Below are 120572 nucleotides of genomic sequence, written 5' to 3'. Positions count from 1 at the left end.
AGTACAAGGAACTATATTCAAAATGCTAAGTCACTTCAGTCTGACTGAGTGTCCGGCTCTTTTGCAACTCCATGGACTCCAGGTTTCTCTGTCCATGGGATTCTCCAGGCAAGAATAGTGAAGTGGGTTGCCATGCCCTCTTCCAGGGGATCTTTCCGACTCAGGGATTGAACCCGTGTCTCCTGCATTAGCAGGTAGGGTCTTTACTTCTAGAGCCACCTGGGAAGCCCCCACTATATTCAATACCCTGTGATCATCCATAATGGAAAAGACTATGAAAAAGAATATATATGTGTGTGTGTGTATAACTGAGTCATTTTGCTGTAGAGCAGAAATTAACACAAAATTGTAAATCAATTATACTTCAATTAAAACTTCTTAAATGTTTGTTCAGAGAATGATTTGACATTGCATTGAACTCTGTAACCCAGTTGGAATGTAGTATGATCTAAAATGACCCTCCAGATCTTTTTCTCAATTAATTTAGCATTTATTGAGCACCTACAGTATTCTAGGCACTGTGCAAGTCCTTGAGGGGAGCATAGTCCTTGCCATCCTGGGCCTCAAACCTGAGAGGAGGAGATAGACTTTCAAGTTATGGTTTATGCTAAAGGAGTGAGAGGGGTGGGAGCTGGAGTCTATGGGAACAGAAAGGAGGGGCACATCATTGACCTAGCGTGTCTGGGTAGGCAGCCTGCAAAGATGACACTTAAGGAAAGGTGCTCCAGATAGTAGAAATTGCACATGCAAAGGGTGATATGGTGAAATTTGACTAAGTTGTGATGTTGGTGGGAGGAGAGCTGGAGGGACAGGCAGAAGGGTATGTCTGAAGCAGCTCAGACTTAATCTGCTAAAATGGGACGCATTGGAGGTAGATTACTTTATTTCAGAGATTCATCCATTTGTCCCAGTGCCACTCTGTTTTAACTACAGTATCTTTAGAATATATTTTAACATCTAATACTCCACTTGTTGCAAAATTCCTGGGCTATTTCCATTGTCTTTTTCCTTCTTCCAGATAAGCCATAGAATACTGTTGTTTCCCCCATAAAAACTATACTGGAATAGATAGATAGATATTACAAAACGGAAACATACTGACAGACTTCAAAAACAAATTTATGATTACCAAATGGGAAAGGTTATGGGGGAGGGGTAAGGGGGGAGGGATAAATTAGGATCTTAGGGTTAACATACACATACTACTATATATAAAATGGGGCTTCCCAGGTGACGCTAGTGGTAAAGAATCCACCTGCCAATGCAGGAGACGCAAGGGACTCGGGTTCAATCCCTGGGACAGGAAGAGCCTCTGGAGTAGGATATGGCAACTTGCTCTAATATTCTTGCCTGGAAAAGTTCCACGGACAGAGGGGCCTGGTGGGCTACAGTAATAGATAAACAAGGACCTACTATATAGCACAGGGAACTCTACTCAGTACTCTGTAATGACCTGTATAGGTAAAGAATCTGAAAAAAAAAATAGATACATGTATAACTGAATCATTCTGCTGTACACCTGAAACTAACACAATATTATAAATCACCTGTAGTGCGCTCTCTCTGGAAGTCGCTCAGTGGTGTCTGACTCTTTGTAACCCGCCAGGCTCCTTTGTCCATGGAGTTCTCCTGGCAAGAATACTGGAGTGGGTAACCATTCCCTTCTCCAGGGGATCTTCCTGACCCAGGGACTGAACCTGAGTCTCCTGCATTGCAGACAAAGTCTCTACCATCTGAGCCACCAGGGAGGCCCTAAATCAACTATCCTCCAATATAAAAAGTAAACAGTAAATAAAATGCATGCACACACAGAGTCAGACCCAAGAAAGCACACAAAATAGATGCATGACTTTAGACACTCCTGAGCGACAGTTCTCAACTAGGAGTGATTATGCCCCCTGGGGAACATTCAGCAATAACTGGAGCCCTTGCTGACTGTCAGGATGGAGTGGGGGAGGGCTGTTCTTGACCTCTACTGGGTGGAGCTCAGGGATGCTGCTAAACATCTCGTTATGCACATGACATTCCCGCACAACTAAATGTTATCTGACCTGAATGTTGATAGTGCTGAATCTGGGAAACTCAGCTGGAAGACAGACATCATTCTAACCCCCACCCAGGTCCTCAAAGAGCATATCACCAGCAACCCCAGACACCCTTCCGACAGGCTGCGTCTCAATCACGGTGCTTCCTCACTCTGAAAAGCAACCACTGTTGTGACTTGTGTAATAATCACCGCCTAGTATTTCTGAGTAGTTTATCATGCAAGTTTGAATCTCTAGATACTGTGGTTTAGTCTTGCCCATGCAAAAAAAAAAAAAAAAAAAAGAAAATGATATGTCTTTTAAGTCTCTTTTAATTCATGGGTTCCCACTCCATCCCTTTTCTCCTTTACAAATGAATCAGTTGCACAATTCAGGCTAATTCCCATGGTCTGGGTGGTGCTGATCCCGTCCTCATGGGACACGCCGGAATGGTCCTCTGCCCTTCATCTTTCATGCAAATTGGCAGTTGTTTCCAGAACCAGGATTAGACTAGGGTTTAATGCCTTTGACCCGATGGTGAGTGTTGTTGGTTCCTTCAGATCAGGCTCACACTCCTTGTCTCTCCTTGCATGAGGTTAGCAGCCATTGATGATGAACTTGTTGGAGGTTGCAAAGTAGTGATGTGTCCCTCTTCGCACTTTGTCCTCCTTTATTAGCTAAACTTCTTCCCCTGCAGATGCGTCCTCTTAAATTCCATTTGGTTACACTTTTTATGTAAAAGTGCTTGATTCTTTCCCTTTAGAGACTACTTTTATAAATAGTGAATTAATTCCCCATAAACCTCTGAAAGTGACAGTCTTTTTTTTTTTTTAATTGAAGTTGATTTAAAAATGGCCACCCAATCTAGTATTCTTGCCTGCAAAACCCCATGGACAGAGGAGCCTTGCAGGCCACAGTCCTTGGAGTTGCAAAGAGTTGGACATGACTGAGTGACTGAGCATGGATGCATTAGTTTAAGATGTACAGAAAAGTGATTCTTTTCCATTACAGGTTATTACAAGACATTGAATATAGTTCCGTGTATTATATAGTAAGTCCTTCTTATTTATCTATTTTGTATGTAGTGTGTGTGTGTGTGTGTGTGTGTGTGTGTGTGTGTGTGTGTGTGTGGTGTACGTCTTTTAAGCTCAAACTCCTAATTCATTCACCCTTATTTCCCTTTGGTAACCATAAATTTGTTCCCCCCCCCCTTTTTTTTTTTTTTTTGCTGCACCATATGGCTTGTGGAATCTCATTTCCCCAACCCGGGACTGAATCTGGGGCATAGCAGTAAAAGCACTGAGTCTTAGGCACTGGACCTCCAGAAAACTCCCTCCGTAAGTTTGTTTCTATGTCTATGAGTCTGTTTCTTATATTTTCCTAACTGGCTGCTTTTAACATGTTAGAGTGCTATTGGGATTGTGTATTTGTGTTCCTTTGTTGTGTCCTGCCTTTCCCTAGACAGAAAGGAGAACAAACCAGTCAATCCTAAAGGAAATCAACCCTGAATATTCATTGGAAGGACTGATGCTGAAACTGAAGCTCCAGTACTTTGGCCACCTGATGCAAGGAGCGGACTCACTGGAAAAGACCCTGATGCTGGGAAAGGCTGAAGGCAGGAGGAGAAGAGGGTGACAGAGGATGAGATGGTTGGAGGGCATCACCGACTCGATGGACATGAGGTTGAGCAAACTCTGGGAGATGGTGATGGACAGGGAAGCCTGGTGTGCTGCAGTTCATGGAGTCACAAAGAGTCAGACACAACTGAGCAACTGAACAACAACAACCTTTCTTAGAAACACCAAATGAGACAAAGATGGGGAGATGAAAAAGAGATAGAGCTGGAGGTGGAAGGGGAGGCAAATGGAGGTGAGACTCGTGTGGTGATAAAGACAGGGCTTCAGGCTGGGTGGAACTATAACCAGGTTGAAAGATGAAAGAGGGACCAGTTTAGGAGCTAAGTCATTATCCTTCCTCTCATGGCTCCCATCTCACTTAATATAAGAACTAAAATCAACTTCCCTGGTGGTCCAGTTGTTAAGAATCTGCCTGCCAACGCAGGGGACTGGGCAATCCCTGGTCCAGGAAAACTCCACATGGCACGGAGCAACTTGTGCCACAACTACTGAGCACTGGGGCTGCAACTATTGAAGCCCGCACGCCTAGAACCTGTGCTCTGGAACAAGAGAAGCCAGCACACGGCAGCTAGAGAGCAGCCTCCACTCACTACAACTAGAGAAAGCAGTGAAGACCCAGAGCATCCCCAAATAAGTAAACTAAACTCCTTAGAATAGCCCACAATGCCCTTCATGATCTGCTCCTGTCACCTCTTTTTAAATTTTTATTTTTATTTATTATTATTCTTCATCTTTTGGCCACACTGCATGGCATGTGGGATTCCAGTTCCCTGACCAAGGATCGAACCCGGGCCCCCTACGTTGGGAGCATGGAGTCCAAAGGATGAACAGCCAGGGAAGTCCCTCCTGCCACCTGCTGACTTCTTCTCCCCTCTCTCTCACTCTGTCTTGCTCCTTCTGCTCCATTAGGCACAGTTCTGCCTCGGGGCATTTGCACCTGCTGCTCCATCTATGGGAATGCTCTCCCCATAGATGTCCACACAGCTTCTGCCTCACATCTTCTGATCTTTGCTCAAATGTCCCTGTGAGGCTCCCTTGGCTGCCTTCCCTGAATTCTCCACTCCACATGCCTCCTTAGCCTGCATTAATTTTTTTTCCCCTAGCACTTATAACATTCTTATACCGTGTCTGTTCCTCACTGGAATGTCAACCCCACGTGAGCAGGAAATTTTTTGTCTGTCTTCCACATTGCCTGGTCCCCAGAGCCTCAAACAATGCTTGGCACACAGAGGTGCTCTATAAATACTTCTTCTCTGAATGAAAGGAACAGAAGGTGAGCTTGAACGCCATGTGGACCAAGGATTTCCGAGAGGGGCTGGATAAGCATCCTAGCCTTGCCAGCCAGCATGGAGATATGTAACAGCAAGAAAGCACTTTGATTGGGTGGGTGAGGGAGAAAGATGCAATTAGTTTTTTGTTTTTTGGCTGCACAGCAGGTTTGTAGGATCTTAGCTTCCCCACCAGGAATCGAACCTGGGCCCCCCCGGCAGTGAAACCACCGAGTCCTAACTACTGGACTGCCAGGGAATTTCCCTTAGATTTCTCAAATAACTCCCCCACCCATCAGATTCCTAACACCATTCAAGGTAGAACATGTGACCTTCCTCTGTCCCAGGCTGAAGCTGGAACCAGAGAAGAGGAGAGTCAGGCTCCTGGCCACTCCAGGACACACATGAGCCTCTTGGAAGCCACCGTCAGCCCCTTTGCCAGTTCAAGGGCCTCGGAAATGCCAGAGCAGTCCCTGCCCAGGTCTGGAATGCCCGGCTGCCCCAGAGAGGCTCAGTCTGTCCCTCAACACGCACATCCCCAGCCCTGAGGGCTCATCAGCCCCAGGTGAGGGTCTCGGAGGACAGTATCTCCTTCTCTCTCGTCCCCTGCCTTGCCCTCCATCCTCCTCCCTGGGTTCAAAATCTAAGCAGTCCGCATCCTGTAAGTTTCACCACCTGAGTAGTTCTGGAATTCATCCCCATTTCCCCATCTAGTGAACCAAAGACCCTACCATCCCAGGCCTGTCTTTTGCCCTCCTGCCCTCACCTCCCAACGCATATTTGAAACCTTGAATAATTTGTATTTATCTCCAGGCAGGAATGTTTTGGGGTTTCACATGTCCTGATGCAGGGCTTCCCAGGTGGTCCAGTGGTAAAAAAAACTGCCTGCAATGCAAGAGACACAGGAGATGCGGGTTCAATCTTTGGGTTGGGAAGCTCCCCTGGAGGAGGGCATGGCAACCCACTCCAGTATTCTTGTCTGGGAAATCCCATGGACAGAGGAGCCTGGTGGGCTATGGTCCATAGGGTCACAAAAAATCGGACATGACTGAAGCTACTGAGCAGGCACTCATATCCTGATGAATCCGTTTCTGATCCTGGTTGAAAGTTGCATGGATGTGCATTTCAACCCCTTTGGGGCTTTTTGTTTGTTTTTCTTTTTTGTATTTATTTCTTTGGCTGCATCAGGCCTTAGTTACAGAATGTGGGATCTAGTTCCCTGACCAAGGATCGAACCCGGGCCCTCTCCATCAGGAGTGCAGAGTCTTAATCACTGGACTACCAGGGAAGTCTCTGTATTTCCTTTTCTTTTTGAGCCACTCAGCATGAAGGATCTTAGTTCCCTGACGATCAGGAATCAAACCTGCACCCCTGTCTTGGAAGCACAGAGTCTTAATCACTGGACTTCCAGGGAAGTCCCATTTCATTACTGCTCTTTCCATTTCACACATAGGTTAAAAGCAGCCTTTTGAGTGTATTCAGGGTTTATGTAGAACAATTATTAAAAGCAACAAATAACGACAATTGATTCAGGAAAGAATCATCAATGGATGCTGAAACTGGTGAGTTGAAGTTTCATGAGAAACAAGGTATTTGTGTAGCTTCTCTGTATCTGCCCATAAAATACATATTTATGACAAAGGAAAAAACTGTCATTTCACAGAGGAGAAACAGACAATGTCTTAATCAAGGGATCATAGTTTAAATGACCAGTAATGGAGCAAATGGAGTTCAGTTCAGTCGCTCAGTCGTGTCCAACTCTTTGCGACCCCATGAATCGCAGCACGCCAGGCCTCCCTGTCCATCACCAACTCCCGGAGTCCACCCAAACTCATGTCCATCGAGTCGGTGATGCCATCCAACCATCTCATTGTCTGTCGTCCCCTTCTCCTCCTGCCCCCAATCCCTCCCAGCATCAGGGTTTTTTCCAGTGAGTCAACTCTTCACATGAGGTGGCCAAAGTATGGGAGTTTCAGCTTCAGCATCAGTCCTTCCAATGAACACGTGGGGCCAGGAGAAGCAACCCCATGTCCAAGGAGCGGTGGCTGCACGGGCGCAGGAGGGCCTAGAGGAGCTATCCCACTTTGAAGGTCAGGAAGGGTGGCAGTGAGGAGATACCCTTCATCCAAGGTAAGGAGCAGCGGCTGCGCTTTGCTGGAGCAGCCGTGAAGAGATACCCCACGCCCAAGGTAAGAGAAACACAAGTTAAGATGGTAGGTGTTGCAAGAGGGCATCAGAGGGCAGACACACTGAAACCATACTCACAGAAAACTAGTCAATCTAATCACACTAGGACCACAGCCTTGTCTAACTCAGTGAAACTAAGCCATACCCGTGGGGCAACCCAAGACGGATGGGTCATGGTGGAGAGGTCTGACAGTGGAGAAGGGAATGGCAAACCACTTCAGTATTCTTGCCTTGAGAACCCCATGAACAGTATGAAAAGGCAAAATGAAAGGATACTGAAAGAGGAACTCCCCAGGTCAGTAGCCCAATATGCTACTGGAGATCAGTGGAGAAATAACTCCAGAAAGAATGAAGGGATGGACCCAAAGCAAAAACAATACCCAGCTGTGGATGTGACTGGTGATAGAAGCAAGGTCTGATGCTGTAAAGAGCAATATTGCATAGGAACCTGGAATGTCAGGTCCATGAATCAAGGCAAATTGGAAGTGGTCAAACGAGATGGCAAGAGTGAACGTCAACATTCTAGGAATCAGCAAACTAAGATGGACTGGAATGGGTGAATCTAACTCAGATGACCATTATATCTACTACTGTGGGCAGGAATCCCTCAGAAGAAATGGAATAGCCATCATGGTCAACAGAAGAGTCCAAAATGCAGTGCTTGGATGCAATCTCAAAAACAACAAAATGATCTCTGTTCATTTCCAAGGCAAACCATTCAATATCACAGTAATCCAAGTCTATGCCCCAACCAGTAACGCTGAAGAAACTGAAGTTGAATGGTTCTATGAAGACCTACAAGACCTTTTAGAACTAACACCCAAAAAAGATGTTCTTTTCATTATAGGGGACTGGAATGCAAAAGTAGGAAGTCAAGAAACACCTGCGGTAACAGGCAAATTTGGCGTTGGAATGCAGAATGAAGCAGGGAAAAGAGTTTTGCCAAGAAAATGCACTGGTCATAGCAAACACACACTTCCAACAACACAAGAGAAGACTCTACACATGGACATCATCAGATGGTCAACACTGAAATCAGATTGATTATATTCTTTGCAGCCAAAGATGGAGAAACCCTATACAGTCAGCAAAAATAAGACCAGGAGCTGACTGTGGCTCAGATCATGAACTCCTTATTACCAAATTCAGACTTAAATTGAAGAAAGTAGGGAAAACCACTAGACCATTCAGGTATGACCTAAATCAAATCCCTTATGATTACACAGTGGAAGTGAGAAATAGATTTAAGGGCCTAGATCTGATAGATAGAGTGCCTGATGAACTATGGACGGAGGTTTGTGACATTGTACAGGAGACAGGGATCAAGACCATCCCCGTGGAAAAGAAATGCATAAAAGCAAAATGGCTGTCTGGGGAGGTCTTAGAAATAGCTGTGAAAAGAAGAGAAGCAAAAAGCAAAGGAGAAAAGGAAAGATATAAGCATCTGAATGCAGAGTTCCAGAGAATAGCAAGAAGAGATAAGAAAGCCTTCTTCAGCGATCAATGCAAAGAAATAGAGGAAAAGAACAGAATGGGAAAGACTAGAGATCCCTTCAAGAAAATTAGAGATACCAAGGGAACATTTCATGCAAAGATGGGCTCGATAAAGGACAGAAATGGTATGGACCTAACAGAAGCAGAAGATATTAAGAAGAGGTGGCAAGAATACACAGAAGAACTGTACAAAAACGATCTTCACGACCCAGATAATCACGATGGTGTGATCACTCACCTAGAACCAGACATCCTGGAATGTGAAGTCAAGTGGGCCTTAGAAAGCATCACTATGAACAAAGCTAGTGGAGGTGATGGAATTCCAGTGGAGCTACTTCAAATCCTGAAAGATGATGCTGTGAAAGTGCTGTGCTCAATATGCCAGCAAATTTGGAAAACTCAGCAGTGGCCACAGGACTGGAAAAGGTCAGTTTTCATTCCAATCCCAAAGAAAGGCAATGCCAAAGAATGCTCAAACTACCACACAATTGCACTCATCTCACATGCTAGTAAAGTAATGCTCAAATTTCTCCAAGCCAGGCTTCAGCAAGACGTGAACCGTGAATTTCCTGATGTTCAAGCTGGTTTTAGAAAAGGCAGAGGAACCAGAGATCAAATTGCCAACATCCACTGGATCATGGAAAAAGCAAGAGAGGTCCAGAAAAACATCTATTTCTGCTTTATTGACTAGACCAAAGCCTTTGACTGTGTGGATCACAATAAACTGGAAAATTCTGAGAGAGATGGGAATACCAGACTATCTGACCTGCCTCTTGAGAAATCTGTATGCAGGTCAGGAAGCAGCAGTTAGAACTGGACATGGAACAACAGACTGGTTCCAAATAGGAAAAGGAGTACGTCAAGGCTGTATATTGTCAGCCTGCTTATTTAACTTCTATGCAGAGTCCATCATGAGAAACGCTGGACTGGAAGAAACACAAGCTGGAATCAAGATTGCCGGGAGAAATATCAATAACCTCAGATATGCAGATGACACCACCCTTATGGCAGAAAGTGAAGAGGAACTAAAAAGCCTCTTGATGAAAGTGAAAGAGGAGAGTGAAAAAGTTGGCTTAAAGCTCAACATTCAGAAAATGAAGATCATGGCATCTGGTCCCATCACTTCATGGGAAATAGATGGGGAAACAGTGGAAACAGTGTCTGACTTTATTTTTTGGGGCTCCAAAATCACTGCAGATGGTGACTGCAGCCATGAGATTAAAAGACGCTTACTCCTTGGAAGAAAAGTTATGACTAACCTAGATAGCATATTCAAAAGCAGAGACATAACTTTGCCGACTAAGGTCCGTCTAGTCAAGGCTATGGTTTTTCCTGCGGTCATGTATGGATGTGAGAGTTGGACTGTGAAGAAGGCTGAGTGCCGAAGAATTGATGCTTTTGAACTGTGGTGTTGGAGAAGACTCTTTACAGTCCCTTGGACTGCAAGGAGATCCAACCAATCCATTCTGAAGATCAACCCTGGGATTTCTTTGGAAGGAATGATGCTAAAGCTGAAACTCCAATACTTTGGCCACGTCATGCGAAGAGTTGACTCATTGGAAAAGACTCTGATGCTGGGAGGGATTGGGGGCAGGAGGAGAAGGGGATGACCGAGGATGAGATGGCTGGATGGCATCACTGACTCGATGGACGTGAGTCTGAGTGAACTCCGGGAGTTGGTGATGGACAGGAAGGCCTGGCATGCTGCAATTCATGGGGTCGCAAAGAGTCGGACACGACTGAGTGACTGAACTGGTTGGATCTCCTTGCAGTCCAAGGGACTCTCAAGAGTCTTCTCCAACACCACAGTTCAAAAGCATCAATTCTTTGGCACTCAGCTTTCTTCATGGTCCAACTCTCACATCCATACGTGACCACTGGAAAAACCATAGCCTTGACTAGACGGACCTTTGTTGGCAAAGTAGTATCTCTGCTTTTGAATATGCTATCTAGGTTGGTCATAACTTTCCTTCCAAGGAGTAAGCGTCTTTTAATTTCATGACTGCAATCACCATCTGCAGGGATTTTGGAAAAATAAAGGCTGACGCTGTTTCCACTGTTTCCCCATCTATTTCCCATGAAGTGATGGGACCAGATGCCATGATCTTAGTTTTCTGAATGGAATACTAATCAGCCATAAAACATAATGAAATAATGCCATTTACAACAACATGGATGGACCTAGAGTTTATCATGCCAAACAAAGCAAATCAGAAAAAGGACAACAAATACCATATGATATCACTTATATGTGGAATCTAAAATACAACACAGGGAATTCCCTGGTGGTCCAGTGATTAGGACTCTGTGCTTTCACTGCCAAGGGCCTGGATTCAATCCCTGATCAGGGAACTAAGATCCTGCAAGCCATGGAGTGGGGGAAACAAACAAACACAGCACAACATAAGGGAACATATCTATGAAACAGAAACAAACTCACAGACACAGAGAACAGACTCGTGGTTGCCAAGGGGGAGGTCGGCGGGGGAGGGATGGATTAGGGGTTTGGGGTTAGCAGATGCAAGCTCTTATATACAGGCTGGATAAACAACATGCTACTGTATTGCACGAAGGAATGTATTCAGTATCCTATGATAAACCACAATGGAAAAGAATATGAAAAATAATATTTAAGAAGAATGTATATATTCTTCAGTTATAAATAAGTACTTCAGTTACACTTTCATAATCACTTCGCTGTGCTGCAGAAATTAACACAACATTGTAAATCAACCATACTTCAATAAATGTTTTAAAAAATGTGTGTCATTTTCTTTCTTCAATAATTTTTTTTTAAAAATGTCATTGTCATGAAAGACAAGGAAAAGAGAAAGGACATTCTAGGCATGACATCTGTCTGCAGGGCATGACCCCGGATTGGACCAGAGGCCAGAAAGTTAAAATGACCAAGGAAGACATTATTGGATCACTGACAATGTTGAATGTCTGCAGCTCAGGTAGCAATATTTTGATCAATATTAAATTCCCTGCTTGTGACCATTGCATTGTAGTTATAGAAGCAATGGTTCTCAGCTAGGGGAGAGGGCGGGGGTGGGGCATTCTTCTGTCGTCCAGGGGACATTAGCTAACTTGTGAAGGCGTTTTTGGCTATCTCAACCAGGGATGTAGGGGCATGTGCGCTACTGACACCTAGTGGGCGGAGGCCGGGGATGTTAGAAATCTTACAGTGCGCAGGACAGCCCTGCACAGCAAAGAATTATCTGCCATCCGAGTCAACAAGGTAGAGAAACCCTCTGTAAGAGAAGGTCATTTTTTCTCAGGAAATATAAATTGAAGTATTTAGGAATAAGGAGGAGTCACGTCTATGACTGGTTTGCAAAAGGTTCAGAAAACATGTGTATATCTATACCTGTCTATATGAAACAAAGCAGGAGGACTCTATGGTCCTTGCCCCGCCCAGCCCCACCACCCCATGTCCTCTGCCTGCCTTTAGTCTGTGGAAGACTTTAGTCAAAGAATAAGTTTAATCAGTGAAATGCAGAAATAAAAGAAAACAGTCAAAGGAGATAAAATAATAATAATGATGATGTTAAGCAGAGTCAAGGACCTTCAGTTCTTTCACAAAGGCTGTAAATGGTTTTCTGAGCCACATCCACTGAGCTGTCTTACAGATACTAAAACCCCAGGTGGAGAAGTTAGCTACATAATGACCAGACTGTACCCACGACATAAGCTGCCACAATCTTGAGAACCGGCCTCAAAGAAATGGGAACAAACAGACCCTGAAACTGAAGATTAACGGTACCCAAAACAACCAAGATGATACCGGTCAGACCACCGATGATCAATTTGAAGGTGACTGTCAGGAATGACTGTTCTGTTTCTGCATGTGGCCTCCTCCTTCTGTTTATAAAAGCCCTTGCCCCACTGGTTGCTGGTGTTGGGGGAGTGGGCCTTTGGACAGACATCTGCGTGTCCCCCACCCCCCGTTGCTAGCATCTGAAATAAAGCAAACTTTCCTTTCCACCAACCTGGCCTGGTGATTGGCTTCTGGGCAGCAGCAGTCAGACCCCCCCACACACTCTTTTGGTAACATATATACTCACCTGGGAACCTGGTGGGCTTCCGTCTATGGGGTCGCACAGCGTCGGACACGACTGAAGAGACTTAGCAGCTGCAGCAGCATACTCACCTGCGTGTATGTGTTCCTTAATCAGATTCCTCAAATAGTAACCATGTTGCCATGTTTGGGTATTATCCTTTTCTCCATCTGTCTCTCTCCCCTCCCCGCCACCCCTGTTTCGCCCTGCACGAACTTCTTAGTGTTCCTCAAACACATCAGAAACCTCAGGCCCTTAGCACTGGCTATTCCTTCTTCCTAGAATATCCTTCCCCCAGATATCTGCCTGACTTACTTCTTCACCCTCTTTGCCTCACTACTCACACAGCCTCTTCTCCATGATTCGGGTCCAGACTTGTTGTTGTGGTTCAGTCACATCAATTTTTTGGCGCTCAGCCTTCTTTATGGTCCAAATCTCACATCCATACAAGACTACTGGGAAAACTATAGCTTTGACTATATGCACTTTTGTCAGAAAAGCAATGTTTCTGCTTTTTAATATACTGTCTAGGTTTGTCATAGCTTTTCTTCCAAGGAGCAAGCGTCTTTTAATCTCATGGCTGCAGTCAGGTCCAGACTGCTGCTGCTGCTGCTGCTAAGTTGCTTCAGTCGTGTCCGACTCTGTGTGACCCCACAGACGGCAGCCCACCAGGCTCCCCTGTCCCTGGGATTCTCCAGGCAAGAACACTGGAGTGGGTTGCCTTTTCCTCCTCCAATGCATCAAAGTGAAAAGTGAAAGTGAAGTCGCTCAGTCGTACCCGACTCTTAGCGACCCTATGGATTGCAGCCCACCAGGCTCCTCCATCCATGGGATTTTCCAGACAAGAGTACTGGAGTGGGGTGCCTACTCTATTTCAAATAGCCAGGGGACTTCTTTGGCTGTTCAGTAGTTTGAGCACCGCAGAATTGACGCTTATGAACTGTGGTGCTGGAGAAGACCCTTGAGAGTCTCTTCGACTGCAATAAGATCAAACAAGTCAATCCTAAAGGAAATCAACCCTGAATATTCATTAGAAGGACTGACGCTGAAGCTGAAGCTCCAATATTTTGGCCACCTGATGCGAAGAGCCGACTGACTGGAAAAGACTCTAATGCTGGGAAAGATTGAAGGAAGGAGAAGGGGACGACAGAGGATGAGATGGTTGGATGGCATCACCAACTCAATGGACTTGAGTTTGAGCAATCTCCGGGAGATAGTGAAGGACAGGGATGCCTGTCCTATGCGCGCTGTAGTCCATGGGGTTACAAAAAAATCGGACACGACTGAGTCACTGAACAACAACAGCAATCCTGTTTGATCCCTGGTTGGGGAACTAGGATCCCACCTGCCACGTGGCATGGCAAAGCTTTTTAAAAAAAAATCAATAAAATTTCCATCATCCCCTCATTCCATATCTCCTTTCTTCAATATATTTTTCTTCTTAATACTTATTACCATGTAACATGCTATACATTTTCTTTGTTTACTGTGTCTCTCTCACAGACACTGTGCCAGCTCCATTAGGGGAAAAGACATTTGTCCCCAGTGCCTGGAACGGAGCCAGGCACACAGTAGGTGCTCAATTCATTGACGAATAGATGAATTGCTGTTCAGTAAATGAGATGGTCTAAAGGGAAGAGGAAGTGGGGGGCGGGGAGGAAGAGGAAAGTTGCTGCTCATCACGTCCACATCTCCCTTTGACTCCTCCTTTGAATCGCTTACCTTCTAGGACAAAACATTGAGGACACCCCCAGGGGACCTCTCAGCCTTCAAGAGTCTCGCACAGGACAGGGGGACTCAGCAGCCGGGAACACTGTCCTTTCCTCCCGGGAGCTGCTCTCTGATTCGCCACCAGAGGCGCTTCTCCCTAGCCAAATGCCAGGGTGCAAGGCTGGTCCAGGTATTACTTGGGAAGCAATTTTTCTTCAGAAAGAAAGAAACAAAAAGTCGTATCTAGCTTTTTCTTACTGTTACAAAAAATTTTAATTAGCATGTTTATCATAGAAAATTAAGAAGCTAAAGAGAGAAATAAAACTTGGTGCACCAGTCCATCAATATTGAAGCCACCAACATATTTTTACTTGAATCTTTTACGTCTTCAAAAATTTTATTTTCACCTTTTAACTTGGAGCATTGTGAACCAAGAAGTAGGGAGATGCTACTCAACTGTACACCTAAAAGTGGTAAAGATGGTAAATTTTGCATGATGTATCTTTTCCTGCTGGTCTTCCCAGTGGTCACGAATGGTTGTGAGAACTGGACCATAAAGAAGGCAGAACAACAAAGAATTGATGTCTTCGAACTGTGGTGCTGGAGAAGACTCCTGAAAGTCCCCTGGACATCAAGGAGATCAAACGAGTCAATCTTTAGGGAAATCAACCCTGAATATTCACTGGAAGGACTGATGCCAAAGCTGAAGCTCCAGTGTTTTGGTCATCTGACTCGAACAGACAACTCATTGGAAAAGCCCCTGATACTGGGAAAGATCAAGGGCAGAAGAAGAGGGAGTCAGAGGATGAGATGGCTGGATGGCATCACTGATGCAACAGACATGAACTTGGGCAAACTCCGGGAGATGGTGAAGGACAGGGAGATCTGGCATGCTGCAGTCCACGGGGTCCCAAAGAGTCGGACACGACTGGGCAACTGAAGAACAACATATTTTCCCAAATGAAAAAAAGAGATAGTATAATCTGAACACCAGTTATCAAGTCTATTTTGTTTCATCTCCCACCTGGGTTCCCACTTCCTCCCAGTTAGATTATTTTGAAGCAAATCTGGGCCATTTCGTTATCAGTAGATATTTGAGTATGCATTCTAGGAGACACAACTCACTTTTTTAGGACATTTCTTAAAAAAAAAAAACCCTTATGTTGGGACTTCCCTGGTGGTCCAATGGCTAAGATTCTGTGCTCCCAATACTAGGTTTAATCCCTGGTCAGGGAGCTAGATCAGACATGCCACAACCTAGACTCAGTGCATACAAATAAATTTTTTTAATTAAATAAAATTTAAAGATAAAAATACCCATATAACATTATCATATTTTAAATTTCAACATCATCCAATGTCCAGTAATTTTATGTCCATAAATTTTATAATTTGTTGTTATCCTTTATTATTTTAGAGATAGTTTGAATCAAGTTTCTCAAATATCCATATGTTATGTTTGGTTGAAATGTTTTTAACTCTCTTTTGGGGACTATCCTGGTAGTTCAGTGGTTAAGACTGTGCTCCTAGTGCGGGGGGTGAGGGTTTGATCTCTATTTAGGGAACTAGATCCCACATGCCACAGCAAAAGTCCTATATGCCTCAACTAAGACTTGGTGCAGCCAGATAAATAAGCATTTGTAAAAATTGCCATTAAATCGCTTTTAAACTAAAAATTCCTTGACGCACCCCTTTCCCAGTTTGGAGGCAGTCCATTGTTCCATGTCCACTTCTTCTTCTTTTTTTTTACTTTACAATATTGTAGTGGTTTTGCCATATGTTGACATGAATCTGCCACGGGTGTAAATGTGTTCCCCATCCTGAACCCCCCTCCCACCTCCCTCCCCATCCCATCCCTCTGGGTCATTCCAGTGCACCAGCCCCAAGAATCCTGTATCATGTATCGAACCTGGACTGGCAATCTGTTTCACATACGATAATATACATGTTTCAGTGCCATTCTCCCAGATCAACCCACCCTCTCCTTCTCCCAGAGTCCAAAAGAGTGTTCTGTGTCTCTTTTGCTGTCTCACATACAGGGTTATCGTTACCATCTTTCTAAATTCCATATATATGCGTTAGTATACTGTATTGGTGTTTTTCTTTCTGGCTTACTTCACTCTGTATAATAGGCTCCAGTTTCATCCACCTCATTAGAACTGATTCAAATGTATTCTTTTTAATGGCTGAGTAATACTCCATTGTGTATATGTACCACAGCTTTCTTATCCATTCGCCTGCTGATGGACATCTAGGTTGTTTCCATGTCCTGGCTGTTATAAACAGTCCATGTCAACTTCTAACTGTTGCTTTTTGACCTAAATACAGATTTCTCAGGAGGCAGGTAAGGTGGTCTGGTATTCTCAGGGTCTGGTATTCCCATCTCTTTAAAAATGTTCCAGTTTGTTGTAATTCACATAGTCAATGGCTTTAGCATAGTCAATAAAGCAGAAGTAGATGTTTTTCTGGAACTCTCTTGCTTTTCCTATGATCCAATGGATGTTGGCAATTTGATCTCTGGTTCACCTACTTTTTCTAAATGCAGCTTGAACATCTAGAAGTTCTTGGTTCACAGACTGTTGAAGTGTACCTTGACTGAAACTAAAAATTCTCTCACCATCTTTTTGTTGTTGTTGTTTTTAGTTTTTTGCTTAAAAAAAAAGAGAAAGATTTGTCCGCTAGTATCTCTCACAGTTTGGATTGGGCTGACCCCACCCTGTGGTGTCCTTTAAGATGCTCCCCTGTCTTCTGCATTTTGTAAAAATTGGCAGCTGGATCTAGGTCTAGATCTAGACCAATGCTGTGTAATAAAACTATAACGTGAGCCACGAATACTAATCACAAGTTTAAATTTTTCTATTAGCCACTCTAAAAAGTAAATTAAAGAAGACAAAATTTGCTTTAATCGTTTGTAACTATTTATTTATTTATTTTGGCTGTCCTGGGTCTTCCTTAATTTTGCCTGAGCTTCTTCTAGTTTCCCTCTCCATCACAGAGCTCAGGCTTCTCATTGCAGCGGCTAGTTTCGGAGCACAGGCTCTAGGCACTCCAACTTTAGCAGCCATAGCACATGGGCGCAGTAGTTGTGGCCAGCAGGCTTAGTGGCTCAGCGCCATGTGGGATCTTCCAGGACCAGGGATCGGACCCGTGACCCCTGCACTGCAGGCAGATTCCCATCTGCTGCACCACCAGAGAGGTCCCAGTTTTAATCATTTTTAATAATTAATTGTATGGAAGTATAATTGATTCATAATGTGTTAATTCCTGCTCTACAGCAAAGTGATTCAGTTATGCATACATATGTATTCTTTTTCATATTCTTTTCCATTGTGGTTTATCATAGGATACTGAATACAGTTCTTTGTGCTATACAGTAACATGTTGTTTACCCAACCTGTATATAAGAGTTTGTATCTGCTAATCCCAAACTCCCAATCCATCCCTCACCCACCCCTCCCCTTTGGTGACCACAAGTCTGTCTCTGTGTCTGTGAATCTATTTCTGTTTCATAGACATGCTTGTGTCGTATTTTAGTGTCCACGTATAAATGATATCATATGGTGTTTGTCTTTCTCTTTATTTTCTCTCTTTAGTTTAATCATTAATTTCAATCTAACACACCCCAAATTTGATGATTTCAACATGCAATACATATTAAAAACTTAGATATTTTACTTTTTTTTTAAACCAAGTCTTCCTAATGTGGTGTGTTGTTTATACTTAGAACACATCACAAGACAACTTGGAATGGCCACCTTTCAAGTGCTTGACAACTTGGAATGGCCACCTTTCAAGTGACTCATTGCTACTATTTTGGATTTTGGATATTCTAGAGATTTTTTTTTTAGATTCAAGTTTGATTTTTCAGCAAGGTTACTTCATCAGTGGTGATGGACACTGTCAGGCAGAGATGCAGAACTGCCTCCTTTTGTAATCCAAACACGAACAAATATCTTCATGAATAAATGAACAGGCCCACAGACATCCTGCCTGAGGTTGTTAATCCATTTCTGTGTTTCTCACCAGCCTCTTTTCTCATAAACATGTTTAAAAGGAAACACTGGAACTGAATCACTTTGCTGTACACTTTAAAGTAACATAACATTGTAAATTAGTTGTACTTTAACTTTTAAAAAAAGAAAGAAACATTGGGATGTTACTGGACACACAGTTTGAATTTCTCAGAGGTCACTAAGTACTTCCTTGAAATAATTTGCAATTTGAAAGTGTGTTTGGTGCGTTACACTGGATAGCCATACTCTCGTGCTGGAACACTTAGGTTGTTTCCAGACTGTGAGCCAGTCACTTACAATAAATCACTGGTTAGGGAAGTGATGTAACTGATTCATTAAGATATTGTTACTCAGTCGCTAAGTCATGTCCGATTCTTTGTGACCCCATGGACTGCAGTATGCCAGGCTCCTCTGTTCTTCACCATATCCTGGAGCTTGCTCAAACTCATGTCCATTGAGTTGATGATGCCATCCAACCATCTCATCCTCTGTAGCCCCCTTCTCCTGCCTTCAATCTTTCCCAGCATCAGGGTCTTTTCCAGTGAGTCAGCTCTTTGCTTCAGGTGGCCAAAGTACTGGAGCTTCAGCATCAGTCCTTCCAATGAATACTCAGGACTGATTCCCTTTAGTATTGACTGGTTTGATCTCCTTGCTGTCCAAGGGACTCTCAAGAGTCTTCTCCAGCAACACAATTTGAAAGCATCAATTCTTCGGCACTCAGCTTTCTTTACAGTCCAACTCTCACATCCATACATGACCACTGGAAAAACCATAGCTTAGGCTATATGGACCTCTGTTGGCAAAGTGGTGTTTCTGCTTTTGAATACGCTGTTAAGGTTTGTCATAGCTTTCCTTTCAAGGAGCAAGCATGTTTTAATTTCAGGGCTGTAAGATGTTGTAATTTCCATCAAATAACTAAGCATGAAAATAAAACCATAAATGTTCTGCAAGGGAGTAGAAAAGGAAAATCTTACCTTGCAATAAAGATTTTCTGTGACTTAAAACCTAGAAGAACTTTTTTTGGTCTTTATTATTTAAATTTAATTATAGTTGATTTACAATGTAGTGTTAGTTTCAGGTTACAGAAAGGTGACTCAGTGATGTATATATATATGTATATATATACATATATGTATACATACCTACGTACATACTATTGACAATGATTGTGAATATGTACAAGGGGAACTGGATGGATAAGGGACAGGAGTTCTAGGGAAATTGAAATTAAAATTTTTAATTAAATTTTTTTTCTCCAAGAGTAATGAAAGCACTATTCCATCAAAAACTTGTACCTGACATTGGATGCACATACTAAGTGAAGCAAATCAGAAATTGAGGCAAATACCATATGATGTCATTTATATGTGGAATCTAAAATTAGATCCAAATGAACTTATCTACAAAACTGAAACAGACTCACAGACATCGGGAACAGACTTGAGGTTGCCAAGGCGGCAGAAAGGATTGGGAGTTCGGGATTAGCAGATGCAAACTATGATACATAGGATGGATAAAGAACAAGGTCTTATTGCACAGCACAGGAACTATATTCAGTGTTCTATGATAAACCATAATGGAAGGAATATAAAGAAGAATATATATATATGTATATATATATATATTCCTGAATCACTTTGCTATTCAGCAGAAATTAATACATTGTAAATAAAATATATTTCAATTAAAAAAAACTTCTTGAAAGTTGTATGTGAATTGTCCATAGGAGCTGTATTTTTAAAAAGATTTGTGTTGTTGTGGGCAATTTTTAAAGTCTCTACTGGATTTGTTACAATATTTTACAATATAAGTTGTTAAATTTCTATTTTATGTTTTGGTTTTTGGCCATGAAGCATGTGGGATCTTAGCTCCCCAAGCAGGGATTGAACTCACACCGTCTGCATTGGAAGGTGAAGCCACTGAACCACTGAACCACCAGGGAAGTCCCAGAAGCTTTTATTTTTAATAAGTGAAGACCAGAAACAACTCAAATGTTCTTCAACAGATTAATGGATTTCATTTGTTGGTTTATCCATATCAACATTAAAAATAACTATACTATTGATACACCTTGCAACATGGATGACTTTCAAAATAATCATGCTGAGTGAAAAAGAAAAAGTGGACCAAAAAAAAGAGTTCATTTTATGTGATTCCGCTTATATAAAATTCTAGGAAATGCAAACTTACCTGTAGTGACAGAAAGCAAGATGTGGTTATCTGGGGAAGATGGGAGGAGCCAGTGGGAGCTTCCTAAGAGGGACAAGGAAGCTTTGGGGTGTGATAGAGATTTCTATTACCTTCATTATGCTGATAAAGTCACAGGGGTTTACATAGGTCAAAGTTGATTAGATTGTACACCTGAAGTATGTACAGATTGCTGTGCTATGCTAAGTCATATCTGACTCTTTGTGACTCCATGGACTGCCTGCCAGGTTCCTCTGCCCTTGGAATTCTCCAGGCAAGACTATTGGAGTAGGTAGCCATGCCCTTCTCCAGGGGATCTTCCCCATTCAGGAATCGAACCCGTGTCTGCCGGTGTCTCCTGCACTGCAGGCAGATTCTTTTACCCACTGAGCCTCCTGGGAAGCCCCGTCATGACATAATCACTCCCAAAGGCCCCACCTCCAATTACCATTAGATTGGGGTTTTAGGGCTTCAATATATGAATTAATTTTTTTTAATATTTATAGTTTATTGAAGTATAGTTGACTTACAATGTTTCACAGCAAGGTGATTCAGTTATACATATACACATATTATTTTTTAAATCATCTTTCATTATAGTTTGTTACAAGATAACTATTGACTATAGTTCCCTGTGCTATACAATAAATCTTTGTCGCTCATTGCATTCAACATATGAATTTTAAGAGAATCCAAACATTCAGTCCATAACAATTTTGAAGTTTTGAAAAGGAGTATGTTTAGACCCACAAAGAATTTAAAAAATGATTATGAATAAACACTCTTGAACAAAGTTTCAGGTGAACACATGATTAGGGAAAGGGAGACTTTTCCAGCTATGGGTTTTGATTTTTTATTTTTAAAAATAATCGTTTGGAGGCACTGGGTTTCAGCTGCGGCCCGTGACACTCAGGATCTTTTTATTATGGTTGTGGCAGGTGGGGTCTTTTAGCTGAGGCATGATGCGGGCTCTTAGCTGCTGCAAGCGGGATCTAGTTCTCTGACCGGGGCTGGAACCCCAGCCCCCTGCATTAGGAGCACCGAGTCTTAGCCACTGGGCCACCAAAGAAGTCCTTCTGGCTATGGTTTTTGGACTTTTGGGGCTTGGCACAATACTAATGCCTCACCCATTCAAAACTGTAACTTACAGAGTGACAGTGACAGTCATGTCCAACTCTTTTGGACCCTATGGACTATACAGTCCATGGAATTCTCCAGACCAGAATACTGGAGTGAGTAGCCTTTCCCTTCTCCAGGGGATCATCCCAACCCAGGGATCGAACCCAGGTCTCCTGCACTGCAGGGAGATTCTTGACCAGTTGAGCCACCAGGGAAGCCCAAGAATACTGGAGGCGGTAGCCTATCCCTTCTCCAACGGATCTTCCCGACCCAGGAATCAAACTGGGGCCTCCAGCATAGGAGGCGGGTTCTTTACCAATTGAGCTACCAGGGAAACCCATAACTTACAAAAACAGGCAAGATTAAAAAAAAAAAAAAAAAGATTCATTAGTTAGGAACTTGAGAGAACAAGTTTCAAATCTTGGCCTTTCCAAGCTGACTGTCTTCAGTCAAGTATGTGAACATTTCAGAACCTCACAACTTTCCGGTCAGTCCAAAAGGGGAAGGAACACTTTCCTTTTCAGGGCTGATTTGAGAGTGACAAAAGACTGGACTACGCACGTGCCTAATGGGATCAAGATGAATGCTAAGTCAATGTGCCCTGTTACACTTATTATTCTTTCCTAAGGGAGTTCAGGGCTGTTTGCCCTGGGGTCCGAAGGTCGTAGGTTTACACGCACGCAAGCACCCTGGCTAGCAGGACTGGGTGGGAGGCGAGAGGAGGTGGGAAGAATGACTTGGGCAGAGTCCACACCATTTCTTTGTGGAGGCTCAGCCTAGAATCTGAGTCATCCTTTCTGGTCTGAGCCTCCTGCCCTAAAGATGACTTTCTGTGGTGACCTGGATGTGACTACAGTCTGACCGGAAAGGTGGTGAGGGGGCCATTCCTGGACAGAGACTCTGCAACTTCTTTTAGGATGTCTACACACAGAGCCCCACTGTCCCTCTGGCCTGGTCCGGGAAAAAACAGACACATATCCCAGGCTACAGTGTGTTATTCACTGTCTTCCCCAATCTGGGTCACTCACTCCAGACACATTTCGTCTGGATAATGTTATGACTCCTCAGTCTCAGCTGCCCCCTGCCCCCCACCAAAAGCCTTTCCTGCTGGGGGTGGCCCCTTCTCTGCCATCTTCTGTGCTTCCCATTACAGCACCAATCACCCAGTACTAAAGTCAAGTGGTTAGGGGTTGCCTAGCAGGTCAGTGATTAAGACTCTGAGCTTCCATTCAGGTAGCCTGGGTTCGATCCCTGGTCAGGAAACTAAGATCCCACATGCTGCGTGACAAAAGAAAAAAGTTAAGTGGTTAAAGTGAGCAAAGAGAACAGACTTGTGGTTGTCAAGGAGGAGTGATGTGGAGAGGGCTGGACTGGGCAGATGCAAACTGTTATATATAGGATGGATAAACAGCAAGATCCTACTTTGGGCTTCCTTGGTGGCTCAGATGGTAAAGAATCCACCCGCAGTGCAAGAGACCTGGGTTCAATCCCTGGGCTGCAAAGATCCTGTGGAGAAGGAAATGGCTACCGACTCCAGTATTCTTGGGGCTTCCCTGGTGGCTCAGATGGTAAAGACGTCATCTGCAATGCAGGAGACTCGGGTTCAATCTCTGGAGATCCCTTGGAGAAGGGAATGGCTACCCACTCCAGTATTCTTGCCTGGAGAATCCCATGGACAGAGGAGCCTATCGGGCTACAGTCCATGGGGTCGCAAAGAGTCAAACACGACAGTATTTCCAAATACTTAAGGAAACACAACAAGGAAATTCACCATGTGATCCTGGATGGAACTCCAGAGAGAAAACATTGCTGTAAAGGACATGATGGGCACAGTTGATGAAACTGGAATCTGGACCATGGATTAGATAACAGCATTATGTCAGGGTCAAAATTCCTCAAGTTGCTATCTGTGCTGCAGTTACATAATGAATGTCCTTGTTCTTAGTAAAAGCACTAATCGAGTCTGCAACAGAATCAAATCTGCAACATATCCTGAAGTGGTTCAGAAAAAAAAAATTGCATGATTATCTTTTTTTTCCCTCTGTGTGTATTTTATACACTGTGTGGATCACAACAAACTGAAAAATTCTTAAAGAGATGGGAATACCAGACCACCTTACCTGCCTCCTGAGAAAATTATATGCAGGTCAAGAAGCAACTGTTAGAACTGGACATGGAACAACAGACTGATTCGAAATTGGGAAAGGAGTACATTGAGGCTGTATATTGTCACCCTGCTTATTTAACTTATATGCAGAGAACATCACGCAAAATGCTGGGAGGTATGAAGCACAAGCTGGAATCAAGATTGCCGGGAGAAATATCAATAAGCTCAGATGTGCAGATGACACCACCTTTACAGCAGAAAGCGAAGAGGAACTAAAGAGCCTCTTGATAAAAGTGAAAGAGGAGAGTGAAAAAGCTAGTTTAAAACTCAACATTCAAAAAACAATGAACATGGCATCTGGTCCCATCACTTCATGGCAAATAGATGGGGAAACAATGGAAACAGTGACAGACTTTATTTTCTTGGGCTCCAAAATCACTGCAGATGGTGACTACAGGAATGAAATTAAAAGACGCTTGCTCCTTGGAAGAAAAACTATGAGGCAACCTAGATAGTATATTAAAAAGCAGAGATATTACTTTGCTGACAAAGGTTTGTTTAGTCAAAGCTATGGTTTTCCAGTAGTCATGTATGGATGTGAGTTGGACCATAAAGAAAGCTGAGCACTGAAGAATTGGTGCTTTTGAACTGTGGTGTCGAAGAAGGCTCTTGAGAGTCTCTTGGACTGCAAGGAGATCAAACCAGTTAATCTAAAAGGAAATCAGTCCTGAATATTCACTGGAAGGACTGATGCTGAAGCTGAAGCTCCAATACTTTGGCCACCTGATGCGAAGAACTGACTCATTTGAAAAGACCCTGATTCTGGGAAAGATTAAAGGCAGGAGGAGAAGCGGACGACAGAGGGTGAGATGGTTGGATAGCATCACTGACTCGATGGGATGAGTTTGAGCAAGCTCTGGGAGATGGTGAAGGACAGGAAGCCTGGCGTGCTGCAGTCCATGGGGTCGCAGAGTCAGACACAACTGAGAGACTGAACAGAACTGATTTGCTGCTGCTGCTCAGTGGCTTCAGTTTATTTATTTCGTTATTTTTGGCTGCGCTGGTTCTTTGTTGCTCCATGTGGGCTTTTCCTAGCTGTGGCAAGCAAGAGCTTCTCATTCTCTCCAGGGTGCACAGGCTTAGCAGTTGTGGCACAAGGGTCAGTTGCCCCATGGTATGTGGAATCTTCCCAGACCAGGGTTCAGACCACTGTCTCTTGCATTGCAAGGCGGAATCTTAACCACTGGGCCACCAAGGAAGCCTCGAAATTACCTTTTTAAAAAGATCCTCATGGTGCATGCTCAGTGGTGTCCGACTCTTTGTGATCCCATGGACTATAGCCCGCCAGGCTCCTCTGTCTGTGGGATTCTCCAGGCAAGAATACTGGAGTGGATAGCCATTCCCTTCTCCAGGGGATCTTCCTGACCCAGGGATAGAACCTGGTCTCTTGCACTGCAGGTAGATTCTTTACCATTTGAATGAGGGAAGCCCCAGCCAGAACAAAACAGGTGCCAAAGAAACAATTCATCATGGTGATAAATTATTGCTGGAACAAAGGCATATTCCACAGAGCAGTTTTTAGGATATAGTCCAGGGTCAGTTCCAGGCCCCTGGAGAAACTCTTTTGTAGCTTGTTCACTACAGGCGTCTCTAAGAGCCTTGGGTGTATTCTGTGCCCTCCGAAACACAGCACAGAGATAGAAGCCCCTGAGAAACGGATCAGGAAACGGCCATCAGGTTGAGAAAGTAATTGATCATTTTTCTCAGTTCAAGAAGCCAGGGAGGTGGGCTTCCCTTGCAGCTCAGTGGTACGGAATCCACCTGCTAACGCAGGGGACCCGTGTTCCATCCCTGGTCCGGGAAGATCCCACATGCCGAGGAGCAACTAAGCCCGTGTGCCACAACTACTGCAACCCGTGCTCCCCAACACAAGAAACCACTGCAATGAGAAGCCTGCGCACTGCAACTGAAAAAGGCCCACGAAGACCCAGCACAGTCAAAAGTTAAACAAATAAATATATTCTGACAAAAGAAGAAGCCAGAGAGAAGAGGCCATTCTGGGAGACCAGTGACCCTCACTCAGAAAGAGGCTGAGGCCTGGCAGCTGAACCAGCTGGCTGCCTGGGCAGATGGTGGCTGTCTAGATCTACTCCTTGCCAAGGTTTTGTTCCCCGCCCTTCCCATCTGCCTGTCACAGCTGCCAAGATCTGCCATCCTGGTCTGGCTCAGCCAAGTGTATGAGTGGTGACCTGCACGTCAGCCCTGGGGCGGGGAGTTTCGGATTCCAGAGCCCCGCTGAGTCAACTCTGTTCTTGCCTGTGCTCTGTCTGAGCCAATGTGCCCTGGGTTTTTCCTGGCAGGCAGGTTTTCTATGCCAGCCTCAATTTTTGTACAAGGTATAGGGAAGTTGGTGGGGCTGGAGGGGGAGGACTTCAATAAAAGTTTGCTAAATAAGTGCTAAGCCTGGAGAAGGAAATGGTAACCCACTCCAGTATTTTTGCCGAGAAATCCCATGGACAGAGGAGCCTGGCAGGCTGCGGTCCATGGTGTCCCAGTGAATGCAGAGAGGGAGACTGACCATGGAACAACATTCTTCCATGCAGCCCCTCTTCCCTTCTGAGTTTCCTGCTTCAGTGCAGGGAAATACTCAAGACTGTGAAGACCCTGAGGGTGAGTGGGCAGTGGGGAGACAGGCCCCAGCTGGAGACTGAACAAGACAGACCTAGGCCCTGCCAGCAGGGCACTAAGTTGCAAGGAGTGGGATGAGGGATGTTTAAGAATCAGGCAAAGGGACTTTCTTGGTGATCCAGTGGCTGCGACTCCCAGCTCGCAAGGCAGAGGACCCAGGTTTGATCCCTAGTCAGGGAACTAAAGACCCTGCATGCCTCAACTAAGACCCAGCACACCTAAATTTAAAAAAGAAAAAGAAAATCCCACCAACACATCTGCGATGATGAAGCCTTGAGCAGGAAGGAGAGCGGGAGCCTGGGTGATGCTCTCCCGGAGGAGGGGATGTTTGCGTGCTTCCGGGCTTCCTGCCTGGTCCTGCTGGACTCAACATACCAGAACCTTCTTCTCTAGCTCTTGACTTGGAGAGTGGGGGTCAGGAATGCTGCCGGGCATGCCGTTCCTGCCGGCGCCGTTTCCCCACTGAACGTGGCTGGGGTGGGGGCTCGGAATTCCGGTGCCTGGAAGGGGACCGCGGGGAGAGGAAGTCACGTCTGCCATGGTCAGTAGAGAAGGCACGACGGAAAACGCACATCAGGGCCTGGTGAGAGAAGCCAGACTTTTGCACCTCCCACGGCGCCCCAGACCCGGCATAACTACCCTGCTTCCAGCGTACTGAACCCCAATCCCTGCCCCCACTCCCCGCCCCCGGAACTTCACGCGCCCCGCCTTCCAGGCTCCTCCTTCTTCGCGCGCGCAGCGCTTATAACAGAGGGCGTCGCACGGAGACACCAAGCCGAGGGCCGGGGGCTGTCATTCGTCTTTCCTCCGGCTTCGGCACCGAAGCGAGTCCTCCGCCAGGGCCCTCGGGTTTCCAGCCCTCGCACCTCGACCCCAGAGTCTCTCTGGCGCCCCCTCACTACTGCCTCCCCGAATCTCCGTGTTCCGAAGCCTGAACCACCAGGAAGGATGCGCAGTGCGCCGACAGCCGGAGCAGCCCTGATGCTGTGCGCCGCTACCGCCGGGCTGCTGAGCGCTCAGGGCCGCCCGGAGCCTCCCGAGACGCCGCGCTTTGCCTCCTGGGACGAGGTGAACGTGCTGGCGCACGGCCTCTTGCAGCTCGGCCACGGGCTGCGCGAACACGTGGAGCGCACCCGTGGGCAGCTGGGCGAGCTGGAACGGCGTCTAGGCGCGTGTGGGGCCGCCTGCAAGGATCCTGAGGGGTCCGCCGCGCCTCCGCGCGCCCAGGCCAATCTGGTCACTCCCGGCGGCGGCGACGCCTCCCCGGAAACCCTCCGCAGCTTGAAGGTACATATACGCTACTGCTCTGGAAGGGAGTGAACAAGAAGGGGCGCATCCCGAATACCCTGGTCTCTCCCTTTTGCCTGCATGCTCAGTCGCTCCGTGATATCCGGCTCTTTTGCGACTCCATGGACTGTAACGAGCTTCCCTGGTGGCTCAGACGGTAAAGAACCCGCCTCAATGCAGGAGACCCTGGGTTCGATCCCTGGGTTGGGAAGATACCTTGGAGCAAGGCATGAGAACCCTCTCTGTTATTCTTGCCTGGAGAATCCCCATGATTAGAGAAGCCTGGCAGGCTACAGTCCATGGGGTCGCAAAGAGTCGGACACAAGTGAGCGACTATGCATAGCAAAGGACTGGAGCCCTCCAGGCTCCTCTGTCCATGGGATTCTCCAGGCAAGAACACTGGAGTGGGTTGCCATTTCCTCCTCCAGGGGATCTCCGGGGATCGAACCCGCTTCTGCATCTCCTGCATGGACAGGCGAATTCTTTACCACTGAGCCACCAGGGAAGCCTGGGCTCTTCTGCCCCTGCCTCAAAGGATGGAGAGTTGGAAGCAGGACCAGCGGATGAATGGAGAAGGTGGTGACAGAAGCCCGGATCCTCACCAGACTTTTACACTCTCCCCAGACTCAGCTGGAGGCTCAGAACAGCAGGATCCAGCAGCTCTTCCAGAAGGTGGCCCAGCAGCAGCGGCACTTGGAGAAGCAGCACCTGCGAATCCAGAATCTACAGAGCCAGGTGCCAGTGCTTGCTCCAGATGGGGAGGGAGGTTCAAGGTGGACCCTGCGGGTCTGGCTGTGGAGCCAGGCAGGTTGAGCAGCCTGAACCAGCCAGACCTGACATCCTCCTCCCGGTCCTGTCCCAGATGGATCACCTGGCCCCCAGGCACCTGGGCCACGAGATGGCCAAGCCTGCCAGGAGGAAGAGGCTGCCCAAGATGGCCCAGCTTGCTGGCCCAGCTCACAATATCAGCCGCCTGCACAGTGAGTGTCCAACCTTTTGCTGGTCTCTAGCAAAGTCCCCCCCACCCCCACCCTCACTGCCCGACTTACCATTCTTTCCCCTCTCCTTGTCGGGTCCACCTTACTGAGAAAGAGAGAGGCTCTGGCTGTGCATCCTCGTTGGGTGACAGGTCTCTGGTGAAGGGGTGACCAGGACATCCCCCTCTTCAGCCCTTACCCTTCCTCTCTGGGCTCCCCTCAAACCCTTCTTCCCAGAAAGTCAGTGGGATTTTCCCAAAGCCTTGAGAGCCACTAACTGGAGCAGGGGGTTGGGAAAGTGGGTCCAAGAGGGGGTTGAGCTGCAAGGGTGTGGGGAAAGGGCTGGTATGGCTCAGGGACACCTTCCTGAGGGTTGGACCCTTGCAGGAGGGTGGGATGGTGTACAAAAGAGTGCTAGTTTGGGAGACTGGAGCCCTCCTTGGGTTAAAAGAGAATGGCTGCTGGTGAGGGGAATGTTCTGACGTTTGGGGACACCAAGTTTTTTTTTTTTTTTCTGCATCACTTGGCATGTGGGATCCTAGTTCCCTGACCAGGGATTGAACTCATGCCCCATGCACTGGAAGCACAGAGTCTTAACCACAGGCCGGCCAGGGAAGTCTGGCCCCTCATTTTAGAGTGTGGATCTGGGAAGGGAGACTAAGGCAGGGAACCCCCATCTCCCCGGCCATTCACACCCCTCACTCGTGCGTCTCTTAACAAGTCTGGGGCCCTTGATCCACGCACCTTGCCTGGCTCTCATCCCTCTAGTGACCTGGACGTCGCTGATCGCCCCTTCTCACCCTGCCCCGACTCCTACAAGTTCTAGATCCTTTATTGTGTGTGCCCCAGAGCACCCCAGATCTCCAAACCAGCATCTCTGTAGGTGTCTGACCCTGGCTCCCAGCTCCCCAGTGTCTCTGTCCCACCCTAAGTTCACAGCTCCAGACCTGGCTGGCTTTCCCGTGGTCCTCCTACCCCACCCCCCACCCCCCACCCCCACTGGCATCTGCAGCAGTCTACAGCCAACTGGGTGAAAGTTTGAATCCCCCTCTTCACACCCGCCCTCGGGCTGGTTGCTGGCTTACAGCCCTCTGGTCTTGAGGGCTCTCCCACCTCTGGTCCCACCACCTCCCCCACCGGAAAGGGGAAGGGTCCGCTACACCCTCCCAAATGGTAGCCCTGCTTCTGGGAGGGGCCGGCAGGCAAAGGTCCCACCTCAGGAATGTGCTGGGGGAGGGGCGTCATGTGTAGGTTGGGGGACTCCAGGCTCAGCCCCGCCAAGCTGGAGAAAGGTCAGAGCTGAGGAGAAAACAGCTGGTGCTAATGGAAGCCACATTGGTGGTTTGGCCGGCTGCCTGTTGCGATTGGAGAGAGGAAAGTAGGCGAAAGGGGAGCTGCCTGAGGGGCCGGGAAATGTCACCAGTCACTCTGCGCCTGCCCCCACCCCCACAGCGCGTGTTCACCCCACAACCTGAGCCTTCCCTTCCCCCTTCAACCTTTCCCCTACTTTTCCTGCTGGGGTGGGGGCCAGGGACTTCCCCAGTCTGCAGACATGCCCCAGCCGCCCCTCAGTCCCTCCCTCCTTCACTCTTCAATCCTTCCTTCTCCCTCTCAGATGCCCGTGACCCCGGGTGGGGCCCCTGTGGTGGCCCCCAAACCTTATCCAGGCCTGATGCTCACCCGTGGCTGGAGGAAGCAGAGCCCCTTCCTGTTTCTCTCTGTTCTGGCCCCACCCCCACTCTGGTCCAGCTCCTTCAATCATTCTTTCACGGCATCTTTATTAAGCATCTGCTGTGGGCTGGCATCAGCCAGTGCCAGATGGTGGGCAGAGAGCCATTCCTCATCCCTGACTTCAGGGACCTCATACAGTATGGGGAGTTGTGGAGAGATCACAGATGGCCCCAGTGCTGGGGAGTAGGAAGTCCTCAGTGGCCCTCAGCCTGGTCTCGGGCTACTGATGGCCAAAACCTTGGCCTTCTCTGCCCACTGAAGCCGAAGAAGAAAGATACGGAGACAGAGTTTGGAGGAAATAGAAAGGTGGCTTTAATTCTCAGCCAGCAAAAAGGGAAGCAGAGTAGGCTCATGCCTCAAGAACTGTGCCCCCCCTCAACCCCCATGATGAGTCTCGGGCCTTATATAAGGCAAAGGCTCACAGCCAGGGGTCGGTGATGAGGAACAAAGGTGATCGGATCTTGATTTCTTCCTCTTGCATCGTTTCTAAGACAGTCATAGACTGGTGTTGGTAACTCAGTAATTGAGTCTGGCTGTTCGGTGGCTCTGTGGTCTTCTTCCCAATGTGTAACGACAAGGGGAAGGGTGTTGTAAGGGTAAACCCCAGAAAGGCTGAAGAGCAAGCTTCGTTACAGACATGCAGAGTTAGGAGCAGTTAAACTAAGAAAAAGGGAACAACTAGGAATGGTCAGGCCTGATCACTGTTCTCTTTATCTTCTTTGCTCTCAGGAAAGGGAAAGAAAAAACCTCATTCCTCTTTTTTCCCTATTTATTGCAACAGGATGTGGGGGGAGAGGGGAAGGATGGGTGTCAGAGACATCATCCTTTCCAGAAGCCAGGACTTTTAATATGAGGCAGAGAACTGCATGAGGGAAGAGGTCCTAGGCAGAATACTAGCATGTTCAAAGGTCCTGTGCCCAGAGCGTGTGTGCTACCAGGAAGGCTGTGTGGCCAGAGGATGGGCCTTCAGGGTGGGAGGGGGGGTGGGTCTGGCTGGTCCTGGGGAGTCATGGACAACTTTAGGCAAGTGGAAGGGGGCATGGTGAGCTGAGGAGTGCCCCCTCCTGCCCCTGTCACCAGCTGCCTAGCCCCTAGACATGCCTGTTTCCTGAGACTCCCCTAGGATGGCTCTCTGTTTCAATGCCCCCCATCTTTTGTCTGCCCTTCAGGACTGCCCAGGGACTGCCAGGAGCTGTTTGAAGATGGAGAGAGGGAAAGTGGATTGTTCCAGATCCAGCCCCAGGGATCCCCGCCTTTCCTGGTTAACTGCAAGATGACCTCAGGTAGGGCCCCCAGGTACCCCGAATATCACGGGCCTGGTTGTCTTTCTGTCAAGCGCAGCCACTTCTTATTCCCCACTTTCTCCTTCTCTGCTGGGTCCTGGGACAAAGATCTAGGCAGAACCCCCAGCTTACTGGCCAGCTCACCTTCTTTCTTTGCCAGTCTTCCTCCCATCCTGCTGGGGTGGGTGAGAGGAACTGCTCTCCCTGGGTTTAGAGGTGCTTTGGGATTTAGGGAGCCAAACAGGGGAAGCAGGATCCCTCGTAAGATCCTGATGAACTCGCACTTTTCTGGGCAGACGGAGGCTGGACTGTAATTCAGAGGCGTCAGGATGGCTCCGTGGACTTTAACCAGCCCTGGGAAGCCTACAAAGATGGCTTCGGAGACCCCCAAGGTAGGTGTTTCCTGCAGGCCAGAGGCACAGCGGGGAGGAGGGGGCTACAGGTCTGCGGGTCCTCTTCATGGATTGGCCTCTCCCATGGCAGGTGAGTTCTGGCTGGGCTTGGAGAAGGTGCATCGCATCCTCGGGGACCGTGGCAGCCGCCTGGCTGTGCAGCTGCAGGACTGGGAGGGCAATGCTGAGTCCTTGCAGTTCCCCATCCACCTGGGGGGTGAAGACACCGCCTACAGCCTGCAGCTCACGCCACTGGTGGCCAGCAAACTGGGCGCCACCACCTTCTCGCCCAGTGGCCTCTCCCTCCCCTTCTCCACTTGGGACCAGGACCACGACCTCCGTGGAGACAAGAACTGCGCCAGGAGCCTCTCTGGTGAGCAAGCCCTGTCCCTCCCCATCTTGCCCTTCTCCACACAGCTTTTCTGCATCCCTGCCCCGCCTTCAACCCCATCTGTTTCCATGCCACTGTTCTTTTTTGTGGCTGCGCCAGGTCTTAGTTGAGGCATGTGGGATCTAGTTCCCTGACCAGAAATCAAACCCGTGCCCCCTGCATTGGGAGCACAGAGTCTTAACCACTGGACCACCAGGGAAGTCCTTATTTCTGTTCCCCCCTTCTCCTTACTTGCTGTGGACCCTTAGGCAACTGACAACGCACCCCCCCCTTCATTTTCCCCATCTTTAAAATGGGTATAGAAACTTCCCTGGTGGTCCAGTGGTTGGGGATCTGAGCTTCCACTGTAGGGGACATGGGTTCAATCCTAGGTCAGGGAACTAGGATCCTGCATGTTAAGGCCAGAAAAAAAGAAGAGGTATAACCACCCTGCCCACACCACATGATTGCTATGAAAATATTAATACAATGAGATGACTTTGCCACAGGCTAGCCACCAAGACAAATTGAAGGCAGAGCCCATGACCTATGAAATGAAACAGATGAAACTGCCTTGTGGTGGGTCGCAGAAGGATGGTTGTTTGTTGTTTAGTCTCTGAGTCATGTCCAACTCTTTGTGACTCCGAGGACTATAGCCCGCCAGCCTCCTCTGTCCATGGGATTTCCCAGGCAGGAACACTGGAGTGGGTTGCCATTTCCTTCTTGGGAAGAAGGCTGGAATAGTGATTAATTTCACGTGGTTCAATGTGATACAAACTAGTGAAACACAGGACAGTCATAGAAAGACTTTAATAAGTGTTCACCATGTGGCAAGTATGGAGAAGTAACTCGCCAGGGCCACAGATGTAAAAGCTGCAGTTACCAGGATGGGGTGGGGAGGTGCCCTGAGCCCCGGAGGTGCCTTTGTCACAAGCTGGGGTTCCTCAGAACAGTCTGACAACCACTGCCAAAGTTCTCTCATCTAAAGCAGGTGATAGCCAACACCCAGCCCCCTCCCCACCTCAGCCTCACTGGAGGCCCAAGGACCCACGGGCTTGACCGTGTCCCCTTTTCTCTGACCTCGGCAGGTGGCTGGTGGTTCGGCACCTGCAGTCACTCCAACCTGAACGGCCAGTATTTCCACTCCATTCCGCGGCAGCGGCAGCAGCGTAAGAAGGGCATCTTCTGGAAGACCTGGAGGGGCCGCTACTACCCACTGCAGGCCACCTCCATCCTGGTACAGCCCACAGCGGCCCAAGCGGCCTCCTAGCCTCCTCTCTGGGGCCTGGTCTCAGGCCCCCAGAGGACAGTGACTCTTGTCCACACGTGGCCACTCCCTGCCTGGGCAGGGGCTCCAGGCAAGGGCTGTCTGGAGCCTCGAGGACAGAGAAGATGCCCATGACTGGAGAGGGCCCCTTGATGAGTAGGGGAGGCTGCAGGAAATGCCCTCTGAGGAGAACAGCCCTGTAGGGCTGCAGGGCACAGACCCCGAAAACGTGGGACAGAGGGGCATTGAAGCCCGCTCCTCACCCGCCCAAGGAGCAGGGGATGCAGAGGGGACCACGTGGGGGTGGGGCAGCCAGGCCGGCCCTTGATGGCCAGTGGATTCAGTCACATTGACTGGCTGGAGGACCAGGGCTTCCCCTAGGCCTAGGCACCCTCACCGTATTGTGGTGCCTGGGTGCTGTGAGTCAGCTGGCGCCAACGGCGTCTGGGTGGAGCCCACAGAATTCTTGGAATAAAAGCAACTTCAAAACATTTCGTTCTTTTATGTCCTTTGGTTTGTTTTTCAAAGTGGACAGTTTTCAGAGTCCGCATAAACAGGCTCACAGGGTGGAGGGTGAACACTCAGGGCTCTTGAGGACAATGCTAGTTATCCCCACCATCTCCAACATCTGCTTTCAACTTCCTTCACTTATGGTTTCATCACGGAGATCTCATGTTCATTTTCAGAGGTACAAAGCAAAACCCTCATTTGGTCCTTCTGGAAGCAGGCAATAGAAAAAGTTAGATGCTCTTCCTGATCATACTTATGCACATGAATCTTGATAACCTTTTAGTGTCTGGCCACATGAGAGAAATAGGGATGTGAGCTGCATATTTAATGTTATTTTCTTTTTAGTGGTCAAATTTTTTAAAAAAGCAAAATAAAAAGGAAATAAAAACAGCTAAAGTTTAAAAAGAAACAAAGTAGGGGGCTCCCCTGGGGGTCCAGTGGTTAAGACTCTGAGCTTCCACTGCAGGGGGTACAGGTTTGATCCATGGTCTGGAAATAAGATCCTACATGCCTTGTGGCATGGGCAAAAAAAAAAAAAAAAAATATATATATATATATATATATATATAAAAGAAAGAAAGTATAAAAGTTTATTTAGGAGTGTACTTGATTGAACCTGATATATCCAAAATATTGCAGTTTAAACATGTGGTCAATATAAAAGTTACTGAGATACTTGATATGGCTTCTTGTACTGAGTCTTCTGAATCTGGTATAGATTTCACATTTACGGCACATTTCCATTTGGATCGACCATATTTAAGGGCTCAGCAGCCACAGTGGCCAATGGCCACCATCTTGCACAGCCCAGCTCTACTGTGTTACTTTTCTTTTTTTGCCTTGCCTTGCAACTTTTAGGATCTTAGTTCTCCCACCAGGGATTGAACCCATGACCAGTGAGAGCTCAGGGTTCTAACCACTGAACTGCCAGGGAATTCCCTCTACTCTGTTACATTAACGCAGAGTTTTGTGTAAACTCTTCCCACTTTTGGCTATGTCTGCAAAAGTTTTCCTTTAAATTATATACATATAGGGGGGTGAGGAGGGGTGAATAAAAAGAAACAATATATATGTGTGTGTGTGTGTGTGTGTATGTAGTATATGTATATATGTATATATATGGGCTTCACAGGTGGCACTAGGGGTAAAGAACACCCCTGCCAGTGCAGGAGACATGAGGCACAGGTTCTTCGATCCCTGGGTCGGGAAGGTCCCCTGGAGGAGAGCATGGCAACCCACTCCAGTATTCTTGCCTGGAGAAACCCCATGGACAGAGGAGCCTGGCGGGCTACAGTCCATGCAGTCACAAAAGAGGCAGACATGACTGAAGTGACTTAGCACACGGGCGTGCACGCACACGCACACACACACACACACACACACACACAAATTCAACTAATATTTCTTAAGCACCTACTAAAGGCCAAGCCCTGTCCCAAGTGTTTGGGACACTCTAGTCAACAGAAAGATCCCTGCCTGGGGACTTCCCTGGCAGTCCAGTGGCTAAGACTCCACGCTCCCAATGCAGGGGACACAGGTTCCACCCCAGTCAGGGAGCTAGATCTCACATGTCGCAACAAAAGACCCCATGTGCCACAGCAAAGATCAGAGATCCTCATTGCCACGACTATGACCTGGCTCGGCCAAATGAATTAAAATAAATAAATTTTTTAAATAAATAAATTTGTAAAAGATTTGTCTCAGCACCATGCGTGTATTCCCATTACAGATAAGGGTCCAGAGACACTGTTATAATTGATGGTCCAAACGGAGACACTGTCGAGAGTGAAAGGGGGGTGTGTGTTGTTAATAATTAAGCCAGATGACACACTCCCAGGCATACAGGGACTTGTTGACCCAGTTTTTAAATTAGTAGAGGCATATCTCTACAGCATGTGGAAAACCCATATCACTTGCTACAAACAGGTTAGGAAAACTAAGCTCGGTGAAAAAACAATGCCGATGCTTTCAAATTCCAGTTAGAGGGACTTCCCTGACTGTCCAGCGGTTAGAAGTCTGTGCTTTCACTGCCAAGGGTGCAGATTAAATTTCTGGTTTCGGGGAACTAAGATCCCGCAACCTTCATGGATCGGCCAAAATTAAATAGACTCTGAGCTCTCAGTGTTCTGGGCTCGGGTTCAATCTCTGCTCCGGGAACTAGATCCCACATGCCGCTACTAAAGATGCCGCAATGAAGACTGAAGATCACTCCTGGCGCAACTAAGACCTGGCACCAAATAAATAAAAATAAATATTTTTAAATTTCTGAAAAATACGTTTCTCTATATAATTGAATATATATTATGTATATGTGAATCACTCTACTATACACCTGAAATTAACACATTGTAAATCAACTATACTTCAATAAAGAATTAACTTAAAGAACTGAAAAAAAAAAAAGGTACGACTTTCTCAGTATGTGTGTGCATGTGCTAAGCTGCTTCGGTTCGTGTTTGACTCTCTGAGACCCCATGGACTGTAGCCCACTAGGCTCTTCTGTCCATGGGATCCATTCACCAGGCAAGAGACTGGCATTTCGACCTCCAGGATATCTTCCCGACCTACGAACCAAACCCGGGGATCAAGCCTATGTCTCTTGCATCTCCTGCATGGGCAGGCAGGTTCCTTACCACTAGTGCCACCTGGGAAGCCCCATATACACACTGCTGCTGTCGCCACTGCTGCTAAGTCGCTTCAGTCGTGTCCGACTCTGTGCAACCCCATAGACGGCAGCCCACCAGACTCCTCTGTCCCTGGGATTCTCCAGGCAAGAACACTGGAGTGGGTTGCCATTTCCTGCTCCAATATACACAGGAGTATGTCAAGGCTGTATATTGTCACCCTGCTTATTTAACTTATGTGCAGAGTACATCATGAGAAACGCTGGGCTGGAAGAAGCACAAACTGGACTCAAGATTGCCGGGAGAAATATCAATAACCTCAGATATGCAGATGACATCACCCTTATGGCAGAAAGTGAAGAGGAACTAAAAAGCCTCTTGAGGAAAGTGAAAGAGGAGAGTGAAAAAGTTGGCTTAAAGCTCAACATTCAGAAAACGAAGATCATGGCATCTGGTCCCATTACTTCATGGGAAATAGATGGGGAAACAGTGGAAACAGTGTCAGACTTTATTTTGGGGGGCTCCAAAATCACTGCAGATGGTGATTGCAGCCATGAAATGAAAAGACGCTTACTCCTTGGAAGGAAAGTTATGACCAACCTAGATAGCATATTCAGAAGCAGAGACATTGCTTTGCCAACAAAGGTCCGTCTAGTCAACACTATGGTTTTTCCAGTGGTCATGTATGGATGTGAGAGTTGGACTGTGAAGAAAGCTGAGTGCCGCAGAACTGATGCTTTTGAACTGTGGTGTTGGAGAAGACTCTTGAGAGTCCCTTGGACTGCAAGGAGATCCAACCAATCCATTCTGAAGGAGATCAGCCCTGGGTGTTCTTTGGAAGGAATGATGCTGAAGCTGAAACTCCAACACTTTGGCCACCTCATGCGAAGAGTTGACTCATTGGAAAAGACTGATGCTGGGAAGGATTGGGGGCAGGAGGAGGAGGGGACGACAGAGGATGAGATGGCTGGATGGCATCACCAACTCGATGGACGTGAGTTTGAGTGAACGCCGGGAGTTGGTGATGGACAAGGAGGCCTGGAGTGCTGCAATTCATGGGGTTGCAAAGAGTCGGACATGACTGAGCGACTGAACTGAACTGAACTGAACTGAAACATAAAATAGGTAACCAACAAGGGCCTATTGTACACTGCTGCTGCTGCTGCTGCTGCTGCGTCGCTTCAGTCGTGTCCGACTCTGTGCGACTCCATAGACGGTAGCCCACCAGGCTCCCCCATCCCTGGGATTCTCCAGGCAAGAACACTGGAGTAGGTTGCCATTTCCTTCTCCAATGCGTGAAAGTGAAAAGTGAAAGGGAAGTCGCTCAGTAGTGTCCGACTCTTCGCGACCCCATGGACTGCAGCCTACCAGGCTCCTCCATCCATGGGATTTTCCAGGCAAGAGCACTGGAGTTGGGTGCCATTGCCTTCTCTGTACTGTACACTACAGGAACTATATTCAATATTTTGCAATAGCCTATAGTGGAAAATAATCTGAGATATATATTTATATGAATATATATTCATATATATTTACATGAATCACTTTGCTATATACCTGAAAGTAACAGAACATTGTAAATCAAGTGAAAGTGAAAGTGTTAGTCAGTTCAATCATGTCTGACTCTGCAACACCATGAACTGTAGCCCATCAGTCTCCTCTGTCCATGGGGATTTCCCAGGCAAGAATACTGGAGTGGATTGCCATTTCCTTCTCCAGGGGATCTTCTCGACCCAGGGATCAAACCCAGGTCTCCGGCACTGCAGGTGGATTCTTTACCATCTGTAGCACCAGGGAATCCCATTGTAAATCAACTATACTTCAATTTGAAAAGGAAGGAAGAAAGACTCTGACTCCTATGCAAAGAACAGACTGTGTGAGGTGAGCACAGAGCAGGGAATTTTGGGAGTAGGAAATTACACAGGTCCGGGGAGTGGTGACAGGGCTGGGACAGGGGCAGCAGCAGAGGAGAGGGTGCCAAGTGGTCAGAAATTTAGGAGGGAGGAGGGGCAGAGTAAGGCAATTGAGGGAGGTGATGGGAGAGAGGGCTAGGGGAATAAAGGATGAGAAAAAGAGAGGAGTCCACAACATCTGGCTTTGATGATGGGAGTGAGGGGGATGGAGTCACAGGAGGAGGAGAGAATATGGGAAAAGAGGTCAAATTTGTGTTTGGGATGCCTGGTGAACATCCCAAGGATGAGGTCCAGGAGGCAATTATAATAATTACTATAATTAGCACATGAGTTCTATGCTTGCACTGGCGCCTGCATGCTCAGTTGTGTCTGACTTGTTGCAACCCCATAGCCTGCCCACCAGGCTCCTCTGTCTATAGAATTTTCCAGGCAACAATACTGGATCAGGTTGCCATTTCCTCCTCCAGGGATCTTCCTGGCCCAGGGATCAAACCCAAGTCTCCTGCATCTCCTGCAACGTAGACAAATTCTTCACCACTGTGCCACCTGGGAAGCCCCTATATGTACACTATCATTAATCAGCCATTTATTGTGCACTAGCTGTGACAAAGCAGTGATGGCCACAGACACAGTCCCTGCCCTTACAGGACTGATGCTCTGTTGGTGGGGGACAGAAACTAAATATGTTATTAGATTTGTGAAAATTAGAAACAGGAAACCTCAACTAAAATTGGCATCAGAGGGACTTCCCTGGTGATCCAGTAGCTAAGACCCCACACTCCCAATGCAGGGGGCCCAGGTTCGATCCCTGGTCAGGAAAACTAGATTCCACATGCTGCAACTAAGAGCCTCCATGACTCAACTAAAAGATCTTGCATGTGGCAACTAAGACCCAGCACAGGCAAATTAAAAAAAAAAAAAAGGAGTTAAAAAGGCTTGCAAAGGGAGCTCTCATGGCCTGCCACTCTTCAATTACCCCAAACAGGAAGACATCAGTTATAGACCCCAACCAGAAGAGAGGCACCTTACGCTCCCAAACAGAAACTGCTACTACTTTACGAAAGTGGGAGAAAAGAAGACTTTCTTCCTGCCCAGCCAATGGAAGCACCACAACTCAGCCAATCAAAATCTGGCCTCACCTGAAGGCTTTCATTTTTCTGTTGTGCATGACTTCTTTGTTCCACCTTATTTTCTATAAAAGTCTTCCATTTTGTACAATCCTAAAGGAAAACAACCCTCAATATTCATTGGAAGGACTGATGCTGAAGCTGAAGCTCCAATACTTTGGCCACCTGATTTGAAGAGTCAGCTCATTGAAAAAGACACTGATGCGGGGAAAGATTGAAGGCAGGAGGAGAAGGGGGCAACAGAGGATGCGATAGTTGGATGGCATCACTGACTCAATGGACATGATTTTGAGCAAACTCTGGGAGATGGTGACGGACAGGGAAGCCTGGGGTGCTGCAGCCCATGGGATCGCAAAGAGTTGGACACAACTGAGTTACTGAACACCACCACCATCTGGGAATTATCTCTGTTTGATAGATGAGATGCTGCTTGATTCATGAATCTTTTAATAAGGGCAATAAGATCTTCACATTTACTCAGTTGAATTTTGTTTATTAACAGGATTGAGAGGGAAATACATACTTTAATGTCAAGGGAAGATAAATAAATCCTCCTTACGGGCGGGGGAGGAGATGTGGAATAAAGCAGGATAAAGAGACAGAGAAGGGGAGAGTGTCTGACATCCCACATGTTGTTGTTTAGTCACTCAGTCGTGTCCGACTCTTTGCGACCCTATGGACTCCTCTGTTCATGGGATTCTTCAGGCAAGAATACTAGAGTGGGTTGCCATTTCCTTCTCCAGAGTCAAACCTGCGTCTCCCGCTTGGCAGTGGGATTCTGACATCCAGTAAGGATTTATACATATTTGTTAAACAAAGACCCAATGACTGACGGTGGGTGGTAGATTAAGTATCTGTTTAGGTAAATGATCTAGTTATACTTCAAGATTCCCTAAGGTTTCTTCCCTGTTATACAGAGTGAGGAAACTGAGTCCACTGCAGGGATGGAAACTGCAACCCAGAAAGAAGGGGACCTCTAAAAAGAAAAGGTCCACACGCAGATGCCAGAAGCTGTCATTTACTGGGGCAGCGAAGGTGGGAGTGGGCGTACCGCAGAGCAGCGCGCATTGACCTATGACGTCATCGGGACGTTAAATAGCGTAACACTACCTGGACGTAGCCCCATTTCCCTTCCCGGACAGGTCCTCTGATGGCCCGGTACTATCAGAATCAAACCTCTCATTGGCTACTCGCCCCGTCAATCCGTTCCATTCTTCCAGTCTTCCGCCCCGCCTTCCAGAACTCGCTTCTGATAGGCTGGTGAAGCTGTCACTTCGGAAAGGTCCGCATTCCTTCCGCCTTTCTCCAGGAGACCGAGGGCGAAGAAGGTGGGTCTCCGGAGGCGCCCACCCCGGAGGCTCTGCTTCCGTCTCTTATTGGCTGCCCTGGGTGCCGGTCGCTACACCACCCACCGTTGATTGGCCATTCTGCCGCCGCTCTGCGCGGCGCCGGCTCCGCCCCCGTCGGGTGTTTGTGGTGGGGCTGCGGAGTCGCCGATCCCGCCGGAAGCGCCAGGACAATGGGGACCCGGGACGACGAGTACGACTACCTATTCAAAGGTGCGGTCGGTGGGGCACAGACGGGCAAGCGGGCGGTAGTAGGCAGGAGCTGAGGCTGCGCTTCAGGCCTCTGGGCCTAGGCCGGAGCCCGAAGCTTGGGGCCCGGCAGGCCGGGCAGCCGGGAAAGCCAGTGAAGGCCGGTCTTGGTTAAGTTCGGGCCAGGGTGCGCGGCCATGCGAGGCCGGCTGCCCAGAGAGGCTTGGGGGCCCGGGATGCGCCGAGGCGGGGCTAGGGCCCAGAGGGGGTGGGGCCCCGGGCAGTGGGAGAGGCCGTTAGGGGCGGTGCCTTCAGAGGGGCGGGGCCGCCCCAGCATTTGGCGGGCCGGGCTGAGAGGAAAGCTCCCTTCGTGATGGGGGCGGGGCCGTTAGAGGCGGTGCTAGGATGTGGTGGGCGTGTCCAAGAAATGGGCTGGGTGAATGGGGGCGGTGCTCTCACCGAGTGGGAGGGGCCTGTTTTGATTAGTGGCAGTGCATCTGTAGGTTGCCCGGGAATGTAGGGGCGAACAAAGGGGGTCAAGGTGTGTGTGTGGGGGCAGTGGACCCTCGATTGGGAAGTGGAGTCGGAAATGCGTTGAGGGGCACCTGAGTTGGGGGAGGTGCCGGGAGTTAGGGACTGTGTGCTAAACCCAGACCTGATGGTTAACTCTTAGAACTCTTAAGAGCACTCTCCAAGTACCTGCACTTTTCTAAGCACTTTACACACGTGAATTCATTGAAGCCCTCGCCACCACCCTGTGACGGTATTGTATTATCCAGTCTTACGAACCTGGAAACAGGCACAGTTTACGTGCTGGAGCAGGATTTGAACCCAGACCACTTAAGCAGTGTATCTGGGGTTGTCAGATCTGAGTGGGGTTGTCACACCTCCTCCTCCAGCCTACTGAAGGATCTTTCTTGGCCAGGGAACAGAGGGCTCTAGGAGCTTCAAGTAAGAGGTGGGCAGGTCAGGCATCCATTGCTGGGCTGGCTTCGGGGTCACTGACTTTCCAGAGCCTTCTGTGCCAACCTAAGCTTTGGCCAGGTCCTGTGCCACTGAGCTGTGCTCCCTGGCCGACACCCTTGAGAGCTAACTTCAGACCCACTCAGGACACCCTTGCCATGCTGTCTCCCATGCCAGCCTTTGGCATCTTTGCCTCATTGGGGGAGCTTGGTCATGGCTGTGAATGTAGTGTGTTCGTCACCATGTGTCTGTGGTATCATCCCCGGTTGAGTCTGGGGTTCTGGGGACCTTGGGGATGTAGAAAGTGGGCTCTCCAGTGGTGAACGGTTTCTGGGCAGAGGGAGTCCCTGTGCCACTCTGTCACACAGCATTGTGGGCTCCAGGAGCTGCTTGCAAGCTCATAGGTTGCCAGCAGGTGAGGCTCTGTGGTCGGCAGGCATCGGGCTCAGGTGCTGACTTGGCCTGGGGGGTCTCACTTTAGAGGCGAGAATGGACACTCTGTCAGGGCTTTGAGGGTGGGTGACAGGTGACCTGGATGCCAGTCCTGCAGCAGATGGTGCCTGTGTCTACCCAGCCTACTCCAGGGGACTGCTCCCCAGGTGCTGACTGGCCCCCACCTGCATGTGTAGCTGTTGGGGCAGGCCTGGGCAGGGGCTGTTCCTCCCAGGGTCTCTTTTCTTTTTTAAATATTATTTATTTGGCTGCATCAGGACTTAGTTGCGGCATGTGGGATCTAGTACCCTGACCAAAGATCGAACCCTGGCCCCCTTGCATTGGGAGCATGGCGTCTTAGCCACTGGACCACCAGGGAAATTCCCCCTCCCAGTGTTTCTGTGGTCCTTCCTCACTTGTTATTTGCAGGGCTGGTTTAGGGGTCACTGACTTTCCAGAGCATTCTGTGCCAACCTAGGCTTTGATCAGGTCCTGTGCTGCTGAGCTGGGCTCCCAGCTGACATTGGCCACCCTTGAGAGCTAATTCCAGGCCCACCCGGAACACAACCATTTGCTGTTGTAAATAATCCAGCTCAAAGTGTTTGCACGAGTCATCTTTTGTCCTGTGGTTTATTTCCTTGAAGTCTGTTCCCAGAAGTACAGTTACTGGGTCAGGGGCACTGGAACTGGGCTGTGCGCTTCCCAGGACCCATCTCCTGAGTCCTCTTTCTGGAAATACTTCAGGGACAACTGGCCCCAGGGGGCAATGCCTGCCTGCCCCACTGCCCTCTCCCCCTGTGCTCCAGCAGGTGCCCTGCTGACCTTGAACTGGGTCAGAAGTGACAGTCTAACCCACAAGGTCAGCGGTTCCCAGTCTGGTCATCTGAGACCTCATCTTCACACTTAATGCCTTGTCAGAGGACCTCTCTATTATTTTTTGACGCTCTATTATTTATTTTTGGCTGTGCTAGGTCTTTGTTGCTGTGCAGACTTTTCTCTTGTTGTGGCAAGCGGGGGCTACTTTCTGTGGGCTTCTCATTGCTATGGCTTCTCTTGTTGCAGAGCATCGACACTAGGGCATGCGTACTTCAGTAGTTTCGGCTCCCAGGCTCAATAATTGTGGCACACAGGCTTAGCTGCCCAGTGGCATGAGGGATCATCCTGGACCAGGGCTCGAACCTGTGTCTCCTACACTGGCAGGCAGTTCTTTACCACTGAGCCACCAGGGAAGGACCCCCGCCCCCCGCCAATTATCTTTTAATATTTGTCTGTGAATCCACTCAGTTAAATAGGAAAAGGAAATTCTGACTCTGGGAAATAAAGAAGGAAGACACCAGGCAGGTGAGCTGCCACCATCGCATCACTGGCCATAAATATGGCGAGTAGACAGAAACGCAAATACGCTTCCCCCCTCCAGGCCATCCTGCGACCCCGTGGCCTGCAGAGGGTCAGGCCTGGGCAGTAGAGAGGTGTCCAGACACAGCTGTGCGGGAAGGGTTGACAAGGATCCACTTTCTCACCACACAGCTCCCCCGCCCTGCCCCCTGGTGGTGGGAGCCCTTCTGAAGTGGAGGGGTTTGTGATCCTCCCATCCCCCATCCTGTGCCCAGACTCCCCCAGGCTTCAGACACCTTTCTCTGGCCCTGCCCTGGGCATGGAGGGGCCACACTGCTCACTCAGGACACTGGCTGCCCTCTGCCCAGCCCTCCCAGCACCAGTGTGCTTTTCTGGCAGGCACATCACAGGTTGGCTCCCCTGTCCTCCCGGTCAAGGCCAACAGATCCCCCTGGGGGTTTTCCCACATGCTTCTCCTTTTCCTCAGGGCTCATCCCTCCCACCCCCAGAAGTGAGTTTATTTATTTGTATCTAATTATAGATCCTCACTTTTATCCTGCTAACATTTTATCCTTTTCAGCCAGAGGCCATTTCCCCAGCCTGCCCGTCAATTCCCCAGGGGTTCCCCTGACCTCTCCTCTGATGGACCAGGCGGTGAGGTCCACAGTGGGAGCATCTGTGGCCCCAGGAGGAGCATCTGTGACCCCTGATCGACCTGGAGTGGGGGGGCCAGCGCCCCTGGTGGCCACTCAGTGGCCTGAGTGTCAGACTCTGGATGTGCTGCACTGTCCTGGGGCAGGGCAGGGGACCAAGGGTTTCCAAGAGGTGCCAGCTCTTGGTTTTTGCCAGCGGGGCTTGCCTGCTTGGCCAGCCAAGTGGTATGCCCTGGGGGACTGTGTCCCGGCCAGTGATGCCACCAACTTCTGGGGAAATGCTGGGGGCCATGTCCTCAAGGGCTCTTTCTTTCCCTGAGACAACAGATGACTTGTACTTTGGACAATGCCATCCTCATTCCACAGCCTACACACAGGACTGGCCTGGCCACTGCCTCACCAGCCAGTTCTGCACTGACCACCGCGTGCCAGGGACCTAGGGGGCAGCCCTGGCTTCCGGGCCATTTGTCTCGGCTGTGGCTGGTGGCCGTTGTGTGGCTCTGGCCTCCACTGTTCTCACGGCGTGACCTTGGGCCAGGGGACTTGGTCATTCTGGGTTAAGCATCCCCAACTATACATGATCATGTGAGCGTCTGTCCCTGGGGTGGCCCGGTGAACTCCATAACAAAGCCCTTAGGGCTGGGCCTGGCCTGTGGGGCTCAAGAGATTGTTGGCTGGGCCAGAGCAGACCCCGTGTGGCAAATGGGACCCCCAGGCTGGACAGATGGACAGGGCTGGGAAGACAGAGGGTAGGGGGAATACAGGGCTGGGCCCAAAGAGACCCTCTTCCTCCTCATTTCCTGTTCTGTTCCTGAGGACATGAGCACTGTGTGCAAACCTTCTTGGCTTTGTCCAGATTCATGCCACCACCATGGGAAGGAGGTCAGGGGTTTGGGGCATGAACAGTGGGCCCACAGTCAGTCCAGTTGTGGCCCCACTGGCCTGGCTGGGAGTCCTTGGCCCTCAGGCTCATGTTCACGGACTTCTTTCCACCATTCTCTGAAATCAACTTGGCATTCTTGTGTCCAGTGCCCGTGGTGTCAGGAGAGGACATTGGCATTGTCATCAATGGCTTGGCCACATGGTAGTTTGAGAGGAGAGGAGTGCCTGAACCCAAGGGGTTTGAAGGATGAATAGGAGTTTGCCAGCTACTGTAGGGGGTCAGGATACCCCAGATAGTGGGAGAGGAGGAGGCTAAACCCAGACCCCAGAGCTCAACCCTGTACTTAGGAATCCTGGGTTCACATCCTGCTGAACCGCTCTTCAACTGGATGGACCCACACAAGTGGCTGCCCCTGTCTGCACCTCAGTTTCTCATCTGTAAAATGGGTCATGTGATGTATGTGTGAGGTGAGGGCACATCAAGAGCTTTCTCAGCACAGAACATTCTTCTTGTTCTTTTTGTTATTGGCTCTAATGCGGCCAGTCCAGAGAGCGTACTGAGTCCTGGGAGCTGCCTGGCCTACCCCTCCTTACTTAGAGCCCGAGGATGGTGACCTGGGCATCTCCCAGTGGGGGAGAGGTGGGCTTGGGAAGCTCCGCCAGCCCCTTTGGTATTTGTTCATCCAATAGGTATTAATCAGCAGTGTCCTGTGCGCTGGCACCGCACCAGGTCCTGGGGATACAACAGGAAGCCAGACTGTCCAAGATGGCTGCCCTCGAGGCAGAGTGACAAAAAAAAATCATTAAATGAAAACTGGCGAGTGTGGTGGGTTGGAAGCTATGGAGGAAAGGCAGGAAAGGGGACTGGGGAGTGACGTTTTAGGAGAATGGCAGGGTTTGGATTCCTTGATCAAGTGCCACCTGAGGGGCCACACAGAGGAGAGCAGCAACCCGGTGGGTACTTGGGGAAGAACCTTCCAGGTAAAGGGTAGTGTCGCGAGGAGGCCCACGTGTCTGGAACAGAGTGAGTGAGGGGGAAAAAGAGGGGAGGTGAGGGCAGGGAGGGCACGGGGCAGGTCATGCAGGGCCCATTGGGCTCCGGACTTTGGAGGTGGGAGCCCTAGGAGGGGGTGGGGGGTGGGGGGAACCCACTCCAGGTGCTCACAGGCGCCCTCTGGCGGCTTAGAGAAAAACAGCCTGTTCGTCGAAGCTGAGAATATACATGGAAGTTCTTGTCTGGGGTCCGGGAGCAGCAAAGCGGTAAGAAGCAGCAGGAATCTGGGCGCACACACATAAAATTTCTCATCAAGGAAAAACTTCGCTGGGGCCTTGAGCAACCGACCATGTCCGCAGCCCCTGGGGTGCCAGAGCCTAAGACCAACGCTTGGGCGTCCCTGTGGTTTCCAACTGGAGCATCTAGAAAGAGACGCTGTTTCTTCTGCACTGCGCACACACCGTGCACACACTGACAGGAGTCCCCGGGACTGTGTTCTGAGTCTGAGCGCAGCCCCTCCTGGCCTTTCCAGCCCAGAGCCTGGAGCGGCTGGGCCCCCAGAGGCAGGGCTTCCACAGGTGGGGACAGGTAGCCCGATACAGGGAAGAGTGGAGAGAGACTCACCCATTTCCTGCCCTGCTCTGCGTTCACGGCTCAGGCAGGCTCTTGTTCCGGAGTGCCTGCAGGATGATCTGACCCCCGCCGCACCCCGCAAACCTGTCCTAGTGTACGAGATGTTGGCTGAGTTCTGATCCCAGGCATTCCCATGACCCCCTCCCTGAGGTGCTCCTGTCACTGTCTTCCTGTGGAAAAGGCAGCCCAGAAAGGTTAAGTGACCTGCGGAAGGTCACCCAGTCCTGAGGCTTTCTCAGGCATGCCCTGACCTCCCAGGTCACCAGGGAAGTTTGCGACTGTTGAGGTTTGCGACTCCCCAGGCTGCCTTCTGCCCAGTGCCTGGGTCCCATCAGGGGCAGCCCTGCTCTGAACGACCCTATTCGTGTTGGGCTAGGGGCCCACGACAGCACTGACTCCGCTCCGTCTGACTGTCATGCGTCTGCAGCACCCTGGAGGCCGCTGTGAAGGCCCTGTGGGTGGATGTTGGAGGCATGTGGGGTCTCGGCTCTGGGGCACTGCCCGCTTCTGGCCCAGGGAGCCTCACTCGTGCCCCTCCCCGCCCCTCCCCACCCCTCCCCACAGTGGTGCTCATCGGGGACTCGGGCGTGGGGAAGAGCAACCTGCTGTCCCGCTTCACCCGCAACGAGTTCAACCTGGAGAGCAAGAGCACCATTGGTGTGGAATTTGCCACCCGCAGCATCCAGGTGGACGGCAAGACCATCAAGGCGCAAATCTGGGACACTGCTGGCCAGGAGCGCTACCGCGCCATCACCTCGGCGTGAGCAGCGGGGCCAGGGGAGAGGGGGATCGTGAACACAACCCCGAGAGCAGGAGGCCCAGGGTGGAGGGACAAGATCCTTGGGAGCTGTGGACCCACTAGAAGGCTGGTGCCCAGTCTTGGCCATGCTGTGACCCCCAGGTGGGCACGCCCCACAGCCCCTCTGACCCCTGGGTCCTGTTGAGGTATTGCTGTGTTGCTGGGCACTGGCTGCATGGTGAGGGCTGTCATCGTCGGTCTTGGCCTGGGCCACTCCCCTCTGCCTGCGCCTCAGCCTGTCTCTCAGCCCGCCCAGCCCCCCACCAGTGCCCCCTACCAGTGCTCACCATGTCCCACTCCATCCTAGCCTCCCGGTGGCCATCATGATCCCCTCAGGCTGCCTCTTCCCTGACCCTTCCAACTTGCATCAGCCACTTGCTGCCTCCTGGATTCCCTTCACTGAGGCCAGGTCCCCTCCTCCGCTCCTTGATCTCTGGGACTGAATGCCTGTCTATCTGTCTGCTTGGTGCCCCGGAGAGGACAGGCCACAGCAGGCATTAGAGCTGCTTCCCCTTCCCTGTGTGGCGGTCTTCTCCTTTTAGTGGTTGACCCAAGGAGTGTCTTCTGACTCTAGACTCCCAACTCCCTCCTCAGCCTCCCCATTCCTGAACTGAATCTAGGGGGTGGAGCTGGGGCCTCAGGACACATGCCTGTCTCTCGAGGCCACGTTGGTCACCCCTCAGGCCAAGGAGCTGCTGCCCATGGAGCCCTGGAGGCCTCCTCAGGCACTGGCTCAGCTCACGCCTGGCCCCGCCCCTCCATCCTCAAAGGTACTACCGTGGCGCAGTGGGCGCCCTGCTGGTATATGACATTGCCAAGCACCTGACGTATGAGAACGTGGAGCGCTGGCTGAAGGAGCTTCGGGACCATGCTGACAGCAACATCGTCATCATGCTGGTGGGCAACAAGAGCGACCTGCGCCACCTGCGAGCTGTGCCCACGGACGAGGCCCGCGCCTTCGCAGGTGAGTGCCTGCCAGACCTGAAGGGGTGGCCAGAGGGCAGCTAGTGGGTCACTCTGGGTCATCTGCTCTGGCCAGGGCCTCGAGGGGCCATGCTTCTGAGAGTGGGACTCTGACTGAGATGTCAGAGAAGCATCTGGAAGGCAGGCAAGACAGCTGGCCCACACTGGGTGCATCTTCTGTGCCTGTGGCCACAGAGCCAGCCTCCCCTCCCTGAGAGTAAGTATCCAGTCCTACCCCTTTGACCCCCGACCTTCATCTCCTGGACCAGGTGAGTGGGTAGGCAGGCAGGGTCCCCAGGAGAGGGTAGGGGTGCCCCCCACCCTACCCCCAGCAGCTGACTCACCTGGGCCATATCCTCTCTTCCAGAAAAGAACAACTTGTCCTTCATTGAGACCTCAGCCCTGGATTCCACCAACGTGGAGGAAGCGTTTAAGAACATCCTCACAGGTGGTCACAGGGCCCAGCTGGGGTCTCAGAGGGTGGCATGAGCAGGGCCCAGCCACCTGGGTCACATGCTGCAGAGCACAGCCCCAAACCTTCCTTCATGAAAACCACTGTGCAGTCTGGACATGGGGACAGACAGGGCCTGCTCCACAGCATGAGGCCAGGTCCCACCCGTACTGTCACTCAGAACACGGGGACCCTCCTGCAGGTGGGCCCTGGGTAGCTTCACTAGAGAACAGCCTGCAGGGTCTGTTGGGGAGGCATGTGGCCTCAGGGACTCGGAGCCCCCGGGCTTCTGGAAATTTCTCCTTCGGAAAAGAAGGCCTCTGATCTTACAGAACCGAGTGGCCCTGGCTGGGAGGTACATGTGCAGACAGGTGTGGGTCCTTCTGTTCCCGGGTACACAGCTAGCCTTGGGGATTGGGGGGGAACCTCCGGGAGCCCATTACGGGCGCCCAGGGCACAGTGGGAGCCTTTGGGAGGGATTCCAACTCAGCATCCGGAGGGTTGCCTGGAGGAGGTGACATCCAGAAGAGTACTGCGGCCTCACCCGGTGCTTCCCTCCCCCGACCCCATAGAGATCTATCGCATCGTGTCACAGAAGCAGATTGCGGACCGCGCAGCACACGACGAGTCCCCCGGAAACAACGTTGTGGACATCAGCGTGCCGCCCACCACCGACGGACAGAAACCCAACAAGCTGCAGTGCTGCCAGAACCTGTGACCGCCCCGCGCCTGTTCTGAGCGTGCGTGCACGTCCCGGCCCTCCGCCCCCCTCATTGCCCCGCCCCCACCCTCCCGCCCCTCTATGACTGGCTCCCGCCCTCCCCTCGAGCTCCGCACGAAGAACCAGACCAAGGAAAGCTAGGAGCCCCTGGCTGCTGCACCTGCTCTCCTTGGGTTCCAGTGGGCCTCTCATCTCTGCGGGGCGGGGAGGGTGGTAGGAGGAAGGCGCGGGCCAGAGGCCAGGGGGATGAGCAGCAGGCTCCTCCAGTTTTCCACGGCAGCCTCGGGGGAGCGATCGCCGCCCTCTCTCTCTGGGGGGTTGCCACCCTGAACCCCACTCCTGGCTGATTCCGCCGGACGAGCAAGGCGCCGGGGGCTGGGCAGGCGGACACTTGGCTCTCAACCTCCTGCTCGCCCACGCACAGCCGGCACCGCGCACGCCTTCAACCTCTCCCGCGCGTGCGCGACTCAAGCTCCTGCCTGTAGATTTATGCTGGGAGAAGACCCTCTCCCCACCTTCCCCTCCTTTTTGCACGCAGCGCGCTCTCCAGCCTTCACCCCATCCCGTGCCCCCCTTTCTGTTTTGTCTCCCCGTCTGGTCAGGAACCTGTTTGCAAGTGAAGCAATATCTCCGTGTTTTGTATATACAACCGCTCTTGTAGCCTTTGGTTTTTTGTTATTGTAGAGAAACACAGATTCTTTATACACTTTGTAAGATTTACGCCAAACCCTAGCTCTCGATCTCTTATTCTCCCTGTGGCCCCTGCATTGTTGCCCGGATGCCTCGTTTCTCTCGCCCGGTTACTAAAATGTATAATTCGAACTTCCTGTACAGAAACCTGCCGCTGCGCCTTTGTCTTCTTTTTCTCTGCCAGGCGGTGCTCCTGAGCTGGGGTCTCACTGCAGGCGCCCGTCGCCATGGCTCGGCCCCCGCCCAGGACAGAGCAGAGCCCACCGTGGTCCTGGGGTGGGTGAGGGTGTGGTTGGGTGGACACTCTTCCTGCCGCCCCGAGGCAGGGAGGAAAGGCTGGGGGGTAGGCAGTTAGACTCCCCGGCACTAGGACTGCCAGCCCTAAGACCTAAGGGTGTGAAGGGGTGGGCAGTGTCTACTGCTCCCCGTTCTCAGACCCCAGGTTGGGGTTCACTGCTGACATTCTACCGCCCACCTGGCCTCCTCCTCAGCTGTCACCTTGCTCGATGTCAGCTCCACCCCAGCTCACTCCATCCTAGACCAACCTTTGAGGAGTGCCCACTGAGGGGACACCCGTGACAGAGGAGGGGCGGTGGGTGCTGACGGTTCCTCTGGGTCTCCATAGGACCTAGCTTCTCCCCTTGGCCCGTGTGGGCAAGGCTGGCCTGAGGGTCACTTCTCACTGTAGAGGGGGCAGAGCAATGCCCCAACCCCACCTTGATCATGTGACCGTGTGTGTGTGTGTGTGTCTCCCCTACCCCATCACCTGAGTGCCTGCAGCTGTTCTAGAAGTTCCAGCCTCTGGCAGAAGCCAGTTGTGCCCTTGAGCCCTAGGAGAGCCACCAGAGGGGTTGAGGGGCAGGGGGGCTGCGCGGGTGGCACGCCCTCCAGGCTCTGGCTGCCCTGCCAGGAGGGATGGACAGACCCTGACACATTTTTCCTGGAAGAGCTCAGAGACCAGAGCCACAGGGGTGTTCTGACAGGGGAGGTGGAGTCAGGATGTGTGGTCCAGGGGGCCAAAGCCAGTGAGAGCACTGGGGGTCCTGTGGGACTGCACACTCCAGGGCTGAACACACAGCCCCTGGCGGGTGCTGACTCCCCTGGGTTTGGACAGGGCAGGGCATGGAGAGAATGGATGGTATAAAGAGGTCTTAGGAGGGCCAGGTAAAGTGATGAGGCACCAGAAGGGTGTCAGGCGATCAGAAGATGAAATCTGGGAATTCCCTGGCAGTACAGTGATTAGGATTCCTTGCTTCCACTGCAGGGGGCCACAGGTTCAATCCCTAGTCAGGGAACTAAGATCCTGCATTGTGAGCAGCGTCCCCACCCCCCAAAATCAAGTCTTTATGGAGCCTCTGTGATGACACAGGCCTGGGGCACACACCTGAGAACAAGAATATGTGTCCCTGTGCCCTTGGGGGGGGTCACAGTCCTGCAATGCTGTTTCGATTACAGTAATTTAATAAGCACTGTGTTTTCTCTCTGTGCCAGGCACTGTTCTTAAGTCTTCTTTTTTTTTACGGTAAAGTATACATAATTACCATAAGATACACATATCATGAAGCATGCCATCTTAAAAAAAAATAACCATCTTAACCATTTAAGTATATGGCTCAGCGACATTAAGTATCATATTGTCCAACCATCACCACCATCCATCTCCAAAACTCTTCACCCTACAAAACTCAAACTCTGTCTCCACTAAACATGAACTCCTCATTTTCCCTCCTCCAGCCCGTGTCAGCCACCATTCAACTTTCTGTCTCTGTGAAATTGACTCCTCTAGGAACCTCCTATAAGTGGAATCCTCATTTGTGACAGGCTCTTTTCACCGAGCTTCACATCCTCAAGGCTCATCCACGTTGTAGCAGGTGACAGACACTCCTTCCTGTTTAAGGCTGAATAATGTTCCATTGTATGGACATTCTGTTTCTTGTGCATCCATTCATCTGTGGATGGGCACTTGGGTTGCTTCCATCTTTTGGCACTTGTGGATCATGCTGCTATGAACACAGTGGTACAAATATCTGAGTTCCAGCTTTCATTTCTTTTGAATACGTAACCCAGAGAAGTTCCCTGGTGGCTCAGATGATAAGGAATCTGCAGTGTGGGAGACCTGGGTTGGATCTCTGGGTTGTAAAGATCCCCTGAAGAAGGAAATGGCTACCCACTCTAGTATTCTTGCCTGGAAAATCTCATGGACAGAGGAGCCTGGCAGGTACAGTCCATGGGGTTGCAAAGAGTCAAACATGACTGAGTGACTGATATATATACACACACACACACATACCCAGAAGTGGAATTGCTGAATCACATGGTAATTCTGTTTAATTTTTTGTGGAATTGTGTTAACCTAAATAAACTGATATGTAAAATAACATGATACCACACCCCAAAAATAAGTCTTTTACATGTCATTTATATACTATTTACAGCAGCCCTAGGAGGTAGGCATAACTTAATACCCCCGATTTAGAGATGGGGAACAGAAGTGAGTGACACCCCAAGGGTCCCATGATTAGTAAGAAGTGAGCAGATTCAACTTTGGAGCTGGGTTTGTAGCCACTAAGCTGTGGGGCTTTACCCAGTGTTTAGTGAGTGTCTACCATAAGCCAGAAAGCCCTAATAAATGGAGAAGATGCCCAGATAAAAGGCTGGGAAGAAGCGTACCATTTTTTTTTAATTTATGGAAAAATTTAACACATAAAAGTAGACAGACTAGTTGATGAATCCCCATCAGCCCATCACCCAACTTCAGCCCATCTAATTTCACCCTAATCTCCTGTTTGCAAATCCCCAACATGCTCTAGCTATCAATATTTCTGCATGTTTATCTAAAATACAGGCTTTTAAAAACATCACCTTGATACTATCATCCCACCTAAAGAAATGAGCAGTAATTCCCTAATATCATCAAAGAGCTAGTGTTTACTTTTCCTGATTGTCTTATAATTTGTTAATGATTTATTTGACTCACAGTCCACTGGCTCCAATTGGTTGACACTTCTCTTTGATCGCTTTTAATGTACACATTCTCCCCCTCTGATCCCTCTGTTTTCTTGCCTTTTTTTTGTCTTAAAAAAATTTTTTTTTTAATTTTATGTATTTGGGTCTTTGTTGCTGTGCACAGATTTTTCTCTAGTTGTGATCAGGGGTTTCTCTTGTTGTGGAGCCCAGGCTCTAAGTGTGTGGGCTTCAGTAGTTGCAGCAGGCAGGCTCAGTAGCTGTGGCTTCTTGCTCCATGCTTAGTTTAGAGATGCTCCAACTTGCCCCATGGCACCTGGGATCTTCCCCGACCAGGGATCAAATCTGTATCCTCTGCACTGGACCACCAGGAAAGTCCCTATTTTTAAAATTTTTATTGAAGTACAGTTGATTTACAATATTGTGTTAATTTTTGCTGTACAGTAAAGTGAGCCAGTTACAACATACACATACAACATATATCCACCCTGTTTTACATTCTTTTCCCATAAAGGTCATTACAGAGTATTGAGTTTCCTCTGCTATACAGTAGGTTCTTATTATCTATTTCATGTATAGTACTGTGTGTATGTCAATCCCAATCTCCCAATATCCCCCCTTTTTTTTCTGTTAAATAAATGGGTCATTTGTATTGAAGTTTCTTGTTTATGGCATCCCTAGAGTGTCTTTTTGCTTTTTAAAAATTCTAGACAAAATTCTCATAACATAAAATTCACCACCGAACTGTTTCCAAAAGTACATTTGGTGGTTTTTAGGATATTCACAATGTTGGGCAACCTTCACCAGTATTTAATCCAGAAGTTTTCTACCACTCCAAAAAGAAACCCAGAACCCATTAAGCAGTTACTTCCTCCTATCTCCATCCCTCAGCCCCTGGCAATCATTAATCTGCTTTCTGTCTCTTTGGACACAGGGTGGCATTTGATGTGTCCCATTGTCCCCCAAATTTCCTGTAGATGAATGTTCACTGGCAAGTGGTGTCCAACTCTTTGTGACTCCATGGACTGCAACTTGCCAGGTTTCTCTGTCCTCCACCATCTCCTGGAGTTTGCTCACACTCATGTCCATTGGGTCAATGATGCTATCTAACCAGCTCATCCTCTGTCACCCCCTTCTCCTCCTGCCTTCAGTCTTTTCCAGTGTCAGGGTCTTTTCCAATGAGTTGACTCTCCCCATCAGGTAGCCAAAGTATTGGAGCTTCAGCTTCAGCATCAGTCCTTCCAACAATGTAAATGAATAGTTAGATCTAGAGGTTGATCGGATTTAGGAGTGGACACTTCGTAGGTAATATTGTGTACATAACCCGAGGTGGCAGGTAATATCAGTGCGTTTCTCATTCATGGTGGTAGCAGCTGGTGAGAAGCGTCACCTAGATTAATAATCTGTTAAGAGTTACGAAATTATAACTATTGTTTATTTTCAAATCCTATCCTTCTTCATGAGCTTTTGCTTTTTTTTTCTTTTCTGAAATTATTTCCTTTTTCATTTTTATTTTATTTATTTTTCTTATTGGAGAAAAATTATTCTTATTCCTTTACAATGCTGTTTGTAAAGTTTCTTCTGTTCAACAATGTGAATAAGCTATAAGTATACATATATCCCCTTCCTCTTCTTCATTTACTTTTGAAATACATGTGTAAAGAGAAATTTCCCTTCATCTATGTGGTTACCTGGAGGTACAGATGGTATGTGTGTGTTCATGCTAAGTTGCTTCAGTCGTGTCTGGCTCTTCGTGACCTTATGGACAGTAGCCCACCAGGCTCCTCTGTCCATGGAATTCTTCAGCAAGGATACTGGAGTGGGTTACCATTTCCTCCTCCAGGGCATCTTCCCGACCCAGGCATCAAAGGCAGGCAGGTTCTTACCAGTAGCACCACTTGGGAAGCCCCACAGATGGTATAAGCCACTGTAAATAATTAATTCTCTATTTGCTTGTCAATTTTTAAGTTTCATAATTTTGAAGATTTTGAGTTGGTTCCCAAGTAGCCTTCAGAAATGACTGGTGGGTTGAAGGGAGGGATAAATTGGGAGGTTGCAATTAACATATACACACTACTAGGCTTCCCTGGTGGCTCAGCTGGTAAAGAATCTGCCTGCAATGCAGGAGGCCTGGGTTCAATCCCTGGATTGGGAAGATCCCCTGGGGAAGGGAACAGCTACCCACTCCAGTATTCTGGCCTGGAGAATTCCATGAACTGTGTAGTTCATGGGATTGAAAATGGTCAGACACGACTGAGTGACTTACACTTCACTCACTCCATATATAAAATAGATAAAGGAGAATTTACTGCATAGCACAGGGAGCCCTACTCAATATTTTGTAATGACCTATAAGGGAAAAGAACATGAAAAAGAATTTATACATGTTTCTGTGCGTATGCAAGATTCTCTGCCTCCTGATACATGCACCGGGAACACAGTATCATTTTGGTGGTTTCTGTCCCTAATGAGGAAATATTAGAGAAACGCAAATTGAGAGGCTTTCTACAAAATAACTAGCCAGTAATCTTCAAAAATATCAAGGTCATTGGATTCTGGACAGATATCACATCCGAGATGTGTACTTGTCCCCTCGGTTTGTTCAGCGCTGCAAGCCATGAGCTTTAAGGAAAAAGAACACGGTTCATGGAAGGAACAGACTGCCTCTTTAAAAAAAAAGGCCAAAATCTTCCCCCTACCTTTTTTTTTTATTCCACTGGGCTGGGGTATGTCCGTTTCTGTTTTCTCTTTTTTATTCCTGCTACCACAGAAAGCAGTTCAAACCATTTTGAATATCAAGTAGCATTGATGTTATTATCTTAAGGAAAAAATACCCATTAAAAAGTTTGGGAGAAACTCTGTGGCATGTAGCTCTGCAGTTAAGAGTATGTCTCAGTGCTTTATACACCTTTAGATTAAAATCTTTATGTCATATGTACCACATATATCATTAAATAATTTTAAATTATGATCTGAGACATTCCAGTAATTTAATCTCTCTGTCCTTTTAAGTGTAACTGAAATTCTTTTAATTTATATCACTTTATCCTATCAATGAGTTCAACACCTTGGGGAAAAATTGACAGTATGCTGTAAAAATCTGCTTGTATTAAAATAGAGCATGACTCAGCAGATACTGGAATGATATGACTACAGTCTTTTGCATCAGCTGTGAATCTTTCCTAAGTCTCAGAGCTGCTTATAAGTCTAAAGCATACAAATTGGTGTGGAAGAATTTGTAAAAATGGGATTGCCTTAAACAGTTTGAAGTGACAGCAAGTTTTTTGTTTTTTGGCACATCAGTGAACAGCTTTCTTTCTCGTATTAGTTTAAACTAAAGAGGCAAGGTGATCTTCTCTCTTTCCTGGTAGTTCCAAAGTAATTCAGAACAGAGACGTTCCCACAGTATTCGCAGCTGGCATCTTAAGGATGCCTCCGTGGTGGTTGGAGTCACCCCATACACTGTGTCTTTAGATCTAATCGCTCCTACCTTATTAACTCTCAGGGTTATTGAATGGCTTCCTTTCAGGTTTGGTTAATTTCTCCCCTCAAATGCATGTCAATGTATTCTCAATAAGCTGTATTCCCAGCAATCAATAAATGGACACATGTAAAAAAAAAAAAAAAAAAAATATATATATATATCAAGGTCATGAAAGACAAGGAAAGGATGAGGAATTGTTCCAGACTGCAGGAGACTGAATTACACAGTAAAATATAACAAGTGATCCTAGAAAGGAGTCTGGAGCTTCAAAGAATTTTACTGAAACTTTGAATGCGATTTGGGAACTACCTGGTGATACTGGATCAACATTAATTTTCTGATTTTGGAGATAATACTATAATTATGTAGAAGAATGTACTTTACTTAAGAAATAAGCCCTGGGACTTCCCTGGTGGTCCAGTGGTTAAGAGTCCACCTGCCAATGCAGGGGACATGAGTTCCATCCCTGGTCTGGGAAGATCCCACTCTCGAAGGGACAACTAAGCCTGTGTGCTGCAACTGATGTGCCTGTGTCCTGCAACTACTGAAGCCCGTGAGTCTCGAGCCTGTGCTCCACAACAAAAGAAGCCGCTGCCGTGAGAAGCTGGTGCACAACTAGAGAACAGCTCCTGCTTGCCACAGCCAGAGAAAGCTTGAGTACAGCAACGAAGACAGAGCATGGCCCAAAATAATTAATTTTAAAAAAGAAATAAACACTGAAGCATCAAGGGTTAATGAGACACCATATATCTATTTTGTACTCAAAGGATTCAGGAACGTTAACAATTGAGGAATCTGGGCAAAAGGTTTATGAGAGTTCTGTGCATTATTTCTGCAACTGTTTCATCACTTTGACATTATTTTCAAACAAAAAAAAAACCCAAGTGCATGAAGTTGAACATTTGCTTCGTTTTGATCTGCAATCATGATCTTTATTGAGGGTGAAATTGTCTAATTTGTGGCCAATGGAAGCTTCTAATTGGTTCCCATTGACATGTTAGTAGGGAATGTCTTTGATACTCCCTTTCTGGTATTTGAAGGTGTGCCATGTTCATCTGTACATTTCCTGCCCCTGACTCAGTCTGTTTTTTTCTTCAATATTCCAAGCCTCTTTCAAATGGAAATGGTATTTAGGGACCACTGTCTGGGCTTATGGAGGCTTCCCAAGTGGTTCAGTGGTAAAAAGGAAAACAAAATCCACCTGCCAATGCAGGAGACATGGGTTTGATCCCTGGGTCAGGAAGATCCCTTGGAGAAGGAAATGGCAACCCACTCCAGCATTCTTACCCGGAAAATTCCATGGACAGAGGAGCCTGGTGGGCTACAGTCCATGGAGTTGCAAGAGTCGGACACAACTGAGCACAACTGGGACTGTGGGATGCTTGTTGCAGGCTTTTCAGTGGACAGAGGCAGCAAATGTTTGCTTTTTATAAAGATGAAATGTATCGTGATACTCCCAATTCAAATTCAAGACCGCAGGGTTTTGTTTTGTTTTTTGTTTTCCTTTAATGTGATCAATCTTACATCTGTGCCTCCTTCACTCCCTATGAAAAACCCAGTTATTGACACTGACACTTGACACTGACACTCCTTTGCTTTATCCCAGACTAAGTGTGCAACAAGCTCAGAATAACAATTTTATCACCACCAGTACGACCACCACCACCACCGCTATACTGAGTATGGACAGTCAAATTCTGATGTTTTAAAGTCACTAGGAGTTCATCTCTGGTTTATTTTGTCACCAACTGGATATACAGGTTAATTCATTTTATTTCAGTTTTGTTTTTTAGATATCTTACACTTAAAATTTTGTTTTAAAGTTATATAAAATATCTACATGGTTGTAAAGCTGAATGTATAAAACAAGGTACAGTTTTAAAAGCCTAGCTTCTGGGACCTCCCTGGTGCTCCAAGTGGTTAAGGCTCCACACTTCTAATGCAGGTCACAGGTTCAGATTCCTGGTGAGGAATCAGTTCAGCCAAAAAGCGAAAAAAAAAAAAAAAGAAAGAAAGAAATTAAAAAGTGTAGCTTCTATTTTGTCCTTTCTATTTTTCTTCCCTCTATAGGTAACCTATGATTTATAATTCCATTTTTGAAAAATATAAGCCAGTACAACACGAAAGAAGTGGACTAAGGTAACTAAGCTGGATCTACATACTCAATAAAGGCAGGGGAAGAAAGGAGTATTAATGAAATTCCCCACCCCACCTCAGACACTTTGTGTGTGACATTGTCAGTTCAATTGCTTCTTTAGGGAATTACTTTTGAACTTTCCAAATATTCCGTGATATGCCTCCCTCGCTCGCTACAATTTATCACCTTTGCAATTAATAATTACATTACTGGCTCTTTACGTCTACTTCCCCGGAGAAGGAAATGGCAATCCACTCCAGTACTATTGCTTGGAAAATCCCATGGACAGAGGAGCCTGGTAGGCTACAGTCCATGGGGTCGCAAAGAGTCGGACACGACTGAGCAACTTCACTTCACTTCACTCCTTACACTGAGATCCGTGAGGGCAGCACTATTTGCCATAATAAACATTGTGTCCACAGGGCCTAGCACAGTGCCTGGCTCATAATAGACCCTCTTGCTGATGTTTATTACATCTAATCAATTAATTTGTTGTATATATGAATGAAAATGAATGATGAATAAATGATGGCTTTAGGCTCTTCCACGGCCCCCTAACCTCTCTAGGTTTCTGTTTCCTCTCTGTGAAATGTGATCAGATGTTTCATCCCGCCGCCAGAATTGATGAGACGCTTAAGGGAGGTGAGGAACACAAATCCCTCTGCTGGTGTCACGTTGAATTCTGTAACGGTTTAATTTATTAACTGGTCGTCTGCAGGTGGCGCCACCGGCCCCGCTCGTGCCCCTAGTCGAGATGGGGCGGGGTCGGGGATGGGGGGCGGGACCGAGGTTAGGGCGGAGCCAGGACGCGGTAGGGGCGGAGTCAGCAGCTGCGGCGCCGCCGGGCCTGTGCGGCCCAAAACGTCCCCGTCGCCTCTGGCCCCGCCTTCCAGGGTGGGACATTCACGAGGATTGGCCAGTGTAGGCGAGAGGTGGTCGCCATTGGCCCGTGACACCGTCGGCTCGGCGGGCGGTGTCCGGACGCAGGTACCGGCCAGAGCGGAGCTAGCAGCGCTGACGGGACCGGCCGGGCCGGGACCAGGGCCGGGGCGAGCGGAGGGGCCTGCGCGGCCGCCCGGCCCGGCCGCGGATCAGGTGGGCACGGGCGGGAGGATGGGGTGGAGGGGTGCCGTTCTGCGGCATGGCCCAGAGTTCGAGGCCCGAGCCCGGCCCCCTGAAGGACGGCCAGGCTCGGACCGTCGGCCTCAGCCTTCCCAGTGACTAGGTGGTCTCAGTTTCCGTCTTCGTAGAAGGCAGGAGGTCTCCGGGGGGCTGGCGCGCAGTAGGTGCCTCTCTGAGCCTCAGTTTCCCCATCTGTGAAACTAGGTCATCCCAGGACCAACCTAACGGGGCTGTTGTGAAGATTTAGGAGGTGCAAATGAAGAGAGCGCCCTGCGTATAGTAGGCTGTCAATAAGTGACCAGTCACCTTCCCCAACCTCCTCCTCAGAGGGGCTCTGCCAGGAAAATAGTCAAGATGATGACCCAGGCATTTGCTTAGCAGAGAGCCTGGCTGTTAGTGGGTGCTCAAAACAGGACAGCCAGAATTTATAGGTTTAGTCCGTTTAATCCTTTAGTGACAATATCAAGTGGAAGTACTAGAAATGTTCCCTGCTGTGTTGCTGTTGTTTAGTGGCCAAGTCGTGTCTGACTCTTTTGCGACCCCATGGAGTGTAGCCCACCAGGTTCCTCTGTCCATGGGATTTCCCAGGCAAGAATACTGGAGTGGGTTGCCATTTCCTTTTCCAGGGGATCTGCCTGACCTAGGAATCGACCCCACATCTCCTGCATTGGCAGGTGGATTCTTTACCAGTGAGCCACCAGGGAAGCCCCTTCTCTGCTATACAGCTGAGGAAGTCAAGGCTCAGAGAGGGCCAGCCTTTCAACCAGGGCTACATAGTGAGTAAAGATCAGAGCTGGGATTAGAGTCTGGCCTCCAGTGCAGGGCTATGCAAGTGCTGAAAGGGCACACAGGAGCTTGTTTTTGCTAAGTGAAGAGAAATGAATGCATTTCACAGGCTGCACATTTATCCTAAAAAAATAATAACTGTGTGCATTTGTTGAGTGCTTACTGTGTGCCAGGCACTGACTGTGCCTTGTATCATCAGACCCTCCCAACAGCTGTCTGTAAGCTGAGGACAATAATTATCATAACAGCTAAAATTTATCAACTTATTCATGCTTATGCATATATGAGCTGGGTCTCATTGCAACCCACCATTAAACAAAAGAGAAAACTGAGGCCCAGGGAGTGAAGCAACTGAACTAGATGACACTGTGGGGGAATTAGGGCCATCTGACTCTTCTTCCTTCAGCTTCCTGCCCTCAGAAAAAAGAAGCTGTTCAAAAGGTTGTGGTGCCCCCGTGCCACCCCAGACAAGCCTAGCCAAGGACGAGCTTCGCTGGAGGAATTGAGCCTAGGGGCTTCTTCTTACGAAGCCCTTTAGCAGACACAGTCCACTAGCTTCATCAACTTATTTAACAAAAGAGGAGAATGAGGCCCAGAGAAGCCAAGTGACTTGTCCCGGGATACACAGCATCAGCACCAGGGTCAGGACTTAAAAGAACCCAGATCTCTTGGGTCCCAGACCCACTCACTGGACTAAGTTCAAATCCTACACTGTCCCAACTTAGCTGTGTGATCTTGGGCAAGTAACTGCCCCTCTCTGAGCCTCCTCACCTGTCAAATGGGGGTAGTTATTGGACTTCCATCATAGGTTTGTTGTGAAAATTGAGTGAAATCCATCTCCCGGGCACTGGGCCAAGTTTGCTGGAGGCGTTGGCTTAGTCACGCCTCCCAGCAGCCCCAGTGCTGAGTCCAGCTTGCAGCCACCCTACCCTTGCATCCAGGCTCGAAACTGGCCTCTCCTGAGCCCAAGCCTCTGTGCTTTGCACAGATCTCCAGCCTCTGAAGATTTCTGGTTCCCATCTTGGGTGCTGGCAGACCAGGTCTGGGGATCAAGGGACTTGCCTCTCCCACCTTGCTCTTACTCAGAAGAGGGGCTGAGGAATTAATGCAGCAACTGTGTACCAGACATTGGATCAGGCGCTGGAGATGACCAATGGTGGAAGACACATGTCGTTTAACCAGCAGATGAAGAAATAAGAACATTAATGGGACCTCCCTGGTGGTGCAGTGGTTGGGACTCTGCGTTCTCATTGCTGAGGGCCTAGGTTCAATCCCTGGTCAAGGCACTAAGATCCTACAAGGCTCACCATGTGGCCAAAATAAGAAAAATAAATAAGAACATTTCAGAGAGGGACACGTCTGTGAGGGCAATAATGTGAACATGAGTAGCACTTCGACCAGAATGATCAGGGAAGGCCTCGCAGGGGAGGTGACCTTTGAAGAAACATTTATAACAACTACTGGAGTTCAATAAACTCAGCACAGTGCCTGGCTTGCAGGAGGTACCTTTTCTTTTTAAAAATTTTTATTGTTTCTTAACACCATTTTATACTGGGGTATAGCCAATTAACAACATTGTGATAGTTTCAGGTAAACAGCAAAGGGACTCAGCCATACATACACATGTATCCATTCTCCCCTCAAACCCCCTTCCCATCCAGGTTGGCACATAACACTGAGCAGAGTTCTATGTGCTATATAATAGGCCTTTGTTGGTTATCCATTTTAAATATAGCACTAAGGTTAGGTATGTTTTAAATATATATATATATATATATTTATATTTATATATTAGGTTTGCTCGGTGGCTCAGATGGTAGAGAATCTGCCTGCAATGCAGGAGACCTGGATTTAATCTCTGGGTAGGGAGGATCCTCTGGAAAGGGAATGGTGACCCACTCTAGTTTTCTTGCCTGGAGAATTCTATGGACAGAGGAACCTGGGAGGCTACAGTCCATACTGTCGCTGAGCTGGGTCTTAGTTGCAGCATGTAGGATCTCTAGTCAAAGCTTGTGGGATCTAGTTCCCTGACCAGGGATCCAACCTGGTCCCCCAGCATTGGGAGCACAGAGTCTTAGCCACTAGACCACCAGGGAAGTCCCAGAAGTTACTTAATTTACAGTAGCCACTGATTTTTTTTTTTTTCTAAACTTTTTATTTTGTACTAGGATATAGCCCATTAACAATGTTGTGGTAGTTTCAGGTGAACAGGGAAGGGACTCAGCCATACATATACATGTATCCATTCCAACACCCCCCCCCCCATCCCAGAACCAGCCAATAAGGCTTGTGTGTTTCCATCTGAGAATTACATGAAAGTAACAGAGTTTCTCTCATTGGAGCAGGCACATAACATTGATCAGAGTTCCCTGTGCTCTGCAAAATGTCCTTGTCAGTTAACCATTTTAAATATAGCAGTGTGTACATGACCTTCCCAATATCCCTAACTATCCCTTCCCCTGGCAACCATGAGTTTCTTTTGCAGTAGCTGCTAGCATCATGTGGTTGATTTGCAAGCCTTGCATGAGCAGATTTTACCAGTGTTGATTTGGTCCTGTCATTGCTTTTCCCCTGACAATAAAAGAAATGGTAGAACTTAACGCATAGGAGCTGTGATGTGTCTTGGGACGCCCAATTACTTGCAGAAATGTGAAGGCCAATCCTTGGAGGGGCAAGAGGCATGGAGACCCCTCTGCAGCCTTTCCCTTGGGTAGCGCAGCAGCTTCCCTGCTGGCCTCCCTTGGGAGGCACGGCAGTGTGCACGACTTAGCAGCCTGGCCACTGTCCTGTGGGTGTTATCTCGGTCATGCAGCCTTCCTCCCAGGCTCCTCCTGCCTCTGGACTGACACTTGCTTATCTGGCTGACTGTGTGGCCCCACTTAGGAGGCTCAGAAGGGCCTATTGGGCCCAGAGCACTTCTGGCTGAGCTGTTCAGAGATTGTTGATCAGGCAGGAGACTGTCCTGGTGCAAAAAGCTGGCCAGTGACTTGCACTGCTTCCCTCCGCCCCTCTTTGGATCTCAGAGTTTGACTAGCAAGGGTGGGTAAAAACCACTTGTGTGTGTGTGTGTGTGTGTGTGTGTGTGGCGGGGGTACCTCGGTGAGTGTTCTGGGGTCTCTGGACCACAGTTCCTGGGGGCAGACGGTGGAGGGTGAGATAAGTTTGGGACGGAGATCCTAAGCTCTAGGGCACCTGTATTGGCTTCCAGAGGCCTCAGTCCCTTTCATGAAATTCTCACAGGGAAACACACAAGTCTTGCTGGTTGGTTCTGGGATGGAAGAGGAGCTTGCCAAGGGCTCCTGCTGACAGGTCAGACCCTGGGGTGGAGATGTAGGGGGATGGAATCCTGCTGAAGTCAGTCCCCACCCTCCTCACCAGAGCAGACTTCAGATTGCTGCCTGAGGCTCTGGCTGTCTCCCATGGCCTCTCCTTGGGGACAGAGGCACCACTTTAAGTGGTTGCTCTTCTGGGTGGGGATAGACACTACCCCATTCTGGACTACCACTTCCTCGATAGCCTGAATTATCAAGAAACTCAGCCCACAAGAAGCCATGAACTAGCAGGGTCAAAATGACTCACCATCCTGGTCATTTGGGCCAAGTTTGTAGCTCAGTTCCGGCCCACTCCATGGCAGGCTTATCCTCTCTGAGTCCAACCCTGGGAATCCAGTCCATGGCGAACAGTTTCTCCATGATTTTGGCAGGGATGGTTCTGGCCCTAGAGAGCACCGTGCACTGGGCCTACCACACAGAAGGTATTCAGTCACTGTTAGCTACTGCTTCAGGCTGGAAAGGTGATGTCCTGTATGCTTTGTGGGCCAGACCAGGATGACCTTTCTTAGAAGAGTCAGAGAGAATATAGCCAGGCCCCTGAGACGCGCCAGGCCTGGCCTGAGTTGCATGTGTGACCTGACTGAATCCTCATAGTCCCCCTTCAAAGGCCCATCTTAGAGACTGTTCAGCCGCAAATCAGAGAGCTGGCTCTGGGCTGTGTGTGGCTTGCTAACCTTGCTCTTGATCCTCCTGCTGGCCTCTCCCCAGGCTCCTGGGACCATGGGCCTTGGGCCCTGAGGACACAGGGCTCCCTGTGGCCATGACGACGGGTGACTGTTGTCACCTCCCCGGCTCCCTGTGTGACTGCTCCGATAGCCCTGCCTTCTCCAAGGTCGTGGAGGCCACAGGCCTCGGGCCACCCCAGTATGTGGCCCAGGTGACTTCAAGGGATGGCCGGCTCCTCTCGACCGTCATCCGGGCCTTGGACACACCGAGGTGAGTGGTGACCAAGCAGGGATTGAGGCTTTCACTTGCTTCACTCTCCAGCCCAAACAGTTTACTCCCAGCCCCACCCGCAGTCAGAAATCCAACCACCTGGGACATCCCTGGCAGTCCAATGGTTAAGACTCCACGCTTTCACCACAGGGGTCGTGGGTTCCATCCCTGGTTGGGGAACTAAAATCCTGCATGCTGAGTGGTACAGCGAAAAAAAATAAAAGAAAAATTCACCACCCAGAGGGGCCAGGTAAGCAAATAAATCAGCGAAAGGGGCCCAGTGAGTAATCACCACATGGAAACTGGGTAGACAGGTCAGATTCTTCAGGAAAAGCTGAAACTCCAGATTACTGGGTGAAATTCGGAGAGCTGATGTTGCTGAGTAGTTCACATCTTGGGGAGGCTGCACAGGGAAGTAGCTGGTAGTGCTGGTTGTGGCCTCAAGGTACCTGGGCTTGGGGCCCACGTGGGAGCCTCTCTCCGTGTAGGACTGGGAAAAGTTGCTGCTCCCCTGTATCTCTAAACTGGGGCACCTTCTCGCTGGGTGGTTCTGCAAGTGCATGGCCATGGTCCCCATATATTGCTCACAAGGGGCTTTGCCCCCTCATAATGCTTCCCTGGTGGCTCAGTGGTAAAGAATCAGGAGCCACAGCTTCGATCTCTGGGTTTGGAAGATCCCCTGGAGGAGAAAATGGCACCCCACTCCAGTACTCTTGCCTGAAAAATCCCACAGACAGAGGAGCCTGGCGGGCTACAGTCCATGGGGTCTGACACAACTGAAGCGACTGAGCACGCAAAGTTTTCGATTAATGTATTTAAACCTCGGTGCCAATCTTCCAGACACATGTGTGAGCTGAATCTGCTTGGTTCACCAACTTGTCATCAAGGGAAAGAGATTTAAGGAAACCCCATGTGTGCATGCTAAGTAGCTTTAGTCATGTCTGACTCTCTGCAACTCCATGGACTGTAGCCCGCCAGGCTCCTCTGTCCATGGGATTCTGTAGGCAAGAATACTGAAGTGGGTTGGCGTGCCCTCCTCCAAGGATTCTTCCCAACCCAGGGATGGAACCCTGGTCTCTTATGTCTCCTGCATCAGCAGGCGGGTTCTTTACCACTAGCAGCACCTGGGAAGCCCAAAGAAACCCCACACCAATTTAAATCTGCCTTAACTCATTAAGATTTAAACTAGCCACCAGTTTTTCAAGTCTAATATATTACTGTGATGTTTCCTTCAGATCATCAAATTTGTACAATTTACCTTTTTGGCCACTTGGGAGTGTACTGTTCAGTGGCTTTAAGTACATTGATGGTGTTGTGTAACCATCACTATCATTCAGCCCCACACCTGTTTTTTTTTTTTTTTTTTTTTTAACATTTGTTTATTTGGCCTTGTCAGGTCTTCGCTGCAGCACTTGGGATCTTCACTGTGGGTCACAGACTCTCTAGTTGTAGCGAGTGGGCTCCGGAGCACACGGGCTCAGTAGTTGCGGCACACTGGCTGAATTGCCCTGAAGCACGTGAAATGTTAGTTTCCTGACCAGGAATCGAACCCATGTACTCTGCATTGCAAGGCAGATTCTTAACCACTGGACCACCAGGGAAGTCCCTCCCATAACTCTTTTGATCTTGCACTTTGTCTTCACTAAACACTCACTCCCCCTCCCCCTTCCTCAGCCCAGGGCCCCACGCCATTCCTACTTTCTGTCTCTGGATCTGACTCCCCTAGAAAACTCGTAGAGGTGGACTTCGCCGGTCTTTGTCCTTTTGTGACCAGCTTCTTTCACTGAGTGTCACGCCCTCAAGGTTCATCCACATGGGTAGCAGGTGTCAGAATTAATTTTTAAACTTTCCATTCAGACATACAAACAAGCAGATGCAAGCCTTGCCGTGTTGTGGAGGGAGCCCAGTGCTGGGCCCCCTACAGGTCTTTGCCTTGCCTGAGCCCAGGTGAGACTGGAGGGCTCCTTCTGGGCTTCCTCTGGGGTCTTTGTTTCTCTGTATGCATCTCCATCAGACCCCTTGAGTCAGGAAGGTGTCTGTGCTGTGTGACCCAGCCTGGGAGTGAGGGGTCCCTTGGCAGGCCTAAGGGGTTCCCAGCCAGAGCTGCCAGCAGGGGGCGTGGGGAGGACTTCTCCCTCTATGGGGTTCCCATGGGGCACCTCGCCTCACCCTCCCTTTTGACACCTGGGGAAACCGAGGCCTGGAGAGAGCTGGATACCTGCCAGTGTCACTGGGCATGGCTTCCGTTTCCTTTCTTGTTCACATCTCTCTTACGTGGAGCCTGCACTGGGCAGCCCGACGGGGGCCTGTGGATGTCTCACCCACTCTCCCGTCCCATTTTCTCCTCTCCTGTTTTCCTCTGCATGATTTTCCTGCCAGAATTTCAAACAGTAGAGCCCACTTCTCTTGCCCTACTTCTGGGGGCAGGCAACCTAGTGGTTCTGGGTTCATAGGCTTTGGAGCGATTTCCTGGGTTCAAATCCAGTGTGACTTGGCACAACCAAGTCAACCTCTCGATACCTCAGTTTCCACATCTGTGAAATGGGGGCAATAACAGCACCTTCCGCCCAGGCTCCCTGTGAGAACGAGACAGACTGACCCCGATGTTGCCCTTTGAACGGTGCGTGGGACCTGATCAGCGCTCCATCATAGTCAGTGTATGCTTTGTTTACCCATCTTTCATTTTCTCTGAACTTGAACCTCCTAAGTAGGGTTCCCTGGGACAAACCCCCCAAACCAACCCAACGTGACTCTTCCTCCTGGTCCTCATTACTTCCACTTTCTGGCCTGGCTCCTGGAGTAGGGATGTCTTTCCTGTTCACTCAGTGTGTGTCGGGAACGTGGGATCAGGGTGTGGGTGCACAGGGGAGCTGGGCAGGCCCTTTTGATGTCGGAGGAGAAAGCATCACCCCATGCATAGGACCAAGGGCCAGAAAGCAGACCTGAGGGGTCAGCTCTCCTGGGTTTCAGAGCAGCTGGGCCCCACCCCCACAGCAGAGACACAAAGGAGAGAAAGTTTCCTAGGGGAAACTGGCAGTTTTATCTGGAAAACAACTCTCCTGCTCCACCTTCTTCATGTGTTCCTGCAATCCAGTTTCTGGGCAGAAATGTCTGGAAAACAATGACTCATGTGCTGGACAGCCTCTGGGCCCACCAAGGCCACGCGCCCCTGGTCTCTTGAACTGCCCCAGAAAGGACGCAGAATCCCCTGAGACCAGGCTGGGGCAGAGACTTCCCTGAAACGGGAAATGGCTTCCTTTTTATGTCTGTTTTCCCAGCCTCACGAGAGTGGAGGAGCCCAGGAGCTCTTCTCCTGGGATGCACAGGTTTCCCAGGTGGCATGGCCTTCAGGTGTGGCTGAATCTGGTGCTTCTGATGATGTTCTTGAGAATCTGCCTCTCCCTACCTTTTGGCTCTGCGATCCTCTGTTTTAGCATCATTTGCAGACTCCAGGTGGAGACCGAGCTGCTGCCAGCAGCTCCAGACATATCAGCCATGCTGCCTGTAGTTCTGGAGTTGAGAAGAAAAAAAGAAGAGTTTCAGAAATCAATTCCAGTGGCTCTGCATCACGCGTGCCCTTCCCTGAGTCAGCCTCTGTGACCAGAGATGTGTGGTGTTTTGGTTGGTCAGGCCTGGGGTCATCAGGGGTGTCCTCTTGAGATTGGGGCAGTTGCCCAGCACGGTCAGGTGGTGGTATAGAAGGAAGAGCAGACACTGGGCAGGCAGGTACAAGTGATGCCCACCGTGGGCCTAAAACGATGCTGCAGGAACCCTGGGGAGGGAGCACATCACTCCACCTATGGGAGTCTGGGAAGGCTTTCCAAGAGAAAAGGACATTTGGAGCTGGGCATTGAGGGATGAATAGGGGTTTGCCAAATAGCAGTATATAGGGGCAGTGCCAAGCGTGCAATCCAGGGCAGAGTTGAAGCAGAAGCAGGCAGGAGGCTCAACCATTACTCATGTGTCGCATCTCTGTGTCTAGCGATGGTCCCTTCTGCCGGATCTGCCATGAGGGGGCAAATGGGGAGAGCCTACTGTCTCCATGTGGGTGCACTGGCACGCTGGGCGCTGTGCACAAGAGCTGTCTGGAGAGGTGGCTTTCCTCGTCCAACACCAGCTACTGCGAGCTGTGCCATACAGAGTTTGCAGTGGAGAAGCGGTCCCGATCTCTCACAGAGGTACGCTTGGGAGCCAGAGGCCGGAGTTGGGAGAAGGGAGGAAGGCAGACATGGGGCTGAAGGAGGAAATGGCCTTGGAGGATCCTAGTGGGCTGGGGGAGCGGCTTCTCTAGAGGGAGGATCCTCTCTCCTCTCCCCGGGGCCACTTCTGCTGATGGGGGTGGGAACTGGGCCTGAGGTTCCAGATCTAAGAGGTCCTGTGCCCCTTCCCTGCTTTCGTCACTTCAGGTGACCCTAGAGCTGAGACCTGAGGAATGAGGAGCCCCAACCTGGGGAAGGACAGTCCTGGCAGGGGGCACAGCAGGTACAAAGGCCCTGAGGCCTCCTTTGAGGAGGAGCTTGGTGTCCTTGGCCAAGCCCAGGGGTTGGAAAGAAGGGAGTTAAAGGAGGAGGACAGTGGCCCTGAAGGAGGGGTGGTGACCTGGCTGGGGGACTTTGTGGGCCAATCCTGAGAGCTCAGCTTGAGTGCAGTGGGTCAGGGTTGAGACAGGGTATTTCCAAGTGTGGTGGGAGCCACACGGCTTCCCAGAGCATTTGCTGCTCACCAGGGTGCCCTCCAGACTCCTCCCTGCCCAGCCTGGCTTGGCATGGGGCATCTGAGAACTACAAGGGGTGATATCACTGGGCTGAGGTGGGGGCTCCTGGAAGAGCCCCTGGCCCGCCTAGGACCTACTCTTAAGAGAACAGTGGGAGAGCAAGCCGGCCTGTGCACACAGCTCACCCTCTCCCCACTGCCCATCGTGTGGAGCACATGCTTCCACCCCAGGGCCTTTGCACATGCTGTTTCTGCAGCCTGGAGCACGTCTCCCCCATTCCTCACAAGGTTCGTTCTGCTCGATTGAGTTTCTGTAGCCTTACCTCTTCAGCATAGCAGTCCCCACCTTGATCATTCAGTCATTTCGTCTCTCCTCCAACCAGCAGGGAAGCTTCAGGCAGGGATTCCTACCACCCGTCATCTGTGGCAGGCAGTGTAGCATAGCAGCCAAGGACACACAGACCCTGAGGCAAGACTTCCTGGGCTCCAGTTCTGGCTTTGTAGACCACTAGCCATGTGAGTTTGCACAAAGGAGTCAGGCCCTCTATGCCCTCCGTTTCCCCCATCTGTAAAATAGGCATGGGACTTCCGTGGCAGTCCAGTGGTTAAACTCCGCACTTCAACTAGGGCCTCCCAGGTGGCTCAGCGGGAAAAAAAAAATAAAATCTGCCTGCCAGTGCAGGAGATGCAAGAGATGCAGGTTCGATCCCTGGGTCGGGAAAATTCCCTGGAGGAGGACACAGCAACCTGCTCCAGTATTCTTGCCTGGTGAATCCCATGGACAGAGGAGCCTGGTGGGCTACAGTCCATGGGGTCACAGAGAGTCAGACACGACTGAGCTTCCACTGCAGGAGGTGCAGGTTCTATCTCTGGTCGGGGCACTAAGATCCTGCAAGCCTCGTGATGTGGCAAAAAAACAAAACAAAACCAGGGGCAGAAATGCCCTGCACCTACCCAGGCCTGTCCTATCGTCATCTCAGTAAGTATCTGAAAGAAAAAAAAGATTGCAGGAGGCAAGGCAGGAGTAGGGTCCTGCAGGAACAGTGATGAAGATGGGTGTCTGCAGAGAGTGCCCTGATGCCCCATCCCCTGGCATAGGCTCGTAGCAGGGCGGTGTGTGGTGGTCCCTCTCACCGGCTTCCCCTCCCTCCTTCCCCGCAGTGGCTGAAGGACCCTGGGCCTCGGACAGAGAAGCGGACGCTGTGCTGTGACGTGGTGTGCTTCCTGTTCATCACGCCACTGGCCGCTATCTCAGGCTGGCTGTGCCTGCGAGGGGCCCAGGACCACCTCCGGCTCCACAGCCATCTGGAGGCCTTGGGACTGATCGCCCTCACCATCGCCCTGTTCACCATCTATGTCCTCTGGACGCTGGTGAGTGGCTTCCAGCCAGACAGCAGGCATCTGGGAGCAGACAGGTCAGGGGCTTGGGCAGTAACTTGGATGGAGCTGGGGTGGGGGACGGGGCGGCACTCTGCCTGCCTGGGCTTGTGGCTGGCACGTGGGGTGGAAGCAACTCCCAGCATCTCATGGAGCTCCAGATTCCAGGCCGGTTTGAGGTCCCAGGAGCCAAGCGTGAGGCTTCTGCCCGAGGAATGCAAGATCATGGGATCACTTCAGCTGAGTGCAGGCCCCGCTAGCCACGAGTCCCATTAAGACCTGGCTGTCTGGGTTTTGGGGGCAAGGGGAAGGGAGAGAGGCAGAGAGCCACTGGAAAGACTGTGAAAGAAAAGGCAGGAGAATGAGAGAGAGAGAGAGAGGACGATCAAGAGACTGAGAGAGACTTCCCTGGCAGTCCAATCGTTAAGGCTGCCAGGGCCGGGGACTTGGTTTGATCCCTGGTCAGGGAACTAAGGTCCCACAGGCCATGTGGTGCAGCCAAAAAATAAAAAACAAAGAGACTGAGAGAAAAGGTGACTGGGGTTGGGAGAGAGTAAGTGTGGTGAGGGTGTTGTCCCCGGGTTCTGGCAGGCATGAGAAGGGGGGAAGGTCCCACAGATAGAACCACAGCTATGGGGGTGCCCCCTCCTCAAGAATTATTTGCAGTGCACCCACCAAGCAGATTTCTTAATACGAGTAGGATGCATCATAGGTCCTGCTTTGCAGTCTGCTTGTTTTCACTTTGCTAATGTCCTTTAAAAAAAAGAGGCAGTCACCCAACAGTCCTTCATTGTGTGGGTGTGCTATATTTATTTAACTAATCTCTTTCGATGGACACAGGGATTATTCCAATTTTTTTTCCTTCTCCTTTATTTGCTGTTATAAACAGTGCTTTGGGTGCCACCCGTGCAAATGTTTCTTGGAACTTCCTTGGTCAAAGAGTAGGAACCACTGACATTTACTGGGGAAAAAAATTTTTTTTTAACAGATTTGATTCACTAGAGCAGTTCAAGTGGAGAAGGCAATGGCACCCCACTCCAGTACTCTTGCCTGGAAAATCCCATGGATGGAGGAGCCTGGTGGGCTACAGTCCATGGGGTCGCACCGAGTCGGACACTTCTGAGCGACTTCACGTTCACTTTTCACTTTATGTACTGGAGAAGGAAATGGCAACCCACTCCAGTGTTCTTGCCTGGAGAATCCCAGGGACGGGGGAGCCTGGTGGGCTGCCGCCTGTGGGGTCACACAGAGTCGGACACGACTGAAGCGACTTAGCAGTAGCAGCAGCAGCAGCAGCAGTTCAAGGTTTAACAGCAAAATGGAGCAGAAAGTACAGAGTTCTCCAAAATCCTCCCCTACACCTGCCCAGTCTCCGCCACGGTCAACATGGCACCAGAGCGGCAAGTTCATCAGTCGATGAACCAACACTAACGCATCATCACCCAAGGCCACAGTTTACATTACGGGTTCAGTCTTGGTGTGGAACAATTTGTGGGTTTAGACCACTGTATAAAGACATGTATCTCCCACTATGGTATCATACAGAGTATTTTCACCACCCTAAAAATGCTATGCTCTGTTTATTCATCCCTCCTTCCGCTCTGATCCCCGGAAAACCGCTGATCCATGTTACTGTCTCCATAGTTTTGCCTTTCCTTAAAAATGTCATAGAGATGGAACCTCGCACTAAGTGGTCTTTTTAGTGAAAGTGCCGAGTCCTAACTAGCCACTGGACCACCGGGGAATTCCCTGTAGCCTCTTCAGATTGGCTTCTTTCATTCAGCCCTATGCATTTAAGATTCCTCCATGTCTTTTCACAGCTTGATAGCCCATTTCTTTTTAGAGCTGACTAATATTCTAATGGGCTTCCCAGGTGGTGCTTAGTGGTAAAGAATCCACCTGCAAATGCAGGAGACTCAAGAGACACAGGTTCGATCCCTGAGTGGGAACGATCCCCTGGAGGAGAGCACAACAACCCACTCCAGTATTATTGCCTGGAGAATCCCATGGACAGTGGAGCCTGGCAGGCTACCATCCATAGGGTCGCAGAGTCAGACATGGCTGAAGCGACTTAGCATGCACACACGCAAGAGGCTGTATCATTTCACTGCCACCTTCTGAAAAACAGAAAGGGACCACCCCCTCCACCCCCCGCCCCACACACAGACCCTTGGCAGGGCCCTCAGTGCTGCTGGGGAGGGTCCCCGGGCGAGTGAGTGGGTGTGTGTGCTCTGTCCATGTGAGAACCACTTTGATGCTGCTGCTGCCTCTGGAAGCAGGGGCCTGGTGCTGATCTGGGTCAGGGCAGAGGCCCCAGGGGCACTAGTTTTCCAGCGACTGGCCCTCCCGCTCATGTCCACCCTGCCCTGCAGGTCTCATTCCGCTACCATTGCCAGCTGTACTCCGAGTGGAGAAGGACCAACCAGAAAGTGCGCCTGAAGATGCAGGCTGATGGCTCTGAGGGCAGCCAGCACTCCCCACTGGCGGCCGGACTCCTGAAGAAGGTGGCTGAGGAGACGCCCGTGTGAAGGCTGGGCCGGCCTTGCCGTCTGGGCTGGAGGCAGCTGGCAATGCCCTGGTGTTCAGAAGGACAGAAACTGCCTGACCCTTCCTGCATGGCGGGAGCGCTTCTCAGGCCAAGAGACGCCGAGCGGAGGAGCCGATTCTGTGATTCCTGAGTGAAGCTGTTTTCAGATTGATTTTGCACACTCTCGTATGCGAGGATGATGAACAGACAGACGTGGTCCCAAGCTCCGGATGGAGCAGGCACCCTGATCTCATTCTGAAGTCTCCCTGGCCCCTCCTGGGCCACCAGTCGTGGCCAGAGGCAAGTCTTGAGTGCCCATCGGGCCGGGAGGCTCTGCAGGCTTCTTGCATTTTCCTGCACCTGGCAGGCTTGCTTTCCAGGCACCCTTGACTTTATAACGTTGCACCACATTTCAGAACACCCCCCCTGCGAATGAATAAAAGAAGCCCCTTGCTGGACAAAACGGACTTGTCAGTCACATTTCTGAGGCCTCAAAGGGAGGGGCCTGGGACCGAGGGGGGTCAGGGACTACCCAGAAGTAACAGTGGCAACAGCAGATGCTCCCAACTGGTTTGAGGGATCCATTGTGAAATGCAGGGTTTTCCAGGGACAAGGAGGTAGCAGGGTTACGTATTAAATGATTTAAAATAAATATACATGAGAAGAATAGGTTTCACTTCCTGTGTATTTCCCATGAGTTAGATACCATGCTAGGCCCTTCACACTCACTAATGTAACATCCACACTTACGGAGGGTCACCCTGAATGTGGCCCAGTTCTAAACCTCAACAGACATCTGTCCTTTAACCCCCTCTACCATTATCAGCAGGAAGAATGGCTTTTAACCCCATTTTACAGACAGGAAGACTGAGGCCTAGAGCAAGGCAGCCTTTGTCTAAGGAAGTGGAATTCCTTAGAATTCCACTAACTCCAGGAAGTGGAATTGGGGGTTGACCCTGGGGTCTGCATGGCCCCATTGCTGGCCTCTGTGTTTCTTCTTGAGGAGGACCCAGGTAAAGAAGCCGAACATGGTCATGCTAACTTCAGCACCTGCTTCCTGAGCAAACTTCTGAGCTTTTTACACTTGAAAGTTCTTTGCTTCAAGCCACATTGAATACTCAGAGCACCCCACTGAAAGTGGGTTCTGGTGGGGGGGGTGTCCCTTATAAGTCCCATTTTGCAGATGGGCAAACTGAGGCTCAGAACCACCATAGGGTCCTTCACCTGAGGTTGCACATCCCCAGTGGGCCTAGGATAGTATCTGGCTGTTCTGTTGTTTTGGGCACAAATATTGGAAAAGACCCTGACGCTGGGAAAGATTGCGGGCAGGGGAAGAGGGTAACAGAGGATGAGATGGTTGGCATCACTGACTCGATGGATTTGAGTTTGAGCAAACTCTGGGAGATAATGAAGGACAGGAAAGCCTGGCACGGTGCTGTTCATGCGGTCACAAAGAGTTGGACATGACTGACTGAGCACGCATGCCCTGTTTGGTATGTGGGTCACCTCTTCAAAAAGTAAAGTTCTGTCTGCCCCAGGGGAGGCCAGCTGGGATGCAGGGGTGGAGGCTTGGAAGCTGGCACCTGAGAGGCATGTAGGAGGAGCAGCATGGCAGATGGGTTACGCTTGGGGCCCTGTGGCTGAGGGGCAGAGGGCTGGGAGCGAGGCAGTTAGAAAGATGAGCATCACGTGGAGGCATCTGCAGAAACAGGCTCACCCTCAGGGATTAACTGTCGTCATTTGGGGCCTTTCTTGCTTCTGTAGCGTCTCCCTCTACATAGGACTGGCACCCACCCCCTCCGGCCAGCTTTAGAGTGTAGTGCCCTTTGGATGATCTAAAGAGGCCCCGGGGTATGCTATTGTGAAGAGAGAAAGCTGTTTCCCTTGCATACCTCTTCCAATACTTTCCATGACATCAAATAGAAAATTGTAGTTTGGTGCTAGGCTGTCTTTCATGACTCTTAACCCTAGCAAAGAGAGAGCAAGTCTTAGAGCCTTTGGCAGAGCCTACGACTGCATGTATACTTTAATAGCATCATCTCTTATTCTTTACAATAAGCTATTTATAGCAAGCTTTCAATATGGGCTGTGTGCTGTGCTATGCTTAGTTGCTCAATCGTGCCCGATTTCTACCCCATGGACTGTAACCCACCAAGCGCCTCTGTCCATGGGGACACAGGCGAGAATATTGGAGTGGGTTGCTATGCCCTCCTCCAGGGGATCGTCCCAACCCAGAGATCGAAATCAGGTCTCCCTCATATGGGCTGTGAGGTAAAGCAACATCATCTTAATTTTTTTTTTTAAGCAACATTTTAAAACATCCCTTTTATCATTCTTGTTTTGTTTGTTTGTTTGTTTGTTTGTTTTAGCCAAGCTGTGAGGCTTGCAGGATCTTAGTCCCTTGATCACGGATTGAACTCAGGCCCTGAAACCCAGGAACTTGGTCAGGGTGGGGTTACATCCACCAGCCTATAGGAGCACAGCCTAGTGGAGAGTTTGTCTTCTCCCTGGGTCTGGCTTGTGGCTGATCTCCAGTCACACCCACTTTGGGAGAAGGGATCAGAGGAGAGATGGCTTCTTGTCCCCAGTGCTTTGTGTTCGAACTCTTCTCCATGATTCTGACAGACTGCTGTTACCTCCTCTGCCATCTCTGAGCCCTGCTGGACAAGGGAATTCAGAGATTTGTGAGGCTTCCTCTGGTTCAAGGGCCCCTCTTGTCTAGAGAGGTCAAAGGGAGAAGACGGTAAACTGAGATAGATTCCAGTGGGGCCAGCAGAGAAGGGTTGGTATGCAGGGTGGATTTTAGTAGATCAGAGATTTCTGAGTGGGAGGGGCAAGGGTAAGAGGGTAAGGGGTCAAGATGAGAGGAGGAGAGGCTTGCAGATGGGGGAAAGAAGGGAGTTCTGAGACAAGTAGTTTGAGAAGTGCTTGGGATTGGGACAGTTGCACTCATCTCACACACACTAGCAAAGTAATGCACAAAATTCTCCAAGCCAGGCTTCAACAGTATGTGAACTGAGAACTTCCAGATGTTCAAGATGGATTTAGGAAAGGCAGAGGAACCAGAGATAAAATTGCCAACATCTGCTGGATCATAGAAAAAGCAAGAGAATTCGAGAAAAACATCTACTTCTGCTTTATTGACTATGCCAAAGCCTTTGACTGTGTGGATCACAACAAACTGGAAAATTCTTAAAGAGATGGGAATACCAGACCACCTTACCTGCCTCCTGAGAAATCTGTATGCAGGTCAAGAAGCAACAGTTAGAACTGGACATGGAACAACAGACTGGTTCCAAATCAGGAAAGGAGTATGTCAAAGCTGTATATTGTCACCCTGCTTATTTAACTTATATGCAGAGTACATCATGTGAATGAAGCAGAAGCTAGAATCAAGATTGCCAGGAGAAATATCAATCACCTCAGATACACGGATGACACCACCCTTATGGCAGAAAGCAAAGGAAAACTAAAGAGCCTCTTGATGAAAGTGAAAGAGGAGAGTGAGAAAGTTGGTTTAAAACTTAGCTTAAAAAACTAAAATCACAGCATCCGGGCCCATCACTTCATGGCAAATAGATGGGGAAACAATGGAATCAGTGACAGACTTTATTTTCTTGGGCTCCAAAATCCCTGCAGATGGTGACTCCAGCCATAAAATTAAAAGACACTTGCTCCTTGGAAGAAAAGCTATGACCAACCTAGACAGCATATTAAAAAGCAGAGACATTACTTTGCTGACAGAGGTCTGTCTAGTCAATGCTATGGTTTTTCCAGCAGTCATGTATGGATATGAGAGTTGGACTATAAGGAAAGCTGAGTACTGTAGAATTGATGCTTTTGAACTGTGGTGTTGGAGAAGACTCCTGAGAGTCCCTTGAACTGCAAGGAGATCAAACCAGTCAATCCAAAAGGAAATCAGTCCTGAATATTCATTGGAATGACTAATGCTGAAGCTGAAACTCCAATACTTTGGCCACCTGATGTGAAGAAAAGAGTCCTTAGAAAAGACCCTGATGTTGGGAAAGATTGAAGGCAGGAAGAGAAGGGGATGACAGAAGATGAGATGGTTGGATGGTATCACCGACTCAATGGACATGAGTTCGAGCAAGCTCTGGGTGTTGGTGATGGACAGGGAAGCCTGGTGTGCTGCAGTCCATGGGATCACAAAGAGCTGGACACGACTGAACGACTGAACGGAACTGAGCTGGGACTGGGAGCAGGAAAGAGAGAGTGGGGCCTAGCCTCCACCTCGACAGTTGAGTGCTAAGTCACTTCAATCGTGTCCAACTGTTTTCAAGTGCATGGACTGTAGCCTGCCTCTGTCCAGCGGATTCTCCAGGCAAGAATACTGGAGTGCATTAATTACTATTTCCTTCTCCAGGGTATCTTCCTGATGTAGGAATTGAACCTGGGTCTCTTATGTCTACCTGCATTGGCAGGTGGATTCTTTACCACTAGCTTTGCGACCCCATGGACTATACAGTTCATGGAATTCTCCAGGCCAGAATACTGGAGTGGGTAGTCTAGCCCTCTCCAGCGGATGTTCTTGACCTAGGAATCGAACCAGGGTCTCCTGCATTGCAGGCAGATTCTTTACCAATTGAGCTATCTGGGAAGCCCTAGCTCCACCTGGGAAGCCCCCAAACCCCCATAGCAGAAAGAGAGAGGCTTAGCCTCTGCCTCACATTGAGTTTACTGAATTTATTCTCTGGGCCTGCAGTTCACAGCCAGGGTCAGAATCACCAGGCTGGATTAAGTATTTAATTTGGTGGAAGGTGTAGCAAGTGAGAGAGTTTCCCAGAGGCTGATGAAATGTAGTTATTCAGTGAGAAAGGGTAAAATGACAAGAACAAGAACAAACCAACAAAACTCTTTCCCTTTGTGAGTTTAGAGAGAGTTTGGGGGTTAGATGGGAATGTCTGCAAGTTCCAGTGAAACATTTCAATGTACCAGAGATACCAGAGAAAGAGGCGGCTGCTGGGGAAGGGAGCCTAAGGACTGAGTGCTGGGGGCTCTGGGCTCTTCCCAGGCCACTGTGGCTGCCCCAGAACACAGCCCTGCATCAACCCCGAAAACCCATCTGAGGACAGGGCCAAGCTCTCAGAGCAGCGGGGCGCAGGGTCAGGCAGGAAGGAGTCCAATCGTCTCTTTTATCATGTAATTTCTATCAACAGGTTTGGCTTCTTGCTTGTGCACTCACTTAACAAACATTCATAAGCACAAAGGAAGTCTCCAGCTAGACATCTTGTTATTAGTTGATGGCTGTTTAGTGAGAGAGATTTGGGCCATGGGCTCTGCACTCAGAGTTCTCAGGCCGGATTTAGCCCAGGTATTCCTTGTGTAGGATGAGATACTTTCTTAACGAGACATTGTTAACATTTTGCACATTTGTCCTACTGCTTGGCCCTTCGGTGTCCTACCCTTACCTGGCTAACTCCTTTATAGCCTAGGAAACAGACCTTTAGCTGTCATTCTACCCCAGCTCGGATTACACAAAGCTGGGAGTGACGAGGTCCAGGTGTGGCGGGTGGAGAGATGCCTCCCTCATTAGATCTGGCAGAGGATGAGATGGTTGGATGGGATCACCCACTCAATGGACGTGAGTTTGAGCAGGCTCCGGGATATAATCAAGGACAGGGAAGTCTGGCATGCTGCAGTTCATGGAGTCGCAAAGAATAGGACACGACTGAGCCATAATAACAACTACACCTGGAGAGCGGATACTGTATCCAGTAAGCGCCAAACAAGTTTGTTGCAAGAATGAATTAATAACAGCGGACTGTGCGTGCTAGCGCGCGGCGGGGGCGTGGCCCGGAGCAGGGGCGTGGCCCGGGTCCAGAGGGAAGGAGACCGGAGGCCGCCGCGGCGCGCGCAGGCGTTACTGGTCGCGCCGAGTCACGTGAGCACGCAGGCGCAGCGCCGCGCAGCACTCTCGCTCACACAAAGCCCAGACGCGGAGAAAATGGCGGCAGGGGTCGAAGCGGCGGCCGAGGTGGCGGCGACGGAGCCCAAAATGGAGGAGGAGAGCGGCGCGCCTGGCGTGCCAAGCGGCAACGGAGCTCCGGGCCCGAAAGGGTGAGTATTTTACGGCTCCTTGTTCCAGGCTGGGCGCTTTCGCGGTGGCTGGCGGCGGCTCCGTTAGATCTGCTGGGGCCTCCTCCCGGCGCGGCCTCAGCTGGGCTTTCTTTCCCCTCAGGGTCTGCCGAGGGTGGAGGCGGGCCAGGCCGTGAGGAGGGAAGCCGGGCGGCCCCGTGAGCGCCTGTAGGACCGCTCTCTCCCAGGCATCGGGTCTCAGCTCCTTTGGTCTCTCCAGACCGGGTCCGACGCTGAGGCCTTAGGCCGGGCCTCTGCGCGCAGGGATAATGGCGCGCGGGCCCCAGAGCCGACGAGACCCGGAGTCCGCGACCTGCTGGCTTGTCGGGTGACCTTGGTTGGGCGCGTGGCTTCACGTCTCTTCGCCGTCGTCCGGGGTCTCAGTTTCCCGATCCGTAAAGTGGGGGATAGGGGAGGGAGTGCGCACGCAGGACCTCGCGCGCGGTCGGTCCCGGTAAACGGTAGCGGAGGCGGGTAGGTATCGGGAAGGACCGCGAGGACGGCTCCGGACTCCCCCTCCCCCCTCCGCCCCGGCGCGCGCGGTTCTCCCCCCCCCCCACTCAGGCCCCGCGGGAAGTGCCTCGGTCGGAACCGCCCCTTGCCCCAAGCCTCAGCTCCTCCCCAGGTGAGCAGTAGGTATTTGTGGAGCGATCGGATCTGCTGCTCAGTGTTCAACCGTAGAAACAAAGTCTAAGAGGAAAGAAAGAAAAAGGGAAACATTTTCCATGTTCTAGGGGAAGATTTTGCATCATTGGGCGGGTTCATCCATTTCCAAACTCTGCCACCCTTTCGAGTCCTTTGGGGGGCTCTGTCTCAGGTCTTCTGTTTTGAAAGTTTTCTTAAAGCTTTAAAGTATCTTCTTGTGTCTCCGGTGAACCCCACTCATTCTGATTACATTCGCCTGAGAAGTGCGGAAAGACGTTTTGCCTTCGCCCGCCAACTGTAGGGGGAGGTGAGGGGAAGGCTTGGGCACACTTTTGATTTCCCACATACATTTTTTTTTTTAATCTGGTGAAATTTACAGTTTCAGCCATTTTTAGGTGGATGATTCTGTGGTATCGAGTGCATTCGCGGTTTTGTGCAACATCACCAGTATCCACGCTGAAAACTTTTTCCTCACCCTAAATAGAAACTGTGGTCATTAAACAGTTCAGTTAACCATTCACCTCTCCTGGATACCTGTGCTATGCGTTCTGTCTCCTATGGATTTGCCTTCCCACCAATTTTCAATGTGTATAATTAGAGTTCATGGGGATTAAAAGTGAATGTAGTTAGTTTGCTAATGAACACTCACTGAATACTAGCTATATTGTTAAACTCTCTCCTGAGGTGGGGAGGAGCGAAATACCTTGGAAATCGAGAGAAAGGCATCCTAGAAGTAATCCCAACTCTTTTGTTATTGAAAACTCTGAAAAGGGACGTGTTCATTTAGACTTTTTAAAAATAACTTGTTTAAGCGAGCCTGGTAGGATTTTTGAGGACCATGTTTGAGGCCTTTAAGATATACATTTATGTCTTTTTTTTTTTTCCCCCTTTCAAAGCGGTTATCACAGGATGGAGTGCTGCTAGAATCGTGCTAGGTGAGAAGTTATTAGTTACAGATTATAGCATCTGGGGTACATTTTCCAAATTTCCCATTTTCCACAGTCCATTTCCAAATAGTCATTTTGTGACTGATTCATTTGACAAACATAAAACATGGCCTTCAGAAAAAATCTGAAGGTTTCAGAAATTAAGAGTCTTTGTTGGAAGAACCTCAGTCTGAGACTGTTTAAATAGAGAATGTTTTAGGCAGTTAGGAACACTTAGATCTATTTTGTAGGGCCATTGGAAAAGTTTGTATTTTGGGTGTTTTTGTGTGTGTGGGTTTTGCATCGGGGAGCTTTTAAAGCAGAGCTCTTTAGAAAACAGTTTCCCTGCTGATAGGGAGGGGCCAATGGATATTTTTGTAGTAAAGTGATATAAGTAAAAGGCATTACCAGGGGTGGGGAGCTTGAAGGGTCTCCCCTCCCCCAACCCTAAGCTGCTGGGGGCGACCAGGTGTTCCCCTAGGAGGAGGAGGATAATGAAAGGTGATCATTGGAGGGAAGCAGAGGAGTGTTCAAAGATTTTGACATGTTTGATATATATTTATAAGGAACTTCATTTTCCTTTCACTTTCTTTGTAAAGAACTGAAACTGCTGGAGCACTGGGGGCGAGCTGGTGGGCAGTGAATTCCAGACTAGGGAGTTCAGATTTTTATCTTGAGAGCTTTTTTTGTGATTTTGTGAAAGTCGCTCAGTGGTGTCTGACTCTTTGCGACCCCATACAGTCCATGGAATTCTCTAGGCCAGAATACTGGAGTGGGGAGCCTTTCCCTTCTCCAGGGGATCTTTCCAACCCAGGAATGGAACCCAGGTTTCCCGCATTGCAAGTGGTTTATCAGCTGAGCCACTTTTGCGGGATGGGAAATGAGTGAGACTAGGTTCTTCTCACCGTTGTATCCACCAGGAGTGGAGTGTGCTGAAAGCTGAAAAGGCACTGAGACAGCAAGCTTCATGAGGACCGTGGAAAGCACAACCTGTTTTGCAGTTCCTTTTCTCTGCCAGCTGTAAGCTGGCTGTTTTTTTTCTTACATTGATGAGAAATGCATTCCATCTAAGGACGGTCAAGATTCAGAGTTAGAGTGTATTGGGGGTAAAAATGTTCATTTTAGAGGGACACATAGGCTTAGGGGTTTTGGTTTGTTTTTTAATTTTATTGTTTAAAAATAGAGGTTACACCATACATTTAAAATCAGTGACTTAACCTACTTCACTCCTAGATTAACCTGTGGCCGAATCTGAAGGTGAGAGATGGGCTATTTTAAAAATAAAAATTTGTATTTAGTGTAAATTTCTGGGGATGCAAGGTTAGTGTTAACACTATTTTACAGTCAAGAAAATATTTTTTTTTTAATCGAGAAAATTCAGGTTAAAGAAATTGACCCTAAGAATCTGGGGGAGGCCATCTTGACTAAGGCTTTTGCTGTTTCCACAGCAAACCTCTCAGTAAAGAGACATTTGAAGTGGGTTTTTTCTTTTTAAAATTTTAAACCCGATTCTTTGTGCTTTGCGGTGACTTGAGTGTTTGCTGTACTTTAAGAAGTGCTTGTATGCTTGATGATAATCTTGAGACACATTTGATGGTGAGCTCAGGATTAGAATGGGGCTTTGGATTGTTGGAATGCATGCTGCTAGCTCTTTGCTTTTTTGATTTTATTCAAGGCTAGGCTGGGGGATACTAGTCTGCAAAGATTAGGTTGCTTGTTTCATTTGGAATTTCTCAGGTAGACTCTCCATTACTGTGTTTTGCAGTGAGGTGAAGTTTGAATTACTGTTTTGGTAGTCTGTGATGAGTACAGTGGAGGCTTCCCTGGTGGCTCAGTGGTTAAAGAATCTGCCTGCAATACAGGAAACAGGAGTTCGATCTCTGGGTCGAGAAGATCCTCTAGGGAAGGAAACAGCAACCCACTCCAGTATTCTTGCCTGGGAAATCCCCTGGACAGAGGAGACTCGTGGGCTACAGTCCTTGGGGTCACAAAGAGTCAGAGACTACACAGAGTCAAACACGGCGCTAAACAGCAAGTACAGTGTTTAGGTTTCCTTAGCCACGGCCCCAGTGGGCTTAAAGTCTAATCATTATGTGTGGTGGTAGAATGCAAAGAGTGAATCATTTTCCAGAAAGTTTTTGATACAAAAATACATCATTGTCACAGTTAGTGTGCCAGCTTCTTTAAACTTGTGAGTGTGGGTAGTAACCACCTTTCGCAGATGAAGGAACTGAGGCCTGACAAAGAGCTGGTGACATTGGGGTTCAGACTACCTCTTAGTCACCTCTGGTACTATCCTCTTAGATAACTGCGCTGAACATTTACCAAGCTGCTTTTTGTTAGGCTGATTGTTGATTCTCACAACACCCCTGTGAGCTTCATGGATACAGGTTATGCGGGTTTTGCTGGTAAAGAACCATAGAGGTAAAGAACTGGACTCACGTGGGTAGTTAAGTGGTAGACCTGGAGCTAGAGTAGTGCGCTCTACATGTTCAGTACATTAGTGGAGTTCAGGATTGAAAGGATTTTTGTGAAGGATCATTCTACATAAGGGATAGTTCTGAAGGGAATATGGAGGTTGAGGGGGGTCTTTTCTCTCAAGAGATGTGGTCAGGATTGAAGATATTCTAGTTGCTGTTTCAAACTACACTCATGATTGAAAAACTCCAGGAGTTATGAGAGCATTATACATAGGAATGCTGTGGAAGCGTAAGAGGGGTAGGGATTTACTGTTTTACATAGTGAATGTAGTGGCTCTTTGTGGATTAGGCACTCAGTATTTTAGTTTTTTAGTTGTGATCTTTATGTAAAGTATAATTCTAGTACGATGGAGCAATGACATGGTAAGTTATCAGTCTTCAGAGTACAGTCAGTAAAACAGTTCCAAAACCGTATTAATCATAATTAATCTTACTTGACTGACTCAGAAGCTTAAGGTATTTTGAACTTATCTTTATCAATGTATTAGTAATTAGGTTATAGATTGTCAGGAAAAGTTTTTAACATACTGGGTCTATTTAGAACTTCAGATAGATAGTTGGGTGCCAGAATCAGGTGGGGTGTTTATTGACAATTGGAAGCAAGTTAGCAAGGACACTGTTGGTAAGGCATTTATTTAGCTGGTTTAGGTAGCTTCAGTTTCTTTGAAAGATTGCAAATTTGTTAACTTTATGTAGGAGTTACAAGTCATGTTATGTTGGATTAAGATTTGGAATTTGAGAAAGCAGCAGGAACTTTAAGAAATGTATAATTGGCACGACAAACTGTACAGGTTGGAAGTGTGCGATTTGATATCATCACTGAATGAAAATAATAGTTATAACCTGTAGAAGTTTTTGCTGCCCCTTTGTAATCCTGAGTCCTCCTTTCCCCCACCTCCAGGCAACTGTTAGTGTATTCTCCACATAAGTATTTATCAGTGCTTCTCATTGGGAGATTTCTTTCCCTTCAGAGGACATTTGAAAGTGTCTTGGGGATTTTTTTTTTTTTTCCTTACCTTCATCTTCAGATCTGAGGAATGGGGCTGCTTCTGGCCTCCCTTGGGGAGAGATCAGGGACCCTGAAGCACATAGGGCAGGCTCAAACAACAAAAGAATTTTCTGGCCTAAAATGTTCATACTGTTGAGGCTGGGAGAACCTGCTGTAAATTAGTTTGCCGGATTACATTTTCTCACACACAGTTTTACATGGTGAAGTCGTACTATATGTATGCTTCTTCTGTCTGGTTTCTTTGAGTGGGGTTCATCCATGTTGTGTGTAATTCATTACTTACCGTTGAATTGTATTTCATTGTATGAATATACTAGTTTGTTGATTCATTCACCTGTTAGTGGATGGTAGTTTAGTTGCTAAGTCGTGTCCAACTCTTGTGACCCATGGACTGTACAGCCTGCAGGCTCGTCTGTCCATGGGATTTCCCAGACAAGAATACTGGAGTAGGTCGCAACTCCTTAAAAGGGGATCCTCCCAACCCAGGTTTGACCCGGATCTCCTACTTTGCCGGCAGATTTTTTATCTAGTGAGCCACCAGGGAAGCTTGATCTCTGCCTGTTAGTAGGTAGACATTTAGATTTCCAGTTTTTGGGAAACTGGAATAAATAATGTTGCTATGAGCATTCAGGTATAAGTTTTTGCATGGATATATTCATTTTTTTCTGGGTAAGTATCTAGTTGTGGATAACATGGTAGGTGTGTTTTAACATTTTGAATTTATAATATCCTAAATTTGGGGTATTTAGGATAAAACAGTTTTTCATCAGTGTAGCTAAATGATAATCTACCTGAAAAAATGTACTTCTAAAAGGTTTTTTCAGTTGTGTTACATGTATTTTAGGGCTAGAAGAATATTCCCCTAATTCTGTCTAGACGATAAATGAGAAAATTAAATTGAACATTTTTTAAAGATGGGATTTTGTTTTCAGTTATCATATCATCTGTACTTAAAAATGTGTCGTGAGGTTTTTTTGAGGATGGTTCTCTGTAAAGAATAGAGTTGATAGTGATTATTATATTTATGAAAAGGTCAGTTTTTTAAGAAACTGCAAGTGATGAGATAGTTCTTACCTGTTTTACTTAGGAGGAAACTTCTCAGAGAGAGGAAATGATTAGCTGGAGAAGGATTTGGATATGCTGGTGCTGTGGGCATACCTTGAGCATAACCCACATGAGCTGCCTTCTGGATGGTGAGCTCTGTGGTGTGGATTCAGTTCAGTTCAGTCGCTCAGTTGTGTCCAACTCTTTGCGACCCCATGAATTGCAGCATGCCAGGCCTCCCTGTCCATCACCAACTCCTGGAGTTCACTCAGACTCAGGTCCGTCGAGTCGGTGATGCCATCCAGCCATCTCATCCTCTCTCGTCCCCTTCTCCTGCCCCCAATTCCTCCCAGCATCAGAGTCTCTTCCAATGAGTCAACTCTTCGGATGAGGTGGCCAAAGTACTGGAGTTTCAGCTTTAGCATCATTCCTTCCAAAGAAATCCCAGGGCTGATCTCCTTCAGAATGGACTGGTTGGATCTCCTTGCAGTCCAAGGGACTCTCAAGAGTCTTCTCCAACACCACAGTTCAAAAGCATCAATTCTTCGGCGCTCAGCCTTCTTCACAGTCCAACTCTCACATCCATACATGACTACTGGAAAAACCATAGCCTTAACTAGACGGACCTTAGTCGGCAAAGTAATGTCTCTGCTTTTGAATATGCTATCTAGGTTGGTCATAACTTTTCTTCCAAGGAGTAAGCGTCTTTTAATTTCATGGCTGCAATCACCATCTGCAGTGATTTTGGAGCCCCCCAAAATAAAGTCAGACACTGTTTCCACATCTATTTCCCATGAAGTGATGGGACCGGATGCCATGATCTTCATTTTCTGAATGTTGAGCTTTAAGCCAACTTTTTCACTCTCCTCTTTCACTTTCATCAAGAGGCTTTTTAGTTCCTCTTCACTTTCTACCATAAGGGTGGTGTCATCTGTATATCTGAGGTTATTGAGATTTCTCCCGGCAATCTTGATTCCAGCTTGTGTTTCTTCCAGTCCAGCGTTTCTCATGATGGACTCTGCATAGAAGTTAAATAAGCAGGGTGACAGTATACAGCCTTGACGTGCTCCTTTTCCTATTTGGAACCAGTCTGTTGTTCCATGTCCAGTTCTAACTGTTGCTTCCTGACCTGCATACAGATTTCTCAAGAGACAGGTCAGATGGTCTGGTATTCCCATCTCTTTTAGAATTTTCCACAGTTTATTGTGATCCACACAGTCAAAGGCTTTGGCATAGTCAATAAAGCAGAAATGAATGTTTTTCTGGAACTCTCTTGCTTTTTCCATGCATGATCCAGCGGATGATGGCAATTTGATCTCTGGTTCCTCTGCCTTTTCTAAAACCAGCTTGAACATCAGGAAGTTCACGGTTCACGTATTGCTGAAGCCTGGCTTGGAGAAATTTGAGCATTACTTTACTAGCGTGTGAGATGAGTGCAATTGTGCGGTAGTTTGAGCATTCTTTGGCATTGCCTTTCTTTGGGGATTGGAGTGAAAACTGACCTTTTCCAGTCCTGTGGCCACTGCTGAGTTTTCCAAATTTGCTGGCCTATTGAGTGCAGCACTTTCACAGCATCATCCCCATCTTCTGTGGTTAGATTGGGCAGTTTATTCTTAGCAGTAATGCTGCATGGCAGAATTTGGCCTTGACACTTTGTTACCTTTGTCTTGTAATGAGTTATTTATACATTTTGTAATTTATAAGGTGAGTTGAGCAGTCTGTTAAAACACAGGCTGGAACTGTAACTGTGTCATGGACCCTGTGTCAGAATAATGTTTTTTATGTTGCTGATAGAATATTTGGGCTTCAGAAGAAGCCAATTCTGTTACGATGTATTTCTACCTGTAGACCCTCTGTAGTTAGGCCCATGAAATGAAAATTGATCTCCGTTTTATTAATTGTAACACTTGTCCTTCTCATCTGCTGAGGGTAAGATGCATGGCCTCATGCTGTTTGGCAGCCCTGGTGCTGGGCTTTCCTATGGAGTAGACAGGCGGACTGTTTTTTGTGGTGTGCAGTCAGCCTAAGGAGAGTCTGTCATGAGCCTGGGTAGACAGAGTAAAGAATTCTAGGAATCCAGGGATTGTGTGACCCTATCCCTTTCCGCCATCTGCCAACCCCTGTGAAGGAGGTCTGTTGAGTGCATGTTGACATTGGTATCAATCAGATCATGGAGGAAGTTGCTTTCCTTAATACTTGACACACTTGTATTTGGCTGTGAGGGACCAGTTTTTAAAAAAATGCCTTGGGGACTAAAATAAGTTGCTAACTTTAATTTTTCCAGGTACACTGAAAGAAAGTCCTCCAGCTGCCATTCCCCACTGCAGGAAAGACATATCCTAGAATAAAGATCAACCCTTACTTTAAAAAAGGTGGTCTTGTAAATCATCAATACCTTAGTCTTGATTATTTGTTTTCTTTGCCTTTTTGTTGTGGATCATAAAGTCTCTGCTGGAATCTGTAGTTGGTGGGAGTCTTTCACATCTCACTGGTAGAAAAGCAGAGGGCTTGGGAAGCAGACAGTGCTGGACTTGATGCACAAGAGGACTTCTTTGGTTGCTGGCTCCCCAGTTGTTTCTTGTCAGCTCTCACTCGTGTCCGCCTTTGATCACGGGGGCTGAGGGAGCAGTCTTGTTCAGCCGGCCTAGCCTTGCCCTGGCTGTGCACACACTCTGGCCTGTTCCTGGGCTTTGGCCTGGGCTTCCAGCCTGTCTGGTTCTGTCCTTTGGGGGCCTGCATTTCTTGTGAACGTTTTTTCCTGCTTACGCTAAGCCACATTTGTACCTGTAGGGTTTAGAAATGCTACTCTGGAAGCACCTAACACACAAAGGTAGAGAGTATTGCCGGAAAGTCCACGCCAAAAAAAAAAAAATCCACCCTTCTTTGCCAAAGAATTGTTAGCCTGCTTTTTACCTACCAGAGTTGCTCGACTTCAGTTTCCTTAGCCTCAAAGTAATGGAGTTGAGTAGAGTAAGGTTTTTTTCCCTTAAAAAAAAAATTGTGGTAAGATGTATGTAAATTCCGCCATCTTAAAATGATTACGTGTACAATTTAATGGCATTAGGTACAGTGTTGTACCTATTCACTCACCATTTCCAGAACTTTTTTTTATCATCCCAAACAAACTCTGTAGCAATTAAACAGTAACTCACCATTCCCACCTCTTCCCAGTCCTGGGTAACTTCGTCTTTTTTTCTTTATGCCTGACTTATTTCGCTTAGCATAATGTTTTCAAAGTTCATCTCTTTTGTAACATGTATCAGCACTTCATTCCTTTTTTTTTTTTAAATGACTGAGTAATATTCCATTGCCTGGATCTACTGCATTTTGTTTGTTCCCTTCATCTTTTGGTGTATGCTTGGGTTGTTTGCACCTTTTGCTACTGTGAATAACACTGCCTAGGAGTGGAATTGCTTGGTCCTCTGGTGATTATGTTTTAACTTTGAGTAATTGCCAAACTGTTGTGTAGTAACTGCACTATTTTATGTTCCCACTTAAAAAAATTTTTTTTCCCCCACAATGAAAGTTACTTATTTGTAGGGCTAAAGTTTGTTGGGCCTATGTGTACAACCTCTTTTGGGTTCCATGAAGTCTTATAAATCTTCCCTTCCGTTTTCCTGTTTCTGTCTTGGAATTAAAGGACCTCAGGTAGGGAGATGGCCTCTCCCCCCAGCCTATGTTAGAGCCCCACGGGAGTGTGTGAAGGCCTAGGAAAGCACGTTTGTCTTGGAGATGGTTTTTTTGATAGGTGGATTTTCAGGAGTGTACTACTGCAGTTTTCTGCTCTGTGGACCACTTTAGTTTGAGTGACTCAAATCAATCAATATTCTTATGTTATATGTAACTTTGCCTGAGATAATTAGGCAGATTTGCCAGGATAGTTTGCCTGGAAAATCAAATATTGTCTTTTGGGTTGTGCTAACTTGTGAATGTTTTTTTCTCCTCTTTTGAATTCAGTGAAGGAGAACGACCTGCTCAGAATGAGAAGAGGAAGGAGAAAAACATAAAAAGAGGAGGCAATCGCTTTGAGCCATATGCCAATCCAACTAAAAGATACAGAGCCTTCATTACAAACATACCTTTTGATGTGAAATGGCAGTCACTTAAAGACCTGGTTAAAGAAAAAGGTAATGGTACTGGTGGTTGAGTAGGGTCAGAAGGTTGGTGTGTCGTCTCCTCTGTGGCTAATTCCTTGGTTATTTTTTGTCAGTGGAAGCTGCTCTGAGTAGAGCATGTGTCCTCTCCAGGCTTGAGAGTTAAGCCCCTCTCATCCACCCTACCTGTTTTCTTTTTTTTGTGGTCATGCACTTGTGTGTCACATGGGGGCATTTGTATGGTCCCTTGGCCTACGAATGATTTCACTGGCTTAGTACGGTTAACAGGGCTTCGATTAAACTTGAGGGGGGCCTCTTTGTTATAGAATTAAGGAAATTTTTTGAATTCTTCCTATTAGGTGGGAGAAATTTTTTTATTTTCCTTTTTTGTTTTAAAATTCTGGCGGGAAGGTGGTAGTTTGTCTAAATTTTGCGGATGTCTTCCTGGATCAAAATTTGATGGCTGGAACATGTGCTGCTCAGATGCTAAATTATAAAACCATGCCTGGGGAGGAAAACACAGACTCGACTGGCAGTTGGGTAGCTCAAAATAAAGCATCCGCTGTGTAATTTGGTGCCTTCAGGCACCCACCAGTCCCAACCCTGGTGTCCAGAGTCTGGTTGAGGGCAGAGGAAGCAACTGAAGCTCTGCTGCCACCAGGAGACCCTGGGCGGTTGGCTGCCCCCTTGGTCCTCTGCTTCTGCCTCCTGCGCACACCATGTGTGTCCCCCTCCTTGTCACACTCCTGTTCTGCTGCTTTTGTTGTCTTTTCCTGATTCTGGGCCCTGCTGGTGGCACACAGGGCTAAAGAGATTGCTCAGCCCCGGTTTAGATGAAACTTGATAGAGAACCATTTGTCTAAAGGCCTGGAGGTCTCCCCTCACCCTTACCCCCATGGGAAACCTAGAATCAAATAATTCTTAACTGGAGTCTTTTTGAAGGACTGAAAGGTACTGGTTTTTCTGGAGCATTCATAATGTAAAGAGATTTGAGCTTGATTTGTCAAATGATTAACATTTCAGTGACAGACAGATGCCACTTGGATAGGACATTTTGGTATGTGTACTGGTGCTCCCAGCATTGGGTTTTGAAATTATGAACGGCCCACTGCCATCATGGTCCCATCATTTAATTCAACCACAACATGCCAGAAGCATTAGGCACCGTGAACCTCTCTGTACAGTCATGTAGGCTGCTCCCATGTAGTATTTCTCCAGGTAACATGGATGGAAAAACGTTCTGGTGTGAGGTTTGTTTTCCTGCCTTGATCAGCCAAATCATTCCTGCCAGTGCTCCTAGGGCACGAGTGAAGTTTCTGTCTGAAGGGCGTGTCACGAGGCATCCCAGATGCAGTGTTCTTGGTTTTTGGGACTGCTGCTTCAATAAAGCTTAGAATTTCTGTACAGCACAGTTGGGTCTCACTCGAATTAGTTTTTGGAATAACCTCCAAATTTGTGTTCTCGCGATTTGGTTGAACCGCTGAATGGATACTTCCATTGATAATAAGGTATAGTAGTTCCAAGAACCAGGAATGTGGCTTTGAAAATGCAATTGTTAGAACTTTGTAAGAGATTGCAGGCCAAATTATTTTCCATTTATAGGAGTGTGTGAACCAGTTTTGGGACATGATGGATAAAGTAGGTGACATTTTTACTGCTTTACCATTCAGTAATTCAGTTTTGGGAGCCTTAAAGCTGGTAGCAGCAGCAGCAGCAGCCATGACGTTTCTGGATGTAGAAGCAGTTCACCTCAACTTCCTATTTTGCACTGTATTAAGTGTGGAGCCAGCCTGGTGGTTTATTCGGATACTTCCAAACTGGTTCTCATATTCTCCTGGCATACTGCTATGAATGCCCTGGCTCAGCCCTTTCAGTGTATTTTTGGTGGTGTAATTTAGAATTACAGGTGTGCAGTAAATCAGTTATTTTTAATAAACCTTAAAATGTTCTTGTTTAGCGCTCCCCTGTACAGGTTAAATTAATTACCTTTCTGTTTAATTAAGTTTTAGCAGTATTGGATTGTGGATAAAGGGATTCGTAAGAGAAAGGTAATCTTTTCATGGTAAATCTTATATCCAGTATGTGAAGTCAAAAGAAACTTTATATAAGTACAAATGTTCTTATTTTCATTGTGAGGTTTTTAAAACTATTTTAATTCATGTCTTGGTATACCAAAAATGTTTCAATGATTATTTGAAATCTGAAATATTTTCTTAAAATCTGTCACAATGTTTTAAGGTTTTAGAAGACTTGTTATTGCACAGGGGAGAAAAAGGTTGGGGATAGAGGCTCTTACAGTCTAAAAGTATTATTCTCAGGACGGTCTCTGAAGTGGGCAAACCACAGTAGTGGGCTGTTGTGATCCAACCACTCTTTATCAGTCTATATTTTAAGGTCTGTTCCTGATGAAATCATACCCCTGTTGTTTTCAGAAAACTAGAGGGATGGCTAGAATTAGCTGTCCTCGGCTTAGAGATGTGAAAAAAGCTCTGTCATTGCAGCACTAGCTCTAATAGCTGCATCTCAGAACTCAGGTAGCAGCTTTGAGATGGCAAGACAGGAGCTTTTTTCTAAGGATGATCACGCATCATGTACCCCTCCCTAATTTCTGCTTCTCGGACACCAGGTATATCTTCTCTGTTTGTTAGCTTTTAACAGCATTCTCGGAGTGCCTGTTAATAATGCGTGCCTTATGTGAACAGGCCACTGGTGCCTTTTCCCCTGGATGGGATCACAAAGCTTGTTTGGTGGCAGTGTCATGCAGTCAGCATTGCTGGTTTTAAAGAAAAGAGGTAATTGAGAGCTTTGTTTTGTTCTGTGCCAGGCTGCTTCCGCTGCCCCCTCTCCCATCATATACCATTCAGGGAGGTGGATTAAACAGCCCACAGAACTGAACTCACCTTTTCCTTGAGCTTCCCTCTTCCTCCTCTACATGTCCTGAAGGTGCAGAGGAGGTTTTTTGTTGGCTCGAGAAGATCTACATTGTGTGTCTAGGAGCAGAACTTTATTTTCAAATTAAGTAAAAGTCCCTACCCAGCCTGTTTGGCTGCTTCATGTTTTCCTTTGTCCTTGTGATCATGCTTATTTTTAATGGAGATATTACATGGAACAGATGACTTCATGAACACTGACTGAAGAGTGGATTGAAACGAAAACTGAGACCCAGTGTAAGAGGAAATTTGAATTGGAACCTGCCAGACCAGGTTTGAAAGTGACTGAACAGTCTCACAACTGCCTGGTTTTCATCACTTGACAAATATTGGTAGACATGAACGTCTCAAGAGTGTTTGACCGTAAGGTCTGGGCGAAAAATTAAGACTTCTGTGAGCAAAGGGTGATTGACTGATTTGGGGAATTGTGAACTTGAAGAGTGTTGTGCACCGTTTTAGAGAAGTCCTGAGTGCCTGAGGAAAGCTCATAGTTGAGCCGTTCTCCAGCAGCCTGGAGGTGGGGCAGCTGCACCCTGGAGGGACTGAGCTGGAGCGCAGTGTGAGGAAGACAGAAGGCCAGCGGTACAGCTTACTCTCAGTCAATCTCAAGGGTAGAAGCAGTCAGTTTAACTTGTGTAAGCAAGGATTTCTTAAGCACTTAATCCGTCTGTTTTTATTGAATGCGTCACTTTACGTAAATTTCAAATTCCAGCTGACAGAAAACTGAGGCCCAGAGGGCAAGTATAGTCCAATAGTGAGTCTGTTGGCTCTCAGTGATAATCTACATTGTGAGTCTGCAGAGCAGAACTTTATTTTCAGTTTAAGTAAAAATCCCTACCAAGTCTCTTCGGCTCCTTTATGATTTCCTCTGTTGGATATTCAGCCTTCGTTTTGGAAAGGTCTGTTGCTGCTGCAGTGTTCATATGTGTGGGTACTTGAACCTTAACAGTGCAGCCTGCCTGTCTTATTTGTTGGGTTTTGGTCAAATTAGAGAGACAGTGTTCTGCTGTGTGGAATTAGCAGCAAGAATGTGCTTAATCATTTTTTCTAACTTGTCCATGAATCGAATATTCATTGTATCGAATAATGCTTTTTGCTATGTGTCAAGTTAGCAATATATCAAAGAAACACGCTTTCCAAGTTAAAATAGGCATTTTTTCCATGGCTCTCTGAGCGTTGACTGAGTGAAAATGTTTGATAACATGCTTTTGAGCTCCTTCCCCACCCCCTTTAGGCCTTTCACATATGAGTTCTCTTCAGTGAAGCTTTAGCCCCTGTACTTTGATACAAAGATGTGCAGGAGTATTAGGGCAGAGTAGCTCCAAGGGACTACCTGAGTTCTTTGGGAGTTGCTCATTTTCTTATCCTCATCATATTTTATTATTGAGGTAATATTTTTAATAATCCACCTAAATGTTGGTTAACAGTGAGTTCTTGGAGCATTTTAAAATAAAGGTAGGTAATAACATTTGGTATTCAATCTTTCAAAGACTTTGTTTTTTCATTCAGAAGCTTTGATGTTTAAAGCTGCAGTAGAATTTGTTTTAGTAGTCTACTCTTGGGATTCCATGGATTCCATCCATGATCAGGAACAAGAGGAGCAATAGTATTTTCCATTAATACCTGCAGATTCTGTGTCTGTGAGGCTTGAAACTGCCAGTTTGTTAACTTTGCGTCACAGCCTTAACTTCTGTGCTTGGGTTGATTTGTTCTTTTAAACTTCATTTCAGTGAATGTGACTAGACTATGAATAGTTGACACATTTTGCCTTCAAATTGTTGATAGTTACGCTGACTGTACTTAACAGGCCTTTGCTTTAATAATGTAGAAGGAAAGGAGAGGTGACTTTTTTAAAGGTTTTGTTACCATCTTCCTGTAGAGAAGTATGAATTGGCAACTTGCAGATTCTGTAACAGCGGTTTGCTTATACCTCTGAATTGATGTGGTCTCTCAGGATAGAGATCAGAAAATTATGAATTTATGAGGAACATGGTTATTACTGACGATACTCAGAAACAGCGCTACTCATGGTAGAACCGCAAGACTTGCCTAACCTATAGCTAAACTGAGGGTGGAGGTCTTTTAAATATAATTTTTAATAAGCAACTGTACCTTTTGGGGAAGAGAGAACCCTTTAAGCAGAGTTATTGGTGGAGAGGATTGACGTTGGATTTGTGCTGTGTCTAGAATGTTAAGTAGACAAAGTCCTAATTTCTAAACCTGGCTTTTGGTTAAAATGGTTATGATCATGGAAAAAGGTTTGGTTTAGACTTGCTTGGTTTCTGGGTTGTAGTGACAACTTTTTGATAAATCAGTGTCTTTATAGGCACAAACTAGAAACTTCTAAAAATGCAACAATATTTGAATTCTGACAACATGGTTACAGCTATCAGAGTTAGATACTGTGATTTTTAAATTTATTTTTAAGGTTATTAGGTAGTAGTCTCAGCTCTAGGAGGTTAACTTGGGATGGGGTCTCTTTACTGTCTTGATACAACTTGGTATTTTCATCAACGTGGAGTCAAGGGCTGTTGGTCCTCAAATGGCTGCTGCTGTTGAAATAAATGGCTTTTAACATGGCCTCAAGAATGACCACAGCATTTTTGGACTTGCTTTACTTTTGTAAGGATGACAGAAAGCCAATTTGTATGACTATTTATTCCTTGGCTGTGATCATTTTTCAGTTGTGGATACTCTAAAAGTTAAACTAAACCAGTGCCTCCTAATTTTTTCTTTAGAAATAATCCTAATCTCTTTTCTTTGCACCAGTTTTCCTTCTTGTTTTGTGCAAAGTGCTGGTGTAGTCTGTAATATTTCAGGAAAGGACAAGGAAGGTGAGGCTGTAGATTTAAACTTTGAATACTTGACCTTCTTCCTGTCCACTGCCATGCAAATGTATTACTAATAAGTATGCTCTTCAAATTTAAAAAAATTAATCTTACTTTGCACTTCAGTCTTTTTGTGGTATATTAATTTTAAAATCCTTATAATTTTAATACCCTTTGAATAAAGGAATAGGCTAGGCAAGACTTGGGGCCATTAAGAGATTTATTTTTGTACTGCTAAACCAAATTGAAAACTGAGTGAGAGGAGGCTTTATCATCATAAAGAATAATCCTGAAAATGAAAAAAATATTTCTTGGAACAAAAGGCCTTTCTTGACTTTGGAGAGTCTGCTTAATCTCCAAGTTAACGCTAAAATTTCAGGGCTTTTTTGGTGTGTTTGTGCCATCTTCAAGTTCAGCAGCCATTTTGGTGGTTGTCTTGGTGGGTTCTAACATCTGGTTGTGGTGGTCATGAATTGGCAATCCAAACCTGGAGGAAAATCTGTGGGTTCTTTGGAAATGTTTGTTTTTTTCCCCTTTGTGTCGACTAGCCTCCTGAGTGAGTCTTTGTAGCTCTTGAGCTCTAAGTTTGCATTTATCTGTGTCCTGTAGTGAGAAGGTTGAGAGAGCACTAAGAATAAAGCCTGGTTTAATTCACTGAAAAGAATCCAGATGCTGCTCTGGTTTTGTGATGGATAAGTTATACATCCTGCTTGTGATAGTTATGAAGCCTAGTGCTGTGTGCAGAAATCAGCCACAGAATTTGTGGGGCCCAGTGCAACATGAAAGCACCGGGCTCCTTACTTTAAAACGACTGAGCATTTCAAGACAGCAGCAGAATGTTACCTAAGTGCATGGCCCTCAGCAGAGCTCGATGCGATTGGACAGGTTGCACACTCCTGTAGCCAGCCACGCTGTGTGTGCGTCTTTTGAACATATACATGTACACATCTTCTTAGTGAACAGTTGAGCTCATTCAGTGGCATTGCATTTAGTGTGCTGTTAACCTGCTTTCAGCAGTCAGTGTATGTGTAAAACTGTTTTCCTTCCTTCTTCCCGAAAGTGAATCATGCAGACTTCTTTCCTGTAGATTTGGATTGCCTGTAGTCATGAAGGAGCATTTCAGACAGGGAAATAGCTTGTTTGAGGTGGGAGGAAAATCAAGGACATATTGTTAACAAGTTTCACCTACTTTTACTGCACACCTGTAATGCCTAGTGTGGCGGTTTAGAGAACATGGAGTGTTTCTGGGCTTTCTTATAAGGCAGAGGCTCCATACAAGGTTGCTGATGATTGTTCTAAATTCCCATTGTTTTCTTGGCTTTTCTCCCTTGGTTTATGTGTCGTCTGGAAACTGATTTGTAGTTGGTGAGGTAACATACGTGGAGCTCTTAATGGACGCTGAAGGAAAGTCAAGGGTAAGTGTCTGAGAGAATTTCTTCTGTGGATTTACTACATGAAAAATGTAACTGTATGGTGGCGTGGAATCGAATGAAATCAGGAAGGCAGTGAGTGCTCATGTTACAGTAGCTATGTTTGGTTTGCCAAACATCCGAGTGGGGTGGGAGGGGATTTGCCAACTGGAGTCCCGCTTTTCCAAATGGCTGGCCAACGAGCTTCTTGGTATTCTTTTTGGATGCCCAATTTGGATAACTGGGGACCAAGAGCAGCATTGTCTCTTTGTTAACAGAGGAATTGGCTGTGTGTGAATTATGCATGGAATTTTAGCGGTGGTATATTAATGTAAAACGTGTGTTCTTGTCTAGAAAATGTTACTTTTGGTTGTTTGCTGAATTTGAAAGTTGTGTGAACCAAAGATTCTGAAAAGTTGCCTTTGTGCCAGTAAATTTGTAAAACAAATACTAAAACGTGAACGTTTAAAATTGGCCTCGTTTAAAGAGAAAATTAACTATTTTCTGTCGTGCAATAGAATGGCTTAGAATAATCAAAAGGATGAGCTTAATTTATGGAAGGGATGGATTTAAGGAGGAGTATGACAAGGAATTGATTGAGTACCGAGGGAAGCAGATCTAAAGTTTGTGTGATTTCTTGGAGAACCTGAATTTAGGTCTGCTCATTATAACTTCAGCAGCACTAGTGCAAAAGCTGGTAATGTGAAGAGAGGAGACACTAGGAGCGGAGCTCTTAATGAGGAAGGCCAGGCAAGACACTCTGTCAGCTTCCCCTTAGAAGGGTTAATTTAAAAACTGTTACAAAAATCATACTTTTAATTTATAACTGTCACTGAAATTTACTTTTTTTTCTTTTTTCCTCCCTTGCTCTTCTGACTGGTCTGTGGCTTCTTCCAAAGGGATGTGCGTAAGTATTGTCTCATTACTTATTGGCAATTGAAGCTTCTCAGCTGTAGGACTGGTTTCACTCATTTCCTTTTGACTCTTCATAGTGTTGTTGAATTCAAGATGGAAGAGAGCATGAAAAAAGCTGCGGAAGTTCTAAACAAGCATAGTCTGAGTGGAAGACCACTGAAAGTCAAAGAAGTAAGCTCATGAAACACTGTGGATACCGTCTTTAGTTGTCAAGTTGTCCCTGTTTGGAGATAGGAAAAGACAGACATAGTCCTTGGTGACATTTTACGGAGCAGAACGTCCTGTTGTTGTTAAAGAGGAGGGTCAGTCGCAGGCTTCAGCAGTCTTTCCCGTAAGAACTTTGGGATAGTGGCTGAACACATCTTGAGCCACTGCCTGCTGCCTTCTGATACCTGTGGTTTGTCTTAGGCCAGCCTGCCTTGGTTTGGCCACTCACACTGAGCTCATGGTTTTCTACTGTGTGTGTGTTTGTTTTTAAGGTATTCTACATCTGCAATTTTACTCAGTCTGAATCCTCATCTTTTTTTTTGTTAAATGAATTTGAGTCCTTTTTCGTAGCTAATCCAAATCAGGTGTCTTCTGTCCCTGAACGAAAGTGGGAGGTTTTTGGTTAATTCAGTCCTTCCTTGGCTTATGTTTACCTCCTACTCTTGAAGGAAGGTCAGTAAGTGCACAGCGCCCAGAGAGGAAGTGTGGTAGGACTTGAGTGCTCTCTCATGTGCAGGTGGCACACAAAATGGCAGAGTTTAAGAATCAACCCCAGAGATTCACAAGCCTTTCCACACATTACACATGAGTTGAATTCTGGAAGGATGAAGCAGCCTTCGTGATTTAGAGCTGTGTTTTCAAAATTTTGGGAAATCACCAATGGGGTTTGTACAAATTATAAAACCCCATTGAATTAGTGAGAATTCAACTATACCAAGCCCTTGAAGATCTTATTTCAACCTGGAAGTTCTAGCTAATCATTTCATCTGCCCCTGTACTTTTGTTTTTTTCTTAGTTCAAATTGAGAGCTAAATTCTATACCCTTCCTTTCTTCCTCATTCTTTTGGCTGGAATTGTTCCTGGCCTGGCAGTTTGGTTTTAGTTCATTTGAATTTCTTGTTACAGATTTTGAGAAATGGTTTCTAAACAGCCTCTCAATCTCTGAAATTTGAGGAACATCACTTAACTGTGGGAGCATGGTTTTAATTGTCATTAGGTCAGTTAAATGTAACCCTTTTGTGCTTGTTTTAGGATCCTGATGGTGAACATGCCAGGAGAGCAATGCAAAAGGTGATGGCTACGACTGGTGGGATGGGTATGGGACCAGGTGGCCCAGGAATGATTAATATCCCACCCAGTATCCTAAATAATCCTAACATCCCAAATGAGATTATCCATGCATTACAGGCTGGAAGACTCGGAAGCACAGTATTTGTAGCAAATGTAAGTAAATGGACACATTGTTTCATAAAGTTTAGCTTACTACTTTAGATGGTCTTGTCAATGAGTTAAAACAGTAGCTCTGACATTTGAAGGGGGAAAAAAAGCTAAAGGAGGGTTATGGGCTTTGTCCCCTAATGACCACAGTAGTCATAAAGTCACACAGGCTTGACTCATGGTCCTGTTGGGGCATGTTTACTGAGGGGAGTTTTGCTGGTGTTTGTAAGAGTACGTGCGGGGTAAAGAATATGAACAGAGGTTGTATATTGATGTTCCCTTCTTGTTATGTCTCGGTGTATGGTAATAAACCTCATTTGCAAAGGGAAATTTTTTTTTTTTTTTTAAGAATAAAAGTGGATTGGGGAGGATGATGGTAAACCTTAAATGGGGAACGAAGTTTTTTAGTATTCACAAAAGAAGCATTAATTTGAAAGGAGTGAAGTGACTTAAATCGTTGCTTCAGAGAAAAGACTTTACTATTCAGTAAATAGTAGTTAAAAGGCTTATGACATTATTTTTATAACATTTTCTAATGCTTGTTTTCTACCCAAAGCATGTCACAAATGTAGTAAAAGTGTTTACAGTGAGATTTTCCCCTCTCTTCTCTTGATTAGCTGGATTATAAAGTTGGCTGGAAGAAACTGAAGGAAGTTTTTAGTATGGCTGGTGTGGTGGTCCGAGCAGACATTCTTGAGGATAAAGATGGAAAAAGTCGTGGAATAGGCACTGTTACTTTCGAACAGTCCATTGAAGCCGTGCAAGCTATATGTATCCTTCTTTTGGAATTCGACCTAGTGAATTTAGTTTGGTTTAAGTGTTGTAGTAGTAATGCAGGTTTGTGTGGGGAAGTGGTAATGTTGTGTATTAGCATTTCCTGTGTTACTGGAGGATCCTCAGGTGGTGCTAGTGCATCACCTGCCAGTGCAGGAGATGCAAGAGATACGGGTATGATTCTTGGGTCAGGAAGGCCCCCTGGAGGAGGCAATAGCAACCCAGTCCAGTATTCTTGCCTGGAAAATCCAATGGACAGGGGAGCCTGATGGGCTACAGTCCTTGGCATCGCAAAAGAGTTAGACACAAGTGAGTGTGTATGCACACGTGACTAGAGAGAATACATTACTGTGGATATTACTACGGGAGTCCAATACTGTGTAGATAGAAGCGATGGTTCGAAAATGGGCACGTGTCAATGAGTAGTCTTCTCCAGGGTTTTCTTTTTAGAAGGTCTGATTTGAAGGGAGAGGTAAACCCTTACAGGGCCTGTCTTCTCCAGTGGATTGATATTCTGGAAGAAGCACCTCTCTGACTCTAGGCTGCTCACTCTAGAGTGACCACAGAGAGAATACCACACATGAACACTGATCTTAAACTCTGGTAAGATTGTCACTGAGTATATTACCCAGGAAACATGGTACTTCAAAACATGCTAGAACACCGCGCGTATTGGACACACTAGGAAAACTGATGTCAGCACTGTTCTTTTTTTTTGCGGGGTGGTGGTGGGGGAAGGGGGAGTTGATGTAGCACATGGAATCTTAGTTTGCCGAGCAGGGATCGAATCTGCTTCCTTTGCATGGGAAGCATGAAGTTGAACCGTTGGACCATGAAGGGAGTCCCTAATGTGAGTGCTTTTTAAGAGGAGAATGGTTTAGTGAGAAGTATAAGGTTTTATAACTGAAGATCCACACCTAAGGAGTAAGCAGAGGTTTCGTTTTATCCCCCTTGAGCCTTGTTTATTGTTGCTTTTATGCTCACTGTAGGAACAAATACTTGAAAGTATAAGCAGGAATCAAAATTACTCATAAATTCACTACCTAGAGGGACTGGTGGCCGCAGTTGGAGTATTTTTCTTTTGGGTATTTCTTTGCTGCTATGCATGTTTTTAGAATTGCAAGAAATAGCCTTAATTGTAATATCAGCTATGTTCAATGGCCAGCTGCTGTTTGACAGACCAATGCACGTGAAAATGGTAAGTTAATAGGGTCTTTTATTTATTTATTGGCTGTGCTGGATCTTTGTTGCTGCACACTGACTGTCTCTAGTTGCTGGGAGTGAGGGCTACTCTCTGGCTGCAGTGCACAGGCCTTCTCATTGCAGTGGCTTCTCTTATAGTGTAGCACAGGCTCTAGGGCACATGGACTTCAGTAGTTGTGGTTCATGGGCTGAGTTGCTCCGTGGCATATGTTCTTCCTGGACCAGGGATTGAATCCGTGTCCCCTGCATTGGCAGATGGATTCTTAACTGTTGGACTACCAGGGAATTCCAAGGATCTCTTTCTCTTTAATATACTCAAATAAGGTTAGCAAAAACATGGGATTATTTAAGAGTGTACATGCACATAGCCATTGTGCTCTATTTATGGATCAGTCTGAGTCAAAGTCTGCAGTATGTTGAGCAAATTTATGACAAATAACAAATAACTTTCTGCTCATACAACTCTTCAGATATTTTTTCCTTTGCATGATCAGTAGTCACTTGAGTATCCTGCTTGAGCAAGTGGTTGGTTTCAGAGAATGGTTATATATATAGGTTTCCAATTTTCAGAGTATTGGAAGTATGTTTGCTTAGCATCCTATCTGTTGTAAACATAATGAAGTCTGATTCAGAAAGCCTTTAAAGTTCTTTTGGAGCATTTTGGTATAAACAGCTGTGGCTGTGCCAAAGATGCCAAAGATAACAGTATTAATGATTAATACAGGCATGACTGGAATGTGCTGAGGGTCATCTAGTTAGGACTGAAGATCAGGAAGAAAATAGAAGAAACTATTAAGGATTTGTTTTGTTCCTTTTAAGCGTTCAGTTTAGCTTTTTGAATAGATAATTGCTTCACATGATTCACCTGATAGCTCAGTTGGTAAAGAATCCACCTGCAATGCAGGAGACCCTGGTTCAATTCCTGGGTTGGGAAGATCTACTGGAGAGTGGATAGACTACCCACTCCAGTGTTCTTGGGCTTCCCTTGTGGCTCAGCTGGTAAAGAATCCGCCTGCAATGCGGGAGACCTGGGTTGCATCCCTGGCTTGGGAAGATCCCCTGGAGAAGGGAAAGGCTACCCACTCCAATATTCTGGTCTAGAGAATTCCATGGACAGTCCATAGGGTCACCAAGAGTTGGTCACAACTGAGCGACTTTCACTTTCACATGATTCAAAAGTCAGAACACATGAAAAGTTTGAGTGTGAGAGTCTTTCTCTTACTTTGTGTCCAGGTCCCATTCTTCCCCCACAGTGATGTGAATGTTTATTTTTTATCTTTCCCCCTTTACATGAAAGGTCGCAACTCTCCCATATTCTTTTTTTTTTTTCCCCATATTATTTTATGTATAGTTGGCATGTTCTTCTGTGCCATGGGTGTATCATCATGTCTCTGATCTGTCCTCTGTTAATAGGAGTTGCTTCCAGCTTTTGCTGTTGTTGGCAGTGCTGCAGGGAATACTGAGATTTATTCACTTTCTCTTTCAGGATGAGAGGGCCTTACCAAAGGGAGATTTTTTCCCTCCTGAGCGTCCACAACAACTTCCCCGTAAGTGTCTCAATTATTTATGGCTACAATTTTGAATTTAATGTTTTATAACCAGAAAATTACAATTACCTTTGAAGTTGGGCTGTCAGTCTTCAGTTATCTAGACTGTTCTTGAGCAAAACATTCAAAAAGATTGTTTTCCTTATAAATTTTTTCGGGGTGAAAAATGAGCAGAGAGACAACGCAGGAAGGGTTGTTAGGATTACATTGCAGTGAGGCAGGCTGCCCAGGACACAGAAGGTGTAGCTGGGAAAAAACAAACTGCAAAAAAATGAAAGCCAGCTTGCACTTGGGTTCAGAAGAGATTGGTTATTACCATATGGCCCAGCAGTCCCACTCTTAGGTATACACTACAAGAGAGCTGAAACCTGATACCCACACAGAAACCTGTACACAGATATTCACGGCTGCATGGTTTCAGCTGATGAATGGGTGAATAAAACATGGTAAATCTAGACAGTGGACTATTAGCCGTAAAAAAGAAGTACTGGTAACGTGCTACAGTATGGATGAACTTTGATTCTGTCTATTGGAAATGTCTAGAATAGGCGAGTTCATAAGTCAGGTGGATTGTGATTGCCAGGGCCTGGAGAAAGGGTGAAGTTTATGGTGTGTGAAGTATAACAGTCAGAATTTTTATATAGGGTTATTTGTGACATCCAGGTGAAAGTCCATCCTGGGGCAGGGAAGGCATAGGTAGGAAGAGCGGGTAATAGTGAAGTCTTCCCGGGCAGGCCCACAGAAGGGCAGGGAGCCTGAGCACGGGAGCAGTGGAGGGGAGGGACTGTGGTAGCGAGGGGCCGTGTGTCAGCAGGGCATGCAGGGCTGACCTGTGGAAGGCAGACTGGGGGTAGGGAGAGGGCAAGACTAGCTGGTGTCTCTTGAGAGAGGACTTTTCCTCATGTGAGGCTGTGGGGTCGAGGTGTTTGGAGGGCCGGCCAGGGCCGCCTCCTGTCTAGAGCAGTGGCTTATGCCTAACGCTTAGCCATCAGAGGTTGAATTGAATGGGAGCCTAGACTAGCATACTAATTCTTGTTTGCAGAAGCATAGTAGAGACAGATTTTTGAGGGGAAGTCCATGTTTCACGAATATAAGATGGGTTATCTGTTGAAAGTTAGCATTTAGAGATGGACCCCATTTCCTTGTCATAATCTGTGTGGTCTCTTATGGTAATTACCAGGAATAGGGTGCTGGCTCTTGTTGATTTTGTGCCTAGAGCAGGGGGTGAGGGCTGCTTGGCAGCCAGACTGGCACCCTGGGCTCCAGGGAGCCCATTATCTGTGGCTTTTGGTTTCCCCAGAAAATCTCAGGGTTGACTTCAGTGCTTTGGGGAGTAAGTAACCTTGGTGAGCTCTTGCTGCTGTTTATGTGCAGTTTCAGAACGGTTTTTATCAGATTAAAAATTGGAGAACTGTTGTTTTTTGTTTTGTTTTGTCAGTGTTTTTTTTAAGTGGACTTTGTTCCTATTTTTAAAAATCTCACCTGGTCTTAGCCTCCAACCATGATCACCCAGAGCATTGCAAGTATACTCTCAGGCCTTGTTGGCTGTTTTGAGATTAGCCTGTATTCTGTGGGTAGGGTACGATCCTTGGCTTAGGAAGCTTTCGGGTTCCTTGGATACACTAGCTTCATTACTCAAACCACCTGCAGCAGAGTCAGAATAGCCCAAGTCCAGTGTGTTAATTGGCTGGTTTATCACGTTGTTTTTCCGGAGAAAAGTCCTTTGGGTCACCAGGTTGAGAGATGAGGGTTGAGCGTATTTGTGCTGCTTGCTTTGTGAGGTCTCCAGTTGCCTTTTCTGATTAAACACTTCTCATTACACTATTCAGGGAAACAAGTAGGGGCTCACAACTTGTCACTGTGTGGGTTGTTGTTCACAGATCTTCTCTGTAGTTTTCGTGGGAACTGATTTTTAGTTGCGCTCGTTTTATATGGATCACACATTCAGTCCCTTTTGTTTTAGGAGAGCTTATGCCTTTAAAGGAGAGCTCCCAAATGCGTCAATGTTGCATCATGGATTAGGCCCTGGACTTGGTGGAGCAGATGGGTGGTGGGGCAAGTGTGACAGCTACTGCACAGTAAACAAAGGGTCTTTTTAACTTTTAGGGTCAGGGCTTCCTATGGAAGTAGAATCAATACTCTGACTTTCTCATTTCCTTTCAGATGGACTTGGTGGTATTGGCATGGGGTTAGGACCAGGAGGGCAGCCTATTGATGCCAACCATTTGAATAAAGGCATTGGAATGGGCAACCTGGGACCTGCAGGTGAGAAGTACAGTGTGCCTCTTGACTGGGGATTTCTGGGGAAGTTAGTTATCTTAATTTTTGGGATGATTGGACATTGAGTAGTTCAAGTGGAATGAGGCTCATATCCTTATTTATTTGTGATTCATTTTAATTGGGCTTCCCTGGTGACTCAGACGGTAAAGAATCCGCCTGCAGTGCAGGAGACATGGGTTCGATCCCTGGGTCGGGAAGATTCCTGGAGAAGAAAGTGGCAACCCACTCCAGTATTCTTGCCTAAAGAATTCCATGGACAGAGGAGCCTGGAGGGTCACAAGAAGTCAGACACTACTGAGCGACTAACTAATGTTTTGATTAAGGCAGTATTTTGGATTTTTATCAAGTGAATACTTCTTTCTAAAGCTATTGTGCTTTGCATTTTATCCTCACAAGTACTTGTGAGCTGAGATACTCAGTTAAGCCTTTGGATAAGAGGAGGCAAGCCAGAGAGATGGTCTTGCTCAAGGTCACACTATCAGTTAGTGACAGAAATTCCTGATCTTGGGACCACCTCACTGCCACCGTCTATCACCCAGAGGCCTGTGGGCTGTCACCTGGTGTTTACAGGGCTTCTTGAGGCAGGGGCATTGTCAGATGCAGAAAAATATGGAGGGCCTCGTCGCATGACTACATAGCTCTCCTAGGCCTGTTTAAGAAGAAAAGCAGTAGCTAACGAATAAAGCTTTGACATGTAGAATGAACTTTGAACTTCACTTTTTGGTGTTTTCGTGCAGTGAGGCATTCATATATAATTTAAATATACTGCGTTTTTATGGCCTCAGACTTAACGTTTTGCTTGCAGTTCTTTGAATTGCAAGATGGATACCCTTAACCCTACTACGGTCAGTTCTGCTTTTCCTTTGTCTCCCTCCCAGATTAGGCTCTGGGGCTGATGAAAGAGTTTAAGGTGCCTTTACTGATCTGAACACCACATCCCCTGACCTGACACCTCAGAGGAAAGTCTAGGGTTGAGGAGAGGGAAGCCTCAGTGTTTTTAGGAACTGCTCTTGTTTTAGAGAATTTTACCTTTAAAGGAGATTTTTGAATCTACTTCTGTTCCCTGAAGTAAGCTTCTAAAAAGTGAATGTGCCCTAGTCTCTTCCTAATACTTAACATTTCATGTCTAACTTGGTCATTTAGTGAAACCCTGTGAACACTATCAAATTTTGAGTCACATGATGATTAGTTAGTTAAAGGCATAAGTTGCTTCCTTGGAATGTACTAGTTTGTCAGTTGAAATGGAAGAGCCCCTACCCCATTTTTTTCCCCCCTTGACAATTAAAATATATTTGGAGTCAGGGATATTTTTTGATGTTTGGAATTTCTTGTGCTTTTTAAGTTCAAACATTACGGCTTTGACATAATTTTAGTTTGCATTGACTTTTTCTTTTTAAGGAATGGGAATGGAAGGCATAGGATTTGGAATAAATAAAATGGGAGGTAAGACAACTCAAATGAAATATGAATTTAACTACTTTTAGGTATGGTTTCCCCTCTTTTCTTCCTTTTTCCTTTTCTCTTAAGCCCTGCATGAAATTTTCACTTGGGTTTCCAAACAGTTTAAGTCTAGAGATTACTTTTACCCATTGATCCTTCTGTTGGGCCACTTGGCTTTTGGTTCTGGCTTTTTCACTGACTAGCTCTGTGACCTTGGGCAAGTCACTCCATCTCTCTGGGTCTCTCTTTGCTTGTCTGTTCATTGACTGGATTGGATCAGATCAGCCTTTTGAAGATAGTGATTTTTAAGTAAGGGCTCTAGCCTTTTTTCTCCTAAAGCCCTTAAGACTTGGTAAGTTTCTGGCAGCACATGCCCTAGGTAAAACTTGTGAAAACATTTTCTATTCCTGTTCACTTTTGAGTCTTGTTAAGCTGCTGCTAAAATGCAAATATGTCTCTTTCAGGCATGGAAGGACCCTTTGGTGGTGGTATGGAAAACATGGGTCGATTTGGATCTGGGATGAACATGGGCAGAATAAATGGTAAGATCTGTGTACCTATCTACCCTCTGCTGGCTGTTGGCTCTAGGTGACCTTTAGGCAGCAGACTGATTTTTGATAAGTGACTTCACCCTCCCACTTTTGTGCTGAATCTGATAACTTTGAATTGCCTTAAATAATTTGTGTTCCAGAAGCTAGATTTAGTGGTAGGCAAGTGTTCATTTTCTCAGTTACTAAACTCTTGAGGTTTTCTGTTTCAGATCTTCCCAGTAATTGTCCAATAAAACTTTAAAAACTTTAAAGCATTCCTGTGGCCTCCAGCACTTGTCTTCCCTGGAGTGCTGGACTGGGTGAGGCTTGATCATCTGCTCTGATGTCTGCAAATTGGGAGTGGATGCAGCATTTGTTTAATTTTGTATTTATATCTTGTGAAATTTGGTGTACTACTGTTTAAATCTTACAGGCCTCCCATCTGAGACATAGTTATGTCAAGTATAATGATAACACTGTTATTTCATTTAGTTCTTGCAAGAACCATATGATGTGTAGGTACTGTTCTCCCCATTTCATTGGAAATTGAGGCCCAGAGTGACTTGCCTAAGGTCACATGGCTAGTAATGACGGAATGTGAACCCAGGCTGTCTGACGCCAGAGCTTGGCTCTTAATCTGAGATCCTGCCTTTTAGAATTGTCTCCAACATAGACACCACTCCCTCCCACCCTATCCCTCCCCCAAATAGGGCTATAGAGTGCCATGAAGATCTTGCTGCTTTTGAGAGTCTGTCTTTCTGAAATCCTCTGTGACCCACACCTGTGGGAATGCTGCTGTTTTACAAACTTTTGTGGAATGAGAAGTTATTAAGAATTTGGGGCTTGAGGTTTTTTGTCGTCTTTTTTTAAACTTTTAAAATTGAAGTATAGTTGATTTATAATGTTTTGTTAATTTCTGCTGTACAACAAAGTAACTGAGTTATTATACATGTAAGCATTTGGGTTTTAATGTTTCTTTGCTGGTCTGTGTAACATACCATGTGAAGACTGTATAGAGCAAGTGAGAACCATACTAGGATAGATAGTAACTCTCAAACTGGAAAGACAGATTCCTGTTGAATAAGCTGCCCTTCTTCTTCATGGAGTACTTTGTTCTAGATGATGATAAAGAGATTTAGGAAGAATAATAAGAAATGAAGGAACAGAGGTTTGTGTTTCCAGTGTACTTTCAGGCTTGTCTTTAGCTCATGTGTGCATGGCATTTCTAATAAAAAGTAAGAATTGGAGAAGTCTGGCTTGATGAAGTATTTGCTCAGAGCAGATGAACCATTAAAAGGGAGATTTGGGTTGTTGGTCTGCGGAGTGGAGTGATATGATTGAGAAGTTGGTGGAAATGAGGGTGGGCCTATGCTGAGCCATGGGGACTAAATCTTGGGAAACCTGGCTGGTGGAGTTCAGCAGTTAGGCTTGTGAGCCTGGTGGTTCAAGGTGCCAAGTGCTGAGTGTCTTGAAGAGCCACAGTGGAGGATGTGTTGTTGCTCTTGTGTTCTTGGATGTTCCCAGGTCCAAACTTGGAGTCCTCTTCCTCCATCCTCTGCAGCAGAGAGTTGGAGGTTTCCTGCATTGGAGCTGTTCTGAGATTTGGGTTGAATTGGCTTCAGAGCCCTTGGGTGCTGGGTCCAAGGAAGGTTTCAGTCATTGGAGAAGTTGATGAAGATGTGTCAGGTTTAACTCTTCATGTTTAGTTGATGATCATGATGCCATCCCATTATAGTCACGGTGCTGACAACATGAGACTGTTAGAGATGAGATTCTCAGGGCCAGCCAACCAGCCAGTGAAGGGCAAATCTTAGGGTACATACCAACATTTTTAAATGGGAAGATTGTCACATATCAAGCAGTGATTGGTTTGATGCAGTATTTGACAGTGAAACTTCTTTCTCTTGACTCTTGCTCTCCTTTTGTGTTGGGGAGAGTACCTTGGAGTTTGTATAGTGCTCCCTGTGCTCTGCAGTTTGTTGACAGTTGGGAAGTATGTTCGGAGGCCTTTGCCAGCACGTTAATGCCTGCATATGACTTGTTTGTTGTGGGATGTTGCCTTCTTCATGGGCTTATGATAAGGATTAAAGGTGCACGGCAGAGCTCCCATCCGTTACCACTCTGGGATTTCTGTTCTGCCTACCATTACACAGGCTTGCCTGAGTTAGATGTATTTCCAGCAGATAGCGAGCCACCAACCTGTGACGCTCAGTGGGGTGGATTCAAATTGTGACTGAAGTCCACTGCTGTATCTTATTAATTCATGATGCTGACCTGCTTCCATGTTTATAAATATGTAATGCATTCATTTGCTTCATTGAAAGTATAGGGGTTCAGCTGCATTTTTGATAATTGTGCAATAAAAAGCGTCCATTATATAGCACCTGTACACCTCATGTTTCTTGGGAGCAAATTAATAAACCAGATTTTCCAAGGACCTTTCAAAATGGAAAGGAGACAGTGTGATGTACACTCTGTCTTGCTTTAGAGGAATATACAAGGGAAGAAGTAGCGAGTGACAGGACTCCTGAAAGGGTTTCTCAAACAGGTGACAGCTGTGGCAGAGTTTTTCCTGCACAGGAGCTAAGACCTTTGTTTCTAAAAGACGTTGTGAAAAAATAATAAGTATTGCTGCAGTCAGTGTAGAAGAATGAAGTTCCCAAACCCCATTATATAGATCAAACTGCTCCAGTTATCAGAAGAGCAATTGTGTTGTCTGTCCACAGCTGTCTTTCTGTTCTTGTGCTGGTGACTGGACCGTGGACTTCTGCGTTGGATTTAGGTTCCAGCCTTTGCCTCCCTCCTTATGGAGCATGTGACATCAGTCGAGTTTCTCAGTCATTGAGCCTCACTTTGGGGCCAGTAGTGGTGGAAGCTGATGCAGGTGTGCAGGCTGGTTGTGAGGAGTCCATGAAATCATAGCACATGTAAAGGCCCTGGGCCAGGCAGGCATGGGGGTGCGCCCCAGAGCGGCTAGCTGCTGCTGCTGTCTGTAACCTGGGCAGGCTCTCCTGTAGCCTTCCCACGCCAGCTACCTCAGGAGCGGGTGCTCAGTGCACCCTCCGTGTGATTGTGATGTAAGCGGAAGTTAGTCCTTCTCAGTGGACTGAAGGTAGGGTATTTTCAGGGATTCGTTTGTGGTGACTTGCTTTTTTAAGGAATAGAGGATGAGTACTGGTTTTCTGTAGAAAACTAAACATGCTGACTTGCTGGTAGTTGTTGTGTATCTATAGTTTTTGGGTTTAATGTCTAAAACAATGGCATTCCTGGAAAGGCCAAGGGTGATGTTTTTTTCCACAGAGATGGAGCGTGGCATGGGTGGAGGATTTGAGAGAGACTTTGCCAGAAAGCAGATGGGAATGTCTCGAAGCTTTGGGGAGCCCCTTGGCAGAGGAGTGGGTAAGAAGGCCCCATGGACCTCATGTGGGCAGGGTCAGCCCCCCAGGGGTGCAGGCTCACCCTGATGTTGGGAGGTTCTTAGGCAAGTCAGCAATTTTTCTGAAGGCTTTTAAAAAATTGTATGTTTTCTAGACCTGATACAAACTTTTGGTCCTTGAATTTTTTATTGATAGTAGTAGCAGCACTATCATTCTTCAGTCTTATCAAATGGCTGCTTTTTCCACATTGGTATGAGGTATTTTCTTGCTGCAGAGTTAAGACTGCTGCGTTTATGTGAGGTTGTGGCTCTCTAATCACGGGGAGGATTGTCAAGGCTCAGCGGGGGTGTGAGTCTCCTTAGTCCAGTGGCCTGTAGGGTTCCAGTTGAATGAGGGTGTGCTTGCTCTTGCATGTGAAAGAGCTCTTGTTGAACCTGGGAAGTTTCCTAATGTTGGAAGGCTTTGAGTATTGGGTCCATCTAAATGTAGTTTTGGTTAGTTTGCAGAGCAGTATATTCTTTACTTTTCCATAGTTGGCTTCCCCTGTTTGGAGTTTAGATGTTTCTGAGAATTTGTCAGCCTAATTCCTCTCTGTTAATTAGTGTGAACAAGGAGATTGGCTATTCATGGGCTCTAGAGTTTGTTTCTCTCAAAGGAGATTTAGAGCGTGGATAACTCTTCCCACCACACACATGCCCCCTTCTCCCATCTTCACTGGCACATCATCCTGAGCAGATAGGCGGCTGCTAGGTGCTGGCCTCAGAGTGCTCAGCCTCTGTCTTTGTGTGGGACATCTGGGGCTAGGTGTGAGGATTGTAAGCTCTTGATGTCTAGTTTGTGTGAGCTGAACTGTATTCTTAGAACTCATGAAGGCCCTAGAAAATTTGTCATCAGTGAGACAGGGTTCAACATTCTGCAGCTTATCTCCAGGAACCCAGTCTTCTGTGTTTATGTCATGAAAATCAGGAATTATTAAAAACTGTTTCTTTCAGAGTAGCCGGTTGAACTTTGGTTCATTTACCCCCCTGACCGTGGTTAGGAAAGTTGAGTGACTTTTCTTAAATCAACATTGACTGGTAGTCAAGACTTTTTCCTGGCTTGCTTGTTATGACTGTTGCTTTATTCTAGATTGTCCCAGAGCTTTAGAATTTGGGGGCATGTGATGAGTTACAAGTTTCTTGTTGCCATAACTGTCTTTGTTTTTGTGTCTTGGAATGGTGGGATATTAACTAAGTTATTGTCGTTTGACTGCAAATACTAATTTGTAGGTGAGAACAAAATGGTACATGACTTTGCTCCCTCAGGCACTTTTTCCTCCTCTTGAGCCTTGATCCTTTGCTGCTCTGGGTACCTCTCAGCTCTGACGAGGCTGTCAGCTTTGCCCCAGGTCCTATGGTGGCCCAGGAAGGAGGTGGCCTGCTGAGGTTGTCTTACGTGGTGCCAGGAAACTTGTCCTCTCCAGACCTGAATACAGAGCGGCCACTTCTGGCCTCGGTCTCTCCTGCTCCTCTGGGCCTTCTCCCTGATTGAGACCAGCGTCCTGTTTGTCCTGAGGCTTTCCACAGTGGCCATGGCAGCAGTAAAGAGCTTTTGTTCTCTTGCTTCTTAGGATCAGACCCAAGTTAGCAGAACGGTCTTTGTAACAAATCAAATTTTGAAATCAGGTTTTCAGGAGAGTTGCCTGGGTTTTTCAGATTCAGTTCCTGGCCTTTTGTTTCTGTGTGGCTTACTCGACGGGTCATTTTAGTGCATTTCGGTGTCCCTTCCTTCCTGTCAAGGCAGTAGATCTCTGCCTCTCTGTGCAGACAGCTGTACTTGGTACTGCAGGGACGTAGATGGATCCTTGACCTTGAAGGGTGTGCTGTCACCTAGGAGTAATGCTGAGAGTGGCTCAGGGCAGCGCCAAAGGTCGACTCGGAGAAATGACCTAATTGAGGGAGCCGTGGAGATGCTGGCTCCTGGGCTCTTGGCAACCATCTGAGCACCACACAAAGACTCTTGTTTTCTCTGTTAGGATTTGTAAAAGCACCACTCTAGTTGACTGGTAGAAGTGGTGGGGGTGCAGGAAGATGATGCAGGAACTGCAGGGTACGCTGGAGTGCTGGGTTTCAGCATGGTAGAAGGGTCCATGCCCACAGAGAGGGCTGCTAGAGTCAGTTGTAGAGGCTTGGAGGTGTTGGTCTACCTTGGATGGGAAGAACAGATTAAAATTGAGAGAGCAGAGAGGCCTGTGAATGCCCTTTGTGAAAATAATTGGGTCTTTCTCTTCAGATCAGTAGTGGGCCCATTGCGAAGTCTTTTGCAGGGAATGGTTTGATCCATGTGCTATTAGAGGAACTAAACCACAGGCCTGGGCATGCAGAGCAGGCTCCTCGGCGTCAGGCAAGAGTAAGCCCCAGTCTTGCTTGCAGGTGGGAGGTCTGTTTCTTGGTGTACCTGCCCACCCCCTTCCTTTAGCAGGTAACACTCGAAACAGCTGCAGGGCGAGGGTTCAGTCTCCTCCTGGTCATGGTCACAGTATGAGCTGTTGTCCATGTTGCTTAGCACTCTTCAAGACCAGCGAGAGGGTGGGGACAGGTCTCTCGTACATAATGAAAGACCCAGAAGAAACTGAAACGGTAACACTAGCTTAAAATAGGTTTTTCTGAACCACCAGCAAGCAAGCAGCAGTATTGCTGTTTTGGACAGCTGAGCATATTGGGGTTTGTTCGCCTGCGGTGGTGCCCGTCACTTGGTCGCCATCACATGTAGCTCCCTCCAGGCAGGGCTGGTGGGCTCACTTGGCTGCCGCCTTGCCTGGCCTGGCTTGTGGACCGGGACGAACTTCGAGCACTGCACACGGTTACTGCTGGTTTTTATGGTTTGGGCTCTCAGTGTAGCTACAGCAGTTGGTTGAAGGGTACCTGTGAGGGGTTGACTGGAAATGGGCAGGTGAGTGCGCTCTTCAGTCTGCAAGTCCTGAGGGTCTGGACCGGCTTTAGAAAACTGAGCTGCTGGCCGCCCCCTGTTCCTGCTGTGACTTACCAAGTTCAGCTCATGGGTGCCTTTCCAGAGGCCCTCCCAAGCGGGCCTGGGCCTGGAGCTCCATGGGCCCTGCCATCTGACCCATCATCAGGACTCTTGCAGCTTCCCAGTGAAATGATCTTGTCTGTGTGTGTGTTTCTCAACCCCTCCCCCTTTCCTTTTTTAAATAGTAGTAGTCCTGCTCTGGAATCTGTGATAAATTTCTATTTCCATAGAGGAATTTGGCTAATTTTTTTTTCTTCCTGATTTCCTTAGAAATCCTAAGTAATGCCCTGAAGAGAGGAGAGATCATTGCAAAGCAGGGAGGAGGTAGGAAACGCTTAGTTTTGATGTTTTGATGTTTAGAATAGGCTTGTGTTACTGGGGGTAGTAGAGTGTAGTGCTGAAAGCATGGGCTCAAAAATAGACTGCCTGGGGTGGGGAACCAGCTCTGCCTTCTCTTAGCTGTGTGACACTTGGCAAGTTACTGAACTTCTGTTTTTCATGCTGTAAAATGGGGCTATCATGGTACCTACCTCATAGGGTTGGTCTGTAAAGTAAGTGAGTTAATGTGTACACTTTAGCCATTGTCAGAATGTCCATGTAATTTGGGAGCTTTCTTGTTTCTAGTGGTGTAAAATTGCAAATTGCTAAAAGTAAATATCTTAACCTGATTATAAAAATGTACACCACCTAATCATAACAAATGGACTGTATACATGTACTCAAATTCTGATAATTATGAAGAACGTAAATATCTGAAATCTCACTGCCCAGTGATGAATGCTATAAATATTTTGAAATATATTCTTCCATTAGTATACCTTTTTTGACAGGTACCTAAAACTATATGTGGTTATTTCAGAAATTTTTCAGTTTTTTTTTTTTTCTTATGGCTCTGAGCATCTTGGCATGTCCTTGCTAACTCCACCTGCTGGAGTTACTCTGTGGTGGGCCGATTCTAGAATTCCATGTGGGCACTGTTTCTTCCTAGTTCTCTGCTGCTCTCAGCATCTAGAGTGTCACACTCATTTTTGATAATCGTTTGGGTATGCTCTCCACCCTCTCTAGACTTGTTACATTTTTATAGTTTCTGAGATATTTTGGCTCTGAAAGTTTAATATACTTAAAATTATGTTTATATTTCGCCACTTGGTGTGTTGTTACTCAGTGAAGGAAAGAGTCACCGAGAAGTGGCATGACTTGTGCAAGGTCATGGCCTTGGTCAGTTAGAGAATCAAAGAATCTTTCCTCTTCTTGATTTGCATCCTGGCCTTGGCTACTTGATTCAGTAATGGCAGGCTGAGTGCTCAGCTGCTCATTTTTCAGAGGCCGGTGGTGGTGGTGGTGGTGGTGAAACTTGAAGGAGCAGAACCCTTGGGCTTTCCATGTGGAAAAACTTTGGTGGGTGGTGCCTTGGTGATGGAGCAGACCCACTGCAGGTATCACAGGGTCCCTGTGCCCTGCTGACCTGCCATGGTTCAGTGTCCAGCTGAACCATGAACCATGGCAGTGAGGGACTGATCCCAGGCCATTTCCAGAATCTTCTCTGCAGTGCCATCAGCTTTTTCCTTCAAAGCTGGCAGAGTTACACATGGCACAGTCGGGTAACGACTTCCCTGACAGACAGAGTGAGGTTCATTGGAAGTGGCTGGCTGTGTTCATTCATACGTAGGGGTCTGTATTAGTGTTGATTTTGGTTTTCTTTGTCTCTTCCTGATCACATGGCTGTGTAATAACTTCTTTATGCTGTGGAGGTGCTAAGGACATGCAGCCAAACTGGTTACCAGCAGGGCATTGTAAAGGACAGGTTGGGGGATGATAGAGCTTGTGAGCAATCCTAATTGTCACTATTTATACTCCATGTAAGCTGGTTGGGTGACCAGCTGAGGGTGGGGCTTCTGTCCCCCACCCCTATAATGTCTAGTGGTGGGGAGACTGCAGAGTTCTCAGGAATTGATATCTGTTGCTCACAAAGCTTGTCCCAAGTATCAGCACCCTCAAAGTGATGTGAAGGACATTGTTGATAAAAGTCCTCGGGTGGGTTTCTCCCCTTTCAAATTTTTCTGTGGAAATTAGCTGTGGCACCAAAGTAGGAAGAATGATGTACTCACTACCCAGCTTTAGCAGTTGCCAACATTTGAGGGTTATCTATGATAAATTATTGCTGAACCGTGGTTGAGCTTGTAAAGTGCCCAGGCCTCTGCACCCAGGGAGGCCTCCAGGCACAATGTGCACATGGGTCCTCAAGCCTCTGATATACACCTGTTCTGTGTCTCTGTTTTAGGTGGAGGTGGAGGCAGTGTTCCTGGCATTGAGAGAATGGGCCCTGGCATTGACCGCATCGGGGGGGCCGGCATGGAGCGCATGGGCGCAGGCCTGGGCCACGGCATGGATCGTGTGGGCTCCGAGATTGAGCGCATGGGCCTGGTCATGGACCGCATGGGCTCCGTGGAGCGCATGGGCTCCGGCATCGAGCGCATGGGCCCCCTGGGCCTCGACCATATGGCCTCCAGCATCGAGCGCATGGGCCAGACCATGGAGCGCATCGGCTCTGGCGTGGAGCGCATGGGGGCCGGCATGGGCTTTGGCCTCGAGCGAATGGCCGCGCCCATTGACCGTGTGGGCCAGACCATCGAGCGCATGGGCTCTGGTGTGGAGCGCATGGGCCCTGCCATCGAGCGCATGGGCCTGGGCATGGAGCGCATGGTGCCCGCAGGCATGGGGGCAGGCCTGGAGCGCATGGGCCCCGTGATGGATCGCATGGCCACCGGCCTGGAGCGCATGGGCGCCAACAACCTGGAGCGCATGGGCCTGGAGCGTATGGGCGCCAACAGTCTCGAGCGTATGGGCCTGGAGCGCATGGGCGCCAACAGTCTAGAGCGCATGGGTCCTGCCATGGGCCCCGCCCTGGGCGCTGGCATTGAGCGCATGGGCCTAGCCATGGGTGGCGGTGGCGGTGCCAGCTTTGACCGTGCCATTGAGATGGAGCGTGGCAACTTTGGAGGAAGTTTCGCGGGTTCCTTTGGTGGAGCTGGAGGCCATGCCCCTGGGGTGGCCAGGAAGGCCTGCCAGATATTTGTGAGAAATGTAAGTGGCTCTTCAGGAACATCTCGGCCCTGTGCACATGGGGAAGAGGGAGGCAGAGGTCAGCAGGACCGAGGGTGGCAGGTTGCAGTGAGAGGGGATGGCCTCAGAAGGAGAGCTTAGCATGCAAGGCCACCTTGCCTTTGTCCCCAAGGCTTGGTGTCAGTAGAATGAGGTGGGAACATGGGAGCTTACGACACTTGTGCAGCAGAAACAGTGGGTTTTGTGAAATCCTGGGCTTCTCTGACTACTAGGTAGAGAAGACCGTGATCTGGAGAACTTGAGGGTTTTTTATTTAACTCTCAGCTTGATGAGCTGCTAAATACTTGGCATGACAATTCAGAGTGGGGAGAAGGCTATATCTGAGTTACCTTCACCAGATGGACCACTTTTAGCCACTGTGCGGTGGTTCTGTGGGCTCTTCACTACGGGCAGCTGTGCGTCCTGTTCCCTGTGTGAAGTTGCCGCAGATAACGGAATGAACTTGCTGTGCTAGTTCAGGACCTCACCCAGACAGACTTGTTTTCTGCTGATCATTGCAGTGTGAAGGTCAGCCAGTATCTGTGTAATGAGAGGTTTTAAAGGCATCCCGAGACACTTTAGGTTTCTGCATTAGGATTTGGTTGCATTACTCACCAGTTCCCCTTTTCTCCACCCTCAGCTCCCATTTGATTTTACATGGAAGATGCTAAAAGACAAGTTCAACGAATGCGGTAAGTATTTGAGAGGCTTCCTAAGTGCTTCCTTGTGTCGTGGCTCGTGTCAAGGCTCCCATCCTTGTCTTGTAGACACCTTCCGTGACTCTATAGAGGACGGATGGGACTTGCCATTTTTCTGCCTATGCAAACACTCAAGCCAATTACTGAGTTTCCTGTTATGTGTCAGACACTTCTCACCCCTGTTCTCATTTCAACTTTGCCGTTTGCCTTTTCCGGTTTTTGAAAAGAGGTGGGCATTGTCCTCAATTTACAGAGTCAGGCAAAGTCACATTGCTAATATCACATGGCTTCTAAGTGACAAAGCTCAATAAAATAAGTACATCTGAGACAAGGGTGCCTTCCGCAACCGCACCATGGGTTTGTGTCTCAAAGAGCACTCGCCCAGCAGGCATGGGTGAGGATTCACGGGCTCAGGGCAGGTGTTAGTTTGTGTGCACGGTGGTTTCCTGGCAAACCGGGCAGCCACTCTGGAAGGCTTGCTTTGTGGCCAAAAGGAAGTTCGGTTGTCTCTGGGTGAGGCCCTGCCCCTCACCCCCACCACTTCTGTTCTTTGAGCCATGGCAAGTTGGGAGCCCCAGCCTTAAGCCAGAGGCCTGGCTGACTCTCTGGATCAAGGCTTCCTCAATGTTTTCTCATTTCCTTTTGCCGCAGTAACTCAGATTTCACCACTGTTGCAGCCTGTCCTGGTTCTTCTCTTGGGTCAGTTATTGAGCCATAGCCTGCCTTCTTGCCCTCTCTGCCTACTCCTCAGTTCACAGATTGTAGTGGAAAAGTCAAGTAGATCATGCCACTTCCCCTCCCAGGCCTGGAGGTGTCTGTCCCTCTGTTGGCAAGATAAATCCAAAACTACAAGCCCTGTACCACTTAGTGTCTGCCCAAGCTGTTTTAGAACTTGCCTGTGAGAAGCCCTCCAGGGCTTGACCTTCTCTTAAGCAGAGTCCATGGCCCTAGTGTTGTGCGGGCCAGCCCCGATACACTTGTGTTCTTGGCCCTGCGTTTCTGTAGCTCTTCCCTTGTAGATTGTTTTCCACAGTGCTTGACACATAACCAGGATGCTTAACCAGAGCTTGAAGGAATATGTATAACCTGCTTGTTAATGATGACAAAGCTTGTATTTGGACAGTACAGAAGTGTCCATGGTATTGGCGATGGCCTTGTAAACACAGGAACAGTGTATTAAAAGTGAAGCCTCTGTAAAATTTGCCTATAAAGTTGGCTTCACACAGTGTATTTTTTTTATAACTCTTGAGCATGAAGGTATACATTCAGGACTGCTTATCATGAGTCAGATTGTTGTCCCATGGGCAGAAGAATGGCAGTGTGGTGGAGGGCCATGGTAGCCGGGTTCCAGCCGCGTGTTCTGAGCATTCTTGCGTCAGGCGCAGGGGCCGCTCTCCCTTTTGACTCTGTCAACCGAAATCCAACAGGTGATCTGGACTGAGTGGAGCCCAGACTGAGCCTGAGCTCTGGGTTTGCCTGATGAGTTGTGGTCTCTTCTTCCCTCCCTGTGCCCAGGCCACGTGCTGTATGCCGACATCAAGATGGAGAATGGGAAGTCCAAGGGGTGCGGTGTGGTTAAGTTTGAGTCGCCAGAGGTGGCTGAGAGAGCCTGCCGGATGATGAATGGGATGAAGCTGAGTGGCCGAGAGATTGATGTTCGAATCGATAGAAATGCTTAAGCAGTTGCCTTTTTTAAACATCGATACCAGACCTCTGAATTTGTATTTTTTCTTGTTAACCATTTTAATTTGTTGGCTGGATGTATAAAGATGTTTAAAAAATTCAGTTGCTTTTTGGGGTAATTTGAATTACTTTTTTAATGACTGGGGTTCCATTTGACTGTTTGCATTGAGATTGCAATGTGCGCAATTTTTTTTGTAGTTGTGGCATCTTGTTGACATCGAATATGACTTTGATAATAAATACCAGTTCCTGAAAGCTGCTTGCTTTTGTGTGTGTGTTGTGGGGTAACCACCCAAGGTTGAGGGACCAAAGCCACTCAGTCTCCTTTCTGCCCTTGGAGCTGTGTGGACCCTTGAGGTGAGAGGCCACTGGCCCCAGCCTCTTGAGAAAAATCTCTTTATGGAAACAGAGTCCTGAGTGGGCCTGAGTCTCCCAGTGCCGGTGACGGTGCACTTGGCTGCCAGAACCATTCTGTCTCCCCAGTGCAGTGATTCTGTGGGGCATAGGTCCTGCAAGGGGCCCATTTCCAGTTTGACTTGGTCCCAGTCTGCCCCAGCTGCTGAAAAGAGCATTTGTTTCTCTCAGTCCTGGAGGGTGGGCGGTCCTGTCAAGGTGCTGGCAGATCCAGGGCTTGGTGAGGTCCTGGTCCTAGTTCATGGGTGACACTTTCTAGCTGTAACCTCATGTGGCGGGAGTCATCGAGGGAACTTTTTCTCAGATATT

General features: G+C 47.5%; 4 protein-coding genes across 14 annotated transcripts; all 4 read left to right on the top strand.

The window, feature by feature from the left end:
* ANGPTL4 (angiopoietin like 4) lies at positions 27219 to 34293 on the top strand. Its single transcript, XM_018050989.1, has 7 exons — positions 27219 to 27782; positions 28407 to 28517; positions 28645 to 28762; positions 31660 to 31773; positions 32070 to 32165; positions 32257 to 32538; positions 33624 to 34293. The coding sequence occupies exons 1-7, from the start codon at positions 27444 to 27446 to the stop codon at positions 33803 to 33805; spliced, it is 1242 nt and encodes a 413-aa protein (XP_017906478.1). The 5' UTR covers positions 27219 to 27443; the 3' UTR covers positions 33806 to 34293.
* On the top strand, positions 41406 to 51174 carry RAB11B (RAB11B, member RAS oncogene family). The gene is made up of 5 exons (XM_018050995.1): positions 41406 to 41535; positions 47968 to 48163; positions 48973 to 49166; positions 49533 to 49613; positions 50189 to 51174. The coding sequence occupies exons 1-5, from the start codon at positions 41496 to 41498 to the stop codon at positions 50332 to 50334; spliced, it is 657 nt and encodes a 218-aa protein (XP_017906484.1). The 5' UTR covers positions 41406 to 41495; the 3' UTR covers positions 50335 to 51174.
* MARCH2 (membrane associated ring-CH-type finger 2) lies at positions 60575 to 74869 on the top strand. Its single transcript, XM_018050994.1, has 5 exons — positions 60575 to 60707; positions 65561 to 65788; positions 69771 to 69966; positions 71663 to 71872; positions 74251 to 74869. Exons 2-5 carry the CDS (start codon positions 65613 to 65615, stop codon positions 74404 to 74406), a joined length of 738 nt encoding a protein of 245 aa, XP_017906483.1. The 5' UTR covers positions 60575 to 60707; positions 65561 to 65612; the 3' UTR covers positions 74407 to 74869.
* HNRNPM (heterogeneous nuclear ribonucleoprotein M) lies at positions 80184 to 120104 on the top strand. 11 transcript variants are annotated; one of them, XM_018050964.1, is made up of 18 exons: positions 80294 to 80483; positions 90563 to 90732; positions 97820 to 97872; positions 98766 to 98773; positions 98859 to 98952; positions 100021 to 100059; positions 100177 to 100212; positions 100824 to 100977; positions 102129 to 102178; positions 103670 to 103730; positions 105894 to 105995; positions 107409 to 107453; positions 107915 to 107992; positions 111281 to 111379; positions 114637 to 114690; positions 116648 to 117450; positions 118109 to 118160; positions 119682 to 120104. In XM_018050964.1, the coding sequence occupies exons 1-18, from the start codon at positions 80371 to 80373 to the stop codon at positions 119843 to 119845; spliced, it is 2175 nt and encodes a 724-aa protein (XP_017906453.1). In that variant the 5' UTR covers positions 80294 to 80370; the 3' UTR covers positions 119846 to 120104. The 11 variants fall into 11 exon arrangements, with proteins under 11 accessions (XP_017906461.1, XP_017906457.1, XP_017906453.1 ...); XM_018050968.1 differs by lacking the exon at positions 111281 to 111379 and having other exon boundaries at positions 80190 to 80483; XM_018050961.1 differs by having other exon boundaries at positions 80296 to 80483; positions 100021 to 100212.

Source organism: Capra hircus, chromosome 7 (assembly GCF_001704415.2).
Source record: "Capra hircus breed San Clemente chromosome 7, ASM170441v1, whole genome shotgun sequence".
Lineage (NCBI taxonomy): Eukaryota > Metazoa > Chordata > Mammalia > Artiodactyla > Bovidae > Capra > Capra hircus.
The sequence above is the reverse complement of the archived record's forward strand: the minus strand, read 5'-3'. Positions and strand labels throughout refer to the sequence as shown.

Coding starts and splice junctions, on each gene's coding strand:
- ANGPTL4 (XM_018050989.1), top strand. CDS start 27,444: ATGCGCAGTGCGCCGACAGCCGGAGCAGCCCTGATGCTGTGCGCCGCT. Junction 27,783..28,406: donor AAACCCTCCGCAGCTTGAAG/GTACATATACGC, acceptor CACTCTCCCCAG/ACTCAGCTGGAGGCTCAGAA. Junction 32,539..33,623: donor CTGCGCCAGGAGCCTCTCTG/GTGAGCAAGCCC, acceptor TGACCTCGGCAG/GTGGCTGGTGGTTCGGCACC.
- RAB11B (XM_018050995.1), top strand. CDS start 41,496: ATGGGGACCCGGGACGACGAGTACGACTACCTATTCAAAG. Junction 49,167..49,532: donor CGAGGCCCGCGCCTTCGCAG/GTGAGTGCCTGC, acceptor CCTCTCTTCCAG/AAAAGAACAACTTGTCCTTC. Junction 49,614..50,188: donor GTTTAAGAACATCCTCACAG/GTGGTCACAGGG, acceptor CCGACCCCATAG/AGATCTATCGCATCGTGTCA.
- MARCH2 (XM_018050994.1), top strand. CDS start 65,613: ATGACGACGGGTGACTGTTGTCACCTCCCCGGCTCCCTGTGTGACTGC. Junction 69,967..71,662: donor GGTCCCGATCTCTCACAGAG/GTACGCTTGGGA, acceptor CCTTCCCCGCAG/TGGCTGAAGGACCCTGGGCC. Junction 71,873..74,250: donor TCTATGTCCTCTGGACGCTG/GTGAGTGGCTTC, acceptor CCTGCCCTGCAG/GTCTCATTCCGCTACCATTG.
- HNRNPM (XM_018050961.1), top strand. CDS start 80,371: ATGGCGGCAGGGGTCGAAGCGGCGGCCGAGGTGGCGGCGACGGAGCCC. Junction 107,454..107,914: donor TGGAATAAATAAAATGGGAG/GTAAGACAACTC, acceptor TGTCTCTTTCAG/GCATGGAAGGACCCTTTGGT. Junction 114,691..116,647: donor CATTGCAAAGCAGGGAGGAG/GTAGGAAACGCT, acceptor TCTCTGTTTTAG/GTGGAGGTGGAGGCAGTGTT.